Source organism: Zea mays, chromosome 2 (genome assembly GCF_902167145.1).
Source record: "Zea mays cultivar B73 chromosome 2, Zm-B73-REFERENCE-NAM-5.0, whole genome shotgun sequence".
Lineage (NCBI taxonomy): Eukaryota > Viridiplantae > Streptophyta > Magnoliopsida > Poales > Poaceae > Zea > Zea mays.
Window position 1 is genome coordinate 43,489,673 of NC_050097.1, and position 144,179 is coordinate 43,633,851.

A 144,179-nucleotide genomic window follows, 5' to 3' on the forward strand; every position below is an offset into this window, starting at 1 on the left:
CCTTGATCACATGAAAGGTATGCCTGGAATCCTTACCTGGAGGATCCTGGGAATGTCCCTGGAAAGGACCTCCAAGGTCGACCGAAGCGACCCCACCGTTGCCTCGGCACACTCACGAAGCTCGTCCCAAGCCTGCTCCTCTCGCTCATCATCAAGAACAAAGAGGGGTTTCGAGGCACCACGGGTCCAGAACCGGAGCCTCTCCCCACGCTGTTCATTGGGACCTCGCCGCGCGAGGATGAGGTCGTCGCTCCCTAGGACGGGCCGCGGTTCTGCGCCCCCTCCTCCAAGGCGTTGGCACCCCCTACGGTCGGCGCATCAAGTACCTCCTCGACTAAGGGGGCAGGCCTCCGATCACCGGCCTCAAGTAGCAGCGCCTCAGCCATCTCAGCATCGACGGCGATGGATGGCCCCTCGGGCAGAACAACAACAGCCTCGGCCAAGGCTGGTGCCGGCGTCGGCAACACGTCAGGTGGTGTGAAGGCCGCGGCCGTGCCAGTAGTCTCCCCCGGCACGACGGCCGCCTCAGCAGAGGGGTCAGCCTGAGGAGCCCGCCCCACGGCAACTCACGCCGCTTGAGCCCCCCGCTTTGGGGCATCTTGTGAGGAGTTCAGCCGGTCAGCGAGGCCCGGTGCGGCACTGGCTGCAGAAGTCGACGCCGTCTTGAGGACCTTCCGGGGAGCCAGATCGGTCGAGTCGTGCCTCCGTTTGCTGGGAGGAAAAGGAAAGGCAGGGTCAGGACATACGAAGAAGGAACCGGGACAGAGGTATCCTCAGATACTCACCCACTCCGGGCCACGACCAATCATGCCTGCGGGGAGGCCCCTCGAGCCTCGGTCCCCGCGGGCACCACCAAGGTTTGCCCCGCTGCCGGCTTCGGCACCATCCCTGCCTCGGGCGCCCGGGGTGCCGAAGGGATGGTCCGCCCAGGCGCAGACACAGCGACCTGAGGATCAGCCTCCTGTGCTGCCGGCACGGGCAACAGCTCTTCAGGGACAGGCAGGTCAGCCTGACTCCCCGGGGTCACCTCAACCACCTCGGCCAAGGGGTCAAGTACCCCATCGGCCTGCCCCTGTTCTTCAGACCGGGACCCTGATGCCCTGGCCCTGGATACTAACGGCGCCAGCCCACTCGGAGGCTGGCTCGACGACCCCGGGCCCAGCCGCAGATCTGGGCTGAGGCCGAGGCGGGCCGCCATGTCGTCGTCCTCATCGTCATCATCGTCGTCGTCGTCGTCAGGCGTCTCCGGTGACGGCTCCCTCGGGATCCCGTCCCTCTCCTGCTTCCGACGACGCCTCTCCAAGGCGTCCCGAGCCCGCATCCGCTCGCGGGCCCGAGACTTTTTTACGTCCTTCTTCTCCTTCTTCTCTGCAGCAACCCTCCGCGTGGTTCGGTCCACCGCGTCCTCCAGGACTGGTGGCAGAAAAGGTTTGTGAAACCCCAACTCCTGGAGACGGACGGAAATCTCGGCTGTGAGAACCAAGGGCAATCTGACACAAGAAGGAAGAAGGAGCAGACACTCACCAGGGATATGCACCCGCACTCGGGACGCATCGAGGGCTGGGTAAGAGCACCGGCGTCCAGCTTTCCTACCGTGCCGGCTACTCGCCTGTGGAGGTCATCGACGGGGAAGGGAACCGAGGACATCTGCGAACCCTCCAAGCCGACCCCCGGCATCATCTCCGAAAGCAGCAGTCGCCGCTCCGTCAAGGGGAGCACCCTCCGGCGATGGATGGCGGCGACCACCCCCGCGGCGGTAAGCCCTCCGTCTCGCAACTCCTGCAAGGCCTCCAGAAGAGGCTGGAGATTCTTCTGTCTGTCGTGCAGGGCCCCATAGCGCCAGTTGCTGCCGGCGGCGATCACCACTCGTTGAGAAAACGATGGGAGCCTCCCATCATCGTTCCGAAGGTAAAACCACCGGCGCTGCCACCCCTTGTTCGAAGACACAAGGATGCCGGGGATGTACTGTTGCGCACGCGCCTGCCTCAACTAGAGGATGCAGCCGCCGGCCCGCACCGCCATGGGAACTCTCCTTTTCCCCGTCGTCAAGGCAAAAGGCTCCGCAGAGAAGAGATGGGTCCACAGATCCTAGTGGGGGTCAATCCCCAAAAACCCTTCGCAAACCGCCGCAAAGATGGCTGCTTGCGCGATGGAGTTGGGGCTGAGATTGTGCAACTCCACCCCGTAGAAATGCAGAATCGCCCGCATGAAACGACTTGCTGGCACCCCGAACCCCCGCTCGTGGAAAGAGACGAAACTCAGCACATACCCCAGCGGCGGGGACGGGGCGGCTCTGCTCAGGGGAGCAATCCACTCCGGTTGCGGGTCACCGGAGAGGGGACGAAGCAAGCCATCGGCAACAAGGGCCTCCAGATCGTCCGCCGTGATGGTGGAGAAAGGCCACGGGTCGCGCGGCGGAACGATGGTTACCCGATCGGCCATCACCAAGCGAAGGAGGTGGCGGCAGAGCGGACAAGGTGCGCGGTTTTCTTTCTCTGGCTATTCCCTCAGGTTGCGGAAACCTAAGCAGGAGGCGAGCAGCAGAGTAAAAAACCACCACCGGTCCCTCTTCCGAATATATAAAGGCCCGGGCAAGACCCGTTCAACACTCCGCCCGAACCCACCGCGAAATCCAAAACTCGAAGGCGAAACGACCATTCCTCGAATGGCTCGCACAACGGCTGCCCCGCGAAACACTCGTCCAGTCGCATTAACTCTGCGGCAGGGCAGGCGACACCTTTGGCAGGCGAAGCAGGCGACGCTTCACCTCCTCCATGATGACCGCGTCAAAAAAAGGTATGCCACGTCGTTCAATTTCATATCCCTTTTTCTCTTCCCCTTTCTCTCTCTTGCTACAGGGACTGGGAAAGGGGATACTCCGAAAGGGATCCTTCCCCGCGAAGGAAGCGGGCCCCAAGCCCCCCTACTGATCAGAGGTTCGAAGGCTGGCCCCTCGGAAGGGTTCGACAGCCGCCTCAGAGCACTCGGGCTCCGCGCCCACTACTGGTCAGAGGTTCGAAGGCTGGCCCCTCGGAAGGGTTCGACAGTCGCCTCAGGCCACTCGGGCTCTGCGCCCACTACTGATCAGGGGTTCGTAGGCTGGCCCCCGAAGGGTTCGACAGCCGCCTCAGAGCACGCAGAGCGAGGGATGACTCTGGGTACGTCCGATACATGGTCGAGGCTCGGGCTACGCTCCTGAGGTACCCTAGGACATTTCCGAGACCAGCAGGAGCGATTATGTAACGAAATCCCATCAGAGGGAGGCATCAAGCCCTCGGACCCTATCAAACGGGACCGGGTCCGGCAAATCACCTGCAGGTACTTTTGGAGCGCGCCTCTGGGCCACTAGCCGACCCTTATCGAACGGGGCACGGGCGTCCACTCGGATCACCCGTTAGCAACTCACTGGAGACACCATGTTCGGTGCCCTCCGAGGGCAGCATGGCGCTTTCCCCCCTCCTCCTTGCGAAAAGGCGACGAAGGGGCGTATGAAAAAAGCCGAGTCAATCCTTCACCGTCCTCTCGCTCTGTGTGGAGGCTCGGGGGCTGCTCCCGCAAACCCGGCTCCAGCCAAACCGTTGACAACGTCAACATACCAGCCCGAGAACTCGGAACCTGACTATGCACCTGGGCAACGACTAGTTCGCATGAGGGAACCACCAGACCGGCCGAAGCATCACGAAACGCGCTAAGACCTCGGAGGAGTCAAACCACTCCCCCGAGGCCTCGGGGGCTACACCCGGCGGGTGCGCTCGCGCGCACCCACCGGAACGAAATGCAACCGAGAGAGGCCGGTCCGCTTGCAAAAAAGTGCGACAAAAGCCTCCAAGCGAGTACCAACACTCCCTTCGAGGCTCGCGGGCTACTATCGGGGACCATAATTAGGGGTACCCCCAAGACTCCTAATCTCAGCTGGTAACCCCCATCAGCACAAAGCTGCAAAGGCCTGATGGGCGCAATTCAGGTCAAGGCTCCGTCCACTCAAGGGACACGATCTCGCCTCGCCCGAGCCTAGCCTCGGGCAAAGATAGTAGACCCAGGCAGATTCACGCCTCGCCCGAAGGCCTCCTCAAGCAACGGGCGCACCTCCGACTCGCCCGAGGCCCAGCTCGGGAAGGCTTCGCGGAGAAGCAACCTTGGCCAAGATCGCCTCGCCAGCCGACCGAATCGCAGGAGCATTCAATGCAAGGATCGCCTGACACCTTATCCTGATGGACGCTCCTCAGTCGGCAGGGCCGAAGTGACCGCAGTCACTTCGCCGCTCCACTGGCTGACCTGACAGGAAAACAGTGCCGCCTGCGCTGCTCCGACTGTTGTGCCACCCGTCAGGGTGAGGCTGACAGCCGCCAAGTCCGGCCTCAGGCGCCATAGGAAACTCCGCCTCGCCTGACCCCAGGGCTCGGACTCAACCTCGACCTCGGACGATGGTCTCTGCCTTGCCCGACCCCAGGGCTCGGACTCAACCTCGACCTCGGACGACGGACTCCGCCTCGCCCGACCCCAGGGCTCGGACTCAGCCTCGACCTCGGAGGAATCACCGCCTCGCCCGACCTTGGGCTCGGACCGACCACACCATAGGGGGGGCATCATTACCCTACCCCTAGCTAGCTCAGGCTACGGGGAACAAGACTAGCATCCCATCTGGCTCGTCCCGATAAAACAAGTAATGATGGCACCCCGCGTGCTCCATGACGACGGCGGTTCTCAGCCCCTTACGGAAGCAAGGAGACGTCAGCAAGGATCCGACAGCCCTGACAGTTGTGCTTCCACAGGGCTCAAGCGCTCCTCCGACGGCCACGACATCACATGAACAGGGCGCCAAAACCTCTCTGACAGCCACGTCGGCCTGTACATAGGACTCTGGCTCCCCTCTGCTAGACACGTTAGCACATTGCTACACCCCCCCCATTGTACACCTGGACCCTCTCCTTACATCTATAAAAGGAAGGTCCAGGGCCCTCGTACGAGAGGGTGGCCGTGCGGGAGAACGGGCCGACGCACAAGGCTCTCGCTCTCTCTCTCTCCCTCGCGAATGCTTGTAACCCCCTACTGCAAGCGCATCCGCCCTGGGCGCAGGACAACACAAGGCCGCGGTTCCCCTTACTGTTTTCCCCCTTGTGTTCCGTCTCGCGCCGACCCATCTGGGTTAGGACACGCAACGACAATTTACTCGTCGATCCAGGGACCCCCCGGGGTCGAAACGCCGACAAGTGATAAAAAATTCAGAATATTTCGAGCTCGTTTGCTGGTACTCCTTTGGAAACGCTCCTTTGATTTCTACTAGTGCTGAAAAATCTGCGCTATTTATAGAACTGCCATTCTGCTAGTTTGTTACTTTTATCTTGTTGTGCTTCGATAGGACACGTCTTAGCTAGCAATTGTGACTTGTGCTTTGGACACTTATTGAACTTCGCTAATCTGCACTCGATTTTTTCTAATCCTTGATATTAATTTTTGGCCTCCCAAGCTCCACATACTTTCTTCTGATCAATACAGTTGTGACCTTGCAATCATGGTGTCACTACCTTTTGGTAAGTATCACGAACCAGCCTCCGATTGTACCATCCTTTGCTTGTATTTCGTCAGACACTTGTAAGAGTTTGGTAAGATACATTAGAGTGTGTTCCTATGTTCCACCTGAGAGGAGCGTGTAGTGAGATTATTAGGGATAACCATCATCGTTTGTTTCCTGTTTTTGTGTTTCGATGGCAGGCGACGACGAGGAAGCAAGGATCCCTACAGACTTCAATGAATGTGTTAGCCGCCAAGATCTTGAGGCAAACAACAAGCTCCTGAAGGAGCAAATGGAGGAGACGGTCCACAAGTCAGTGCATGATGCCTTCATTGACATGAACCTTGGCAAGACTTACGAGAGGTTGGATCGACGATTGTCCCAGATTGTCGACAGACTTGATGTGTTGGAGACACAACAACAAGCACCGCCGCCACCACCACCTCCTCGTCCATGTCTTCCCGATGATGCTATGTTTGATGAAGAAGGTAATTATGATGAAGCGGCCACCAGAGATTTGTGCCTATGTCGCCTTCTTCATCAAAACACAGAAGGTATGCCACACCAACACCGCCAGCAAGGTAATAACAATCGTGCTCCTGACGACCCTTATGCTAAGATTAAATTTTCTATACCATCTTTTTCGGGTCATTATGATGCTGAGGGATATCTTGATTGGGAGATGATGATAGAACAGAAATCTGCTGCCCACCTTGTACCTGAACAACATCAAGTTAGACAAGCCACTAGTGAATTTAAAGATTTTGCTATTGTTTGGTGGACTGGTCTAGTTGGGGATGGTAGAGCACCTACAACTTGGGAAGACCTTAAGGTAGCTATGCACGATAGATTTGTTCCCCCATCTTATCATAGAGAATTACGTAAGAAATTGATGTGTTTAGAGCAAGGGGATAAATCTGTTCAAGATTATTATGCTGAGCTTCAGAAGGGATTGCAGCGTTGTGGGATAGTAGAGGGACATGAGGACGCTCTTTGCCGTTTTTATTCAGGTTTGCGGCGTGACATTCAGGACATTGTGGATTACAAAGATTTTAACATTGTCAACAAGTTGTTCCAGTTTGCTATGCTTGCAGAGAAAGAATTGCAGGGACGCCAACATCGACCTAGGACTACTTTTGGCGCCTCCTCTACATCACGGACGAACACACCTGCCTCGAGTCATACACCTTCGACCACTACAGCGCCCACGCGACCTCCTTCGACACCTTCTGCACATGTTGGTAAACTTCCTTTGCAGGTACCCACCAAGAAACAGAATTCACCAGCACCTGTAGCACCTTCCAGTGGTCATTCTTCGGGTATTGTTTGCCACCGTTGTCATGGGATTGGTCATGTGAAGAAGGATTGCCCGAGTCAGCGAACATACATTGCTACGGATGATGGCTACATTAGTGCTTCCGACGGTGAGGATAACGATGATGACTCCAGTGATGTTGCTACTAATGATGATGCTATGCTTGGTGCTGATGCTACGGTGAACCTTCGAAGCATCATGGTGCAGCGTGTTCTTAGTGCTCATCTTGAATCATCAGAGAAGCAGCAACACCATAATTTGTTCTAGACTTTCTTCGCCATCGAGAATCGGCGTGCACGTGTTATTATTGATGGTGGAAGCTGCAATAATTTGGTGAGTTCAGATTTGGTCAAGAAGCTTGGCTTGACCACACGTCCACGGTCACATCCATACCACATTCAGTGGATCAATGATTCAGGCAAGGTTAAGGTAACACACATGGTACGAGTGCATTTCTCCATTGGTATGTATTCTGATTATGCGGATTGCGATGTAGTACCTATGGAAGCTTGTTCTCTTTTGTTGGGTAGACCTTGGGAATATGATACTGATGCACGTCACCATGGTAGGAGTAATACATACACTTTTAGGCATAAAGATAAAAACATTACTTTGCTACCTTTGACTCTTGCTGAAATTGTACAAGCTGATAAAGATAGAGCTGCAAATACCCATAAAGAACCAACTAATGAGACAGAAATTCAACAACAAATTAAATTGAAAGCTCCTGTCATGCTTGCTACTAAATCTGATCTTCTTGAAACTCATGCTACTGATGCTTGTTGCTATGCCTTGGTTTGCAAAGATGCTTTCTTTGCTATTGATGATATTGCTAGCACTTTGCCTGCATCTGTGACTAACCTTTTGCAGCAGTTCCGAGATGTTTTTCCCTCTGAGTTACCTCCAGGACTTCCTCCCATTCGTGGGATTGAGCACCAGATTGATTTGATTCCTGGAGCGAGCTTGCCCAACCGTGCTGCATATCGAGCAAATCCTGAGGAGACTAAGGAGATTCAGTGCCAAGTCCAAAACCTTTTGGACCGCGGGTATGTACATAAGATCCTTAGTCCTTGTTTTGTTCCTGTCATTTTGGTTCCAAAGAAAGATGGTAGTTGGCGCCTGTGTGTAGATTGTAGAGGCATTAACAACATTACTATCCGGTACCGTCATCCTATTCCTCGATTAGATGATATGTTTGATGAGTTAAGTGGTTCTAAAATATTTTCTAAGATTGATTTGCACAGTGGATACCACCAAATTAGAATGAAATTAGGCGATGAATGGAAAACTGCTTTTAAAACTAAGTTCAACTTGTATGAGTGGTTAGTGATGCCATTTGGATTAACTAATGCCCCTAGTACTTTTATGCGTTTGATGAACGAGGTTTTGTGCCCATTTATTGGAAATTTTGTGGTGGTTTATTTTGATGATATCTTGATCTACAACACTTGTTTATCTGAACATCTTGACCATCTACGTGCTGTTTTTGATGCTTTGCGCGCCGCACGCTTATTTGCTAACCTTGACAAATGCACCTTTTGCACCGAACGCGTATCGTTTCTTGGCTATGTTGTCACTACACAGGGTATTGAGGTTGATGAGGCCAAGGTGCATGCTATTCAGAGTTGGCCAATGCCATCGACGGTGACACAAGTACAGAGTTTTCTTGGACTTGCAGGATTTTATAGTCGTTTCGTGAAGGATTTCAGCACCATCGCTGCCCCATTACATGAGTTGACCAAGAAGGGTGTTTCATTTAATTGGGGGCAGTCACAAGAGGATTCTTTTGCTCTTTTAAAAGAGAAGCTTACTCACACGCCACTACTCCAACTTCCTGACTTTGGTAAGACTTTTGAACTCGAATGTGATGCAAGTGGAGTTGGCATTGGTGCTGTTTTGATGCAAGAAGGTAAACCCGTTGCATATTTTAGTGAAAAATTGAATGGTCCTATTCTTAATTATTCTACTTATGATAAAAGAATTATATGCTCTCATACGATCTTTGCAAACATGGAAACATTATTTGTGGTCTAAGGAATTTGTTATTCATTCTGATCATGAGTCACTTAAGCATCTTCGTAGTCAAACAAATCTGAACCGTAGACATGCTAAGTGGGTAGAATTTCTTGAAACTTTTCCTTACATCATTAAATATAAAAAGGGGAATGATAATGTGATTGTCGATGCTTTGTCTAGACGCTATGCTATGTTGTCTCAACTTGATTGTCGTATTTTTGGACTTGAAACAATTAAGAGACAATATGCTTTTGATGATGATTTTAAAGAGGTTGCATTAAATTGTAAAGAGGGCCATACATGGAATAAATTTGTGCTAAATGATGGATACTTGTTTAGAGCTAACCGCCTATGCATTCTAGTTGGTTCGGTTCGTCTTTTGTTGTTGCAGGAAGCGCATGGTGGTGGTTTGATGGGTCACTTCGGTGCCAAGAAGACGGAGGTTGTGCTGTCCACACACTTCTTTTGGCCTCGAATGCGGCGTGATGTTGAGCGCTTTGTAGCAAGATGCACGACGTGTCAAAAAGCTAAGTCCCGATTGAACCCACATGGTTTATATATGCCTCTTCCTATTCCTTCAGTTCCGTGGGTGGATATTTCTATGGATTTTGTTTTGGGATTGCCTAGGACGAAGAGGGGGAGCGATAGTGTTTTTGTTGTCGTTGATCGTTTTTTCTAAGATGGCACATTTTATACCTTGTCACAAAACGGATGATGCCATTCATATTGCTAACCTCTTTTTCAAAGAGATTGTTCGTTTGCATGGTATGCCTACTACTATTGTTTCAGATCGTGATGTAAAATTCTTGAGTCATTTTTGGCGTACTCTATGGAACAAATTGGGAACAAAATTGTTGTTTTCTACTACTTGTCATCCCCAAACTGATGGACAAACAGAAGTTGTGAATAGAACATTTTCTGCAATGCTGCGAGCAATATTGAAGAAAAACTTGAAAATGTGGGAAGAGAGTTTGTTGCATGTGGAGTTTGCATATAATCGGGCGGAACACTCCACCACCAAGGTAAGTCCTTTTCAGATAGTGTATGGTTTTAACCCTCATGCTCCTATTGATCTTTTGCCTCTACCTACTACCGAGCAAGTACATAGTGATGCTAAGGAGCGTGCTGACTTTATTTTGAAACTTCATGCTTCAACTAAAGCAAACATTGAAAAGATGACTGAAAAATATAGAATTGCTGGTAGTCAAGGTAGAAAACAAGTTAAGCTTGAAGTGGGTGATTTAGTGTGGTTGCACTTGAGAAAAGATAGATTTCCAGAGTTAAGAAAGTCTAAATTGATGCCACATGTTGCTGGTCCATATAAGATTTTGGAGAAAATAAATGATAATGCATATAAACTTGAGTTGCCTCCCGAGTTCCGGGTTAGTCCTACATTTAACATTGCAGATTTGAAACCGTATTTGGGGGAAGAAGATGAGCTTGAGTCGTTCAAGAGGGGGAGGATGATGAGGACATCACTTCTATACATACAATGAATGGACCGATAACACGATCACGTGCACGACAGCTAATTCTCCAGGTACGTTTTTCCCTAGTCAATTGTGTTTCAGAGCTTACGCTTGGGGCCATGGATGTTTTGATGATTAGGAACCTTGATGAGGACCAGCAAGGACTTGGGAAAGGCCTAGGTGTTGAGGAGGAGGAGCAAGGGCGCCCACAACAGGAAGGAGATCAAGTCCGACTCGGCTACGACTCCATCTCGGGTTCTAGGACCAGTCTGCACTAAAATGGATGCCCAAGATGCATCCGGACTTCGATTGCGACGGACTTGATATGGTTGGAAAGATAAGGAGATTATCTAACCAACCCAACTGGTTTCACCCTAAAATTCGTCTGGAGTCAATGGGAATCGTCGAAACAAGTCAGCGTTCAGATTCTGTTTTGGTGCTGCGACACCGTCTGTTGGGCCGTTGGGCCGTGTATCGCGTCGGAGCCCATTAGGGGCGAGTCCAGGGGTCACGCACGCCCTAATACTCTATTTATTCAGCAGCAGCCGCCACATTAGGGTTGGGTTTTGCTTAAGTTTAGATCTGTTGAGAATAGTCGCCGTAGATCGGTTTGTGAGACCCCAACTTGTGAGCTTATTCATTCATCCGCAATATTCTAGATTGTGTTCTTTCTTATTCTTGCTTGTGTCTTCGATTCGCAGGCAAGGATTAGCCTTCGTGGCGAGGTCAATCGCGCAGTGCATGATTGATAACCAGAGGAGGAGTGGTGTTGCGATTACGGGGTTCTAGTCGTGTTGATTGGAAGTCGGATCGTTTGTGTGACATCTCCACCAAATCGATAGTTATCTTCACTTGACGGAAGATCGGGCACCCTCGTTCCTATCAAAACGGGAGAGAAAGGAAAGTGAGAGAAGATAAGGTGAAACGAGAGAGAGGAAAGTGAGAGAAGATAAAGTTGATTCGCGGATTAAGATAAAAAAATATAACTTCCTAGAGTAAAGTCGTAGGATGTTACGTAACTTCGTAGAGGTTGTACATGTACTCTAGGAAGTTAATTAACTTTCTAGAGCAGGCCGTAGGAAGTTAGCTTTTTGTTTGACTGGTCAAAAGCTGAAAGCTCACTTCCTAGAGGAGGCCGTAGGACGTTAGCATGGGCAGCTAACTTTTTAGAGGCGGCCGTAGGAAGTTAGTGGCTCGTTTGACCGCACCCGCGGATCAGCAACTGAAAGCTAACTTCCTAGAGGAGGCCGTAGGAAGTTAGCTGCCCATGCTAACTTCCTAGAGTCGGCCGTAGGAAGTTAGTGGCTCGCCTGACCGCACACACGGGTCAGCATGTGAAATACCGTAGGAAGTTATGTTTATTTACTAGAGCTACCAGTTGCCTCTCGGAAGTTATTTATTTCCTACAGTTTGTTATAAAAGCTGTAGGAAGTTAAAAACCGTAGGAAGTGTATGTTTTTGGTGTAGTGGGAGAATCTAATGGTATACATTTGATATCGTAAATGTTATTACTTCATTGTATAAATTTTGTCAAACATGAAAAAACTTTGACCCTCAAGAATCTTGGAATGACTTATATTTTGGGACGGAGGGAGTATTTTTTATAGACTATTCATCTCCTTTAGCCATCTAACTCTTTCAGTGCCTGTTGGGGACTTGTTCTCAAATGCTATGAATTAAGAACAAGGCAACACAAAAAATATTAAACGTCAAAACCCTTCGTCCTTCGAAGCATTATTTCCCTTGAGGATATAATGATTTTCGGACGAAGGTTATGAAGGACATACCTTCATAAACACAACACAACATATAATAATGAAGAAGAAGACATATGAAATGTAAAGGATAACCTAAACAATTATATATTATTATTAACTTATTTCTATATTGTTACTATGGAAAAATAGAAATAATATCAAATTACAAATGTACCTTCGGCTTAAAAGAAGGTAATAGTACAAGCGTGACGCAAAAGCAAATGCCAAGTCAGCGTGAACAGTACGGGAGCACTGTTCACCTATTTATAGGCACGGGACATAGCTCATATAAAATTACATCCATGCCCTTTACATTTGGTAGTAATTCTATAGTAATTCACCGAGGTCTGAATAGCCTTTTCATCTTTAAGTCGGTTTCCTTTTCTGCTATCACGCCGAAGCTTTCCTGCTCACAGCTTCGGCGCTGTGTCGACCTTCGTATTCTTTGGGCTTCTCCTACTGTGGTACCGATTCGAGTCCGAAGATACCTGTTCATACATTATACTCCAGAAACATCATTAAATCATGTTTTTGAGGACCTTCGGAAGCCGAAGGTCCCCAACAGTAGCCCCTCGCAATATCAATTTGTTAGAATAATAAATTTAGATTGCGACATGGACGAAGGCCTTAAGCTGAAGGTCCGAAAAAACACCTTTCCTTTGCTAGAATAGCAACATTCACTGACAAGCGGGGTTTTCCAATTTTCAATGCACTGGGCGTATAAATAAGAGCATACCACGAGCTCACTTGGTACGCTTTCTTGCCATCTGCCCTTGCTTACTCAATTTTCAGCTCTTGCGCACCAACACTTGCTTGGCTTTTTAAGTTTTTAAGCTTCGGCTTTGAAAACAGTTTTTTAGCATTTTCGAAGATGTCTGAAGGTAAAAAGGCTACTGTCGAGATGAAGCTGAGTCTCTCTGAAGAGAAAAACCTGGGGTTTCTTGTAGCAATGTCGAAGACCAATACAGAAAAGATCACCAAAGAGATTTTAGAAGGTTTATCTGAAGATACTGATGATAGCGACAGTTATGATGTGGATAGTGGTGGTGAAGACTCCGAAGATCGCCCTTGGCGACCAAGCCATGCGGTTTTCGGCAAATCAAGTATCAAAGAAAATCATCTTGTCAACATGAGAGGAAGATATTTCCGGGACTTATCCATTGTGAGGGCCGATGAAGGAGAGAAGACTTGTCCGTCCCCTGAGGAAAATGAAGTCGTAGTGTTCCGAAGCTTCTTGAAAGCTGGATTACGATTTCCCCTGAGCAGCTTTTTCGTAGAGGTGATGAAAATATTTGAAGTCTATCTTCACCAACTTACCCCCGAAGCAATCATAAAGATGAATATCTTCGTGTGGGCCGTGAGAAGTCAAGGTCTGGAACCTGATGCGAAAAGTTTCTGCAACATACACGAATTGTTATACGAGACAAAACCCTGGGGTAAGGAACAGTATCACAATAATTTCTGCTGCTACAGTTTCATCTCTCGGTCCGGGTCAAGCTGTCCCGTGCCAACCTTTCGGAAGAGATGGCCCGGCGATTGGATGACAGAATGGTTTTATGTGAAGAATGACCTTAAAATACGAGAAGATATTAAAGGTATAATTATGTGCCCTATTTGGCAAAGCTTCGGCCTACGGAGGCCGAAGGTTGAAATGAATGAAGCTGCCGAAGAATGCCAGAGAGCCTTCGGAGTTATTTGCTCTTTTATTGGAACGAGGGATTTGGTCCAAGAGCATATTGCCTTCAGAGTATGGCCGCTCGCGGAAAAATGGGAAATGCCGCAAGAGACCATAAAGGAGGCCGGCGAAGGTGGACTTATCAGACTGAAATATACTTTCAAGTTCGGAGATAAATTCGTTGAACCAGATGATGACTGGCTAAAGAGCATTGAAAATGTAAGTGATGAACTACTTGGGGTTTATTCAAAGGCCGAAGATACTGCATTGTCGGCAGCCTTCGGAGGCCGGAAAAAGAAAAGACTCAACCGGGTATTTGATGCAATCGGGTTCGTCTACCCTGACTATCGTTATCTCATTCGAGGGCAGAAAAGAAAAGGCACAACTTCTGCGAAAGAAGAAGCTGCAGCTGCTCCTTGTGAGCCAGCACCGAAAAGAAAAAGGATAAAGGTCCTCACACATCGGCCACGCTATATTGAACCAGCCTCGGTGCCTGAGTTCACCGGAGAGACCTCTTCGGCCACCGAGGCTAAAGAGCCAACCTTGCTGCCAGAAGTCGTAGAACTGGCCGAAGCGCCAACAACAACAGAATTGGAGGAACCAAAGATTTTATTACCAGAGACCAAAGAGATGGTCGAAGCGCCATCGACAGAAAAGATGGAAGAAACAAAAGGATCAACTGAGGGATCAAAAATATCAGAAATTTTAAGTCCTTCAGTAGAAATTGAAGTAGCAAGAATTAAAAAGGGCCCAGCGGTGACTCCGAAAAGAAAAAGAATGGTCAATGTGCTAGATGTTCTGGAGACAATTAAGTCCTCAAGCACAACTCTGAAGAAGACTGTTGAAACTTCCGAAGCGAAAACTGAAATTTTTGATACTAAGGCTCCAAAGCAACAAACTGAGACTGAAGCTGGGCCCTCAGAACCCACGAAGGTAAAATCCTTGGAAACCGAGGAAGAAAAAATGACGAAGCCGATTCTTGTTGAAGAAATCAGTGCTGTTGCCCCCGAAGCATCCCCCAAAGTCCTTGATTATATTGTTCGACATGCTTCGGGGAAAAAATTATCAGAAAAAGAAAAGCAAGGCCCAGTTATACGCCCAAAAACTGAAATATCCAAAGGGGGCGTTAATATTCAACGGCAGCGGAGAAGAAGACTTCTTGTATTGTCTCCCTGACAGCAAGGAGATTTCTGTCTGTCGGGAGATGAGCAAGAGCTTTGGATTCCTAACACTAGAAGACGGGCTCTCGGTACTGTCGAAAAACGAACTGGCCGACAGCCTGGCGTACAATAGCTTAAAGGTGCAAAAAATGAGATCTTTGTATTTTTTTCTTGAGACCAAAATTTTTCGTTTGCTTAAATTTATTGACGCACACACATTTTTCGTTGCAGGGCCTTATACTTAGCAATGCTCTCAGGGCCCAAAAAGATGCCGAAGATGAAGGGTGTGTGATGGCCTTGAGCAACCTTCGTTCCGAAGTAATTGAATTAAGGAACGAAGGTCTCGAAAAAGATAAAATATTACATTCATTGATAAGTAGAATAAAAGAAGACGAAGCTACTTTTAAAAGTCAAGCTGAGGCTCAGAAGCGTGAAATTGAAGATCTTCGAAAACAACTAGCCAGAGTTAAAGAGGAACGCATACTTGAAGAAACGAAGCGAGAACTTAGCGACCAATGGGCAAATCATTTAGAAAGGACTGTTGAAGAGCTTCGTTCGTCCAAGAAAAGATGCTATGACAAATCTATGGAGTGTGTTAAGAAAATGAAAGCTAGCTTCGCCAGCGTTGGCGCATTTTCGAGTGAAGAAAACTTTACAAGAGGCAACCCCGAAGGTCCCATCGAATGGATTAATCACGAAGCTGAGGCCTTTGAGGAAATTTTAAATAGCCGCGGAGACATATGCGCTTTTTCGGGTGCCAGGGGGATTGCCACCATTTTGGAGAGAAAGGGCTGTGAACATATAAAGATTTTAGCACAGTCCGAAGGTATTTTGCCCTTCGAAGATGCAAAAGATCCTTCAGCCGAAGCTAGCATGGTTGGTGGAAAATTTTTCACCGATATCTGGGACAATGGTGGCCGAGAAATGGCCCGAGAAATTATCCAGAAAAGCGAAAAAGGCATCCATGACGCTAGAAAAGTAGCAGAGGCTGTTGAGAAAACCACAGAGCCCGAAGGGCAAATAGGTATTAACTAATGGTTTTTATTGTGTTATAATTTTTTATTTTAAACTTCGTTCGCAATTTGTAATAGCAATGTAGCCGTATCCTGTCCTCCCTCAGATCCTACTAAAGCGTCTCCAGGCCCTCAGCCGAAAGATGACGATGAAATTAAAAAGATGGCTGAAGCTATCATGGATCAAGTTGTCAATCAACTCCTGAACGAAGCTGCGGAAGTAGTACTTAGGGAAGACTAGGTGCCATTGTAAAAACATCTGAAATGTAATATATGTAATATCTTGTAACCCTGAATGTAATATACTTGTTTTTATGGTTCAATTCTTTACGATGCATGAAATTTACATACATACCGTTTTTGAGTCTTTGACGAAAAAACACCTTCCCTTCTTTTCATGCTTCGTGAAGAAGAATTTTTCATTTATCACTATATCCATAGTGTTCTGATGAAGAATATCCAAACTTCGTGAAAACATTTTCCGAAGCTACACTCCGAAGATCAATATTGTATCTCCTTGTGACTTAGCATGATTTTCCTTTTTTCAAAGCATTCTTCCGAAAATCAATATTGTGTCCCCTTCTTGTATATGCAGCATGATGTATGATGCTTATGCTATGCGAAATGATATGATGATGTTATGCTATGTAAAATGGTATTTATTCCGAAGATACACGCACATCCCTGCAATAAAACACATAATCTTTTTACATCAGCGTTGACTTTTCGCTGTAAGCCTCCCTTAGGAGCTTCTTCGCCTTTTACTTTCGGCGGTATTCGCGTTGACTTTTCGCGCTTCGCCTTTTACTTAGGCGGTATCAGCGTTTATTTTTCGCTGTAAGCTCTGCATTCCCTTTGGAACGACTTTTGAGCAGAAAACTTACGCTGCGCTCCCTTTGGAACGACTTTTTGTAACTTCAGCAAACTTACTCTGCGTTCCTTGGAACGACTTTTTGTTGCTTCGAAGAATTCATGTCGTGCCTTTTAAAATAAACTCTTTATAATTCGAAGGTCCTTCTTGCTATCACAAATCTTTAAGCTTCAACAACTTAAGCCTGTAGAGGAGATATATTTTTCTTGTGGCAGACAACGAAATCAGTACGTGAGATTTAAAAAAAAAGTGTCCTTTATTACACAGAAAATAAAACTGAATTGAAAAGACTACTATCAAGGTAGGATATTTGTCAATAAATGTGCTTCGACTCTGGCACAGTGCTATTGACTGTGCGAGCTTCGGACTGTTCTCTGAAGTCCCTTTGATGTTGAGCATATTGGCCCCCTTCTGGCTGCTGGCCTTGTTGCAGCGGTGGTGGAGGCGGAGGCTGTTGCCAGGAAGCTTGAGGTTGACTTGCCGAAGCTACAGAAACTACAGGGTGGTTGCCTACATATTCTGGGATATAAGGTGAATGATACGAAGCAGTGTGCATGATCTGCTTCGGCTGACCCTGTTGTGCTGCAGCTTCGGCTATCTCCTTTTGCTTCTGGATGGTAACATGGCACATCCTGGTGGTATGGCCCTTGTTTTCACCACAGAACAAGCAAAATGTTCTCCTTGGTTGATCTCCAAATCTTCCACCGAAGCCCCTGGCGCCTCTGCCTCTTGGAGCTGGCGGCCGGAAGGAGCTTTGTTGTTGCCCCGAAGCCTGTGAAGAGCCTTGTGGCCTTTGCTGCTGACTCCCCTTATCATCATTTTGAGTAGAGTTATGAATTGACCTGACGTGCCTCGGATAAAATCTTCCTCCGAAGCCCCTGGTCATTTCGGAAAACCTGAAAGCCTCCTCCCTTCTTTGACAAAAATCATTGTCGGCACGAATATACTCGTCCATCTTCTGGAGCAACTTCTCCAAAGTTTGAGGAGGCTTCCTAGCAAAGTACTGAGCTGAAGGTCCTGGCCGGAGTCCCTTGATCATGGCCTCAATGACAATTTCGTTGGGCACTGTTGGTGCCTGTGCCCTCAAACGCAAGAACCTCCGGACATACGCCTGAAGGTATTCTTCGTGGTCCTGGGTGCACTGGAATAGAGCTTGAGCAGTGACCGGCTTCGTCTGAAACCCTTGGAAGCTGGTTAACAACATGTCCTTCAGCTTTTGCCATGAAGTGATCGTTCCTGGTCGAAGGGAGGAATACCAGGTTTGAGCAACACTCCTGACAGCCATAACAAAAGATTTTGCCATGACTGCAGTATTGCCACCATATGAAGATACTGTTGCCTCGTAGCTCATCAAAAACTGCTTCGGGTCTGAATGGCCGTCGAATATGGGAAGCTGGGGTGGCTTGTAGGACGGAGGCCAAGGTGTAGCCTGTAGCTCAGCGGACAGAGGAGAAGCATCATCAAAAGCAAAATTTCCATGGTGGAAATTCTCATACCAGTCATCTTCGTTGAAGAAATCCTCCTGATGAAGATCTTTGTGCTGAGGCCTTCGGTTCTGCTCATCCTGAGTAAGATGGCGAACTTCTTCAGAGGCTTCGTCTATCTGCCTTTGCAGTTCAGCTAGCCTGGCCATCTTTTCCTTCTTCCTCTGCACCTGTTGATGAAGCATCTCTATTTCTCTGATTTCTTGGTCTAGCTCATCCTCTTGCGGTGTCGGGCTGATAGCCTTCCTCTTCTGGCTTCGGGCCTCCCGAAGGGAGAGAGTCTCCTGATTGGGGTCCAGCGGTTGCAGAGCTGCAGCCCCAGTTGCTGAAGCTTTCTTCGGCGCCATAGCGAAGGTTTGTGAGTGGAAGTGAGTTTACCGGAGGTGGGCGCCAATGTTGGGGACTTGTTCTCAAATGCTATGAATTAAGAACAAGGCAACACAAAAAATATTAAACGTCAAAACCCTTCGTCCTTCGAAGCATTATTTCCCTTGAGGATATAATGATTTTCGGACGAAGGTTATGAAGGACATACCTTCATAAACACAATACAACATATAATAATGAAGAAGAAGAAGACATATGAAATGTAAAGGATAACGTAAACAATTATATATTATTATTAACTTATTTCTATATTGTTACTATGGAAAAATAGAAATAATATCAAATTAATTACAAATGTACCTTCGGCTTAAAAGAAGGTAATAGTACAAGCGTGACGCAAAAGCAAATGCCAAGTCAGCGTGAACATTATGGGAGCACTGTTCACCTATTTATAGGCACGGGACATAGCTCATATAAAATTACATCCATGCCCTTTACATTTGGTAGTAATTCTATAGTAATCCACCGAGGTCTGAATAGCCTTTTCATCTTTAAGTCGGTTTCCTTTTCTGCTATCACGCCGAAGCTTTCCTGCTCACAGCTTCGGCGCTGTGTCGACCTTCGTATTCTTTGGGCTTCTCCTACTGTGGTACCGATTCGAGTCCAAAGATACCTGTTCATACATTATACTCCAGAAACATCATTAAATCATGTTTTTGAGGACCTTCGGAAGCCGAAGGTCCCCAACAGTGCCCCTCCATGACTGTGGCTTCTATCAGCGGCGTGCCCTTCCACGACTCCTCTCCGCGACCATGACTCCCCTCTATGGCGCGCTCCTCCATGTTTGCGATTCACATAGCATCATGCTCCTTGATGGTCACGACTTCCTTAGTGGCTGTGAGATTTTCCCGGTGACGCCCCTCCCCTCAACGAATGCGACTGTGACTCTCCCAACGACCACAACCACGACCACCCCTCTTAATTTCTAGTGCTTCAGATGTGAGAGTCAATGGCAAACATGTTTTAGATATCATTGTCCACTTAAATGAGATTTAGGGTTCTATTTGAGAACCATTGCTGAAGTTTACCGTATAAAACAAGATCCTCAAGAGTTAGGAATCCGTCAAATTGAAAGTAGAAGTGTTTGGAAGCTATTGTTGTAATTGCTTTAAACAGAGTGCTTGGCTTTGAGTTGTGCTAAACCCAAATTTTTTAATTGTTTTAGTTGATGTCGCAAGGCAGCCATACACTATATTATAGATAGAGATAATAATTGAGGCTATTGTTGTAATTGCTCTAACCGAAGTGTATGGCTTTGAGTTGTGTCAAAATTATTATTCGCTGCAGTTACGGCTGATGTTTCTACAATAACTAGTAAGGTGCCCATGCTAATGATACGATAAATCTAAAAAACATTGAAGTGAATACATATTAAGAACTATGATAAAAATGATAAGGATAACAGGAGGGCACAAAAAGTCGTGAGTCGTGCCAGCGTATTTCCACTTGTGCCACTAATATTATTGTTAGCTAAAGTAACAATAGAATAACCATTTTTGTTCAGTTAAGGTCCTTTAGATTATCACATGTAACTTTACATGAATTATACCTTTTCTGTCATAGTAGCAGCATTACACATGTGATCTTGTCTCATAGCTGATAGAATAGCTATATATGCCAATAGTCGGGTAAACAAAAAAAAGCAAAAATTTGACAGAATATTGCCCGTTGTTTAGTCTTCATCTCAGTAATTAGTTTTATAATTAGACTATATTTAATACATGTAGTCGACATTCAAATGTTTGATGTGATACATACCAAATTGTAGTCATGAAACCAAGCACCTAGGGATGGCAATCAGGCGGGCAGTACACAGATATATAGTTCGCGAATCCATATCCGCGAGACAAACTCAATCCATACCCGTACCCATAAACGTTCGTGGGTATGGATCTGTATCCATACCCGTACCCGTCGGGTATCCGATATCCAATGGATATCTGTTACCTGCCCGCCCACTATAATTTTAGCATTAAACACCAAACAACAATTTTATTACATTTCAAGATAATTATCATTCCAATAGCATTAAATGATAATTTCAGCACCAAACAACATGTTATGGATAAAGATTGAAAAATAAGAATTTATGATAATATATAAATCCGGATGGCCCACATGTTAGATATCCATTGGGTAACGGGTATGGATACTGGATATCCATACCCGCGAAAAAATATCCGCGGATACCTTATTATATTCATAACCGTACCCACGGATATCAAATTCCACCATACCCATATCCAATAGATAATTATCCGCGGTTATTTACCTATACCCGTATCCATTGCCATCCCTACAAGCACCCTAGTCGAACCAATCGAACCCGCACCAGCTCCACCCACATTACACACCATACGCAGCAATAGGGTTGTAATCGAATCAAATACGGACGTATATTTCTCGTACCATTTTTGTTTCATTTTTACTCTTTAGATTCGGATCAGATACAAATATTATTAAGTTGTGTCGAATAAGATTTGAATGAATATTGACGCCTTGAATATCTGAATTTGATTATATGGATACAAATATAAATCAATTACTAAATAACAGTACTAGGATATAAATAGGATCTTAGCCCTTTTAGATGGATCAAATTTAAATATGTATAGATAATATCTGTATCATTTATATTTCTATGTAGCATGACAACATGTCAATAAAAAAGTAAAATAAGAGAATTGATTAGAATTTTAAAACATAAAGAAATCAAAGAAAAAAACCACAGAACAATAAAGGAAAGAAATAGAAAATAAAGAAAAAACATATATAGTTGACGTCGTCTACATGATTGAAGGGCGGAGAAGAAAGAAAGTAAAGAAATAAAGGAAACAAGAAAAGAAAGGAAAGATGGAAAATATTGGAAATAAAGAGAAAATAAATAAAGAAACTATCATGTCTATGCAGTGCTTGTGGGGTGGGAGGGTGGGATAAGTGATGATCCGAAGAATATCATGCATTGAATGTAAGTGAGTAAGAAAACAAATAAGTTTAGGTATGATCTTGTCCGTTTATTTTTAATGTGTTGGTTTTATGGGTGTATTTGTTGGTGTGGCTCTAGATTTATTTGAAGTGATGAATTATATAGTGGTATAGATATAGACTATGTGAGATAGAGTTGCTATAGTTGTTGCAAAAAGAAGCACTTCCAAACAGCTTCTTAATAGTTCCGATTAATGTTGTATGACAGTCATGACAGTCGTGCAAATATATATATATATATATATATATATATATATATATATATATATACTTAAAGCACCAGTTTCAACGGTCGTTCTGCGTCATCTTTTTACAAATAACCTATCACAACTATTTCAAATTAATCTGTTGCACGCCTGTAGATGGCCAAACGCTCGCGAGCCACAACTCTAGCCCAGGCACGTCATGCCGGTCTGCTGACTGTGCCGGGCCAGCCTGTTAGCCCGTCGGCCCATTTGATTAAATCAGTATAAAATGTTAAAAACGATGCAGAAGGTGGGGCTCGAACCCATGCTCAGATGGAAGAAGGGCGAGAGACACTGGGTGAAGCTCCAGTAGGACATCACGCTCAGATATTTTTAATATTGAATATAAATTGTATATATGTATATACGTTTTTTGTAAAATAAAAAATATAATCGTTGATAGTCGCCTAGAGGGGGGGTGAATAGGGCAAAACTGAAATTTACAAGTATAAACACAACTACAAGCCGGGTTAGCGTTAGAAATATAAACGAGTCCGCGAGAGAGGGTGAAAAACAAATCTCAAGCAAATGAAGAGTGTGACACGCGGATTTGTTTTACCGAGGTTCGGTTCTCGCAAACCTACTCCCCGTTGAGGCCACAAAGGCCGGGTCTCTTTCAACCCTTCCCTCTCTCAAACGATCCCTCGGACCGAGTGAGCTTCTCTTCTCAAATCACTTGGGAATCAAACTCTCCGCAAGGACCACCACACAATTGGTGTCTCTTGCCTCAATTACAAGTGAGTGTTTGATCACAAGAAAGAATGCGAAAGAAAGAAGCGATCCAAGCACAAGAGCTCAAATGAACACTACAAATCACTCTCTCTAGTCACTAAGGCTTTGTGTGGAGTTTGGAGAGGATTTGATCTCTTTTGGTGTGCTTTGCAATGAATGCTAGCTCTTGTATAGTGGTTGGAAGCTGGAAAACTTGGATGCCATGAATGGTGGGGTGGTTGGGGTATTTATAGCCCCAACCACCAAACATGACCGTTGGTGGAGGCTATCTGTCGTATGGTGCACCGGACAGTCCGGTGCACACCGGACATGTCCGGTGCGCCAGCCACGTCACCAATGCCGTTGGATTCTGACCGTTGGAGTTCTGACTTCTGGGCCCGCCTGGATGTCCGGTGGCGCACCGGACATGCACTGTAGATTGTCCGGTGCGCCAGCATGGGCGTGCCTGACCTCTGCGCGCGCAGCGCGCGCATTAAATGCTCTGCAGGTAGCCGTTGGCACGAAGTAGCCGTTGCTCCGGGGTTGCACCGGACAGTCCGGTGTACACCGGACATGTCCGGTGAATTATAGCGGAGCAGCCGCTGCGTTTTCCCGAAGCTGGCGAGTTCCTGAGGCCGCTCTTCCTTGGAGCACCGGACACTGTCCGGTGTACACCGGACAGTCCGGTGAATTATAGCGAAGTGCCTCTGGAAATTCCCGAAGGTGGCGAGTTCGAGTTGGAGTCCTCTGGTGCACCGGACACTGTCCGGTGGTGCACCGGACACTGTCCGGTGTGCACCGGACAGTCCGGTGCCCCAGACCAGAGGTGCCTTCGGTTGTCCCTTTGCTCCTTTGTTGAATCCAATATTTGATCTTTCTATTAGCTAAGTGTGAACCTTTTACACCTGTAAAACTTATACACTAGAGCAAACTAGTTAGTCCAATTATTTGTGTTGGACAATTCAACCACCAAAATTATTTAGGAACTAGGTGTAAGCCTAATTCCCTTTCAATCTCCCCCTTTTTGGTGATTGATGCCAACACAAAACAAAACAAATATAGAAGTGCATAATTGAACTAGTTTGCATAATGTAAGTGCAAATGTTGCTTGAAATTGAGCCAATATTAATACTTACAAGATATGCATGGATCGTTTCTTTATTTTTAACATTTTGGACCACGCTTGCACCACATGTTTTGTTTTTGCAAACTCTTTTGTAAATCCTTTTCAAAGTTCTTTTGCAAATAGTCAAAGGTAAATGAATAAGATTTTGCAAAGCATTTTCAAGATTTGAAATTTTCTCCCCTTGTTTCAAATGTTTTTCCTTTGACTAAACAAAACTCCCCCTAAATGAGATCCTCCTCTTAGTGTTCAAGAGAGTTTTGATATATCATTTTTGAAATACTACTTTCTCCCCTTTTTGAACACAATAGGATACCAATTGAAAATACTCTTTGAAGTACTAAGTTTTTTTTTGAAATTGGTGGTGGTGCGGTCCTTTTGCTTTGGGCTCATACTCTCTCCCCCTTTGGCATGAATCGCCAAAAACGGAATCATTAGAGCCCTTGAAGTACTTTCTTCCCCTTTGGTCATAAATAAATGAGTTAAGATTATACCAAAGACGAAGTCCTTTTGCTTTCTCCCCTAAAGATGGAGAGTGGCATGGAGCGACGGCGAAGGATGAGTTATGGAGTGGAAGCCTTTGTCTTCGCCGAAGACTACAATTTCCTTTCAATACACCTATGACTTGGTTTGAAGTAGACTTGAAAAATACATTAGTCATAGTATATGAAAGAGACATGATCAAAGGTATACAAATGAGCTATGTGAGCAAGTTAGCAAAAGAAATTGCGCGAATCAAGAATATTGAGCTCATGCCTAAGTTTGTTAAAAGTTTGTTCATCAAGAGGCTTGGTAAAGATATCGGCTAATTGATCTTTAGTATTAATGTAAGAAATCTCGATATCTCCCTTTTGTTGGTGATCCCTCAAAAAGTGATACCGAATGGCTATGTGTTTAGTGCGGCTATGTTCGACGGGATTATCCGCCATCTTGATTGCACTCTCATTATCACATAGCAAAGGGACTTTGGTTAATTTGTAACCGTAGTCCCGCAGGGTTTGGCTCATCCAAAGCAATTGCGCGCAACAATGGCCTGCGGCAATGTACTCGGCTTCGGCGGTGGAAAGAGCGACCGAATTTTGCTTCTTTGAAGCCCAAGACACCAAGGATCTTCCCAAGAACTGGCAAGTCCCCGATGTGCTCTTCCTATTGATTTTACACCCCGCCCAATCGGCATCCGAATATCCAATCAAATCAAATGTGGATCCCCTAGGATACCAAAGCCCAAACTTAGGAGTATAAGCCAAATATCTCAAGATTCGTTTTACGGCCGTAAGGTGAGCTTCCTTAGGGTCGGCTTGGAATCTTGCACACATGCATACGGAAAGCATAATATCCGGTCGAGATGCACATAAATAGAGTAAAGAACCTATCATCGACCGGTATACCTTTTGATCCACAGACTTACCTCCCGTGTCGAGGTCGAGATGCCCATTAGTTCCCATGGGTGTCTTGATGGGCTTGGCATCCTTCATCCCAAACTTGTTTAGAATGTCTTGAGTATACTTTGTTTGGCTAATGAAGGTGCCTTCTTGGAGTTGCTTCACTTGAAATCCCAAGAAGTACTTCAACTCCCCCATCATAGACATCTCGAACTTTTGTGTCATGATCCTACTAAACTCTTCACATGTAGACTCGTTAGTAGACCCAAATATGATATCATCAACATAAATTTGGCATACAAACAAGTCTTTTTCAATAGTTTTAGTGAATAGAGTAGGATCGGCCTTTCCGACTTTGAATTCATTAGTGATGAGAAAATCCCTAAGGCATTCATACCATGCTCTTGGGGCTTGCTTGAGCCCATAAAGCGCCTTAGAGAGTTTGTAGACATGGTTAGGGTACTCACTATCTTCAAAGCCGGGAGGTTGCTCAACATAGACCTCTTCCTTGATTGGTCCATTGAGGAAGGCACTCTTCACATCCATTTGATAAAGCTTGAAGCCATGGTAAGTAGCATAGGCCAATAATATGCGAATTGACTCAAGCCTAGCTACGGGTGCATAGGTTTCACCGAAATCCAAACCTTCGACTTGGGAGTATCCTTTGGCCACAAGTCGAGCTTTGTTCCTTGTCACCACACCATGCTCATCTTGCTTGTTGCGGAAGACCCATTTGGTTCCTACAACATTTTGATTAGGACGTGGAACTAAATGCCATACCTCATTCCTAGTGAAGTTGTTGAGCTCCTCTTGCATCGCCACCACCCAATCCGAATCTTGGAGTGCTTCCTCTACCCTGTGTGGCTCAATAGAGGAAACAAAAGAGTAATGCTCACAAAAATGTGCAACACGAGATCTAGTAGTTACCCCCTTTTGAATGTCGCCGAGGATGGTGTCGACGGGGTGATCTCGTTGGATTGCTTGGTGGACTCTTGGGTGTGGCGGCCTTTGCTCTTCATCCTCCTTGTCTTGATCATTTGCATCTCCCCCTTGATCATTGCCGTCATCTTGAGATGGCTCATTTGATTGATCTTCTTCTTCATCAACTTGAGCCTCATCCTCATTTTGAGTTGGTGGAGATGCTTGCGTGGAGGAGGATGGTTGATCTTGTGTATTAGGAAGCTCTTTGGATTCCTTAGGACACACATCCCCAACGGACATGTTCCTTAGTGCGATGCATGGAGCCTCTTCAATACCTATCTCATCAAGATCAACTTGCTCTACTTGAGAGCCGTTAGTCTCATCAAACACAACATCACAAGAGACTTCAACTTGTCCAGAGGACTTGTTAAAGACTCTATATGCCCTTGTGTTTGAATCATATCCTAGTAAAAAGCCTTCTACAGTCTTAGGAGCAAATTTAGATTTTCTACCTCTTTTAACAAGAATAAAGCATTTGCTACCAAAGACTCTAAAATATGAAATATTGGGCTTTTTACCGGTTAGGAGTTCATATGATGTCTTCTTGAGGATTCGGTGAAGATATAACCGGTTGATGGCGTAGCAAGCGGTGTTGACCGCCTCGGCCCAAAACCGATCCGAAGTCTTGTACTCATCAAGCATGGTTCTTGCCATGTCCAATAGAGTTCTATTCTTCCTCTCCACTACACCATTTTGTTGTGGCGTGTAGGGAGAAGAGAACTCATGCTTGATGCCCTCCTCCTCAAGAAAGCCTTCAATTTGAGAGTTCTTGAACTCCGTCCCGTTGTCGCTTCTTATTTTCTTGATCCTTAAGGCGAACTCATTTTGAGCCCGTCTCAAGAATCCTTTTAAGGTTTCTTGGGTTTGAGATTTTTCCTGCAAAAAGAACACCCAAGTGAAGCGAGAATAATCATCCACTATTACAAGACAATACTTACTCCCGCCGATGCTTATGTAAGCAATCGGGCCGAATAGATCCATGTGGAGTAGCTCCAGTGACCTGTCGGTCGTCATAATGTTCTTGTGTGGATGATGGGCACCAACTTGCTTTCCTGTCTGACATGCGCTACAAATCCTGTCTTTCTCAAAATGAACATTTGTTAGTCCTAAAATGTGTTCTCCCTTTAGAAGTTTATGAAGATTCTTCATCCCAACATAGGCTAGTCGGCGGTGCCAGAGCCAACCCATGTTAGTCTTAGCAATTAAGCATGTGTCGGGTTCAGCTCTATCAAAATCTACTAAGTATAGCTGACCCTCTAACACACCCTTAAATGCTATTGAATCATCACTTCTTCTAAAGACAGTGACACCTACATCAGTAAAGAGACAGTTGTAGCCCATTTTGCATAATTGAGATACAGAAAGCAAATTGTAATCTAATGAATCTACAAGAAAAACATTGGAAATGGAATGGTCAGGGGATATAGCAATTTTACCCAATCCTTTGACCAAACCTTGGTTTCCATCCCCGAATGTGATCGCTCGTTGGGGATCTTGATTTTTCTCGTAGGAGGAGAACATCCTTTTCTCCCCTGTCATATGGTTTGTGCACCCGCTGTCGAGTATCCAACTTGAGCCCCCGGATGCATAAACCTACAAAACAAGTTTAGTTCTTGACTTTAGGTACCCAAACGGTTTTGGGTCCTTTGGCATTAGAAACAAGAACTTTGGGTACCCAAACACAAGTCTTGGAACCCTTGTGTTTGCCCCCAACAAACTTGACAACTACCTTGCCGGATTTGTTAGTAAGCACATAAGATGCATCAAAAGTTTTAAATGAAATGCTATGATCATTTGATGCAATAGGAGTTTTCTTTTTAGGCAACTTGGCACGGGTTGGTTGCCTAGAGCTAGATGTCTCACCCTTATACATAAAGGCATGGTTAGGGCCAGAGTGAGACTTCCTAGAATGAATTTTCTTAATTTTGCTCTCGGGATAGCCGGCAGGGTACAAAATGTAACCCTCGTTATCCTGAGGCATGGGAGCTTTGCCCTTAACAAAGTTAGACAAGTTTTTAGGAGGGGCATCAAGTTTGACATTGTCTCTCCTTTGGAAGCCAATGCCATCCTTGATGCCAGGGCGTCTCCCATTATAGAGCATACTTCTAGCAAATTTAAACTTTTCATTCTCTAAGTTATGCTCGGCAATTTTAGCATCTAATAACGCTATATGATCATTTTGTTGTTTAATTAAAGCCATGTGATCATGAATAGCATTGATATCAACATCTCTACATCTAGTACAAATAGATACATGCTCAACAATAGATGTAGAGGGTTTGCAAGATTTTAATTCTACCACCTTAGCATGTAACATATCATTCTTAGTTCTAAGGTCGGAAATAGTAGTATTGCAAACATCAGAATCTCTAGCCTTAGCAATTAATTTTTCATTTTCATTCTTAAGGCTAACAAGAGATAAGTTCAATTCTTCAATCTTAGCAAGTAAATCATCATTATCATTTCTAAGATTGAGAATTGAAACATTACAAGCAATAGAATCAACCTTAGCTAATAAATTAGAATTCTCATTTTTAAGGTTGTCTATAGTCTCATGGCAAGTGCTTAGCTTACTAGACAATTTTTTACATTTTTCTACTTCTAGAGCATAAGCATTTTTAATCTTAACATGCTTCTTATTTTCTTTAATAAGGAAGTCCTCTCGAGAATCCAAAAGGTCATCCTTTTCATGAATAGCACTAATCAGTTCATTTAATTTTTCTTTTTGTTCCATGTTAAGGTTGGCAAAAAGGGTACGCAAATTATCTTCCTTATCACTAGCATTACCATCACTAGAGGATTCATATCTAGTGGAGGATTTAGATTTAACCTTCTTTTTGCCGTCCCTTGCCATGAGGCACTTGTGGCCGACGTTTGGGAAGAGAAGTCCTTTGGTGACAACGATGTTGGTGGCGTCCTCGTCGTCGGAGAAGTCGCTAGAGCTTTCGTCGGAGTCCCACTCTCGACAAACATGGGCATCGCCGCCCTTCTTCTTGTAGTACCTCTTCTTCTCCTTTCTTCTCCCCTTCTTGTCGTCGCCCCTGTCACTATCACTTGATAATGGACATTTAGCTATAAAGTGACCGGGCTTACCACACTTGTAGCAAACCTTCTTGGAGCGGGACTTGTAGTCTTTCCCCCTCCTTTGCTTGAGGATTTGGCAGAAGCTCTTGATGACGAGCGTCATTTCCTCATTGTCGAGCTTGGAGGCGTCGATTGGTTGTCTACTTGATGTAGACTCCTCCTTCTTTTCCTCCGTCGCCTTGAATGCGACGGGTTGAGCTTCGGATGTGGAGGGATCATCAAGCTCGTTGATCTTCCTCGAGCCTTCGATCATGCACTCAAAACTTACAAAATTCCCGATTACTTCCTCGGGGGTCATTAGTGTATATCTTGGGTTGCCACAGATTAATTGAACTTGAGTAGGGTTAAGGAAAATAAGAGATCTTAGAATAACCTTAACCACCTCGTGGTCATCCCACTTTTTGCTCCCGAGGTTGCGCACTTGATTCACCAAGGTCTTGAGCCGGTTGTACATGTTTTGTGGCTCCTCCCCTTTGCGAAGCCGGAACCGACCGAGCTCCCCCTCGATCGTCTCCCGCTTGGTGATCTTTGTGAGCTCATCTCCTTCGTGTGCGGTTTTGAGCACATCCCAAACCTCTTTGGCGCTCTTCAACCCTTGCACTTTGTTATACTCTTCTCTACTTAGAGAGGCGAGGAGTATTGTTGTTGCTTGAGAGTTGAAGTGCTCGATTTGGGCCACCTCATCCTCATCATAGTCTTCATCCCCTATAGATGGTACCTGTGCTCCAAACTCAACAACATTCCATATACTTTTGTGGAGTGAGGTTAGATGATATTTCATTAAATCACTCCACCTAGCATAATCTTCGCCATCAAAGGTTGGCGGTTTGCCTAATGGAACGGAAAGTAATGGAGTATGTTTAGATGTACGAGGATAGTGTAAGGGGATCTTACTAAACTTCTTGCGCTCTTGGCACTTAGAAGTTACGGATGGCGCATCAGAGTCGGAGGTCGAAGTTGATGAAGTGTCGGTCTCGTAGTAGACCACCTTCCTCATCCTCTTGTGCTTGTCGCCTTTCCGATGCGACTTGTTAGAAGAAGATTTCTCCTTCTTCTCTTTGTGGTGTGAGGAAGAAGATCTTTTCTCCTTCCGTTTGGAGGAGTCCTTCTTCTTCTCCTTCCTCTTGGTGCGGGACTCTTCCGATGAAGTGCTCCCTTGGCTCGTAGTGGGCTTGTCGCCGGTCTCCATCTCCCTCTTGGCGTGATCTCCCGACATCTCTTCGAGCGGTTAGGCTCTAATGAAGCACCGAGCTCTGATACCAATTGATAGTCGCCTAGAGGGGGGGTGAATAGGGCGAAACTGAAATTTACAAGTATAAACACAACTACAAGCCGAGTTAGCGTTAGAAATAGAAACGAGTCCGCGAGAGAGGGTGAAAAACAAATCTCAAGCAAATGAAGAGTGTGACACGCGGATTTGTTTTACCGAGGTTTGGTTCTCGCAAACCTACTCCCCGTTGAGGAGGCCACAAAGGCCGGGTCTCTTTCAACCCTTCACTCTCTCAAACGATCCCTCGGACCCAGTGAGCTTCTCTTCTCAAATCACTTGGGAATCAAACTTCCCGCAAGGACCACCACACAATTGGTGTCTCTTGCCTCAATTACAAGTGAGTGTTTGATCACAAGAAAGAATGCGAAAGAAAGAAGCGATCCAAGCACAAGAGCTCAAATGAACACTGCAAATCACTCTCTCTAGTCACTAAGGCTTTGTGTGGAGTTTGGAGAGGATTTGATCTCTTTTGGTGTGCTTTGCAATGAATGCTAGCTCTTTGTATAGTGGTTGGAAGCTGGAAAACTTGGATGCCATGAATGGTGGGGTGGTTGGGGTATTTATAGCCCCAACCACCAAACATGACCGTTGGTGGAGGCTGTCTGTCGTATGGTGCACCGGACAGTCCGGTGCACACCGGGTATGTCCGGTGCGCCAGCCACGTCACCAATGCCGTTGGATTCTGACCGTTGGAGTTCTGACTTCTGGGCCCGCCTGGATGTCCGGTGGCGCACCGGACATGCACTGTAGATTGTCCGGTGCGCCAGCATGGGCGTGCCTGACCTCTACGCGCGCAGCGCGCGCATTAAATGCTCTACAGGTAGCCGTTGGCACGAAGTAGCCGTTGCTCCGGGGTTGCACCGGACAGTCCGGTGTACACCGGACATGTCCGGTGAATTATAGCGGAGCAGCCGCTGCGTTTTCCCGAAGCTGGCGAGTTCCTGAGGCCGCTCTTCCTTGGAGCACCGGACACTGTCCGGTGTACACCGGACAGTCCGGTGAATTATAGCGAAGTGCCTCTAGAAATTCCCGAAGGTGGCGAGTTCGAGTTGGAGTCCTCTGGTGCACCGGACACTGTCCGGTGTGCACCGGACAGTCCGGTGCCCCAGACCAGAGGTGCCTTCGGTTGTCCCTTTGCTCCTTTGTTGAATCCAATATTTGATCTTTCTATTGGCTAAGTGTGAACCTTTTACACCTGTAAAACTTATACACTAGAGCAAACTAGTTAGTCCAATTATTTATGTTGGACAATTCAACCACCAAAATTATTTAGGAACTAGGTGTAAGCCTAATTCCCTTTCAATCGTGTCGGGCCGGGCCAGCACTACGGGCCGAGGCTACAGCCCAAACATGACACGACGTTCTTGGCTCTTGCAAGCATTAGGTCGTTTCTGAGACCACATTGACGTAATAGACTCCATGGTGTTTGAGGTTACTGAATTGGATGGAGCAACAATGATTTGTCACACTAACAGTAAAAATGAAAGGTTATTTGTTGGTTTTAAACGTTAGTAATTACTACGAAGTAGCATAATTTATATGGAACACATCCAGTTTTTATTGATGTCTGACTTGAGCAATCACTCCATATTTTGATCTATCTTTTTTATAAGTTTGAGTTCATGTGACTTATTTTAGAAATTTGAGCTCACAAACTTTCTTTTATTTGGTCTCTGTATGGTGGAATTATGTCATTTTATAATCTCTATTCGTTCAGTCAGTCGTTGTGAACTCACTTCTAATCGCTCACTTCATTGGCCATGTTGTACCAAGACATATTGCACGGAGTAAACAATAACATCAGTTAGCCAAATCAAAAAAATATTATATGAAGAGCGGGGACAATCAATAAAAAATCTTAAATTTTTTTGGTGGATAGTTTACATGGGTATTGTTGTAAGCCGTCGTAAAGCACTGGCAACCGACTATTTTTAGATATATAGCCCTGTTTGTTTCAGTTTTTTACAGCTTCTGGTCACCAAAAGTTGCCAATAACTGCCAAACACTCAATTTTTTAGCCAACTTCTATAAAAATCAATTTGTTAAAAAACCATTCAAAATCAATATAAACATATAATTTGTCGAGCCATTGTAATAGTAGGAATCCATCACTTTCTAGATTCTGAAACCTATGGATACCTTTATCGTCCTCCGCACGTAATCCCAACGATAGTCAGATTATCTCCACAGCCAGATTCTCCCTACAACCAGATTCTCAGAAAAGCCGGTAAAAAAAAACTAAACTAAATAGGCGCATAGGAAATACTTGATAGCTAAGGTTCTAATTAATATGTTAGCTAGTAGTTTTAACAACTTCGTTAGCTGATTATCATATTCTCTCAAGCTAACATTCTAATAATAGCTCAGTTGAAAATCTTTACGAGCCCGGCAAATCATATCATAGCTGAGTAGAACACCACGTACTTCCTCCACTACCGTCGCGAATTGCGATCCAATTAACAACAAATCACTTCATCTCCCATCCGACGGTATCAGTTTCACCAGTTCACCACTGACCCCAGTACAGGCAAGTGGTCAAGTGGACAAGAGAGCAGGCCGCACAGTCGCGCACGCCGGCTCACATGCTCGGTTCCGGCGACACCCCGCAAAAGGCAGCCATGCCGCTTCGCCTCGGCTGTCCGCCTGCCCCCGATCGGCGGAGGCGAAGGTACACCTGTCGGGGTGCGCGCAGCACAGCGGCAGCGCCCCCTTTGGAAATAGCGCCGGGGCGACGTGGCCGGGCTGCGCACCGCTCCTCCGCACCATTTTTTACTCCTCTTCTTCTCCCCCAAGGCCCCAACCATCCCACTCTCTCTATACAACAGCCACCCCCGCGCCCTTCCGCCCTTGTCGAGTCCAAATCCAGGTTATAGATCCTCTCGCGCCGCCGCTCGCAGCCGCTCGCCGCCCGGTACATCTCCCCCGCGCCTCTCCCTGCTCCTGGATTTCACCGATCTGGCATGCTTTACTGTCCCGTCATACGGTGGCAGCGGGAGCCGCCCCCTTCCTGCCTCCACAGCTCATGCCATGCATGGCCGATCCATTCCCTCAGATCGGGATTGCCGCATACATGCCGTTGCTTCCCCGTTAGCTTCTCCCTTGTTACACCCCCTCGCTTCGTTCTGCGTAGTTTCGGGGTTTGACACCGCTTGTCTATCCCGTTCCTATAGCTTTTAGGGTTTCGAGCTCAAACTCCGCGCCGGCGTCTCAGGTGAGACATCTGTTTTGATCTTCTAATTTGCCTGCTATCATTCACCGTTAAGTGTTTGGTAGTATCGAGTAAGCTGTGGTCGTGTACAGTTGTGCCTAGGTTTTTGTCACCCGTGTTTGAAGTTAATCCAGTTGTCTCACAGCATAAAATTACGAGGCTATTGCTTTATCCTGTCATGTGTGGATCTTAGGTTGGAGGCTCGAAGTGAGCTTCAATAAGATCTATTTGTTGTTTTGTTAGTTTTCAGGAGTTATTGCCGGTCAGTGTGCGTGAACATTGAACGTTTTGGGCTGCGATCTGATGTTAGGAGCTTGAGGTGTTATTTTGTTCTTGCATTGATTGTGGATCTTTTCAAAACCAACATGGTAGATGATCTCTCTGTGTTTAATTTATGTAAATGCATTGTCTTTACGGTTTGCTTTCCTTTTGCAAGTGGTGGGTTATGTAACTTTGTAAGGCGACCAATTCTAAGGGTGAGGGCCTTGATAGTTGGTTTGGGTTACACCGGGCCTCAGTGTGGATAGTACTTGTACAAACAACGATGCGACATGGTGTTTGTTGCTATATGCCACTAAAATTCAATTATCCCTTCTCTCCACAGCAATGTGTCAGTATGCAAATATGTTCTGTATTTGTTTATGTGCGCATCTTGCATTTTACCTGTTTTTACAACAATCTGAACGGTCTGTGGTGGTACATGCCGCTGAAATTTAACGGTTCCATCTCTATGCGGTGCATGCATGATTCAACACCGAATAAGTGCTATTGAAAGCTATACCTTACTGGACGGGTTACTCAGTGTCAATCAGAATATTGAGATGTCCTCATTGCCCCATAATTGAAAAAGATCAGATCCAATGCTAGAGGCTCCCACATGAGTTGGAGGTATAGGGAAGGGACAAACTTATTTACTCGGTAAACTCATTTACTGCTCCGATGTTGCCCACTTGTTCTTATACCACATTTCTAAATTGCACGGGTGGGCTACCAATTCATATTTTGATGGATGACTACTGAGATGCCCGTGCATCGCTACAGTTCTATATATCATATGAGTAGACTTTGTTTTAATAAAACATAAAAATATGTGTTCTGTTGGTTAGGTGGTTCTAAATGTGGACTTGTGGAGCCAACAACAAGGTTCGAACCCCAATTTTACCTTATTTTTGCATAAAGAGAGAAGGGGAGACAACTGTAGAATCGTAGAACCATGGGAACTGGTGCTTTATATTTTGATGGATGAAGTGTTTCATATGTTGTCGTAAGTGGAACTGTTTTTTGGCTATTGAAGGCTCAAGTAAATATTGTCATATTACTTCATCCGTTCCAAATTGTAAGTCGTTCTTGCTTTTGTAGATACATAGCTTTTACTATGTATCTAGAAAAGCCATAACAACTTACAATTTGGAGTGGAGGGAGTATATAAAAATTGATCGTATTTGTTCTACAAAAGAACTTAGTCCTTTCTTTGCCATCTACTAACACATGTCACTAAAAATAGTAGGCAGTACACCAGTAGCAGAGAGAGTTATATCTTATCACACATTTCATTTTGTAATTGGCAATGATGCCACGTAAAAACACCAAATTTCGACCCACCCACCCATCCAATGTAAAGGTCTGTTTCTGCAGTGAGTTTGGACTAACCTGAATTGCTGATGACCACCTGTGCACAGCTGGATCCTTTTTCCTTTTTAGGTAAAGATCTGCCTACGCTGTCAGTTTGGCCTTCCCTGGATTGCCGATGGCACTCAGCAAACAGCTGGATCCTCTTTTCTGATGGCCATCAACAAAGATCTGGATCCTTTTTTCTCCCTTCCTTGCAGTAGATATAAATTGATCCTTACGTAACATTCCTGTGATGTAGTGATAAATGACATGACCAAGTATATGTCATGACCTGTCAGAGCCCAAGGGGGGCTGTGGCCAGGACCTGTCAGGGCCCAAAAGGGCTACGGCAAGACGCAACAAGGAGCACAGGTCAAAGGATAAGAAGATCAGTTGAGACTATATAGGAGATTAGTTGAGATTATCTAGGAAGGTTATCAGTTAGTAGTTTGTTGAGAGTTTTAAGGAGATAAGGATCTCTAGCTAGATAGGGGCGGCCGACCGGTCTACTTATGTAATCAATGGATGAGAAATAAAGTAGGCAAGAATTAGAAGGGAGAAACCCTCCTCTTGCTCGGTCGTGGGTAGAGGCCCCCGGCCGGCGTTCCTGCCCGTTGACCCCCCTCTTCAATCCCCTTTCATTGGCGGGTACTGTTTACCGCGTCGCCTCCACCAGCAGCTCCAATCCCTCACCGATCTAGCAACTATAACATCTGGTATCGGCTAGCTTAGGTTTCGATTTGATCCTATGGCTTCTGCTACCAATTTCATGGTGTCGTCCTGGCAACCGACGTCCCCATCTCCATGGGTTGCGCTGCATGCCACCTTCGTCACGTCGTCCTGGCAACCGACGTCCCCATCTCTATGGGTTGCGCCGCATGCCACCTTCGTCACGCCGTCCTGGCAACCGACGTTCCCATCTCCATGGGTTGCATCGCATGCCACCTTCGTCACGTCATCCTGGCAATCGACGTCACCATCTCCATGGACAACACCGCCTTCCAATTTTGTCATCACATCCTGGACGCTGGCGTGCCCATCTCCAGGGGCAGCGCCAAATATCGTCACATCATCTTCGTTGACAGCGTCTTCGTCCCCATGGGCGTCGGGGCTGCCATGGCTCAACAATCACCAGCTCCATCAATGGGGGACTTGTGGGCCAACATAAGGGCTGATCTCGCAAAGATGCAATCCTCGCTCAGATGGTTGAGCAGGGGCTGCTGCAAATCAAGGCAACAATGCAACATGAGTAGCAGATGGTGTTGTCCACACGGCTCTAGACGTCGGCGGCTGTGGGCCTATAGGTTGTTGCTTGTGGTTTCCTTGCATGACGGAGAGTGCGGGAGATGCTGGCAGATGCTCGAGGCAGCCTTGGTGACAGTTGACCTCGGCACACGAGGGCGCGACCTCACCCTGTCGGACGACCATCAGTAGTGACGATGGGCCACTATCTCCAAGTGCGAGCATGGTGCTTGTCCCGCGGACGACAAGCTGATGAACTTCAACTCTACGGCAACGGCGGTAGGGAAGGTGCTCCCCTCATCATTGGCAATTGCACTGCTTAGCGCCACCACATTCCGCTACCGGTCGCCACGAGGGCACTTCTGCTGATCATTGTTGTGACCTACTCTAGATGGCCATCCATGTGCTCCCCTTTCGTCCAGATGGCGTCCATGAGATCCAGGTGGCTGCACACGTGCAAGTCCAATGCACGGAGGGTGTCCGCCTTATCTTATGGGGTCAAACAAAATTCAAATTTGAAAAAAATAAGCTGAGATGTAAAAGGCTTGTCTTCTAGGTGTTTGGTTTTAGGTCAAGTAGAGTCGGTCTTTGGGCACTCCTCATGCTAAAGCTCGAGGACGAGCTGTTTGTCCAGGAGGGGTGTAGTGTTAGGACCTGTCAGGGCCCAAGGGGGGCTGTGGCCAGGACCTGTCAGGGCCCAAAAGAGCTACGACAAGAAGCAGCAGCAAGGAGCGCATGTCGAAGGATAAGAAGATTAGTTGAGAGTATCTAGGAGATTAGTTGAGATTATCTAGTAAGGTTATCAGTTAGTAGTTTGTTGAGAGTTTTAAGGAGATAAGGATCTCTAGCTAGAAAGGGGCGGCCAGCCGGCCTATTTATGTAATCAATGGATGAGAAATAAAGTAGACAAGAATTAGAAGGGAGAAACCCTCCTCTTGCTCGCCGTGGGCAGAGGCCCCCGGCTGGCGTTCCTGCCCGTCGATCCCCCTCTCCAATCCCCTGTATGCATCTACATTGTTCATTGGCAGGTACTGTTCACCACGTCGCCTCCACCCGCAGCTACAATCCCTCACCGATCTAGCAACTATAACAGTATACATAACATTAATTTTTTGTAATGTTATGTCTATAAAGTTCTCCCATACCTGGTATGTTGTAGTCATGATAGGGCTTTGTTTGTGCCGTGTTAACATTCGTGGTGGCTCTGAATCATGATTGTTCATTGTATCTTTGAGGCATAGCTGAGTTAGCTTCCAAATTGCACTTAGTGGGTTTCTGAATAAAAAAACTCGACTCGTTGGGAGTAAGATTGCTCCCGTGGTATTATATTAAGAAGACCTTCTCAAGCAGGTCGAGAAAACCCCTAAACCCATGTCTCACCTATACACAGTGGCACTGTAGCCCATATGAGAACGATCGCAGCCGGGACCAGGCCTTAGACCTGTGCTTTGGTGTGGGACAACCGAGAGGATTTTTTAACCCCAGCCTGAACTTCACTCCCACGGGGAGTCGAACTTAGGACCTGAGGAGTAGTGCTACTTAGGCCAGCTAACCAACTTAGCTAGATGTCCTTTTGCTAGTGGGTTTCCGAATAACCGTGAAATACTCTTACTGTCATAGAAGTTCTATGAATTCAGTTCTAAACAAAGGACCCTTGACGTTTCTTTCTATTATACTTGGTCTGTAGTTAGTTTTTTTATTTAATGGAATTGAGAGTTTATGTTGACTTTGATGGGTTATATGTTTTCTGTTGTTTGTACAATGCACATCAGTTCACTTGTTTTAGTTGCTGTTAATTAACACCAGAGTACTTCTGAAACCTAGCAATATTCTAGGACTAAGTTCCTCTGTAATTAGGGACTACTGTCTTATCATGTTCAGTTTCAGGTTTCTGCAGCACCGTGGAATGCAACTAGTTTGTATTGCTTGTATGGTCTCGTAAATAACTGGTTTATATAAAAAAGTTTTGGTTGAATAGCAACTTTTAGAAAACCTAAATAGATGAAGGGAAAACGACACTAATTTTAGTGCAAATTCTATGTGTGCTAAGTAAAAGATTGATATCTCGTACTTTTAACTGCTCTGTTGGGTCATATTGCAATTTATTGCTGCTAATGGTACTAGGAGCTAATGCTATTAAATGGTCGGTTGGAATCCTTTAATTTGACGTTTTTGCCTCCCCTTTTCTGACAGTTGCTGCAAGTGGCGGCAGCAAGCTAGAGGCAGCAACTGCATACCTTGCAAGAAAAAATCGTAAGTTACTTGATTGCTGTTCCTACCTGAAATGTCTTCTGTTGTTTCGTATATGTATATGAATCGCTTTAGTCTTTACAAGTCCATCTTAGCTGAACTCAGGGTACCATGTTTTTCTCAAAGACCTCTGTTTACACATTTTTTGATCTGTACATGATTTGTGGATGTGCACTGAATCCATGATATAGTAAAATAACTGAAGTCCCAAGTGTCTATTTAAGCCATTGATTTCTCTTTGTTGAGAGCTGACTTTTCTACATTCATGAATGCTATAATCATGTGGATTCAGTAGACAACGAGTTACTTGATTAGGATCCACTTGATTGTGATTGAGCTGTCTAGTTTATAGATGGTTGGGCAGGATATGGAGTTCTTTTTATTGACCAGTGACAGCACATGCTTCCTCCAATTCATTTCTCTCTCCAGTGTGGTGTTTTGGACCAAGGTTGCAAAAGGTGCCTAGAGCCTAGTTGAGCTTAGGTATTTCCAAGGCGTTCTCTAGGTGGTGGCTAATACATGCATATATACTTAAAAGAATGAAAAAAAGGAGATCAGAGTGGTCAATATCGGGGAGAAAGAGAAGGCCCATTTAACGTCACAAGTCTCCTAGCGTAACAGCTTATCCTCTCCCCTCCCAAACTCCTTTGTTGATGCTTGTCACTCGCCCACGCCCTTGACATCGCCTGCTTCCCCACCGGCCATTGCCGAGAAGGCCCATTTAACGTCACAAGTCTCCTAGCATAACATCTTATCCTCTCCCCTCCCAAACTTCTTTGTTGATGCTTGTCACTCGCCCATGCCCTTGACATCGCCTGCTTCCCCACCGTCCATTGCCGCCCCCATCGATGTTACCTCCTCCCCCACTGCCACATGACGTCTGTGCCGCCCCCATGCGTCCTTGCCTGGGCAGATGTGCCTGCCGCCAACGCCTAGTGCAGCCTCTTCTCCCACTGGCCACCGCCGCTGCACGTTAGCATCCCTGCCTTGGCAGATCTGGCCACCTTTCACCGGCAACAGTTGGGCGCTGCGTAGGTACCCACCTACCCCCTAGGCGAGGTGGTATGCCTCACCCAGCACATAAGTGCACTTAGGCAAGCGCAGAATAGCGCCCTTTCGGACCTGTTTTGGTCATTGACATGGTCTTATGAACACTACTCTACCATGATTCCTTGAATGTGCGCCTTAATATATTTTAAATGCAATACAATTTTAGCAGAAAACTACGTACTGAGACGAATCTATACATATCATTTGCATGTCCAATACAAACATTATAGTCAAAGTTTTCGCCTGCGTGTTTGAGAGGTATTGCTTCATGCCTTCATGTCCAGGATAAAAATAGTTTGCTCCATACTCGTCTAATTATTGAATTCCAGTGTTTTCAAGATCATAGGTTTAGCTTTCCAAGCTGTAGCAGTATACCAAATATTTCTTGGCTTCCTGTATAATCTTAAGCTAGTGGAATTGTGTTCTCATATGGCAATTCGTTGTTTCTTTTTTATTTTCTCTGCATTTTGCTAAACTGTTATTATACTTCCATAAATGACGAAATGATTAGTGAACGACTATATGTTTATCTAGAATCCCTTTTATGGCACTTCTTTGTTCTGGAATAAATGCGTAGATAAAAATGGGAAAAGATATCTGCTCTTCTGCCATACGTAACTTTCAAGACAAGCAGAAGTTCAATTTTCCAGATACACACTTTATAGAATTTTTTCAATAAGTTCACTTGGAAATTTGTACATGTTACATACCATTTTGGTCAAACAAACTTGCATAACGTGTAAAAAACAAACCATTTGCTGGATTATTCAATATAACACAAGTTATTTGAGATAGATTTGCACTACCATTGCCACTGTCTCTGGCATGCATACTTTATTTGTCTTGCTATGTTTTTAGGCCTGTTACAACCAATCATTTTAGGCTGCTTTGAGTTGCAGACTACAAGGACAATGAGAACAAAGGCAATGTCCTGCATGTCTTCATTGATTTAATTGCAACCTGCAAGTTTTTAAATAATCTTAAATGAAATGCCACTAAAGAACTAAGAACAGAGTCAATAGGTCCTATGCAGAAAAGGCAGGGTTACCCTAATTTAGGAGCCACAGGTTGCTCAACACCATTTTCTTGCAGTGGAATATTAAGCTCAAGATGGATAGGAACGTTGGCACCCTCTGCAACTACAAAGTTGTACGGAGTTGTTGAATCTCGGTTGACTTCACCTTCTGCTTCTTTCTCATAGAGCTGGGCATAGAAACAAATCATAGTCAACCATGTGATAGGGCTTATATCCTGAAAAATTGTATTTCTTTATAAAAAAACCTTCTTATATAATTCAGCATTTTCTTGACGAATTAGGTTGACCTTTCTGTGTAATCCCATGTTGTCTTGTTGGATGAGACTTCCCTACAAATGAGCCAGTACAGAATGAGCTTGCTGAAGTCCACTCAAAGACGTCATATTTCATAGAAATAGTGGAATGTTCCAGAACCTTTCGATTCAGTTCGTGAATTTCGTCAACCAAGAGTTGGTCCTGAAATTGATAACCATGATCCTCAGTTTTACTTTTGGACAAAGAAATCTTGTGAAGGGTAAAAAATGGTTAGCATGGTTACCTTTTTTGTCCGGATGCAACAAATGCTCATCTCTAGCTGATTTTCTAGATTTTGAAGTCCCTTGACACCTAGTCCAGAAAGATCTTGTCCCATCAACTGCCTACAGCCAGTCAAACAATCTCACTTAGTTTTTACAATTCGAGTTTGACTGTATTTTAATGTAATAGGGTCTTGTTGCTTGATCATATCGTGTTCCTTTTTAAGGATTCGGCTTCTGGCTATGTATGCGTTAGGGCACCTGGAGTGGTAAAGGCTCCCAATGGCCGTAAAGTGAGCTCAGTGAGGCCTGTGTCAGATGAGGTTATTATCTGTTATGTTTGAGGCCAAGAGCTAACCCACATGGAAATATAAAAGTCACAGGCAACCTCTTCCTCTCTGCTGCTTTGTCTTCCTCGTCGCCAAGTGTCCTGCTCACAGCGCCACCTCCTTCCTCCATGCAAGGTCCTCGCCGCTAGCTGCAGTCTGTAGGAGGCCCTAGAGGCCCTTTCCACTCCCTGCAGCGTGAGGCAGCTGCCTCCTCTCCTGTGGGAGGCCACAGTTGCCATTGTCTGCCACACACCTGTGGAAGAGGAGTTTCTTGCCTTCGCTTGTGTTTTTTTTAATTTGCTGAGGCCAGGTATTAAGCTAATGGTCTGGTTCTAAGTTTTTTGGGTTAAATACCGCTTTATGACCTTATCGGCTTTAAGGTCTTAGGACACCTTCATTTCCTACACTGCAGATGCCTTTAGTACTGTTACTTGGAATAGAGTGATTACAAATCAGAGCGCTCAAAAACTAGTAGGCAAAAAATTAAATACATTTAAATATGATGGTGTGTATCTGCTGCTTTGGGTTAATCATACAAAATTACAATAATGTTGTGTATCTGCTTCTTTGGACGTTAATAATAATGCATAAGATAACTAAATGTACAGTTTTCTATTGATAAATGGTTTGGCACATGAAGTTCACAAGCCTTTGCATCCTTTTACATTTCTCTTGCTTATGAAAACTGATGTCTGCATAAACCATGTATTATCCTATGGCATCATTACCACGTCCCTAAACTAGGTTCTGTTCTTATGCATTTTGTATGCTAAAATTATTCTCACATATTGCTATACTAATTCATACACTATGCACAAGTTCGATGTTGGAGGTGTTCTAGTTACCTCGTGGTCCTTACTCCTTAAGGTTGATCCAGCAGCGCAGATTTGTTGTTGTTTTAAACCACTTTATATATTTTTCTTTAAAAAGCAGAATGGATTTTCTTGTTTAAAAAATCCCTTGTGTTTCTGTACTCAGACGTTTTGTATTTGTGCTCATGCTGACAATTCTTTTATTGATCTTCCTTACATTTGGCAATTTTCTGAATGATGCATCTGTAAAACTTGCAGGGTTTTGTTGACGTACCGATGATTTTCTTGCAAGTTGTGCAGTTGTTGTCTCAAGCTTGCTGCCTCCCTTTGCCAGAACTATTGAATGTGAAAGCACAGTTAAGTAATGCCACGCCCAGAGAATCCAAAAGGTTGCTGATATAAAAAGTTGCTAATAAGTGGTGGAACTTTTAGCGGAGTAAATTGTATGCCTTTATGAAATAACTGAAGTAGATATGTTGGCATGCTATTGTTTGAATCAAGAAATGATATTATATACTCCCTCCGTCCCAAAATATTAGTCGTTTTAGCCCTTGAAATTATGTCTATATTTAAATGAATGACAATGAATCTATATATAATATAAAACACATACATTAAGTATTGTATGAATCTAGTAAAATGCTAAAACGACTAATATTTTGGGACGGAGGGAGTACAAAATAACAAGACGAGAAATGACTGTATGAACTCAATTAAGGCAAATACAAAACCTCTTCATCTTGTGTTGATATTTTATTTCAGACACATACTTAAATTAAGAAACAATTTTATCTAATGATATGAAGCTGGACGTGTATTGGCATGCTTTGATTATGTAATTTATTGCTGTTATCTACACTTCTCACATACAAGTGCTGACATCTCAATGGAGCTAAATAATCCCAGAGCATGTGAAATCCTAATGACGCATGCGTCTTGAGGGACGAAACAGGACAAGTCAGAGATTGGTGATGAACTTGCTGGAACAAGCTTATGCATGAAACTGCTGATGGTTTTAACCTTTTTAGGATTTAGCTAAAGGCTATAATAATCTTCAAAGGTTCAATATAAATTCTTGGACTATAGACTGAAGTATGGCTGCTGATCTTCCAAGATCTCTCCAGTTCAGAGGATGGGATTATGGGAGCTTAGACCAGGTACTGTGTTTCCTGCTGACCACTGTGTCTTTTCGTATCTCCTATCACTTTTGTCTCAGGATGTTTGTATTTCAGGGTTGAAATTAGCCTGAGGTTTTGGCTTCCTCCAGTAAAAAAAAAATTGCTTGGAGGGCCACTTTTGGCATATGAACCATCTGTGTTTTGTGCTTAATGTTCAGAGTACTAGTTTGTATTAATTGCACATTTGCAGCCACTTTTTTTGAAACCGTAAATCCTACCATACATTGTTTTCTATTTTGCAAATGAAATTTGACTGTATTAAGGTGTATGCTGACTTTGCTAATGGGATAGTTTATATAAAAACTTGACCATTTGGATCTTTAAAGAGGAAATAACCCACACAAACTAATTTAGTCCTGCATATTTGTTTGGTATTTTATCTTCTCTATAAATAACTTATGTCAGGATGACTTCGATGTAGACCAGTTGTCTGCGTCCTGCGGGCAGCACTAACCTTTGTTTTCCGATAATCTTCAGAGCTGTCTAAGCAATTCCAGAGTACAGAAGGGTATACTCTGATCCTAGAAAAGATGGCATATTCTATCGGACCAGAGTCACCAGACCTTGGATGAAAGGGCTTCAGTTTAAGTCCTACAAGAGATGGTACGATGTAGGCAGGAAAAAAATGGCATTCCTACCCTATCTTGGTTCTAAGCTGTAAACCTTGGCCTAATTTGGTTAAATCTGTCTGAGCCTTTGTAGAACGATGGCAACCACCAAAAGTCCAACTACGTAGAACGATGGCAACCACCAAAAATTGCCCATTGTTCATCCGACGGGCAATTTGCCGTTTCTTCTCATGGTGAGACATGGGATGCTGCAACATGACCCGAAAAACTGGATTTCAATTCAAGTGAACAGTTTCTCCATTTGTACGGTATTCCATTGCAATTTCTGCCTATGATGGTGCGCGGATACCTGGGCTAAGCCATGTGGAGACACAGACACCATATATGAAGTTGGTCTTTTTGCTGCCAACCAATCATGAACACCAAATTCAGAGTTAGGAATGAACTATAACTATTCATAGTCTTGTTATTACCTTAAGCTCTTGATTTTGCAACGAACCTGTTGATGCGCAGTTGATCTAACACATGAGATGTGGTTTAATAGACAATACAAGTGTATTCTAGTTGTCTTTTTCATAGTGGGTCAGTGAAAAAAAGTGTTTTGAACCATTGTTCCTTGACCCATATGTTCGACGCACACAATTTGCCAAGAACTATCTGCACATATGGTTTTGTATCGGTTGCAAGGGCTGATGTTGTACTAGTAAATGCTTTCTCCGTTCAAAGTTATTTTAACTATCTCAAAACATATTAAGTTGAACTAAAATTATAGAGAATTATAAAGACTATAACATTTAACAATAAAATATAATTAATAAAAACTAATGATATTTATTTGATATTATAATTATCGTTATTCTATAATATATATTTAATTAAGTTTCAGATGTTTTGACTTTTTTTAAATGATTTAAGATAGAGAAGTTGGGATGAATAGAAATAATTTGGGATATATTACTTATAATTTGAGACGGAGGATTTGCAAAGCAGGAAGATAATAGAGCGAGTACTTCATTTTAGTGACAATATTTATTTGATATTATAATTATCGTTATTCTATTATATATATTTAATTAAGTTTGAGATGTTTTGACTTTTTTAAATGATTTAAGATAGAGAAGTTGGGATGAATAGAAATAATTTGGGATATATTACTTATAATTTGAGACGGAGGATTTGTAAAGCAGGAAGATAATAGAGCGAGTACTTCATTTTAGTGCCAATATTTATTTGATATTATAATTATCGTTATTCTATAATATATATTTAATTAAGTTTCAGATGTTTTGACTTTTTTTAAATGATTTAAGATAGAGAAGTTGGGATGAATAGAAATAATTTGGGATATATTACTTATAATTTGAGACGGAGGATTTGCAAAGCAGGAAGATAATAGAGCGAGTACTTCATTTTAGTGCCAATATTCTCAAGCAACCGATGTTTACAAGGAACGTAGGGCTACTCATTCTCATATTTAATCATTTTCATATTCAAACTCTACCATACAAACATTGTAGTCTACCATGTAAAATAATGTTTTGGTGTGTATATTTAAACTTTATCATATGAACAACTTAGTTTACCGTGTAAAACAATATTTTGGATGATAAAAATAGTGTTTTAGATGATTATAGAGTGTATCGCTGAAAACGCACGTGTGGGCTGACTCTTGCATATGTCTGTGTCACATCAGCGTACATGAGTCCAGATATGTTTGGATTGTCGAGACCAAGAGGATGAGTCCAGATTTGTTTGGATTGTCGAGACCAAAAGGATCTAAAGAAGGCTGTTTGGTTATGAGACTATTTAATACTCGTAATTGATGTTCAAACATCTAATCTAAAACGTGAAACAGACTAAATTTTAGTCAGAAAAATCGAACGCCTCCAAACTAATGATTTACGATTTTAAGAATCAAAACGACATAATTGAGAATATATTTAAAAGCCATTGGTTGACCTTGGTTAAAAATACTTATAAATTTGAAAACTCTTAATACTGTATTCCAAATGAATTGACTAATACAATGACATGCACAAAATATGAGTAAAGTAAAATGAGTATTTTTTTTACTAGAGGGAGGATAGGTGAGAAGACATAATTTGTTTTGTACAACTGCATATATATACATGCTTGAGATTAATGTCCATTCAAAGGTTAGTTTAATGATGACCCAACTTTTTAGGTGGAGCACAACAATTTTGGTAGCATAACATAGTTAACATGCATTATGCACAAAACCTATATGGTTGGACATAGCTACAATTAGTGTTGTATATGTGAAAAGCTTGTTTAGATTTTAGCAATTAAGTGACAATATTTGTGAACTAATATATTTTGTGAGATGAAATGTGATAATTGGTCCACAAAAGTAGAACATAAGGCCATGATGATGAAGATTGCGATGATCGTGATTGTGCAAAAGATCGAGAAGTGAAAAGATAAAGACGAAGGATGACACATAAAGCAAAGGTATAATGATAAGGATTTGTCTTTCATCGTCCGTGTGGTGATCAGTGGAGAGGAAAAACTAGATTGATAGGAAACATAGTCATGCTATAAAGAGAGTGAAATTTGGTTGCTAATGTGATTGTCTAGTGCTAAAGTATTGGTCATCCCGTGAAAGATCTATTGGAGTTAGCCAATTTAAAAGGTTCGAGAAGAAAACTTGATGGAGGATTTTTACCCACACTGGAGTCTCTGATGATAATTGGAGTTGGGTCTTCGAATCCTAGAGCGCTGAATCGGCTCGACCCAATCATCCATCGAAATCCTCCGGTAACCACCAATGATCAGGTCATCGGAGGTTAGAGCATTGACCTAACATAGTTGAAAACAATGGCATAGACCCTAACTTCTAGTGCCACTAGAGAGCAGACATTGAAGCTTAGACTTTGATAGTTAGCAAAGTTTAGAAAGCATGTGGGAATTTCAAAAAGGCCACTATCAAAGTTGTTTGTTGATCCCACCGAATTGCTACATCGAAGGAAGAGACGATGTTTGTGTGTGAGGGTGGGGTGGCAGTGTATTCACTAGAACTATCTGGTGAGCACCGAATAGCAAGCACCAAAGGTTCGAGCATACAATGTGTAGTTCTAACATAGTGCCATCAACCATTGAAGAAGTTGTGGTGGTGGACTCTAGTGACCTACTAGATTCTCCTATAACACCAAAAAAGTTGCCCCAAGCTTCCAATGACTAGTGTCATGAGAGGGCCTATGAAGTGTGTGGCCAAGAAAATTAGAACTCTTCAACTTGTTGACACACACAAGAGTTCAAGAAACACCTTCACTCACATTTGTTTGCTAGTGATTACATCCTTAGTGAGGTCAGAGTGATCTAGTGCATTTTCTTTGAGAGATAGCATACAATAGCACTAGAAAATCATATTTGTTGTGAGTTTTTATGTTACTCTTGGTGGTTGTTGCCACCTATATAGCTTGTACTAGATATTTCTGTAGAAGAAATCACAATTTGAAATTGTGAGGTGATCCACAATTGATTGTGAGGAGCAACCACTGGAAACCACAATATGGATTTCAAAAACTACATTTGCTCATGATTTTAGGCATCACTCTTGCCCTCTATGGACAGTACAAGGAAAAGAAGAAAGTGCACATTGTTTTGCACAATCAATGGACTTCAACCGATTATTCAGTTGGATAAGAAGAAGGCAACCAACAGGATGGGCAACTGAAAATGGATAATGCCCCGACAGGCTCGACACTCATGCTTTCAGGTAAGCGTGGAGTTCATCCCACTATACTAAGTTCGCGAGCCATGTCCAATTAGATGATAAATCTTCGTTTTTACATAGTTTCTTTCGAAACAGCCTACATTCACACTCTTCCTTTTAGGAAAAAATAAACATGTGAAGAAAGCCCGTTAACCCACTCTTCCTTCACACAACCTAAAGAGGCAACAACCTCCCTTCTTTCTGCACAAGAAATGCAGCTACCAATGCTGCAATGTATTAGAAAGCCAATTCATACATATCCCTTATTTTTTATTCAGCTCTATCGTCTCTAGCTTCATCTACTCTTGTGGAGGGCTTTTATTGAGATCACAATCTCTCGCCGGCTCCGGCTCCTCATTCTGGTTCAACGCGAGGTTTGCCAAAACGTCTAGAGGAAAGTGTTTTTAGGGTAACCTTGTCGATTCCTTCGCGGGCCAGAAATTTGGCAACGACCCACCTTTCTTGAGGGTCATTAACGAACTTGAAAACGTCTTTTATTTTTCTGTCCATTTGCAGCTGGCTATGTACTTAAGGGCCAAATTTTGGACATCATAGTTTCATAGCCTATCTAGCCAAGAGCAGGAGTCGGGTTTACCAACCACTCTAGTAGAATTGAGGCTTGTATACCCATCTTGTGATTGAGTTAACTCAAGATTAAGCACTCATGTCGAAGCCAACCTTGTGAGGTAGTTGAGCTTGATAGAGGAGCGATGATCCTTAGGCTCGCCTCAATATGGATGTAGGTGACCGATAAGTTACCAGACCACATAGATATATCTTATGTCTTCCTGTTGTTGTATTCGTTTTATCACTCTCTGTGCTTTACTTTGTGTTGTTCAATTCATATAGTGATATTAGGACTTGTCATCCTAGAAGCAAACCTAGCTAGTTTATCATTTCTAGTTACATACTTAGCTTACATTCTTGATCACTAGAATTGTGTAGCTTGTCATTACCCTAGGCTTGCAAGTCATAACTTGGTGTAGTGCTTATTAGGCATCCTTTGTGTCTAACAAGTTTTCCTAGTGTTTGTGGTTGCTAGAATTTTGAATTAGGCTATTTACCTCGCCTCAGGCCATCCAAAGATCCATACAAGTGGTATTAGAGCCAAATCTCTAATCAAATTAAGATTTAAGAAATATTTTGATTAAAAATGCTTAGTAATATTCTTGGCAAGTCCTCATTCTTCAAGAGCACAAATTATTATTATTATTATTATTATTGTTATTGTTATTATTATTATTATTATTATTAGAAGAGAAGAATGTGTGCTAGTTTGAAAGGCTATGTGAAGGAATATTTAGGGAGTTGTTGAAAAGGAGCTAGTACTACTTGATAGGAAGAATCCAATCCCAAGATAAGTTGAAAAATCTAGAACTTAATGATCAAGATCTAAATGTTCGATATGAATTCTTAATCTCATGGTATTCGAGTGTATGAAAGACTTGGAAATGTCACACAAGGCGTGGAAGACTTGGGAAAGCATATGAGGAAACCTTAACGATAAAGGATGGCAAGCTATATATCTTCAAGGACAAATATGAAAAATTCAATATGCAAGGGGGGAGAGTGTGTCTTAGATATCTTCTAGAGGCTAAATGCCATTATGAATGAATTGAGGGCCTAGGACACAAGGTCGACGATTAAGACTTCTCCCACTATTTCTTGAGGTGTGTTCCCAAGAAATTCAAGATCATTATCATTGTGATCTTGAGAGGAGGATTGGAGCTTCTCACTCCTACACAAGTATTGGTAGAGATCATTACTCATGACACTTTTCATCATGAAAAATAGAGTTATGAGCAAGAGAAGGACAAGAAGAGCATAACATTCAAGGTAAGATCTCCAATAACAATAAGAAGATTTAGGATGATGGTGATGATAAGGATGAGATGAAGTGATGATTAAGAGGAGATGGCCTTCTTTATGTGTTGTTTTGGCAAAATACACAAAGGAGAGAGAGGCTTTGGTAGAATAAAAGGCCAATCATCATCATGGAGATCAAAGGAAGATCAAATATGTTATGATTTGGGGGGGGCTAGCCACATTGTAGCTGAATGCCCCAAAAGAAGAAGGACAAGTATTCTAAGAAGGGAAACGATAAAAAAGATGATGACAAAAAGGATGTATTCTTCAATAAGAAGGGATACTCATATTTTCTGAGTTAGATTTCAATGCCTCAACATCAAGGGCAGATGATGATGAAGGTCATCCAAGTCTCTTATCAAGAACACCATCAATATTGATCCAACACTGTTAGACTAATTGGCATGCCTCATGTCCAAGGGCCCTAAGGTAAAATATGATGAAAGTGATGATATCTATAGTGATATTGGAGTTTATAAAGAATATTCTTATGACAACCTTGTTGAAGTTCTATAAGAGTCTCAATACTTTATGAGCTAGGAGATAGAAAATAGGAACTGAAAAGGAGATCCCGAGCCTCTAGACAAACCCTTTGAGAAGCTAGACCAATCATGAGGATCTTTTAGAAACTCATGGTAGGCTTAAGGAAGCTTAAAACTCTATCTTTGAGCATAATGTTGAGTTCCATCCAAAAGTTGGTATGAGTGTTACATGTGTTTTACTTGAAAAATCCAACATGTACCCCTATTGTGACTAACCCCTTTTGTAGCACAAGCAAGACTTCTATCTAGGGTAATGAAATTTACATGTGATTCGTTTCTCACTATGAAGAACAACACACTCAAGAACGAGGTGGATGAGCTCACACATGCACTAAGAAAGTGCTATGTGGGTGAGGCAAGGTTGCACCAATGCTTGGTAGCCTAAGGTTCTCCTTGAACAAGGAAGGCCTAGGCTATGTTATAGAAAAGGAAAAAGTTTTTGCTCCTCACAAACAAACATTTGTGAAGAAAATGACAATTATTTTTACAACGAACAAGTAATTACAAAGCCAAAGGGAGGCATTGGACATTGGATAATGGTTGCACTCAACACATAATCAGAGATTGTTAAATTCTCTTATAACTCAAATGCAAGTGAAGGTTATGACAACATTGCACTACACAACAATTGCTAGGGTAAATTTGTTGGTTTAGGCAATATTGCAATACCAAATGATCTCTCAATATCTAATGTGCTATTAATGGAGAGTCTCAACTTCATTTTGCTATTTGTGGCACATTTGTGATTTGGAGTTCAAATATGTATTACTAACTGAAGATGCTAAGATCAAAGGAATGGATTGTAGTAATATCATAGGATTTAGGCATGTGAATCGATATCGAGTTGAATTTTGGTGCTAGTGAGGCAAGGTTATCAACATGATTGTTCACCAAGTAATCAATGGAATGGTTATGACATAGAAGACTTCCATATGCAAGGATGACGCAATTGGTTATATTAATCAAGCATGATTTAGTCAATGGTTTGAAGAGTGTGACATTTGAGGAGGGCTGGTTGTGTAGCTCTTATCAAGAGAGAAAACAAATTGGAAACACTCACCCTAGAAAGATCATGATGCAACTTCAAAGCTATTTGAGTTGTTTCATATGGATTTATTTGGTCCAACCATATATGTTACTATTATTGGCAACAAGTATGGGTTGGTGATCATTGATGACCTCTCAATATTCACTTGTGTATTCTTTATTAGTGACAACAGTAAGGTTTTAACAAATTCAAATAATTTTGTTAAGAGAGTAGAGAAAAAATTTTAAGCTTAATTTTAAGAAACTGATAAGTGACAATGGAAGTGAGTTCCAAAATGCTAGATTTTTTATGACCTATGTAATGATCATGGCATCAAGCATGAGTTCTCGGCAGTATACACCTCAATAGACAACAAGGCTAGTGCTCTATGAGTCCAACTTTGTCAGACTGAGAACTAGATCCCCTTTCCCTATATTATTGCCTAATGTTCATTGAGATGCAAAAATGAAGCTCCTACAAATCCCCTTTCTCTAAAGTTTTTCCTCAATCCCACAAAATATCCCTCTCTCCCTCAAATAAAGGGAATCTAGTAGCACTTTTTCTCAATCACCTTTTCTATCTTCTCCTTCATTGGCACATGGGCTCCATGTTACATTGTACCAAGCATGACCACCATGTTGCTCCCCACTGCACTAAGCTTGATGCCAGTGAGGTCTACATCGATGCGATTTGCATGCAAACCATCACAACCTTGCATGGTACATGCCACCATTGCCAAGTGTTGAGCAGGTTGCCACCTTGATGCTCCGTGTGTTGCTCCTATATACCTCACCAACCACCATGCATTGCTCCTTAGAATCATGCCAACCACCGTTCGACAGAACAATCGCCCATTACACCATGCAATCGACATAGAGACACTCCCATATCACACTTTGTGGGAAATTTTAAAGGGAAACGACCTTAACCATTTTCTATATTTGATTTTGGTGCTTGACGACCATCACAAATCTTATGGACTAACTAGTTTGCCTAGTTGATTAATTCTCAGGTGCATAAGTCCATCTCTTTCAATTCTAAGTCGATTGTCCGGAATACCGTAGATTATTCCGGACATGAGAAGCTTTTTGAAGAATTCACCTATGCGTGGACCGTTCGTGCCCTTCCGGCGGACCGTCCGCGACAACAAGGTGTGCCTCGGATAGGAACTATGCAAAACTCGCATTTACACTACGGACTGTCTGAAGGAGAAGAGAGCACCGCCCGGGACTAAGCTTGGACCGTTCAGCATCAGGCACGGACTGTCCTCCCATTGAAAACCAAAGAAACCCGAAGGTGACAGGTTCGGTAAAATTCATTTTTAGCGTCCTCGCGGACCGTCCAGGGTATACGGTTGGACCGCCCATGACTTCTTTATCTGACATCTGACGACACATTTAATGCACTTATAGCCGTTATCGCTAAACGTTGCGATTTCAGTCATTGATGTGCACGGCCGGACCGTCTGGACCAGGAGCGTGGACCGTCCGGGGTTGGCAGAAAGTGGGCAATGGCTAGGAAGTGGTTGGTGGTTATAAATACAACCCAACCACCTCCATTCACAAGATCCAAGCATTTCATTCATCTTCATTCAATACAAGAGCAAGCACTTCATCCCAAGACGCATTCAAAGCTCCCAAGCTCATCCAAGTGTCATACTTGTGACTAGTGATCATTAGTGATTAGTGCCTTGGAAAGTCTAGAGAGAGTGTAATCTTTTGATTTTCTTGTTGCTCTTGTTGCTTGGCTTTCTTAATAGTGCTTTCTTCATCTCCTTATAAATTATCAAGTAACTTGTAAAGCTAGCAAGAGACACCTAACTATGTAGTGATTCGTGCGAGGTCTAAGTGACCCTCGAGATTAAGAAGAAGCACTCAACCGGTGTAAGTGACCATTTGCGAGAGGGAAAGGGTTGAAAGAGACCCGACCTACGTGGCCTCCTCAACTGGGAGTATGTTCTTTGGAACCGAACCTCGGGAAACAAATCAATGTGTTCATTTGTGTTGATCTTTATCTTACGATTTGTTTCTTCCTCTCCGATTTCATTATTACTCATTTTTAATCCTAACCTCGGGTGAAGTTTATGTTCAAAGTTTATATTTTTTAGGTTTCGCCTATTCACCCCCCTCTAGGAGACTTTCAAAAGTTGTCACTTGGCCATGCCTCTCCTCTAAATGTCCCATACATCGTTTGTCTAGACCACCCACAACCTCATTATCCATCTACGTTGGAGTCGGGAAGCCGTTGTCGCTCAAGATAAAATACAAAGAGTAAAGGGAGAGAGATTTTCTAACACTAACATGTGGAACTCATAAATAAAGGGGATTAGGTTTTTCTCAATCTGATGGAGCACATACCCTATCCTCCCCAATTCATTTTTCTCAATCGCCTTTTCGGGGAAATGATCCCCGGTCCCTAGGACCCACCGGTCAGTGAGCGCGCTAAGGAAAGAGCCCCTGTGGTCGAACCTTGTGGCACCGAGCCCAAGGCTGGGCGTGACGGAGCCTGGCAAAGGGAGACGGGTGTGTCGGAAGGGAACCACTCGAGTGGATCCCGCGCCCGGACCCAAATTGACCCGCCATAAATGACTGGCCACATTAACCATGCCTAACATCAAGCCACAACGTGGGCACCGGTCCGCTTCCCACTCATGACCTACGGACCCTCTGCCTGCATAGCACTCATGACCCACGAGCCCCCAGATTGCGGTGCATTAATGGCCCACGCGCCACTCGGTTTGCGGCGCACTCATGGCCTTTCGGACTAGGCCTGAGTGCGCAGACCTCCCGTAGGGCGCTACATGATAGGTCGTGCTAAGCCCTTGGCTACTGAAGCTAGGGGCCAGCGTAGCCAGAATGATGGCGCATGGGACCATCACCGCCCCCATGTTATCCACCACGATAAATACACGACAGCCAGGGAGCCCCAGGCCCCACGAGTACACATGGACTCACCCAGGGTAAAATGTTGGTTTTACCCCTGCCTTACGACTCCTTCCTAGAGAAGCCACTGTTGGTCGACCCCTCTCCTAGCCTATAAAAGGGACAGGGTCGCCTCAGGGTAGGGAACGGAAAAAGACAGATCAAGATTGACCGATTGAGGAACAGAAGGATGGACTGAGGGACGACTGGATGCCTTCAGACAGAGATGAGACCACAAGGACGAACACGAGGAGGAGCGCCGACGAGGACTAGGAGGATGGAGCCCCGCCAAGCCAATACTTAACTAGGACTCCACCTCTCAGCTTCTGAGCTCCACTTTCACCCCGATAAGAGATATGGGAGCCTCTCCTCCCTCTCTCGGCTATTTGTAACCCCTACTACGAGTTTGATCATCAATGGTGCCGATAGTGCAAGCCACCGATGACTGGATGTAGGGACGTTCTGCCCAAACAAGTATAAATCTTGCGCCCTTCACGCACACCCTTCAGAGCACAGAACGCGCACAATAAATTTACTTGTCGGAGCGAGGTACGAAACACCGACACCCCTATACTCCATTTTAAGAAAAAAGGGGAAGATGATCTAATGAAGTTCCTCTCAGTGATTCATTTTTGGTTGAGGCAATCAACATGACTTATCATGCATAAAATAGTTGGGCACGACCATGATTTTCGAGCACTTCTCATCGTCAAAACAACACAATTGTTATTTCATCGGTTTGGATCCTAGCTTAATTCCATTAAGGAATGCTCGATGACTTCCCTCGGGATGCACATCTCGTCTGAGAGTTTCCATGCAAATATGTTTATTCCGCGTGGAGGAAGTCGACAACCGAGCTTATTTAGGGGCAGAAAGGCACTAATGTGCATCCCCTTGCCGCTAGAGTCACTAGGGTCTAGGGATACTTCCTTTTGTGTCCTTAATGTGTTGTGATGGACCCTTCTGTGAAGTTGCATCATTCTACTTCACACTCATAGGCGTGTTGAATGGTCGTCCCTATGGTGATGGTCCCTGCTGGGCTCGACATCATGAGCTTGAGGTATATGTAGTTGGGCATGACCATGATTTTCGTGTAACACGACCTTCCCAATATGGCGTGGTAGGACCCACATAATCCTACTAATTCAAATGTGAGGGTTTCCATCCTAAAATCGAATGGGGTGCCAAAGGTGATGAGCATGTCGATCTGCCCCAAAGGCGTGGCCTTGTAGTGGCATGATGCCATAGAAAGGAACTCCAGATGGCTGAAGATGATCACTGTTGACGCACATGGCTTCGAGGGTAGAAGAGTATAGAATGTTGATCTCGCTGCCTCCAACCATTAGTACCTTCGTGAGTCGCACCATGCCAATGATGGGATCAATGATAATGGGTATTGTCTAGGCCGTGGGATGTGCTCGGGGTGGTCAGAATGAACGAATATGATGGGGTGGTCGGACCAGTCGAGAAAATATGGGGTGGCCAGACGCACTTGGAACACCTCCCGGCGCTCGATCTTGCGTTGTCTTTTGGTCGCGTAGTAGTTGGGCCCACCGAAGATCATGAGGCATCCCATTTCATCAGAAAATAGGGTCTTTCCTTTCCCCGATGCATCCATCGAATGCTTAGGACGTTTCCCGGATGGTTCTCTCTAGCTCAATTTTTTTGAGGAGCCCACAGTCCTTGTATGCATGTTTAACAGGGTAGCGGTGGTTTGGGCAAGGCGCCTCGAGCATCTTCTCGAAGCGACCGTTAGCTTTTTCAACGGGGGCCTTCTTGCCTTTATCATCAGTGGCAACGACCATCATGCGCTATGCCGCCATTTGTTCTTATTTTATTTTTGTCAAGATAGTCAGTGGTATCCTCATGGGCATCCTTGTCGCGTTTTGCTTTCCTTTGAGGCGATCGAAGACCTCCCAACCGCGTCTTCCCTAGACATGTGGTTGGTCGCAATGTCGAGAAGCTCCTTCGTAGTGCGGGGGATTTTGCGCCCTAGTTTGTGCACTAGGGTCTCGCTAGTGGTCCGAGAGACAAAAGAGCTGATGACGTCCACATCGGCGAGGTTAGAGAGTTCATTGCATTGCCATGAGAAAACTTCGGATGTAATCTTGGAGAGTCTCCCTTGACTTCTATCAGCAATTTACGAGGTCCCAAGGGTTCCCGGGGTGTATGTACGTGCTCTAGAAATCTCCAACAAAAATGTTGACAAGGTCGGCCTAGCTCTGGATGTAGCTGGGCCTCATGTCTTCTAGCCAGGCTCGAGCTGAGTCGACCAGGTATAAGGGGAGGTTATGGATGATAAATTAGTCATGATCTGGTCCCCTAGGCACCCTAGCCTAGCACGCTAGCGGTAGTGTTCGAGCCATAGGTTGGGGTTTGATTTCCCTAAGTACTTGATGACATTCGTAGGTGCGCGGTATTGCTGGGGGACCGATGCCTGGAGGATATGGTGGTCGAAGGTGTGGGTGCTTGGAGGCGATGGGCTTGGGCTTCAGTCTTTATTTGGATCGTATTGCTCCTAGCATCGATTATACCCATGGCCTTCGATGGGATGCTCGTGCTCCTACCCACAACGCCAGGTGTCTAGGATATCTCGTGCATCCCGGATTGACCCAAGATATCGTCGAGCGGGAGCCAACTAATGTTCGTAAGATAGTTTTAAGTTGTTGAACTAGATAAGTGTTCTCTCTTAGTCATGCTGTGGATGCACGCTGGCTGGCTTTAGCTTGCCAAGACATGGAGCTTTCGCCCTGTTGTTGAGCAACAAGGATGAGAAGGCCTCATATTTTGCATTGGGTCTTGCGTTCATCCAGTGTTTTGGGTTTTGGAAGTTTGTCAAGGAATGATGTCGCGACTGTGATGTTCTGACTATCCAGCCCCTTAGGGGCATCGACCACCTCAGGTCCAGCTTTGACGGTCTTGCGGCTGTTTTTCATGTGTTTGACTGAGGCGCGGTAGGGTTGATGCTGCCGCAAGTACCGACAATTATATCGTAGTTTCTTTTGGGTCATCTATACTTGCAGTGTGGGCCTCGAGGGCACTCGTCATGAGGCATTCCTGCATGGGGTTGTAGCTTGCCCCCACTTGATGTGGTGCCGAAGCTAGAGTCAGAGTCTGACAGGAGGATATCATAAACCGACTCCCTTGCGCAATCAGCCACCCATACAAACTCAGCATCTCCTAGGGTGGACCCTCGACCATGGACCACAGTCCGCAGGCACATCGATTATCTCCTCGACGTCACGAGTGTCGGGTAGGGACGATATAGTGGTGCCTATGCTCAAAGCACCTAGGGGTCCGACCCCCTTTTACGAAGTGGACCACGGATCGTAGCCTTAACTCCCTAGGGACTAAGGGGAGAGGCAGGCCATGTCCTAGGACGCGGTTTAGTGGGGTCCAAGTCGGAGATCCGTGAGCACCTCGATAACTGCACCAAGCTCATTCGCCTAACCCATGCAATGTCGCTGCTAGCCATCCGATACCTAATGAGAGGATGACAAAAACGCGCAAGGCCCCTACCTAGCGTGCCAATTGTCGGTCTTTCGAACAAGCGTTGAGGAGTAAATTTATGTATACGTGTTTTAGGATATGTTGAACAAGTTTTGCAGCGAAGATGCAAGGAAAATTAGAACACTAGTGATAACAAATGTACACCTATACTTGGATGAAAGTAGAAAGCTAATGAGCAAAAGCTCTATAGCTCAATGATTGGTAGTTTTGCTAAACTTGATGGGAACATATCGAATGCAAACCACGTTTTGGTGCAAACTCCGTGCAAACCTACTAAAAAAGTTTCAAAAAATTCTGAAAAAACATGAATGTACATCTCAGCTTACCTCAACTATATACAAAATTTCATGGTCAAATTCATCTTACTCTAGCAGTTACAAAAAAGACAAAATTTCTGACAAACAGTAATATTTCAAATGCACCAAAATTTGTCTTTTTTGTAACTGCTAGAGTAAGATAAATTTTACCATGAAATTTTGTATATAGATAATTTAAGCTGAGATGTACATTAATGTTTTTTCCAGAATTTTTTGAAACTTTTTTAGTAGGTTTGCATGGGGTTTGCACCAAAACGTGGTTTGCATTCAATATGTTCCCATACTTGATAGCATGAAAACTAGATACTCCCTCCATCCCATAAAATAATGCATATATTTTAGCAAAGTCTTTAGAGCGAAACTTTGACAATTAATTTCTTTTAAAATATGACATCAACAAATACAAATTGAGCTTCATATTAAAGTATTTTTGAATACAAATTCAAGTATATAACATGTATACAATAAAAATATATGTTTTTTTTTCTGAATTGTTGGACAAAGTTTTAAAATGTTGACTTTACTAATACATGCATGCCTTACTTTATGGGATGGATGGAGTAATATGTTTAGTATGTGTATGTGTGCAAGATCCCAACCATCACCCTAAGAGTGTCATTGTATTATGGTAAAATAATGAGATACTTGAAGTTCATCCATAACATTAAACTATGGTATCCCAAAGGTGCACAATTTGAGTTGATTGGTTAATCATACTTGAGCTATGCCAGTTACTTGAAAACTAGATAAAAAGTTGGGGCATGTAAAAAGTTAGTAGGGGTACTGAAAGGGAAATGTGCCCTTGGGCCATTTCTATATTGTTTTGGTGATTACATGCACAACACATTATGTTTAGACTAACATGATGTTGAGCAAAGTTATATAAAGCAAATTGAACTCGAAAGAGGACTTAGTGTAAATCTATATGGATCAAGTAAAAAGGTAAGCTCTAGACACTTAGTCAATTGTTTTGTGTATTAATTATATTTGTCTAAGTGTCAGGGACTTTATGAAGTCAAGTCCAAAAGGAGCAAAATAAAACAAACAAAGAAAAATAAAAAGGTTGCTGGACTGAAGGCACCGGACAATCCAGTGACCCTCACCAGACAGTCTGATGCATGGTCCGTCGTACTGCTCGCTCTTGGGAATTTTAGCCAGGACCGTCCGGGCAGAGCATCGGATAGTCCGGTGTGCCAGCAGCCAACGGCCAGTGGCCACGTCGGCCCCGAACCAACGATCATGTGGGACATCGGACGGTCCGGTGCCCCCAGAAGCAGAAAGTAGCCCATTAGGGGATTCTGTGCCCATGCACTGTTCACTGTCCGGTGTGCACCGGACTATTCGGTGCACCCGCGGACAGAAGGCAACCAGGGCCTTTCAAATGGAGCTCCAACGGCTTCTAGGTCCCTTGGGGCTATAAAAGGGACCTCTAGGCGTATGGAGCTCCACACCAAGCACCCATTGAACATTCTACAATGCCGAGACTTCGCAAGCACACAATTGTTTCATTGTGATAGAGATTTGAGCACTCTTTGAGTTGTGTTGTTTCGTGTGCTCTTTTCTTGACTTGTGTGCGTGTTTTTGCTGTAACTCTAGTTCTTCTGTGTGTTTCTACCCCCTTACTCTTGTGTCCATTTGAGATCATTTGTGTAAGGCGTGAGAAACTCCAAATTGTGGAGATTCCTCACAACGGAATATTGTTGAGATAAAGAGAACTGTGATATTCAAGTTGATCTTTGGATCACTTGAAAGGGGTTGACTGCAACCCTCATCCATTGGGTCACCACAACGTGGAGTAGGTAAGTATTCTATTTGACCGAATCACAGGATAAAAATCATCGTGTCACTTGTCTTTATCTTACTGCAATTTTCTCTCTATTCACTTCACTTACATAATTACTCTTAGTTTAATACTCACTTAGTGAAGAGAAATTAAGTGAAGAAGTTTACTCCTCTCATACTCCTCATTCGAACTTGGCTCTTGCTTTCACTAATTCAATAGTAGTCCAAGTTCGTTTTGTTGAGCTATTTTTATAGGATCACCTATTAACCCCCCCTTTAGGTGCTCTCAGGTACTAGTATCATAGTCATAAAAAAAGCAAAACTCCATAGTGCTCCATCACCGAAGCAGAATACATATGAACATGTAGCTATTGTGCTCAATTGCTACGTGTAAAGGCAACCATGATGGATTTTTTGTTTGAATTGAGGAAGCACCTCTCCTATATGACATGGGGAACATCATGATGATTGTAAGCAACCTAGTCCAACACTGAAGAACCAAGCACATTGATACAAGCGTAACATCAATATTGAAAGTATTGGCACCAATGAGTAGTGAGACGACATCTTCTGATGTATTCTCTATGTCCTAATGTATAGGTTTGGAACCTAGGTTGCAAACCTCATTTGCGATAGAGATATCAACACTTAGTCAAAACCTTTGTTGCATGTATGAACAATCAGTTATCTACATAGGTTTTGATTAAGAGAAAAATAGAGGTCATAGTTTAAAGAGAAATTAGATTTCCTAATTCACCCTCTCTTACGCATCAACGTTCCCTACTCTAGTGTTTGCCATTGATAGTCGTCCGAAGATCCATATAATATGCTACAGAATCTCTTAATTTAGCTTGAATCTAGCATGCCCATCAACCTCACAACACTAGGCACACTTGATCCAAACCAACCGATATGTTTAGGCCACCGTATGGGAAGACCTGAAGCATCCACAATTTTGCTCTAGAACCACATACATAATATTTTTAAATCAATCACATAGATAGGCACTTTGAATAGAGAGTTTACATCAAGGTTAAACGAAAGAGTATAGAATACATCAGAAGAATAAAATAATATACTTGTTGAAGCAATTAAGTTCTTACATCAAGATCACGTAGTGGCCAGGTACAAAAATACATAAGCATCTCTATAACTAATTCATAATTTATAGGACTTGAATGGCTAATAAGTGCACATTTGTGTCTAGTCTACATACAGAAAAGGAACACCAGCCCACCATTGTGCTCATCAATAATTCCCGAGTGACACATAGGTTAGCCAAAGGAGTGGTTAAGTCTAAACACTAAGGATGACATTTGGATTATGTAGTTTCACTTGACAACTTTAGAGTGTGCTATACTTGATGGGTTTTCTAGTCGATAGTATTAGAGCTATGCTACAAGCCTACAAATGAACTCAAGCTTTCTCATTCTTAATTAACAACAATACAACTTACTTGGTGGCTCGAGGAATCTACTTGGTTGTACTCGGGCATGTCATATGCGGGCTTAGACTTACTCAATTTTCAATTGTATACATTGGAGTTCTCTAAAGGATCTTATCATCTCAGTTGTTTGCACACAATGCAATTTACTGATTATACATGTTTATCAGACATCTATATCTATACTATACTTAAAGCACCAGTTTTAACGGTCGTCCCGCGTCATCTTTTTACAAATAACCTCTCACAGCTATTTCAAATTAATCTGTTGCACGCCTATAGATGGCCAAACGGTGGCCCGGCATGGGCCAGACGCCAGCGGGCCATAACTCTGGCCCAGGCATGTCATGCCGGCCTGCTGACTGTGTCAGGCCAGCCCGTTAGACCGTCGGCCCATTTGATTAAATCGACGTAAAATATTAAAAAAATAGTGCAGAAGGTGGGGTTTGAACCCATGCCCTAATGGAAGAAGGGCGGAAGACACTGAGTGAAGCTGTCTAACCAGTAGAACATCATGCTCAAATATTTTAATATTAAATATAAATTGTATATATGTATATAATTTTTTTGTAAAATTAAAAAATATAACTGTGTTGGGTCAGGACAGCACTATAGGTCGAGGCTACATACCAAGCACGACACGACGTTCTTGGCTCTTGCAAGCATTATGTCGTTTCGGAGACCACATTGACGCAATGGACTCCATAGTGTTTGAGGTTGATGAATTGGATGGAGCAACAATGATTGTCACACTAACAGTAAAATGAAAGGTTATTTGTTGGTTTTAAACGTTAGTAATTGCTACGAAGTAGCATAATTTATATGCAGCATATCCAGTTTTTATTGATGCCTGACTTTAGCAATCACTCCATATTTTGATCTATTTTTTTATAGGTTTGACTTCATGTGACTTATTTTAGAAAATTGAGCTAACAAACTTTTTCTTATTTGGTCTCTATATGGTGAAATTATGTCATTTTATAATATATGTTCGTTCAGTCAGTCGTTGTTAACTCTAATCTAATCGCTCACTTTATTGGTCGTGTTGTACCAAGACATATTGCATGGAGTAAACAATAACAACAGTTAGCCAAATCAAAAAATATTATACAGAGAGCGGAGACAATTAATAAAAAATCTTGAATTTTTTTGATAGATAGTTTACGTGGGTATTATTGTAAGTCGTCGCTATGCACGGGCAACCGACTAGTGATACATAATATATAAGCTACAACTTTTAATTCTAGGTTTTCTTATTCTGGGTAAGGCACTAGGGTCGATATTATCTTAGTTGACCTATTCGTTTCCTTAGCGCTGAGTAGGACAGGGTGGAGTTTGACTAGGTTCTAAGTTCTATGGGTTAAGACTTTTCTTCACTCGCCGATATATATGTTCAAAGGCCTTACACTACATTTATCAAGTCCCCCTAACTAGATTTTACTGTGGAATACTTAAAATATTGGGTAACTTATTAGTTTGACTATATTCCAGTGGTTTCTATTGGGATCTATTTATACAATGCATACTTAGGTCTCCTAGATTGAACTCATGACAATTTGGATTAGGAATGGGGACATGAGTGTTGTGGTTGGCTATATTATTGCCTTTGACTATGATAGTCTAGGTCACTATGCCAATGAAGAATCATCCGTTCATTGGTAAGATTGTTTGGCATTCTAGTCGGTGAAATGCAAGATTCATATCAAGACTTAAAAGAAAAGTTGGCAAGGATGGAGAGGACTTATAATTTTTAATTCAACTTGGTTAACTAGATTTTAGAGTATAATACTTAGTGAATTGCTTACCTTAAGGGTTCAACTACCTCATGTTGGTCAGACAAGATGTATATGATTAAAAACTGATGGCAGTCTAGTTAGGGTGATCAGTATGACTCATATAGTAGGTTGCTCGATACTTCAGTTGACAAGCAGAGAGGATAACACCTATTCTTCAATGTTTAATCTCGTTAAGAGGACAAAAGCTTATAATATCTATTTATAAGGCATGGTAGTCGACAAGGCTGGTTGCAATGTACTTGATCTTTCAGTGGTTGCAGTAGTTCTCTAGTGAACGTGCAAGCACATTAGTTCCACTAAGGATTCTTGGTGAAGCTAGATCTAAGGTGTCCGAAAAACGGGCAGGGTATGAATAGGGTTGGTAGCATATGTACACAACAAAATGACACATAAGCATAAGTTGCTTACCTATGTCTTGGTTATGGTGAAGCTAAATAGTAACTCCAAGATCCGATAGTCCTAGAATGGATCCTTCAACTTGTGTAGCTTGCGGTCATGTACTATTATAGAGAGAATGACCCTAAGACTCTAACAAAGGTCACAACCACCACCAAGATTATGCAAGTTTAAGCGACCAAGGATTATGATGGAACAAGCAAGATTGTAAAGGGAAAAGCATAGGACGACGGAGCTATACTAGATGGACTCAAGCACTAACACTAATGGTGGCCAACCATTCAAGGGTCCACTAGGGAAGGTCTTCACTCATGGAAAATTCTAATGTGGTTTGGTTGGTTGTGAAACACAATGCTAGGTGAAACAATGGCTATGAGGGCTTGAACTACGATAGAGAAATTGGCATGCGTTCTCTCTATGAATGATAGCAAGAAGAATGGAGGAAGAAGACAAGTTCTAGGAGGAAATAATGGTGTGGTACAATTACATAACTAAAGCAGTGGGGTGTCATACACGACGACAACACATGATATGAAGCATTTCCTTGTGCACATGGGCACAACATGGCAAAGAGGAAGGATATGTGACAACATGTGGCACTAAAGTTCCGAGTATGTCGAGCATCTAGTTGGGTGAACAACTAACCTAGTTAAATGACCAAATGATTGAATCATTTTTATTATGGTTCCAGACTTCACAACTTCTCTATTCTTCTCATGATCAAGAATAAAATTTTATCGATATGTCTAAACGAAAGTTTTAAATTTGAACAACTCCAACTAAATTAAGTTGGGATACCTTTGTATGCCATTTGTACCTAAAGCTCTATAAATCTTGGTTCAACTTCTTACTAAGTTTCCACATGGAATCAAAATGTGTTTGCTCATATATTTATGCATTTATATCTCCTGTCACAAAATTAGAGTTCCATACAATCTGAGTATACCACTCATATAGACTTTGGGATCACTTGGATTACCAACGAGATCTATGTCAAACTAAAGCTAGAGTTTAGTGCTACAACTTTTATCTTTGAACTTTGGTAAGCGTTTAATTGAAATAAGCGGTTACTTGCCCTTAAAATGACATATTAATAACCATTCATGTTAGATATTTTTGCACTAACCTTATGTTGTTAGAGAATATGATATACTAGCTTCTTAGTGAGGTTAACTGAAGGGTCTTTTAAGTCTGTTGGTGAAACAATATGCATTTGATGTGTGCAACTTGTTTTGGAGCTTGTTCTTAATCATTTTTAAAATTTACTAGACTAGATATAGTGGGGATTAAAATGCATGAACATTCTCACTCATGCATGGTGATTGATGTTGTTCATGAAACACATACACTTAACATCGAGGTTGATATATTATACTAGCATACAACACGTGCTAACGCTATGATTCCGGGGAGAGGAGGGAAGGGTTCGACGGTGGCGGCGGCACGAGTGAAGGGGGGTGGCAGGGACGATGGGGAGGGACGAAGGATAGGGGACGATCTAAATAATATTGTTCATTGGATTTAAGTAAGGAAGAGAGGGTACATCGATCTGAACTGTTGGTTTTGATTGTCTATTAAGTCTGGGTGTAATTTGTTTGGTGGATTTAGTGGAGGTTATGCATGCGGGGGTGATTTGGTTGGGTAGGTTTTGCAAAGTTTAAACGGGTGGGTTATATAGTGGTATAGATATCCGACTTGTGCCAAAATTTTATTTAAATGATTTGCAGTATATTAGTTATGATTTATCACTCTCTTTATTATCATCTTTATTTGCTAAATTGTTAATAGAAAATTCTAATTCTAAGGAACATAAGAAAAATCAAGAACATAGCGTTACTGCAAAACAACATGATGGAATTGATCAATATTTAGCTAAATTTTGTTGCTATCACTTTTAATGGCGTACCTTAAGCTCTGTGTTGGGGTCTGCTACATGCTCCTCCTCCTTTGCTCGACCATATCGATCAATCACTGACTTTATGCTGCACAAAGACATGCTATTAATTATGCCAGACTCGTTTTTTGTGTAGAGTAAAAAAAACTCTAAAAAATGTATGAGTTATACCGCTCGCACACACGTACATAGTACATGCGTGAGCTATATCCACATTTTCGATATCTAACATATTAAGTGGAAGACCATGTGATGAATACACAAAAGTATGTTATACTTATTCATCTAGAAAAGTATGTAATCCTTAGGTCTTGTTCGTTTGTACCGGATTGGTGGGTCGGAACGATTCCTAACCGGATTGCTTCTCTAATTTATATAAATTTTGATTAGCTGGAACGATTTCGGATGCAATCCGACAGAAACGAACAAAGCCTTAAATTTTCATAGCTTTAGATCTCCCTAGTCCCTAGAGATACATGAATATAACCCCACTCCTTACCTTATTCCTCACTCTCACTCTAATGCTACCAAACCTCGATATAGTTCATTCATACCACTATAATTGCTCACATGTAGCCAACTCCTCCAATGCTTCTGGGTACGATGGTATAATGCCCCCTTTTCTCTATCCTATCGATCAAGTTAGTACAAAGAAGCTCTATAGTGACGGTTGTAAACCTATTTTCATTGATGTTTCTTAGAACCGTCGGTGCTATGGGTCAGTAAACATCATTATTTTTACAGGCGGTTAACTAAGGACCGCCAGTGAAAATCGATTTCCAATGGCGGTTGAGTTAAGAAAACCGTCAGTGAAAATCGATTTCCACTAGCGGTCGATATAATAAATCCGCTAGTAAAAATTATTTTCAGAAACATTAAATGGACTTTAAAAACAGCAAAAAATATAGAATACTTCATCCTCATGCATACACTCCACTACTACTCTACCTATGGTATAATTTATGCCTAGTTTGTAGTTATTTCTGCACATATTACAACCATTTGAGTGTAAATTGTTTGTTTGAGACCTTAAACGATTTCAAATAAAAAGGTTGTCAACTACAAAGTTGAATAACTTTTGAAGTTCTACAACTTTCATTTAGACACTTTTTTCATCTGAGGTAGTTTGCAAAATTTGAATTTTAAATTTGACATACTTAAATTCAATTTTTGAGAACCGAAATGAGTTCAAATAAAAAAGTTGTCAACTACAAAGTTTGATAACTTTTAGAGATCTACAATTTTTATTTTGTTAGTTTTGTCATACGAGGTCGTTTGAAAAACTCAAAAAATTAAGGATAGAAATGATTTCTAGTGGCGATTCCTTAAGAAAACCGCCACTAGAAATCGATTTCTACAAGCGGTTTTCTTAAGGAACCACCTGCAGAAATACGATTTCAAGTAACGGTTTTTTTAAGGAACCGCCACTAAAAATAACACAGGCGGTTGATAACTGAATCCGTCTGTAAAAATATATCGTCCCGCAGTCTTTGAGCTTTTTTCTACTAGTGACATCATCTGTCCTTCTATCTCCTATGCATTTTTGTGCGTCTAACTTTTAGTAGCTAGTAGATCTACTGCCCTTAGCCACTAACTATGGATCTGAATACATGACCTAAGTCACTAATTGATCTCCTTGCCCTTTTTATCTCTCATCGACAATCACCACAACTATAGATATCATCCCTAACCTAAGGCTAGGGTTCAAGCAAATTACAACCTTAATAATGTACACCACCTCCATCGGATAGAGTGATGTCCATAGTAGAACACTAGTGGGTTTCAAAAGAACACCCAAAGGTGTGTAATTTAGAATTTTTTAGTACAAAAATATTTGGTGTGTATAGTAGCTAGGGGTGGTGATATATCATGATCCAAATGTTTATTCACAAAATGTTAGAGCCCTAAATAAAAACTTAGTTTAAAAATAAATAGAAATAAGGTCCGATCCTAACCCAATTCAATTCTTAAATCTTATAGTGTAAAATTTAGAACACATTGTCAGCCCTAACAGTAGCTAGGACTAGGTAAATATAGGCCAGTGTCTAAGTACTGTCAAACTCTGGCCATGGATTAGCTAGCGGCTGCTGCTTAATTAGACACATATGTGATAACTTGGGGGAAATCTATTGGATCCAATCCAAGAGATTCAACTTAGGTATGCACCAAGGTTTTCTAGAAAGAACAGTAACGAAACCTCACGAGCAAAAAGCACTCACATCTCCGGAGGGATCGAATATGAAGCATGCATGGAGACATGGAGTCAATTCTAACCTTGTGCTGGCGTATTCATAGAGACGACCGGTGCTGGAGAAGATGACCAACCCGACCTCTGCGTCGCAGAGGATGGCGAGCTCCCTTGCCTTCTTGAAGATCCCGTTCCGCCGCTTGGAGAACGTCACCTGCCGGCTCGTGGAGTTGTCGATCCGGCGGATCACTATCTTGCCACGCCCCATCGTTAAGCTGCGTCCGGTCTCACACGCACACACGGCGCAAGCAGACTTCACGGATAGTAACCGAGAAGGAAAGAGGGAGATGGGAACTCCGGCCAGCAGGAGCCCGGCCTGGAAGGAGAAGGGTTACGAATTATTGGAGGCGAGAGAAGAGGACGACGGGATAAGAGAGGAGTCTCTTGCTGGTGGCTTTGCAAGTCGGCATTCGTTTAGCTGCTTTCCTTTCCTTTATTTAGCAAGGAAATCACGGAGACAGATTTGCCTCCCCATTGGGCTAGGATCGCCAGATGGGCTAATTTATTCGAAATGCTAAACTAATGGTGGTAACCAAGCTAAGAGGGTTTGGTAGGTTCTGGAAACAATGAGAGGTTGCCTGAAATTGGATGCACGCACAAGGCACAAAAGGTTATATATTAAAGCAACGCGCTTTGCCAAATGCGCCATATCTTATGCTGTGCCTAAACGTCACCACGAAATCTTAGGTAGTGTTTGGTTACTAGGGACTAATTTTTAGTCCCTTTATTTTATTCCACTTTAGTCTATAAATTGTAAAATATGGAAACTATAACTCTATTTTACTTTCCATATTTAACAATTTAGTGACTAAAGTGGAATAAATTGGAGAAACTAAAAATTAGTCTCTAAAACCAAACACCCCCTTACACGTCTTAAGTTTACGGCCTCCTCAAACCTTTTTCTGAAGCTGAATTATTGGAGCATCTCTAATGGTTTCAATAAAAAAAACACTGAGTAAATTAAAGAGTTTTCAGTGTTAAAAAAATAGATCAGTTTTTTTTGGGATCGCTACTACTGTTTCAAAATTTGGCATATAAAGAAGACATATTGCATATGTAATCTCATATATACTATTTCAGTACAACCACGCTTTTATATTTTCTTTTCTATTGTATATATTTGCATTGAAAACCCTGTCCTAAGAGCATCTCTCAAGAGTTTCTAAAATTTACGTATACGTACTTCCAATCTTGATTTTTTTTTGGGAAGCTTGAAATAAAATCACCCTCCAACAATTCCTTTATATCAACTCTCATCCTTTTCGCACTTAGAAAAATTGACCCAATAGTGCAGAAATATACACACGTATATCAATCAGACAATCTAGAAGTAGAACCGTAGAAGGCTGTACGGAAGACTAAAGAGTAAGGATAGAGAAAAGTTTGAAGAACTAGCATTGCAAATAAGTACTCCTCCATTTTTTAATTTAACGTTTTGTAGTTTATATCTACATTACTTCTTAACGTCAAATATAAAAGAACGGAGGTAGTAATACAATAAGAGATAAGCTATTCAACTGTAATAGCTACCATATATATAAGTAACCGACATCTCGAATCTCTAGCATGTGATTGACTAAATATACACTTCTACTTAATCACCAGCGCTGCTGACTGTGCATAGTGTTTATTTATATTAGAGAGATCTGAAACCAAAGCTGTTGCTTGATGAAGTTGACGCTTACTGATGAATCGATCGATACCGATGGCTACAGAGCCCACGCAGGTATCACCGCAACCGTCTCAAAAGTGGCGCAGAGCACACGCAGAGGTCTAGTACACAGTACGTGCCATCATCATCTCGGGCTTCTCGGTCACATGGCCGTGCAGCACCTCCCAGGTCCCAGGTATAGGAAATCGTGTAGTAGTGGACCCGGACTGGCAGCCGCAGCACCGGTGGTATCAGCACCTGATTGGCCAATCGGTTCAAAAAAACACACTGTACTGGAGTATGTTAATTCAGCACGTACGCCACCTTTAAACCAGCAGCTAGCCGGAAGACAGTTTCTCGCAAAGCAGCCTATACGAAAACCTAGTCTGGCTCGAGGCTCGAACTGCCATGTTTAGTAGCGCATCAAAATAAAACGGCCGCCGTACGGATCCTTGATGTGCTTAGGCCCTGTTCGTTTGTATCGGATTGCACCCGGAATCGTTCCGCCTAAACAAAGTTTATATAAATTAGTGAAGTAATCCGGTTAGGAATCGTTCCGCCCCATCAATCCGACAGAAACGAACAAGGCCTTAGGCGACCAGCTAGTCTCGTCGTGTTTAAGAGTTTCGTACTCTCGTTCATAGTGCCATGAGATGCTCTGCAGATGAGTCACTGATGTATGGGCCTGATCTGGATTTGGATCCACATGTTGGAGATGGAAAGTAAATTGGTTTCTGTATATAGTGCCATAACAGTAGAAGTGATGAAAATCAAGAAAAGTATAAAAGAGATTTGTTTCATCCTAGGAAAACTTCGTAATTATCATTGGTACATTGAAGTAAACTATACTGTTTTTGTAGACACATCTTTTTATGCCTGTGCTTAGTTAGATAGTGTTGCAAGTGGCAAACATTATTGACATCACACAATTTATCACACGCATCTATCCGTAAGAAGCAAATGGCTAGCTATAAATTAGTGAAAATGAAGCTTCGAATTAAGCTAGAGAGATTATTTCATGTCCTAGCTCCAAGACTACCACGTCTTAGAAATAGTAGGCACATGAAACATCCCACTTATAGGGGGTGATTGGTTTCTAGGGACTAATTTTTAGTCCTTCCATTTTAGTCTCTAAATTACTAAATACAGAAACTAAAATATATAGTTTTAGTTTCCATATTTGATAATTTATATATACTAAAATGAAATAAAATGAGGGACTAAAATTTAGTCCCTAGAAGCTAAATACCTTCTTAGTATGGCCTTAGAGCTATCATATGCTAAATAATGGGAGACGAGGGAACATTCTATAAAATCTTCCTTTTCTCGAGACTAAAAGGGGGAAAAGATCTTCCTCTTATTGCAAGGCTAATAAAAGTAGAAATCCAGTTGTCCATAAATGCAAAATCCATAGAGAAAGTAATCGACAACTCGAATCTCCAACATGTGGTTTATTCAATTCATACTTATTTATGTTATCTTCCTTATCGCACCCAGTAGAAGGCACATGACAACAATTATAATTTGAAAGACTTCCCTTCAACAACAACTTGTTGGTCATGAGTGGTTGAGTGGTGGTTCAAAGTCCGAGCTTATCTCCACCTATAAAACTCACACTATGTGTCTCTATTTGATTGATAGGGTTACTTTAAATATATCGGAGATCAAACGATAACTAAATGCTTATAGTATTAACCATGCCATGATGACTTATTTAAGTTGTGAATATGTTCTGCTTGCTTGTGCCTTTCTCTCAAGAACCAAGAGCGCCACAAAGGAAAATGGAATTCAAACATAGGAAAACAAAAGGTATGGTATTCATAGTTGTGCTTTGTAACTAGAGCCTAATAACTATATCAATTGATGGCTTATGTTGAACAAGATCTTGCTTTTGCCCTATGGTAGGTGGAGAATGAGTGACACATGGTATCCATGAGACTTTACTGTGCTCAAAAGCTAATGACTCCTTGAAAAGCCATTTCGTGCTTGGATGACCACGCTACCATGTGTACCAATTATCACATTGGGAAGTCTGCATCATAAGCATGTCCATCAATGTTTCACATTATGATATCTTTAGACCATTGTGCAAAATGTTACTGATTTCTAGTGTTTAGGTTCAAGAGTTGTTTAGTTGATGCTACCACATTGATCCTATGTGCTATTATCAGAATATGGTCATCAACATCTTCCTATGTGTGGATGCAATTCCTAAACCAGCCAAACCTTGTCTCTATCTACTTCATCATCAGATTTGGTTAGTATCGGTGGTCCAACTAAAATAACCCATAGGCACTATAATCACTCTATTTAACTATTGAGCTAGCTACACACAATTAGGTGCATACTTCATTCTACATCTGACTACAAAAAAGGTTAATTTCCAAATAAATGCATATGATTAGGTAATAAAAGAAGCGTACTAGGTCTATTATGCTACATAGCCAATGATATCAAGACAACAAATAGAAACATCGTTTTCTAGCACAGTAGATCCCATATTTGCATCAGATGCTCTTGATTAGCCAAGTGGATCTAGAAAACATCGAGAGACATAAGAGTGTCATTTAATTGATGCTTGCCTCGTAAGCGGTCCCATATTTGCATTGGATGTTGTTGATTAGCCAAGTGGTCCTAGAACTCATCGGGAGACATCAAAGTGATCATTTAATTGATGCTTGCCTCGTAAGCAATCACTACTATAGAAAATAATGCTATCTAGGACATAATATATGTTATACCTTTATTGTAGATAATTTCATTGTAAAGATAGTCAATATGGTTTTGATAAAACTATATGTAATTTAGAAATAACAATACATGGTACATCTACCTGTCACAAATTGATTTTGTATGTGAATGGACTAGGCCACATAAAAGATCCAAACATCCATAGTGTACCCAACCAATTCAAAGGATACATATCATCCACTTTCTCACGTAAACTCCATCATTCTTCTAAATCCATCGCATCCTCTTCATCACAAAACAAAAAAAGTAGGCCTAGATATCAAAACCCCACTATTGGTTGGTCACTTGCCCCAAATATTATCACACACAATCCACTGACACCATGCCCTAGAGTTTGTCTTTGATGAGTACATGGGCTGATGAGCACATTGCCCACTGGTTTCATCATGGATGGTAAAACTGGCCCCCCTCCCTTGAGCATGGATGGACCAAGCCAACTGGTCCCTCATCTACTTGATGTACAAGGCATAGATCAACACATGTGTAAGCTAATGAGTTAGACCTTGTTGTTACCAAATAGGAAACATATTGGTAAACTGATCATGATATGATATGGTGTTCCTATAACCCTAATGCACATACTCTTAATCAATGTGGTTGTGAAGAAGTGTGATGCTTTGTGTTAAATGTGTGTAATTCTGGGATTAACGTTTCTCTCATTTTATTGTGATTATATTGTTGCTGAAATTGTCGTTGTTTTTTGCATTTTTTCAATTTTTTTCTCTGAGATTGTCAGAGACCGCCGAATATAATCATGGCATATTTTCGGCGGCGGCATTTTGCCGCCGGAAATAAGAATATATTTTCGGCGGCTGGCTTGTTGGCCGCCGAAAATAATGGCTATTTTTCGGCAGATAGAGATCACAAAAAATAGACCTAAAGCCGTCGAAAATGACTCTACCTGCTGTAGTAAAAAGAAAGAAGTAGACTGCTTGGCCTACAACTCCTCTCCAAATCTCATATCCCTTGAACGTTCAAATTTTGATGTATTGTTCTGTGCATAGATATATGACGGCGTTGACTTTTTTAAAAAAACTTTGCCTATAATGAGTGAAATCATTGTTAAATTTAGTCAGTATGGATATGTCTTCTTTGACTATTTGTTGTCGTGAGATTTGATTCATCTTTTTCAGAACCGCACAAAATTATTAACTCAAACGATATAATCCCATAGCGATCAGATTTCTCTGGTACACCATCCATCCTAAATTAGTATTAGTTTTAGCTATTGACTTTTTATGTCTATATTCAAATGGATGGTGATGAATCACTACCGGAATCGAGCGTTTTGACGAGTGTCCGCCTGAAAAACACTCGTCAAAGTGTTTGACGAGTGTGACACTCGGCAAAGAGAGCTCGACGAACAGTACATCGACAACGACTTATTTGCCGAGTACTTTAATTGTTGTATAAATGTACAAATATATTATAAAACACATACATTAATTGTTATATGGATGTATTAAAAGCCTAAAACGAATTTTAATTTTGGGAGGGAAGAAGTATAAAGTACTACAGTATTTTGTTTGCTGCCAAAGGCACCATGGGTGCATGTCCATTTTTCTCTGGTGGAGTCGTCCGTGCATGCATGCATGTGAGCACCCACGCGACGATGCCGCGGCGCCGTCTTCCGAGCCAGGCAGGCAGGTAGTACTTTATTAATAGGAGCCCTTGACCACTCTCTCTCGGTCATCAGACGGGCCAATACGGCAAGATGACGAGGTTGCGATCGTTCAGGAACATTTCCATATGCGGTAGATCCGTCCGGCCTGCTGCTTTTTCCAGGTTCAAGGAGATCGAGTTGCACGTTACTTTGCGAGGAACTGTCCGGTCCGCGCGCGGGTCGTTAAAGGTGGCGTACGTACTTAATTAACAAACGTCTTTCGAATCGGTTGGCCAATCAGGCGATGATAACAGTGCTTAACGACAGAGCAAGTACAGCCTCCAGAATAGAATATGTCCACTGCACTCTTTTCCTACCTGGGACACTGTCTGTGATTGTGATGATAGGCCGGCGTGCGTCGGTGCGTGCCTGCACCGCGCCACTTTTGAGATGGCGCGCGAGGGAGTCCGTCCGAGCACATGTTGTTCATGTAACCACTATGTCTTGCATAAAGCTCGTCCCGCAGCGCCAGAGCATGATGCATGCGCGCGTCGTGCATGCGTCCACTGCAGCAAGTCAGGCGCTGGATATGCAGAGAACCAATCACACGGATATTGTTTTCATTCGTGAATTGTGGACGATGGACGCCGCTACTGGTTTAAACTTTGCACAAATGTACCTAACTAAATCACTCCTACATCCATAACCTCCACTTATCCACCGAAACAAATTGAACACGGACTTAGCACGTCATCAAAATCAACGGTTCGTATCGCTGGATAACTTCCTCCCATTTACTCAAATCCAATAGACAATATTATTTGAATCGTCTCTTATCCCGCCTCTCCCTCACCCACGCCCCCCCCCCCTCTCTCCCCTTGACTCACGCCACCAACTAACCTCTCCTCCCACGCCGCCGACAACTCATCCCCTCACTACCAGGGATCATAGCGTTAACATGGGCTATACACTAATATATAATAATCACAAATAAATCTATGTGTATATAAATAACAAATACAAATATACATTTGATTGTACTTAAAAGAATGATGTCTCGTTGACCGCGACTGGACGCAACACGGCGCGGGTGAGACGGAACATGGAGATGGAGCACCCAAGCTGTTTTATGTAACTCTGATTCAATCGATAATAAGGCTTAAGAGGAGACCCCTACATAAAGTGATACACAGACACTGCACTCATCTTCAACCTCGGGAAACCACTTGTAACCTGAGAAGATATTGAACAATTCCACAACTAGAGACCACGGGACGTAGGTATTACGCTTACGAGCGGCCCAAACCTACATAATTTCCTGTGTTCCCGACGTGCACCGCACGTACCATCGAGCCACGATTGACGTTGTTGTCCTCCCAAAAATGCTACGTGGTACTCCCCATAACGTGTTGTCTGTACTTGAGCAACAATCGCTATAAAATTAGAGTAATCACGTATGTTCATCCAGCGTGATGACTCAATATGTGGAATCAATTAAAGAACAGGTTAATAAGTGCATACTAAATAAGCCTTCGGTTGGATTATACATTATCTAAACAAGTTTTAGCTAACATTCGGTTGGATTATACAACTAGTTTAACACAGCGGAAAATCTGCATATGGTGATGGCCCGTTGGCCATGGTAGAAACAATTGTTAAATAGCAGTATTTCGAACTCTTGTCACCGTAGGATCCGTGGCGCAATGGTAGCGCGTCTGACTCCAGATCAGAAGGTTGCGTGTTCGATTCACGTCGGGTTCAATACCCCGGTCTAACTCGGATACCTTTTTTTTTTTCCTCCGCTATCCCTCCAGTGTTTGGGCCGCACCCGCGCGAACCTCCTGGGCCCAGATCCCCGTAAATTCACGTGTACATGTGCACTTGTTAATATGTGATTGATATGATTTTACCATTGTTGCCATAACCTCATGACTAATTTCTCGCATAAGATGAGAATCTGCAAGCTTCTCGTGAGAGAACAAGAGCTCATCATATTCTTTTTGCAATACACCATTTCTGCTAGTGAGCCTTTCCACTTTATCCTGGAGCACATAATTCTTATACTTTTAATCAAGCAACACATGATAGAGTTAATACTATGAGTTTGCTCAAGTTTTCATACCTTCTAACCAAAGTAGCATGAGTACTTAAACTTATCATGCTTTTGGTCAACTTCTCCAAGCATTTAATCCTTTTGATTAGAAATTCTCTTGCTTGTGAAGATATTATTCTTGCCCTTCGATTTTCTCAATGAACTTGAGTACAGTCAACTTATCTTTTTTGCTTAGATGTGTAAAGTATTGATTAAACTCATCATCATCATCACCACTCTTGTTGTGGAAAAAGCTATGTTGATTTTTGTTACCGAATCAGACAGCTGGTTTTTCGTCTGCTGTTAGAAAACAAAAAAATTGACTTGTAACCATACCGAAATGGATTTTATTTGTGTTTCTTGATTTTCCCAACAAAAAACCGACTGATACACGTAATAACTAAGATAAATCACAAGATCATTTCCATGTAAAAAAACCATACGTGAGAACAGATTCGACTGATCTACATTATGTACCATAACTTCAAAATTAACAACAGAGAGGGCATGTAAGGAAACCAATTAACCAACAAAACACAAGCTTGCAAGGTTGAAGAAAGAACAGGGTGGGGAGGAACTCATGTCGAGAGGCTCCCGCCACCCTGCTGCCAGAGGTTGATGATATCGGTGGCCTGGTTGAGAAGGATGATCATCTGCTTCTGTGAGATCCACTCTTTCTCTTCCAACTTCGCTCTAAGCTCCTCCCACGCGTCTTTTCGCGGCCAAAAGTAGTATGGGCTTAACGGGATGCTTCCATAGCCAGGAACCAATTGGTCGAGAGCTATGCCGATGTTCTTCTCCATCCAGATGAACTTGAGCACCAGCATCGGGTCCTGCCTCTCAGGTACCACCACCTTATTCTGCAATACAAGATTCCGGTAATCTCAGTTTTCATTCTGATGATGAAAAAAAATATCTCCATCCTAGTAAAGCTTAAGTGTGCGGTTTTATTGTTTTAACACAGCTCACATCACAAAAATAAGCAGGAAAAATCAAATGTTAAAGCTAGCGTTTCCTCTTTTTTTTTTTTTTTTTTTGCTTTGTGATGGTGCTACAATTGGTCTTTCAGCACCAAAACCCACTTCTTAGTATTCTTTCTAAAGACCAATTTTGATAAAATCGTAGACTCATTTTAGTTCAATATTAACAACTAAGTTTCGACAATGAAAACAAAAAACAATTATTATATACCATTCAGGAACCGATTTACAGGCACTCTCATTACATTCACATACACAACATCTGAGCGCATCAGAATATATATAGCTCCTTTCCAACAGCTATATGGCACAACAGCAAGGTCAGGTAAAGGCTATTTTTCAACATGTATAAATCATTGCCAGTGGAAGCTCGAGGCTTAGCAAGAACAGGCCCGAAAGGCACCCAGCTAACCTGAATTGTCCCTTCTATTAGTTGTGACCAACAAATTCATGGTAAACATAAGCTAGCCAAAGGCAATTGGTGTCACACTGAATGTTGACCCAATTAATCAATTCTAGAGCAAAAATTGATGAATCAGGGCCCGATTCATTAGGATTGAGTTCTACTGAGCATATGGTGTACTTAGAGAGACCAGGGTGGCAAGGAAACATGATCATTTTAAATTTTAACAGCATAATTTCCAGTTGTACAGACATCGGCTGAGCCGGTTAAGTTGCTCGAATCCTATGGGTTCGAAAGTCCATTACCTCCGCCTCCTCCTAGTCGACCGCATCCACACCTGCACCTAGTTGTACCTCTTCTTCCTCTGCAGCGGCGGCAGCGGCAGCGGCGACGACGCTGCGGACAGAGCGAAGTGGCAGCCTCCTGCTCTTGAAACTGACGATGCGAGAGCAGGGCGAGGACGAGGTGGCGGCCAGAGAGGTGGAAGGCCTGGGCGGGGAGACGCGGGCGCGCGGCGACAGGGACGGCGTGCTCGTGGGGTGGACGGCCATTGGGAGCATGGTGTCGAGCCAACGTTCTTCCTCCGCGGATAAGAGGAACAACAAACTTGTGCCGGGAATCCTTGCCCTTTTCATCTTCCCGACTGAGCTGGGAAGAAACCGAGTGGGCTGGATAATATTTGGACCAGGCCTCTCATAGTGTCATGGGCTTGGCCTGTTTGAAGAGGAGGCGCAACATGTTGCAACAGCAACAGCTCCCATCGACGGCGCAAGTACTCTTATGCACTGTTTGCAGATACAAAGACCAATATACAGTGCGTAGTACGTACACTATCAGTAGTATAATGCCACGATATACAACCCTGAACAGTTGGATTCTAAGGTGCTGTTTGGTTTGTGTTTTTTAACATGATCTGATTGCAGCAGTATCTGATTATGTTACCTCGTGTTCGTTCAACAACGGCCCGTAATGAACAGCGGTGGTATCTTATACGAGCTGTGGAATGCAGATCCCCTTGCTCTCTCCCTCCTCTCCTGCGACTTGCGACTCCTTTCTTGTGAGACTATGACTGATTGTTGTCGTGTGTTGTTTTTCCATTTCATGTATGTGTTACATGTGGTACTGCCTAAACAGCATAAAGGGAATGAAAAACATTATCAAGTATATCCAAACAATTAGCGCTTTTCATTCCCATGGTAACAGATATCAGTGTATTTATTTACATTAACATTACCATTACAAGCGCTCAACTAAACGGCACCTAAGTTAATTATATGGGATCAGACGAGGAACGTAAAAAAAAAGATTTTTTTCCCATTTCGATTAGCTCCACCTCACTGCTGCAGTATACTACTGATGAAAATGGTTATCGAATTACATACAGAGCGAAGACGAGACGCTCTGATCACTGTTCTTCAGTCTACAAGAAGCTTTGGCAACTGATGAACGAGTAGTAGACTCTAAATTCGGTACAACCATTTTCTTCCTCGCATGTTTAATCAGGGTGCTGTCAGATTTAACACGAGAACGCGATTTAACCATCAACATTAGTAGTTCGATCTTATTGTTCCGAAATAGCTAGCTATTTACTGTGTCATTTGAACGGCCACATGCCGGCGGACATGCATGTGTCCAGGGCTCACGAGTCAGCAGAACTCCATCGCCGGAGAGTACGCCTCGGGCGCGGGCACAGGCACAGCGACTGACGTCGAGAACGAGGCCGACGACGAGTACGCCTCGGGCGCGGGCATCGCGATGACCGACGTCTGCTGCAGCGACGTCGATGACGAGTACGCCTCGACCGTGGGCATCGCCACCGGTGTCTGCAGCGGCGCCGATGACGGGTACGCTACGAGCGCGGGCATAGCCACCGACGTGTGCAGCGACGCCGAGGACGGGTACGCTGGCTCGGGAGCGGGCACTGCCACGGATGTCGTCGGCAACGACGACGAGTTCACCAGGTTCATTATGCTGTCCCAGTAGCTCTTCTCCTCCTCCGTCTCGTGCAGGCCGGCGTCCGCCTCGTCGTCCCTCGTCGTCGTCGCCGGCGCCGGCCTCAGATCATGCTGGCTCAAGGAGCCGTCGAGAAGCAGGCCCGTGAACCCCGCCGCGGCGAAGCCTGCGTCGGCGACATCGACGACGTGATCGCCCCACTGCTGCTGCTCGTGCTCCTTGCACGCCTCCTCGTACGCCTGCATGGGCTGCATGGCGGCGCGCGCGGCCGCGGCCGCCGCCGCCGCGGCGCCGTGCGCCTCCTGCAGGACCGAGGCGAGCGCGGCGCTCTCGGAGAAGCTCAACGTGGACGTGGGCGAGTCGAGCCGGTGCGCGGCGGCGGCGGGCATCTGCGGCGGCGCCGAGGCGGAGGCCGCGAGCGCGCGCAGCCTGGCCTCGCGCGCCAGGCGCGCCTCGGCCTCGAGCCTGGCGCTCTCCCACTGCGCCGTGTGGCTGAGGTGCGCCGCGGCCTTGGCGTGCTGCGCGCCCGCGGCGCCTCCCCCGCCGCCCGTCCCCAGCGCGTCGGAGCGCGGCTTGTGCGTGACCGGGTCGATGCCCATCTTGGCCAGCCGCTTCTTGAGGTGCGTGTTCCAGTAGTTCTTGATCTCGTTGTCGGTGCGTTTCGGGAGGTGCGTCGCGATCGCCGACCACCTGCATGCATTGCACGCACGGCGGACGCGCGCCATGAGCCCATGAGGGGAAAACAATTATCAGCGATCGCGTTGACAAATCTACAACGGCAGCAGCGTAAAAAAAAACACCGCGGGCGCGGGCGCGGGCGTGGGCGTGCGAGAGCTAGTATACGAGTGCTCAAGTGGTGCAGACACGATGCAGAAGTGACAGAGCGAGTATATGAGTCAAAACGGCAAGAGAGCAGGTGGCTACAGTGGACCAAAGGCCCACAGCGACGGGGGCCGGGCTCCTCATTGAATGGCAGGCTTGAATGCCGAATCATTCGTGGGAAAAAAAGAAGGGGAAATTCGGGGAAGAGCCTCCCGTGGCCCAGCTCTCTCACGCTTTTTCCCGAGATGATGCCTACTATGCATTGAGGGATCAATTCACACAAGCTCAGCTCAGCAGTAGTAGGTGTTGGGCAGGCAATGCAGTATACTACTCCACACTACTCTGCTAAGGTTCAAATTTTCCAGTTACTAGTAAACGCTAGTCGCCAAAATGTATCGTTGGTTTGGTTCATGTAAACCCGCTGCGAGAAACATGCGTACTACACGGTGAATAGAGCGCACTCCGAGAAAAATGCTTGGAAATGTTCCCCATCTCGTGGTGTTCCTGGCCTAGGTACCCGTCCATCATAAATGTGCAAGACAAGGGTGCGGGACGGATGCTAGGTGAGGTGAGTTCTTGACCTGCCGGCCGGGCAGCGCCGCTCGAGCTACTACTACCAGTCAAAATTCGTGCGACGACGATCAACTGAATTCCGGGGTGCAGGGTACGTAGTGGGCGGTGCTATGACAGTACTCCATGCATCCATCAAGGCATCATCAAGGAATGATCGGTTCGAGCGCTCACCTGTTGCCGAGCAGAGCGTGGAGCTGGATGATGGTCTGCTCCTCCTGCAGGCTGAACTTGCCCCGCTTGATGTCCGGCCGGAGGTAGTTCGTCCACCGGAGGCGGCAGCTCTTGCCGCACCGCTGCAGCCCTGCCACACCACACGGCCATATCCGCATGCATGTCAAGGAGGAGCCAGCGCAAACCAAACAGCGTAGCCGAATGCTGCTGGACTTTGATTGTTACTAACTAGTAACTACACTAGCTCGCTATAGCAAGCTCACCGGCTTTGGCGGGCAGCGAGCGCCAGCAGCCGTGGCCGTGCTGCTCAATGTAGGCGAGCAGCTTCTGGTCCTCCTCCGGCGTCCACGGGCCCTTCTTGAGCCCCTCCTTGTCGCAGCACGGCGATCGCCCCATCGCCCGCACTGAGCCTGCGCAGCGCAGCAACACACACACACACAACCACCCTCGCCTGCCTCACAGCAATTCAGCCTCGCTCTTTCTCTTACTACCCCAGGGTGGGGGGGAGGATCAGGGCAATTGACTGCTCGGGATCCTCCTTTCCTTCTGGTTCTCTGGCAGCAGGGCGGGGGGGCACTGTGAGAGTGACTACGAGCGCAGGCAGCAATTGCCAGCACTGAGCAGGGGGGAGTTGCCAAAGCGAGCGAAAGCGACGCACTGATCACTGGTGCGTTGTGGTGCGCCGAGGTCGGTGTGAGGCATAAATAAATAGAGTAGAGGAAAGGAAGGAAAGGGCCGGCCGGGGGGGCGTGGCGATGGCGTTTGCCTGTATTGGCCACGATATCTTCTTCGGGCGCCGCGATCCCGGCTCGGACAGGGGCCCGGGCTGGCAGAGGGGCGGGGCGGGGCGCGCGAGGGCAGCGCGGGGATTTCGCACCGCGCGCTCTAAACTCTCACGTCTCACACGGGCCACGGCCACACCCCCGGTGCGGAAGCGTCGCTGCCAATCGCGATCCACCCGATCAGAGGGCGAGCATTTAACACTCGGCTGGGGCCTCTGATGGTCCAGATTCCCGGGCTGTCTTCTCTGCCTTGCCTTGCACACCGCGGTGTGGCGTATCGTGTTCCCCGCCCCCGGTCCCGCGCGCCCACCGCCGACCTGGCACGACGCCGCGGCCCTACCCGGCCACAAGCAAGCGCTGCCGCGTCGCTCCTCGGCAGTGGGAATCTCGCACGGCTCGCTCCGCTGTATCAGATGATGATGACGATGCTACAAACTCGATTCCAGCCTATGGCATGGCATGGCAGCAGGACGCCAAAACTGTATGACCCATCGCCACACGCATCGCACAGTGCGTCTCATCAAAGCGCGCCCACGTAGTACGGGGGTGTTCCATTCTTTTTTGCTTCTGCTGTGCATGGCTTCTGGACTTCTGGTTGCGGAGTAGAGATGTCAATGGGGAATTCCCCACCGGGTTATAGCATCCCATACCCATCCCCATCATGTTTGATCCATCCTCATACCCATCCCCATACCCATCATGGGTACAAAACTTATCCCATACCCATCCTCATTCGGGTTTCGGGTCCCCAATGGGTCCCCATCCCCAATTAAGGGATAACTAGGTACTAACATGTAGCACAAACAATCTAGAGTTTAGACATCACTACATCGACAAGCACTCATCCATGAACCATGATTCATTCATCCATCCATCAGAAAAGACATAAGTACTTCGGGACCGATAGAAGAAATAGAGTTTTCTCACCTTCCTTGGTCACCATCTGAGTTCGTTGGCGCCCGAGAATTCATGGTCGTCACCGTTGTCTGGGCAGGGCATAGCATATGGCTGGTTATTTTAGGGTTTTGTTTTTTACTAGTTTGCTAGTTGCCTTGTTGGGCCAGGACCTGGGGCCTGATGCGTTGTCGTGTTGCGCTTGGTGGCCAGCTCGGCCTCAACTCATTCATACAAACACGACAGGTGTACACGTAGGAAATACCCATGGGTAATCGGGTTCGGATTATTGCTTACCAAACTCATACCCGTTTACCCAATGGGTGGAGATTTTGTCCCATATCCATACCCATGGGTACAATTTTCGTCTCATACCCGTACCCTAATAGGGGAATTCCCCACGGTTTGGCGGGTATCGGGTCCCCATTGACATCTCTATTGCGGAGACGACGACGCTCGTCGTCGGTTCATCCGGCGCGGGGGCGCCACCGCGCCACGTCCGGGGATTCGTACGTACGCCTTGGGCCTGGGTACGGCGGGGTGCGAGACCGCCGGTGGCGGCACGGCACGCCGCTGCCCCCGCAGCGATCGATCTCTCGCTCGCTCGCTCGCAATGATTTCGTTTCGCCCCGTAGTAGGAGCCACAGGGACTGGGGCTGCGCCCGCGCGCGACGCGTTCCTCTTCTCCGTCGCACCAACCCTGCAAGGAATTAAGGCAGCGTCGCGTGCCGCGGGACGCTGCATTGCTCGGCCGACCGGCGCTGGTCCTGCTCTGCCAGCTTCTATCCATTCCATCGTCGAGATGCATGCAAGGGGGCAAGGTCCGGCGTGGCTCTGGACTGGACGGGCGTGGAAAGCCTTGCCAGTTGCGGCCCCCCGTCCGTTTCCATTGGACGACGGGGGTAATGACTTGATTGCGATCCCGGCCGCGGCGTGTTTAGGGAAACCCTTTTGTTTTACTCATTGATTTCGGTGCCGAGAGAACGCTCCGAGGTGCCGCCGTCGGTTTTCGAGCTCTTCCCATGATCTTCTCGCGGTGTCGGCTCCTGGTTTGCATTGCATGCCGATCGGTGCAGTGCTGCAGCACCTGCCGTTTCCCAGAGAGCGAGCGAGCGTCTTGGCTGTGTCCTGCCTGCGTGGCGGATTTTATCGCATTCGCTTGCGTTGCGTGCCCTGGTCAAAACGACACTGCTTCAAATTGAATTTGCTCCGTCGAGCCCATGCTAGTACGTACTGGCGTGTCCCGAGTAAATGCTCTGTGCCAGTCTGTTGCTCTCTCTCTCTCTCTCTCTCTCTCTCTCTCTGCTTGCAGGTTTACTCTTTCCAGTAAACTGTGTCCACGAGGAAATTTGTCGGTGCTAACCTCGTCCCCTGTCCTTTTTGCCATCCATCCATCCATGATTAATTACGCGGTTACTACGGTGTACGTCGCCATCAAGCTGGCGAGACGAATTATCGTAAGCCTGATTCATTCACCACAGGCCTGGTGGTGAGACGAATTAGGACGCTGTGACGAAGGGAGAGAGAGAGAGAGAGAGGGCCGACTGATGCTGTCTGTACCGGCACTGAACTGAACACCCTGTAAAATTCCGCCAACCTGCAATCGCGAGGCCGGGCGCGCCCGGTCTGGTCTGGACTGGACCTGGACCCTGGTGTGGCGGTACGCCGGGTGGCTTTTGCCATTTACTCCGCTGTTTCCCATGGCCACGGCGAGGACCACCGCTTGCAGCGGGGGACGGAATCATTCACCGGGGCATGTGCGCCTTCTCCAGGAATTTACGACGACCGCCTCGCCTCGCCTCAATCTCACTCTCACCCTCTGTAAGCAAACCTGTAATTTCCGTACGGAGCCGCCAGCTCTCTGCGCGTGACCAGTGCAACTGGCGTATCGGAGCCAGCAAGCAGCTCGGCACCTCTCTGCCTGCCGGCATAGCGCCCCCACGCCAGCCACGTACGTTATCCTCGATGGCCTGCACGCAAGACGGCAGGGGAGTCACATCACGGCGTAGGCTCGTGTTGCGACGCTTCAGGAGTCAACATCCTGGCGATCGCGCGCCGCGCCACTCCGGAGTCCGGACTCCGGACACGCAAGAAGGCAACACATGTGCATGTTGCTAGAGATAGAGCTAGACGGCCGTCCTGGGCGGCCGTCGTAGATGTCCTATTTTGACGGCCGACGTGTGTACGTATGACGTGCATCCGGCCGCGGCAGCGGATCATCCACCGGCGCGGCGATTTGGCTGGCGAGTAGCGCCGCCGGCCGGCGCTTGATTAGGGCGTGGGTGCAGCAGATGCGGTGCGCGAGGATATATATATAATCGTCGCCTGCTGAAGTAGATCGGTGCCATCAGTACTCTGCGACGGGAAAGGGGAACCCGATGCGTCCCCATCGCCCGGCGTCGCCGTCGCCTCGCACCGTTTCGGCAAAAAAACCGACGTGGGGTTCCTGAATTGCTCTGTCCTAGGAACTGAAAGCGATGCGTATGAGCGTGCAAATGGCCACGGCATTTAATCAGAGAAGACGCGCCTCCTAATCTAAATACGTGCTACCTAGACTAGACATCACCTTTCTTTCATTTCTTGCTGCGCCATTCGGCTCATTCAAAGAGAAAAATGACAACAACATCAAAAAAAAGATAGATATAGAGAAAAGAATGGCAAAGGGTCCTACCCGCGCGTTCAACTGACAAAAGGAATCAGGGCGTGCAGCAGCACGTCTTCCCCCCCCCCCCCCCCCCCCCCCCCCCCCCCGGCTGCAAAAAGGAAGAATCGGGATGGACGTGACTGTTACCGCTTCTGTAGTACTACTAGTAGTAAATACGTAGAAAATTACTGCTCCAGCGGGGAGGTCTCTCCACCGATGCAGTACGTACTAGTGGTAGTGGATGGATGTGGGACTTGAGTCTGTCTGGCCGAACAGCGAGCGCGAGCGCTCCTGCGCAGTGGCAGTACCAAAGGTGAAGTGAGTTAATTCAACTGTTGATACACTGACACAGTCAACGTGGCTAGCTCGCTGGACCAGCGGCTTCACATCGCAAGAGGAATCTCGCGCGTGTTTGTAGCGCTTCACTCTAATTTGGGAGCCACAAGACGAGACATCTAGAATCTATTTCTGATTTGGAATAGAATAAAAAGGAAAATTCTAACCCTTCAAATTACCTTCGGTTTTTTAACTCTCAAATTAGCCCTCAAGGTCTTGACTCTTGAGTCTTGAGCCACGCGGACTGGTACCGCGGTACACTCTGCTGCCTTGTTGAGCATAAGATTTCCGGGGTTTTTTTTTTGAGAGAGAGGATGATATTGGACTTCGTAGTTGTAGTGGTATGATTCAATGGGATGTATAGTACAGTGGTACGTGTACGTGCATGCTGTATAACACATGCAGCGACCGAAGAGCAGCAGCTAGCTGAATGCGTGTTCCTCATCTTTGACGGTTATTGGTCCTGTCCAACCTTTTTAGGGTCCTCTTCTTTGGATTCCTGGTCTTCGGCAAATCGGCAGCAATGAACAGTAGCCCTGAGCAGACCCAAAAAGAAAAAAAAGAAATACTTCACTATCCAAATTTACTTTGAAGTAAAAAAAAGCACAAGTATTGATACATATTTTGATAGAAGCGTAGCATGCATAGTGTATATGCTGCCTGTAGACGACATCACATCTACGCCCTTTTTCAATGGCTGTTTTAGTAGCTACTACTTGGCCGATTACGTACATAGTAGTATTGATTGGACGATCCAACGTGTCTTGAGATCTACAATTGTTAATTGAATGCTCTAGCTAATTGAGCAATGTAGGTGACATTGTATTCTGCATTAACCTGAGCCAACCACTGCGATCAACCTAAACAGACGATATCGAGGTAAGTGGACGGCAACAGCACAAGTATTTGCCGAGTATTGAACCACGACGACCACAGACCAGATACCACGGGCATTTTTTTACTCAGATGAGCTGGGAGCGTGACAGGTGTTTAGCAGCTGCCTAGGCGGCTAGGCCAATACACAGGCGCCTGATCGTCCCGGTCGGAGGTCGTTTTAGTACGAGTGTATGGCAAAGGCGTACGTGTACGACCTCGAGATGCTTCCGGCCGGCCGGTCAGTCAGTGTATGAAGCGACCGGGGGTGACTGGTCTGGTCTTCCAGCTTAATGGCTGGGTTAAATGTAGTATATGTATATTGCCGTACTCGGCTACTCGCCGGGATGTTTCGGGCGTACGCGTACGTTCGGTCAACCACTGCTAGTTTCTCGTTCAAGAAAACCTTCAAGTACGAGGCTGTATGAGCATTATGCACAGCGGCAGGGTGGCAGCTAGCAGCGCGTACTACGTACACGCTCGCGCGCGTGCGTGATGGAATATCACCGTACCTCTTATGAGACTGATCATTCACTAATCTGTTCACTCTTCGAACATGACCAATCATATATGTTGAACAGATATGTACAAGTAGAACAGCAGCACTACACTGTAGGTGTACTCGTATGGGGGCGTATGGCCAAACGTATTGTCCACGTACTGGTTCTCTCTGCTTTTTTTTTTGTTTTCCCCTTCTTTAACTCTGTAGTCATGGTCACCGCGCGACCGTGCGATCGAGCGAGGCTGCTCACCGCGCCCGGATTCGCCGGGTGTCCGGACCGGCGAATCACGCTACAGTACGTACGCTTGTTGCACACCGCCGGAACCGGAACGGGACGGCGCAGCGCACCCGACGGCGGTCTCCCTCCCGCGCGCGCACTGGCGCTGGGTCGCGTCTCGGCTCTCCGCCGTCGGACAGCGTCACGTGCCGGTGCATTACTGCGACGGGAGGGTGACCAATAATCAATCGTTTTCCGCGCGTCGATCGGCCGGACGGACGGCTTCTCGACCGGTCTTCATTTCGTGTCGTCCTGATGCTGAACTCGTAACCGACGAGTATAACCGCGGGCGGCCGTGCGCCAGCGCTGCCAGCGGCGCATAGGATTCTTCCTTCCTGCGTCCACCATCCGCGAGACCACGACCAGCGGTGCAAGTGCAACGGTTTGACATCGCATCGTGTCCGGTCCGGTGTATATGCACGGCCCGCCGGGGCACTGTCCAGTCGTCCAGTGTCAATACGTGTTTTTTTTTTGTTTCTTGCTGTATCGTATGCGGCTGGGTGTCCTGGCCGGGCGTACATGGTCAAAGCAGCATCAGAGATCTGGTGTCCACCAGCAATATACCCCCGGCAGGCAGGGGACTGGGCAGGTAAATGTATGGATAGGACTGGTCGACTGGACTCTGGAGTAGTGCGGCCAGTTCCGTTCCGTCGTGTGCACTGCACTGCACTGCATACGGATTGACCGACCTGGGGGCGGAAATGCATTTGGATTCCATTTCGAGGCGGAAGTCTCGCTTCAGTTATTACACGGCGTGATTCCATTACCTAAACAAGTTTTAGCTAATAATAACATTCGGTTGGATTATACAACTAGTTTAATACAGCGGAAAATATGCATATGGTGACATCCCGTTTGCCTATGGACGAAAGAATTGCTGATAAATACACAAATGCCGAACTCTTGTCACCGTAGGATCCGTGGCGCAATGGTAGCGCGTCTGACTCCAGATCAGAAGGTTGCGTGTTCGATTCACGTCGGGTTCAATACCCCTCCAACTCGGATACCTTTTTTGATTTTTTTTCCTCCGCTATCCCTCCAGGCTCCAGTGTTGGGCCGCACCTGCGCGAACCTCCTGGGCACACTCGTATGGCCCAACAAGCACTGACACATGCACATTTATATGGGTATGGTCCTATGGGCCAGCTGGCCAGCCAGTTCAGCTTCTGCTCCTTGCCTCCTTGGTCCTTGCTCAGTTCGGCGTCGCCGGCTCGCTTCAGCTTGTGGCTGCTGCCTGCTGCTCCAATAGGGGGTCGGATACCTTTTTTGATTTTTTTCCTCCGCTATCCCTCCAGGCTCCAGTGTTGGGCCGCACCTGCGCGAACCTCCTGGGCACACTCGTATGGCCCAACAAGCACTAACACATGCACATTTATATGGGTATGGTCCTATGGGCCAGCTGGCCAGCCAGTTCAGCTTCTGCTCCTCGCCTCCTTGGTCCTTGCTCAGTTCGGCGTCGCCGGCTCGCTTCAGCTTGTGGCTGCTGCCTGCTGCTCCAATAGGGGGTCGGCGATCAGCCGTCATCAGTCGGTGCTCCGTTGATCGTTATCCCTGCGTCCAGTCCAGATTCGAGTCCACTTTGCCAGCCGCTATCAGCCTGTCAGAGAAGAACTATAATTATTTTATCGTACAAATGAAATCAAATTTGAAGTTGCAAATAATAACTAAAAAATCAAGTTATTATATTTTTAAAAAAAATTAACAACCTAGAATTGGGAACCGTTGGAGATTAAGGTTGATTTTGTTCCCAATATGTATTTATCAACTTGCAAAACCTAAGTTTAGAGAGTCTCTTTTTAGAGAACTAGTGTAGATGCTCTTAGACATGCCTTTAGTTTGTAGCCGTAGTTGTGGCAAAATTTTCTTCTGCTGCGTAAGACTTACTCGACAATGACTTGTAAAAATGTGACAAAATTCCCTTACGTCCAGTTTGGATCATTGAAATTGAATTCCATTTTAATAATAATAATTTAGGCATATATCAATTAAGCTAATTCGGTTTTATGCAAAATAAATTTGTATACTATTATTAGCAAGATGTCGGAGATATTTATGTGCTATATTTTTTTATTATATAGTAGTGAGACGAAGAGTGTCATGTAAGTTACATAATAGAAACAAATTCTACTAATGCATTAAATCATTTCTCATCCTCTACCCATGAATTTGAGATATGTTTATATCTGATCTTTTAAAAGTATTGGAATATCAAATTCAAACTAAAGAAATTACTTTATTTAGTGAATTTTAATTCTTCTAAAATGGAGGGATCCAAACATACCGTTAGGTATGCTAAGATGTGACTAAAATTTTGAAAGACTAACTTTAGACAAACGTGGCAGAAAATTTGTAGCAATTTTTTTTACACCTCAACCGAACAGGATTGAAATCTCCGAACATCTAAACATGAACTTTTCAGGGCCAAAATAAAAAATAAAATCAGTTGGTGTGTGACTTGGTTAGGACTGGGCATTCGTCTATTAGGGTAATTCGGTTCGGTCTATTCGGGTTCTGAAAAATGAGAACCGGAATTTCCAAAAAATATTTTAGGAACCGAACCCGAATAGACTCATAATTTCGGTTCGATCTATTCGGTCCACCGAATAGACCCGAATTGTAGAGAGACTAGTATATTTTGTTAAAATATATACAATGAATAATTAATTGAAAGTACTATTATTACAACAAGTGACTATAAAAATTAGCATACAAAGATATATATATATATATTATCTTTAAGATGATATCATTATTTCTAGCTAATAAGTTTATAAATCATATAATAATACCATCGTATATTAAGAGTTTTATTTTAATATTTCGGATTATTCGGTCTATTCGGGTTCGATTCGGATTCGGTTTTGGGTTTTAAAATGCCCACCCCTAGACTTGGTGCTATCTAACCGGGCCGGGAGAGATTCTCGGGCTCATGTAGTACTACATATAAAAACGACGAGTTTCCAGAAACAGAAGACCACCACCAGCGCAGCCAATCAACAGCTACGCAGTTCTGGCATCGACGCACAGTAGCAATCTAACGTGCACGCCGCGGAGATGCGAACGTTTCATGGCCTCATGGGTGAAAACAACGTGGCGTTCGGCACGCGTACGTATCTGCTCCTTTGTCACATGCATGTGCCTGCCTAGCCTAGCTAGAGAGCCTAGCTCGGAGAAATGCGCGAGCCCCGTCCCGTGCACGGTTTACAAAACCGTTTAGCCTTAAAAAACCGCTACCCGCCGGTAACGGTTTACCGTCGGTAAACCGGTGAAAACCGGTAAAAACCGACCGGTATGACCAATTCAAATCAATTTGAATTTGAACCGGTTTACCGGCGGAAAGCCGGTGAAAAACCGGCGAAAAACCGCTCTAAACCGTCGGTTAATCGCGAAACAAACTGGTTTTTGTTGTTTTTTACAGAAAATGAATTTTTTTTGAAAAGAATTATTTGTAGTTTGCTCAATTCACATTGCAAAGTAAATATTAATTGATTCACACGACATGTGTTCACCAAAATAACATACGACATACATATGCAACCACAAACTCCAATTCTGATGCAACAAACAACCAGCGAACTCCGCAACAATCAAATACAAGTTCTTTTACAACTCTCCAATGAGGCAACGACACATACGTTGAATTATTTCACAATAATCACATGTTCAGCTCGAGTCATAGTGATAGTACTTAGGCATGTTGGAAGTATCGTGATATTGTTCCAATCTGTCATAGTGATAGTGATAGATCTATACAAAATATATGAGATACATTATCGAGAAAACAAGAGCGACAAATAAATACTTATCCACAAAGCAAAAAAACATATCGGTATGTGTGTGTGGTGTTTGTGTATTGCATGTGCACCTCACCAAGTGTTGAACTTTTCTCCTAGTCAGCAAATCTTAGGAACCCATACAAAAGAACTAGAGCTAAGGGTTCTAGATTGAGTCTTGTTCAGACGGATACTTATTAGAAGAACTGAAGCTACTTGATCCACGGAATCCATCTTGGACAGGAAATGAAACTGAATTTGACCATTAAATGCCTAAACTTGACTTGAGCTACGAGTTTCATCTTCATATATAGCATATAACATCTTCACATATAGCATATAACATTAAACAATATTAATATAGCTAAATTGACCACTAAATACTCAATTGTGGCATTAAATCCGGTTTCCCGGCAAAAATTAGCGGTTTACCGGTCTAAAATAACGGTTCACCGGTCCAAAAAACGGTTTACCATCGGTTTCGGTTTTTATGATTTTTTTTCAAATTTTTTGAATTTGGAACGAATTTGAAAAAAATACCGGTGGTTAACCGAAACCGCACCCCGGCGGTTTCGGTAAACCGACCGGTAAACCGCCGGTTTTTACCGGTTTTGTAAACCTTGGTCCCGTGACAGGCGCATGGATGCCGACTCGTTTTCCCATGCGTGAGCGATCCGTGGATCGATCGCTACGTGTCAGGTTGCTGGCGTCTATTGCTGACGACGCCTGATCCACCCGTGCCGACACGGCCTTGCCTCTGTGTATGTGAGTGTGTATCGGCCCGTGCGAAAAGCGGGTAGTGGCAAGCTCGTGTGCATGGCAAATTGGCAATACGTGCAAGTGATGATGGCCAGAAAGAAGCTTACAAAATGCTGAGGCCGGGTGCGGAATATTCTTGTCGATCGTGTCAGGGCGATGGCATCAGCGCGGGCAGTTGGTAAGTTTGTTCTCACTCTACTACGCATGGGAGTCGGCCAGATCTGGCAAACAAACGCCACCACTCGAGGTTTGTTCCTGCTGTTCTTTTGTTCTCCGTGGGGTTCCATCACACGTCAGGATCGGCAAGCGGGCGGCCATTTAGTATTTTTTATATGTAATTAGATTTGTAACTAAATTATAACTAAGGCAGTGGCGGATCTAGAATTTTATCGAAGGGTATGCCGTTCAAATTTTATATACATATCTTGAAAATTTTATTTTATAACTATATAATAATTATAGAATTTGCATCGTGATTCATTATTGATGCACTAAGTAATGCAATAAGACCTAAATTCAAGGATTAAGTTAAATCATCCATTAAATACAACATAAATGGTTTAAAATTCATATTGATAGTTCAAATACAACCATAAAGAAGTATTAGAGATTTACACATTATTTGTTGACTGCCTTCCAAAGGAACATAAATGTTTTAGATCTCATGAGTGTCACGTGGATATCACGAGTGTTTATGTCCAGTGACGATGTCAACATGTATTGATAACACAACAAGCTCGTCGTGGCCACGCCAACTTGGGAGGGGCAGGCCGGGCAAGCAGCAGACCGCAGGCAGCAGGTCAAACACAGGCTCAACGGCATAGCAGACGCCCGCATCCATACCATAGGGGACGAGGGAGAACATCCGCTCACATGGTATGCCGTGGCATATACGACATACCATGTAGCTCCGTCACTGAACTAACGGCTAAGGCGACCCTATTCGTGAAAATTTCAGGGACAAGGTGAACCCTGACCCATCTACAAAGAACATTCACATGTGGGATATTCTCGCTCTTGGTGATCTGCCTATCAAACACCACTGATCATGGAGCCATCCCATCCATCCCAGACCGTCCTTGCATCCAAACGCTACATATGTCGCTCCATATGGCGTTAGCATGTACTAGCATGCTACTTACTAAAATCTTTTGGTGTCATTTTGATACCATCCTAAAACCACCACAAGCTTGCACATAACGAAGCTAAATGTTTGCTCCATCGTGGCTCGTGGGCACCGACGAGAATGCAAGTATGTCGCGCTTCGAATCTGAAAGGGAAATAGGGTCAAACCTTTTCTAAATGATTTTGGTGGTTGAATTGCCCAACACAAATTATTGGACTAACTAGTTTGCTCTAGAATATACGTTCCACAGGTGCCAGAGGTTCACAACAAACCAATACAAAGTTAAAAGAAAGGGTTCAAATGAAAGGAGCAAAGAAAACCGAAGGTTGCCCTGGTCTGGCGCACCGAACTATCCGGTGTGCCACCGGACAGTGTCCGGTGCACCAGGGAGATCCACTCCGAACTGCTCAGCTTCGGGAATTTGGGGAGTCACTCCGCTATAATTCACTGAACTGTCCGGTGCACCACCGGACTGTACGATGTGCCATGCGGAGCAACGGCTAACAGCGCCAATGGTCTTCTGCAAAAGTGAATAGTGCATGAACAGTGCGCGGACAGCGCGCGCAGAGTCAGAGCAGACGCCAGAAGGCGCACCAGACAGTGAACAGTGACTGTCCAGTGGCCTCACTTGTCAGAGCTCCAACGGTCGAACCCTAATGGTTGGGTGATGTGGCTAGCGCACCGGACTGTCCAGTGCGCCCGTCGACAGACAGCCTCCCCAACGACCACTTTGGTGGTTGGAGCTATAAATACCCCCCAACCACCACACTTCAAGGCATCCAAGTTTTCAGCCAACACATTTAATACAAGAGCTAGTGCATTCAATACAAGACACAAATAGATTGAATCAAAATCTCTCCAAGTCCCAATTCCACTCAAAGCAATTAGTGACTAGAAGAGAGAGTTTTGCCGTGTTCTTTTGAGCTCTTGCGCTTGGATCACTTTTCTTCTTCCCATTTCTTGTTCCCAAGTTCTTTGTAAACAAAACAAGAGACACCAATTGTGTGGTGGTCCTTGTGGGGACTAAGTGTCCCAATTGATTGAGGAGAAAAGCTCACTCGGTCTAAGTGACCGTTTGAGAGAGGGAAAGGGTTGAAAGAGACCCGGTCTTTGTGACCACCTCAACGGGGAGTAGGTTTGCAAGAACCGAACCTCGGTAAAACAAATCATCGTGTCATCCGCCTTATTTGCTTGTGATTGGTTTTTCGCGCTCTCTTTCGGACTCGATTATATTTCTAACGCTAACCCCGGCTTGTAGTTGTGCTTAAACTTTATAAATTTCAGATTTGCCTATCACCCCCCCTCTAGGCGACTTCCAATTGGTATCAAAGGCCGGTACTTCATTAAAGCCTAACCACTCGAAGTGATGTCGGGAACTCACGCCAAGAAGGAGATGGTGACCGGCGAGAAGCCCGCCACAAGCCACAGGAAAACTCCATCGGGGGAGTCCGGCAACAAGAAGGAGGAATCACCTCCCCGCGTCAAGTCGCACCGGAGTGGCGACAAGAAGAAGAAAATGAAGAAAGTGGTCTACTACGAGACCGATTCTTCATCGCCTTCCACCTCCGGCTCCGACACGCCGTCCATCACTTCTAAGCGTCAAGAGCGCAAGAAGTTTAGTAAGATCCCCTTACGCTACCCTCGCATTTCTAAACATACTCCATTACTTTCTGTCCCATTATGCAAACCACCGGTTTTTACGGTTAAGATTATTATATGTGGAGTGATAAAATGAGGCACCATCTAACCTCACTCCACACTAGCATTTGGGATGTTGTTGAGTTTGGAGCACAGGTACCATCCGTAGGGGATGAAGGATATGATTCAAACGAAGTTGCCCAAATCCGGCACTTCAACTCCCAAGCCACTACTATACTCCTCGCCTCTCTAAGTTGAGAGGAGTATAATAAGGTGCAAGGGTTGAAGAGTGCCAAAGAGATTTGGGACGTGCTCAAGACCGCGCACGAAGGAGATGAGGTGACCAAGATCACCAAGCGGGAAACGATCGAGGGGGAGCTCGGTCGGTTCATGCTCAACCAAGGGGAGGAGCCACAAGCCATGTACAACCGGCTCAAGACCTTGGTGAACCAAGTGCGCAACCTCGGGAGCACCAAATGGGATGACCATGAAATGGTCAAGGTTATTCTAAGATCACTCGTTTTTCTTAACCCTACACAAGTTCAATTAATTCGTGGTGATCCTAGATATAAGCTAATGTCTCCCGAGGAAGTGATAGGAAAATTTGTGAGCTTTGTGTTGATGATCAAAGGCTCCAAACAAATCATTGAGCGAGGTGCCACCTCCACACCTGAGGTGCAACCCGTCACATTCAAAGCGACGGAAGAGAAGAAAGAAGAGTCTACATCGAGTAGGCTTCCCATCGACGCCTCCAAGCTCGACAACGAGGAGATGACGCTCATCATCAAGAGCTTCCGCCAAATCCTCAAGCAAAGAAGGGGGAAAGATTACAAGCCTCGCTCCAAGAAAGTTTGCTACAAATGTGGTAAGCCCGGTCATTTTATTGCTAAGTGTCCATTGTCTAGTGATAGTGACAGGGGCGACGACAAGAAGGGAAAGAGGAAGGAAAAGAAGAGATATTACAAGAAGAAGGGCGGCACGTATGTCGGGAATGAGACTCTGATGAGAGCTCCACCGACTCCTCCTCCGACGAGGACGCCGCCAACATCGTCGTCAACAAGGGTCTCCACTTCCCCAACGTCGGCCACAAGTGCCTCATGGCAAAAGACGACAAAAAGAAGGTAAAATCTAGAGCCTCCACTAAATATGCAACATCTAGTGATGAGGAGAACTCTAGTGATGATGAGGATAATTTACTTGCCCTTTTGCCAACCTAAACATGCAACAAAAGGAAAAACTAAATAAATTGATAGGTGCTATTAATGAGAAGGATGAACTCTTGGATAGCCAAGAGGACTTCCTTATTAAAGAAACAAGAAGCATGTTAAGGTCAAAAATGCTTATGCTCAGGAAGTAGAAAAATGTGAAAAATTAACTAGTGAGCTAAGCACTTGCCATGACACTATTTCCAACCTTAGATTTGAGAATGCTAGTTTACTTGCTAAGATTGACAAATTAAATGAATCAATTTCTAGCCTTAAAACTGAGAATGATAAGTTAAATGCTAAGGCTAAAAATTTAAATGTTTGCAATGATATTGTTTCCAATCTTAGAAATGAAAATGTCATGTTACATGCTAAGATTGATGAGTTAAATATTTGCAAACCCTCTACTTCTACCATTGAGCCTGTGACTATATGTAGAGACATTAATGTTGATGCTATTCATGATCACCTAGCTTTAATTAAACAACAAAATGATCACATAGCTCAACTTAGTGCTAAAATTAATGAGCATGACTTAGAAAATGAAAATTTTAAATTTGCTAGAAGCATGCTCTATAGTGGGAGACGCACATGCAATAAGGATGGCATTGGCTTCTGTCGGTACCCTGAATCAGGGGTACCCTCTACTACGGTATAAAGACGCTGTACACGTACGACGTCTCCTGGCCGCACGAAGAACGGCGCCCGACCCCACCGCATGGGCAGGTCTAGGAGCACCGCGCGGCAAAGGAAGATGATGCACCCAGGATGCATCATTGGGTCCTATCGGCGTTTCGACCCCGGGGGGTCCCTGGACCGACGAGTAAATTGTCGCTGGGTGTCCCAGCCCAGATGGGTCGGCGCGAGACGGGACACAAAGGGGGGAGAACAGTAAGGGGAAACCGCAGCCTTCGTGTTGTCCTGCGCCCAGGGCGGATGGATGCACTTGCAGTAGGGGGTTACAAGCGTTCGCGTGGGAGAGAGAGAGAGAGCGAGAGCCTTATGCGCCGGCCCGTTCTCCCGCGCGGCCAACCTTTTTTGTATGAGAGCCCTGGACCTTCCTTTTATAGGCGTAAGGAGAGGGTCCAGGTGCACAATGGGGGGGGTATAGCAGTGTGCTAACGTGTCTAGCGGAGAGGAGCTAGAGCCCTAAGTACATGCTGTCGTGGCAGTCGGAGAGGTTTTGGCACCCTGTTCATGTGATGTCGTGGCCGTCGGAGGAGCGTTTGGGCCCTGTGGAAGGACAGCTGTCGGGGCTGTCGAGTCCTTGCTGACGTCTCCTTGCTTTCGTAGGGGGCTGAGAGCCGCCGTCGTCATGGAGCACGCGGGGCGCCATCATTATTTGTTTACCGGGGCGAGCCAGATGGGACGCCGGTCTTGTTCCCCGTAGCCTGAGCTAGCTAGGGGTAGGGTAATGATGCCCCCCCTGTGACGTGGTCGGTCCGAGCCCTAGGTCGGGCGAGACGAAGGCTCCTCCGAGGTCGAGGTCGAGTCCGTCTTCCGAGGTCGAGGCTGAGTCCGAGCCCTGGGTCAGGCGAGGCGGATTCCGTCTTCCGAGGTCGAGGTTGAGTCTGAGCCCTGGGTCGGGCGAGGCGGAGACCGTCTTCCGAGGCTGAGGCTGTGTCCGAGCCCTAGGGTCGGGTGAGGCGGAGTCCGCCTTCCGAGGTCGAGGTTGAGTCCGAGCCCTGGGTCGGGCGAGGCGGAGACCGTCTTCCGAGGCCGAGGCTGTGTCCGAGCCCTGGGGCCGGGCGAGGCGGAGTCCGTCTTCTGAGGTCGAGGTTGAGTCCGAGCCCTAGGGTCGGGCGAAGCGGAGTCCATCGTCCAGCGTCGAGGTTGAGCCCGAGCCCTGGGGTTGGGCGAGGTGGAGCTTCCTATGGCGCCCGAGGCTGTACTTAGCTGCTGTCAGCCTCACTCTGTCGAGTGGCACAACAGTCGGAGCGACGCAAGCGACGCTGTTTTCTTGTCAGGTCGGTCAGTGGAGCGACGAAGTGGCTGCGGTCACTTCGGCTATGTCGACTGAAGAGCGCGCGTCAGGATAAGGTGTCAGGCGATCCTTGCATTAAATGCTCCTGCGATATGGTCGGTTGGTGTGGCGATTTGGCCAAGGTTGCTTCTCCATGAAGCCTACCCGAGCTGTGCCTCGAGCGAATCGATGGTCCGTCCGTTGCTTGAGGGGACCCTCGGGCGAGGCGTGAATCTTCCGGGGTCGGCTGTCTTTGCCCGAGGTCGGGCTCGGGCGAGGCGGGATCGTGTCCCTTGAGCAGAGCCTTGGCCTGAATCGTGCCCATCAGGCCTTCGCAGCTTTGTGCTGATGGGGTTTACCAGCTGAGATTAGGAGTCTTGGGGGTACCCCTAATTATGGTCCCCGACAGTAGCCCCCAAGCCTCAAAGGGAATGTTGGCACTCGCTTGGAGGCTTTTGTCGCACTTTTTTGCAAGGAGACCGGCCTTTCTCGGTTGCATTTCGTTCCGGTGGGTGCGCGCGAGCGCACCCGCCGGGTGTAGCCCCCGAGGCCTCGGAGGAGTGTTTTGACTCCTTCGAGGTCTTAGTGCCGTTCGTGATGGCTCGGCCGGCTTGGTTGTTCCCTCATGCGAACTGGTCGTTGCCCGGGTGCTTAGTCAGGTCCCAAGTTCTCGGGCTGGTATGTTGACGCTGTCAACGGTTTGGCCGGAGCCGGGTTTGTGAGAGTAGCCCTCGAGCCTCCGCACAGGGCGAGAGGACGGTCAAGGACAAACTCGGCTTTTTTCATACGCCCCTGCGTCGCCTTTCCGCAAGGAGGAGGGGGAAAGCGCCATGTTGCCCTCGGAGGGTGCCGAACATGGTGTCTCCAGTGAGTTGCTAGCGGGTGATCCGAGTGGACGCCCGTGCCCCATTCGTTAGGGGTCGGCTAGTGGCCCGAAGGCGCGCTCCAAAAGTACCTGCCGGTGATTCGCCGGACCCGGTCCCCTTTTGACGGGGTCCGAGGGCTCGATGCCTCCCTCTGGTGGGATTCCGTTACAAAATCGTTCCCGTCGGTCTCAGAAATGTCCTAGGGTACCTCGGGAGCGTAGCCCGAGCCTTGGTTATGTATCGAACGTACCCAGGGTCATACCTCGCTCTACGTGCTCTGAGGCGGCTGTCGAACCCTTCGGGGGCCAGCCTATGAACCCCTGATGAGTAGTGGGCGCGGAGCCCGAGTGGCCTAAGGCGGCCGTTGAACCCTTCCGAGGGGCCAGCCTTCGAACCTCTGACCAGTAGTGGGCGCGGAGCCCGAGTGCTCTGAGGCGGCTGTTGAACCCTTCCGAGGGGCCAGCCTTCGAACCTCTGATCAGTAGGGGGCTCGGGGCCCGCTTCCTTCGCGGAGAAGGATCCCTTTCGAAGTATCCCCTTTCCCGGTCCCTGTAGCAAGAGAGAGAAAGAGGAAGTGGAAAAGGATATGAAATCGAATGACGTGGCACACCTTTTTTGACGCGGTCATCATGGCGGAGGTGAAGCGTCGCCTGCTTTGCCTGCCAAAGGTGTCGCCTGTCCTGCCGCAGAGTTAATGCGACGGGACGAGTGGTTCACGGGGCAGCCGTTGTGCGTGCGCGAGCCGTTCGAGGAACGGAACACGGGCGCGTTGTCTTCACGCCGTGGGAGAGGGTTCTCTCGTTGTCCCAGGAGGGGGCGTGAGCTTGCTGACGACTTGACTGCTGCTTCCGCCCACCTGCCACCGCCATTACTGCCGGCCCATTTCTGTCCGTATCGACCGTCGCGCCTTCTCCCGCGGCTGACTGACCCATGGGCCATGACCGATGTGCTCAGTTGGCACTGTCGGGTCATGCGCAGGGTCGCCTCGAGTCGCGGCACCGGTTTCGCAGTCGAGGAGGCGCGGTACTGGCGCGAGTGGCGGTGCAGTTTCTCGCATGTAGTAACCGGCGCACCGGTTACATGACGTGTGGGCCTGGGCCTCCATGCTGGACGTGTCAAAGTCGAAAGGGTGCGCCCCCTTGGTGCGGTTGCATGCCGCCTGCATGGCGGTCCGCCCTTTCACCCGCTGGTCCGGGCGATAGTGGAGGAATGCTTGTAACCGCTGGGCTGTTGTGCGCTCCACGCACGGCGGTTTGGCTTCTTCTGTCCTGGGCCATCTTGCATGACGCGTGGGACCCAACCCCCGTGTCGTAGGGGCAGGACCTTGGAGCGTGTTGGAGAAGACTCAGTCCGCGACGGCTGAGGACGCAAGTGGGGAGAGTCGCCTTTAAAAGGAGGGCGACTCCCTTGGATGGCAACCATGTCTTCGCACTCCCTTCATGCATCGCGTCCTTCCACCTCCCGAGCCCCCGAATGGGGAGCACTCGCGTCGCTTTGTCTTGTTGTCGTTGGAGGAAAGCAACTTTGCGGAAGTTGGTACCTTTCGGCCATCGCTCGACTTCAAGGATTTCAATCAGGCAGCCCGGCTGCATCCCCTCACCGATGGTCACCCAAGACGGTGACCACCAGTTCGATGGTGGGGAGAAGCAAGCCGGGCTGCGGCCTCTGCCCCGCCCTCAGCTTCAAGGATCTTCATCATCCTTGCTGGGGAGGAGGGCGAGGCGAGCCGGAGCTCTACCTTCCGCATGGGTCGGCGGACCACCTCTTCTTCCAGCTTCTGGGGGTGGAAACCATCCTCCAGCTCTGTGGAGGAGGCGCCCCCTAGCCATGCCGGGGAAGGCGAACTATTGCTGCCCAGCTAGGATGCAACATTCCGTCCTCTGTCCTCGCTTTCGTGGTGAGGACGGGAGTGAGGACCTGCCGGTGCGCTTTGGGGCGGCCGGCGCTCGCTGGTGCGGTGTTGGTGGACAGGTGGACGCCGCCGTCGGTGCTGAGGTGGTGGCAGCTGGAGAGGTAGGCTTTTTCGCCGACGAGACTGTCAGCGCCACCCGCGGACCGACCTCCGGCTCTTTGTCTTTAATATCTGGTTCGTGTCCCTTGAGTGGGGACGCAAACGAGAGCCTTCCGGTGGCTGCGGCCATCCTGGGACCATGGCTGCTACTTTGGAGGTCGCTAGCGAGTCGCCCGGAGTCTATCGTCCCGCAGGCTCTCCGATGTGGAGGTTGTTCATACCCGCGGGGGTGGAACCGGAGTTCCGTTTGTAATGGCACCTTGAGTGCCGATGTCTTGTTCATTGCGGCTGTCGGGGCCTGAACATCTAGGTATTTTTGGGTGTAATACCGTGTTTTTTCCTCATTTTCGAGCACTGGAACTCGCCTGTCGGCTAGCCGAACCGCTTAACCAAATGTGAGTTGCTCTGTGCGGAAGGTGACTGAAAGGGAATTAGGCTTATACCTAGTTCCTAAATAATTTTGGTGGTTGAATTGCCCAACACAAATAATTGGACTAACTAGTTTGCCCAAAGTGTATAGTTTATACAGGTGTAAAAAGTTCACCCTCAGCCAATAAAAGACCAAGTTTTGGATTCAACAAAGGAGCAAAAAGGCAACCGAAGGCACCTCTGGTCTGGCGCACCGGACTGTCCGGTGTGCCACCGGACAGTATCCGGTGCACCACCGGACAGTGTCCGGTGCACCACCGGACATGTCCGGTGCACCAGAGGACTCCAACTCGAACTCGCCATCTTCGGGAATTTCCAGAGGCACTCGCGCTATAATTCACCGGACTGTCCGGTGTACACCGGACAGTGTCCGGTGCTCCAAGGAAGGTCGGCCTCAGGAACTCGCCAGCTTCGGGAAACTCCAACGGCTAGTCCGCTATAATTCACCGGACATGTCCGGTGTGCACCGGACTGTCCGGTGCAACTCCGGAGCAACGGCTATTCGGCGCCAACGGCTACCTGCGATGCATTTATTGCGCGCGCAGCGCGCGCAGAAGTCAGAGTCGCCCATACTGGCGCACCGGACAAGGAACAGTGCATGTCCGGTGTGCACCGGACATCCAGGCGGGCCCACAAGTCAGAAGCTCCAACGGTCAGAATCCAACGGCAGTGATGACGTGGCGGGGGCACCGGACATGTCCGGTGTGCACCGGACTGTCCGGTGCGCCATCGAACAGACAGCCTCCCAATGACCACTTTTGGTGGTTGGGGCTATAAATACCCCAACCACCCCACCATTCATGGCATCCAAGTTTTCCACTTCTCAACTACTACAATAGCTCTAGCATTCAATTCTTGACACACCAAAGAGATCAAATCCTCTCCAAATTCCACACAACGCCATAGTGACTAGAGAGAGTGATTTGCTTGTGTTCTTTTGAGCTCTTGCGCTTGGATTGCTTTCTTCTCTCTTGATTCTTTCATTGCGATCAACTCACTTGTAATTGAGGCAAGAGACACCAAACTTGTGGTGGTCCTTGTGGGAACTTTGTGTTCCAAGAGATTGAGAAGAGAAAGCTCACTCGATCCGTCGATCGTTTGAGAGAGGGAAGGGTTGAAAGAGACCCGGCCTTTGTGGCCTCCTCAACGGGGAGTAGGTTTGCAAGAACCGAACCTCGGTAAAACAAATCCGCGTGTCACACTCTTCATTTGCTTGCGATTTGTTTTCCACCCTCTCTCGCGGACTCGTTTCTTTATTACTAACGCTAACCCGGCTTGTAGTTGTGTTTATATTTGTAAATTTCAGTTTTGCCCTATTCACCCCCCCTCTAGGCGACTATCAATTGGTATCAGAGCCCGGTACTTCATTAGAGCCTAACCGCTCGAAGTGATGTCGGGAGATCACGCCAAGAAGGAGATGGAGACCGGCGAAAAGCCCACTACAAGCCACGGGAGCACTTCATCGGAAGAGTCCCGCACCAAGAGGAGGGAGAAGAAGAAGAACTCCTCCAACAAAGGGAAGGAGAAGAAATCTTCTTCTCACCACAAAGAGAAGAAGGAAAAATCTTCTTCCCACAAGCCGCATCGGAGTGGGGACAAGCAAAAGAGGATGAGGAAAGTGGTCTACTACGAGACCGACACTTCATCAACATCGACCTCCGGCTCCGATGCGCCCTCCGTAACTTCTAAATGCCAAGAGCGTAAGAAGTTTAGTAAGATCCCCCTACACTATCCTCGCATTTCTAAACATGCACCTTTACTTTCCGTCCCATTAGGCAAACCACCAACGTTTGATGGTGAAGATTATGCTAGGTGGAGTGATTTAATGCGATTTCATCTAACCTCACTCCACAAAAGTATATGGGATGTTGTTGAGTTTGGTGCACAGGTACCATCCGTAGGGGATAAAGACTATGATGAGGATGAGGTGGCCCAAATCGAGCACTTCAACTCTCAAGCAACAACGATACTCCTCGCCTCTTTAAGTAGAGAGGAGTATAACAAAGTTCAAGGGTTGAAGAGTGCCAAGGAAGTTTGGGATGTGCTCAAAACCGCGCACGAGGGAGATGAGCTCACAAAGATCACCAAGCGGGAAACGATCGAGGGGGAGCTCGGTCGGTTCCGGCTTCGCAAAGGGGAAGAGCCACAACACATGTACAACCGGCTCAAGACCTTGGTGAACCAAGTGCGCAACCTCGGGAGCAAGAAGTGGGACGACCACGAAGTGGTTAAGGTTATTCTAAGATCTCTCATTTTCCTTAACCCCACTCAAGTTCAATTAATTCGTGGTAATCCTAGATATACTAAAATGACCCCCGAGGAAGTTATCGGGAATTTTGTAAGTTTTGAGTGCATGATCGAAGGCTCGAGGAAGATCAACGAGCTTGATGATCCCTCCACATCCGAGGCTCAACCCGTCGCATTCAAGGCGACGGAGGAAAAGAAGGAGGAGTCTACACCAAGTCGACAACCAATAGACGCCTCCAAGCTCGACAATGAGGAAATGGCGCTCGTCATCAAGAGCTTCCGCCAAATCCTCAAGCAAAGGAGAGGGAAAGACTACAAGTCCCGCTCCAAGAAGGTTTGCTACAAGTGTGGTAAGCCCGGTCACTTTATAGCTAAATGTCCATTATCAAGTGATAGTGACAGGGGCGACGACAAGAAGGGGAGAAGGAAGGAAAAGGAGAGGTACTACAAAAGGAAGGGCGGCGATGCCCATGTCTGTCGGGAGTGGGACTCCGACGAAAGCTCAAGCGACTCCTCCGACGACGAGGACGCCGCCAACATCGCCGTCACCAAGGGACTCCTCTTCCCCAACGTCGGCCACAAGTGCCTCATGGCAAAGGACGGCAAAAAGAAGGTTAAATCTAAATCCTCCACTAAATATGAATCCTCTAGTGATGATAATGCTAGTGATGAGGAAGATAATTTACGTACTCTTTTTGCCAACCTCAACATGCAACAAAAAGAAAAACTTAATGAATTGATTAGTGCCATCCATGAAAAGGATGATCTCTTGGACACCCAAGAGGACTTCCTTATTAAAGAAAATAAAAAGCATGTTAAGGTTAAAAATGCTTATGCTCTAGAAATTGAGAAAAGTCAAAAACTATCTAGTGAGCTAAGCACTTGCCATGAGATGATTGACAACCTTAGACATGAAAATGCTAGTTTAAATGCTAAGGTTGATTCACATGTTTGTAATGTTTCGATTTCCAATCCTAGAGATAATAATGATGATTTGCTTGCTAGGATTGAAAAATTAAACATTTCTCTTGCTAGCCTTAAAATAGAAAATGAGAAATTGCTTGCTAAGGCTAAAGATCTTGATGTTTGCAATGCTACTATTTCCGACCTTAGGAGTAAAAATGAAATATTGCATGCTAAGGTTGTAGAATTAAATTCTTGCAAACCCTCTACATCTATTGTTGAGCATGTATCTATTTGTACTAGATGTAGAGATGTTAACATTGATGCTATTCATGATCACATGGCTTTAATTAAACAACAAAATGATCATATAGCAAAACTAGATGCTAAAATTGCCGAGCATAACTTAGAAAATGAAAAATTTAAATTTGCTAGAAGTATGCTCTATAGTGGGAGACGCCCTGGCATCAAGGATGGCATTGGCTTCCAAAGGGGAGACAATGTCAAACTTAATGCCCCTCCTAAAAGATTGTCGAATTTTGTAAAGGGCAAGGCTCCCATGCCTCAGGATAACGAGGGTTACATTTTATACCCTGCCGGTTATCCCGAGAGCAAAATTAGGAGAATTCATTCTAGGAAGTCTCACTCTGGGCCTAACCATGCTTTTATGTATAAGGGTGAGACATCTAGCTCTAGGCAACCAACCCGTGCTAAGTTGCCTAGAAAGAAAACTCCTAGTGCATCAAATGATCATTGCATTTCATTTAAAACTTTTGATGCATCTTATGTTTTGACTAACAAATCCGGCAAGGTAGTTGCCAAGTTTGTTGGGGGCAAACACAAGGGCTCTAAGACTTGTGTTTGGGTACCCAAAGTTCTTGTTTCTAATGCCAAAGGACCCAAAACCGTTTGGGTACCTAAAGTCAAGAACTAAACTTGTTTTGTAGGTTTATGCATCCGGGGGCTCAAGTTGGATCATCGACAGCGGGTGCACAAACCACATGACAGGGGAAAAGAAAATGTTCTCCTCCTATGAGAAAAACCAAGATCCCCAACGAGCGATCACATTCGGGGATGGAAATCAAGGTTTGGTCAAAGGTTTGGGTAAAATTGCTATTTCACCTGACCATTCCATTTCAAATGTTTTTCTTGTTGGTTCATTAGACTACAATTTGCTTTCCGTATCTCAATTATGTCAAATGGGCTACAACTGTCTATTCACTGATGTAGGTGTCACTGTCTTTAGAAGAAGTGATGATTCAATAGCATTTAAGGGAGTGTTAGAGGGTCAGCTATACTTGGTAGATTTTGCTAGAACTGAACTCAACACTTGCTTAATTGCTAAGACTAACATGGGTTGGCTCTGGCACCGCCGACTAGCTCATGTTGGGATGAAGAATCTTCATAAGCTTCTAAAGGGAGAGCACATTTTAGGACTAACCAATGTTCATTTTGAGAAAGACAGGGTTTGTAGCGCATGTCAAGCAGGAAAGCAAGTTGGTGCTCATCATCCACACAAGAACATCATGACGACCGACAGGCCGCTTGAGCTACTCCACATGGATCTATTCGGCCCGATTGCTTACATAAGCATCGGCGGGAGTAAGTATTGTCTTGTAATAGTGGATGATTATTCTCGCTTCACTTGGGTATTCTTTTTACAGGAAAAATCTCAAACCCAAGAGACCTTAAAGGGATTCTTGAGACAGGCTCAAAATGAGTTCAGCTTAAGGATCAAGAAAATTAGAAGCGACAACGGGACGGAGTTCAAGAATTCTCAAATTGAAGGCTTCCTTGAGGAGGAGGGCATCAAGCATGAGTTCTCTTCTCCCTACACCCCACAACAAAATGGTGTAGTGGAGAGAAAGAATCGAACTCTATTGGACATGGCAAGGACCATGCTTGATGAGTACAAGACTTCGGATCGGTTTTGGGCCGAGGCGGTCAACACCGCTTGCTACGCCATCAACCGGTTATATCTTCACCGAATCCTCAAGAAGACATCGTATGAACTCCTAACCGGTAAAAGCCCAATATTTCATATTTTAGAGTCTTTGGTAGCAAATGCTTTATTCTTGTTAAAAGAGGTAGAAAATCAAAATTTGCTCCTAAAACTGTAGAAGGCTTTTTACTAGGATATGATTCAAACACAAGGGCATATAGAGTCTTTAACAAGTCCACTGGACAAGTTGAAGTTTCTTGTGACGTTGTGTTTGATGAGACTAACGGCTCTCAAGTAGAGCAAGTTGATCTTGATGAGATAGGTATTGAAGAGGCTCCGTTCATCGCGCTAAGGAACATGTCCATTGGGGATGTGTGTCCTAAGGAATCCAAAGAGCCTCGAAAAGCACAAGATCAACCATCCTCCTCCACGCAAGCATCTCCACCAACTCAAAAAGAGGAAGAGGCTCAAGTTGATGAAGAAGAAGATCAATCAAATGAGCCACCTCAAGATGACGACATAGATCAAGGGGGAGATGCAAATGATCAAGACAAGGATGATGAAGAGCAACGACCGCCACACCCAAGAGTCCACCAAGCAATTCAACGAGATCACCCCGTCGACACCATCCTCGGCGACATTCATAAGGGGGTAACAACTAGATCTCGTGTTGCACATTTTTGTGAACATTACTCGTTTGTTTCCTCTATTGAGCCACACAGGGTAGAGGAAGCACTACAAGATTCGGATTGGGTGGTGGCGATGCAAGAGGAGCTCAACAACTTCACTAGAAATGAGGTATGGCATTTAGTTCCACGTCCTAATCAAAATGTTGTAGGAACCAAATGAGTCTTCCGCAACAAGCAAGATGAGCATGGTGTGGTGACAAGGAACAAAGCTCGACTTGTGGCCAAGGGATACTCTCAAGTCGAAGGTTTGGATTTCGGTGAAACCTATGCACCCGTAGCTAGGCTTGAGTCAATTCGTATATTATTAGCCTATGCTACTTACCATGGCTTTAAGCTTTATCAAATGGACGTGAAAAGTGCCTTCCTCAATGGACCAATCAAGGAAGAGGTCTACGTTGAGCAACCTCCCGGCTTTGAAGATAGTGAGTATCCTAATCATGTCTATAAGCTCTCTAAGGCGCTTTATGGGCTCAAGCAAGCCCCAAGAGCATGGTATGAATGCCTTAGAGATTTCCTTATTGCAAATGGATTCAAAGTCGGAAAGGCCGATCCTACACTCTTTACTAAAACTCTTGAAAATGACTTGTTTGTATGCCAAATTTATGTTGATGATATTATATTTGGGTCTACTAACGAGTCTACATGTGAAGAGTTTAGTAGGATCATGACACAAAAGTTCGAGATGTCTATGATGGGGGAGTTGAAATATTTTCTAGGATTTCAAGTGAAGCAACTCCAAGAAGGCACCTTCCTAAGCCAAACAAAGTACACTCAAGATATTTTAAGCAAGTTTGGAATGAAGGATGCCAAGCCCATCAAAACACCCATGGGAACCAATGGGCATCTCGACCTCGACACGGGAGGTAAGTCCGTGGATCAAAAGGTATACCGGTCGATGATAGGTTCGTTACTCTATTTATGTGCATCTCGACCAGACATTATGCTTTCTGTTTGCATGTGTGCAAGATTCCAATCCGACCCTAAGGAATCCCACCTTACGGCCGTAAAACGAATCTTGAGATATTTGGCTTATACTCCTAAGTTTGGGCTTTGGTACCCTCGGGGATCCACTTTTGATTTGATTGGTTATTCGGATGCCGATTGGGCGGGGTGCAAAATCAATAGGAAGAGCACATCGGGGACTTGCCAGTTCTTGGGAAGATCCTTGGTGTCTTGGGCTTCAAAGAAGCAAAATTCGGTTGCTCTTTCCACCGCCGAAGCCGAGTACATTGCCGCAGGCCATTGTTGCGCGCAATTACTTTGGATGAGGCAAACCCTGCGGGACTACGGTTACAAATTAACCAAAGTCCCTTTGCTATGTGATAATGAGAGTGCAATCAAAATGGCCGACAATCCCGTCGAGCATAGCCGCACTAAGCACATAGCCATCCGGTATCATTTTCTTAGGGATCACCAACAAAAGGGAGATATCGAGATTTCATACATTAATACTAAAGATCAATTAGCCGATATCTTTACCAAGCCTCTTGATGAACAATCTTTTACCAAACTTAGGCATGAGCTCAATATTCTTGATTCACGCAATTTCTTTTGCTAGATTGCACACATAGCTCTTTTATATACCTTTGATCATGTCTCTTTTATGTGCTATGACTAATGTGTTTTCAAGTCTATTTCAAACCAAGTCATAGGTATCTTGAAAGTGAATTGGAGTCTTCGGCGAAGACAAAGGCTTCCACTACGTAACTCATACTTCGCCGTCACTCCAAGCAACTCTCCATTCTTGGGGGAGAAAAGCATGAGCATCAAAGAAAAAGTCTTTGTCTTTGGGGAAGAAAGTAAGAGCCCAAGGCAAAAGGACCGGACTTCGTCTTTGGTATAATCTTAACTCATTTATTCATGACCAAAGGGGAAGATAGCATTTCGAGGGCTCTAATGATTCCGTTTTTGGCGATTCATGCGAAAGGGGGAGAGAGTAAGAGCCCAAAGCAAAAGGACCGCACCACCACCAATTTCAAAAACTTCGTGTTTTCAAAGAATTTTATCAATTGGTATCCTATTGTGTTCTAAAGGGGGAGAAAGTAATATTTCAAAATGGTATATCAAAACCCTCTTGAACACTAAGAGGAGGATCTCATTTAGGGGGAGTTTTGTTTAGTCAAAGGAAAAGCATTTGAAACAAGGAGAGAAAATTTCAAATCTTGAAAATGCTTCGCAAAAATCTTATTCATTTACCTTTGACTATTTGCAAAAGAACTTTGAAAAGGATTTACAAAAGAGTTTGCAAAAACAAAACATGTGGTGCAAGCGTGGTCCAAAATATAAGAAACAATCCATGCATATCTTGTAAGTAGTTATATTGGCTCAATTCCAAGCAACCTTTACACTTACATTATGCAAACAAAGTTCTATTATGCACTTCTATATTTGCTTTGGTTTGTGTTGGCATCAATCACCAAAAAGGGGGAGATTGAAAGGGAATTAGGCTTACACCTAGTTCCTAAATAATTTTGGTGGTTGAATTGCCCAACACAAATAATTGGACTAACTAGTTTGCCCAAAGTGTATAGTTTATACAGGTGTAAAAGGTTCACCCTCAGCCAATAAAAGACCAAGTTTTGGATTCAACAAAGGAGCAAAAAGGCAACCGAAGGCACCTCTGGTCTGGCGCACCGGACTGTCCGGTGCACCACCGGACATGTCCGGTGCACCAGAGGACTCCAACTCGAACTCGCCACCTTCGGGAATTTCCAGAGGCACTCGTGCTATAATTCACCGGACTGTCCGGTGTACACCGGACAGTGTCCGGTGCTCCAAGGAAGGTCGGCCTCAGGAACTCGCCAGCTTCGGGAAACTCCAACGGCTAGTCCGCTATAATTCACCGGACATGTCCGGTGTGCACCGGACTGTCCGGTGCAACTCCGGAGCAACGACTATTCGGCGCCAACGGCTACCTGTGATGCATTTATTGCGCGCGCAGCACGCGCAGAAGTCAGAGTCGCCCATACTGGCGCACCGGACAAGGAACAGTGCATGTCCGGTGTGCACCGGACATCCAGGCGGGCCCACAAGTCAGAAGCTCCAACGGTCAGAATCCAACGGCAGTGATGACGTGGCGGGGGCACCGGACATGTCCGGTGTGCACCGGACTGTCCGGTGCGCCATCGAACAGACAGCCTCCCAACGGCCACTTTTGGTGGTTGGGGCTATAAATACCCCAACCACCCCACCATTCATGGCATCCAAGTTTTCCACTTCTCAACTACTACAAGAGCTCTAGCATTCAATTCTTGACACACCAAAGAGATCAAATCCTCTCCAAATTCCACACAACGCCATAGTGACCAGAGAGAGTGATTTGCTTGTGTTCTTTTGAGCTCTTGCGCTTGGATTGCTTTCTTCTCTCTTGATTCTTTCATTGCGATCAACTCACTTGTAATTGAGGCAAGAGACACCAAACTTGTGGTGGTCCTTGTGGGAACTTTGTGTTCCAAGAGATTGAGAAGAGAAAGCTCACTCGATCCGTGGATCGTTTGAGAGAGGGAAGGGTTGAAAGAGACCCGGCCTTTGTGGCCTCCTCAACGGGGAGTAGGTTTGCAAGAACCGAACCTCGGTAAAACAAATCCGCGTGTCACACTCTTCATTTGCTTGCGATTTGTTTTCCACCCTCTCTCGCGGACTCGTTTCTTTATTACTAACGCTAACCCGACTTGTAGTTGTGTTTATATTTGTAAATTTCAGTTTCGCCCTATTCACCCCCCCTCTAGGCGACTATCAGTGACGAGTGAGGTATCCGTATCCCGGAGGCGTAGGAATCCCTCGGCTCGGTCGGCCTTGCCGCCCGAGGCCTCACTTGCTTAGTCAAAGAAAACCCTCGGCCGCTCTGCGATAAGCCGGAGCCGGAGGCAGCGGTGTCAGCATGGACAAGGCAGAGTTGGCTCGAAAAGAAGACTTCGTCGGCCGGAGCCTGGCCGGGCCGTCCACTGGCGGGACCGGCACCGGAGTCGGGTTGCCGAGACCATGAGCCGGGCTGGTGTCCTCGGGGGACAGCTGGCTGAGGCTTTGGGGCGGCCGGCCGAGCCGTCTGCTCGGGCCGGGTTCCTGGAAGAGACCCTGGCGGCGATGGCCCGGGCATGGTGCTGACGTCGTCCTTCGGAGCGGAGATCCTTCGCCCGTGTTGCCGTCCGAGGCTCGGTCGGACTTCACCGAAGGTGGAGTTGACACCGAGGGTGCTGCTGCTCCCCTTCCATCGACGTCTGAGCTTGCAGGATCGGTTCGCCTGTAGTATGCATATGTTTTTTGCGGCCGCCGAGGCCCAAACATACTGTCGTCGCGTTGTAAAGCTGCATTTATTTTCCTCTTGTTTCGAGTATCAGGGCTTGCTCGTCGGTAGCAGAATCGTTTATCCGAGCTAGAGTTACTTCTCACGGAAGGTGATGAGTGAGGTATCCGTATCCCGGAGGCGTAGGAATCCCTCGGCTCGGTCGGCCTTGCCACTTACGTGTACTCTTGCTCGTCCATGGGATTCTATTATCGACGTAGTCGAGAAAACCCGAAAAACCGTTTCGGCAGAAAGTCTTTTGAGCGTTAAGGCTTGTTCGGTCAGCAGGATCGCTCATCCGAACGCGAGTTACTTCTCGCAGAAGGCGATGAGTGAGGTATCCGTATCCCAGAGGCATAGGATTCCCTCGGCTCGGTCGGCCTTGCCTGCTTATGTGTACTCCGTTGTTTTCATGATCCCACTACCAAAGTAGTCGAAAAGCACGAACCGGCAGAAAGACTTTTTCCGAGGAAAATTTTGACGCGGAGGGGGTTCCCCCCTTCTAGCCCCCGAGGGAGGGTCGGGCTTTGCCGAGGCAAGGCTGACCCTTCCTTGATGGTTAGACTTCATATGTAAATGAGGTATATGAACGACTTGAAAACATCTTAAGGGTAGAAGCGACGTAGCTGTCGGATGTTCCAAGCGTTGTTGTAGACCTCACCTTGACTGTTGGCCAGCTTGTACGTCCCGGGCTTCAAAACCTTAGCGATGACGAACGACCCTTCCCAGGGAGACGTGAGCTTGTGGCACCCTCGGGCGTCTTGTTGCAGCCGAAGCACCAAGTCGCCCACCTGGAGGTCTCGGGACCGAACCCCTCGGGCATGGTAGCGTCGCAGGGACTGCTGATACCGCGCCGAGTGTAGTAAGGCCATGTCCCGAGCCTCTTCCAGCTGGTCCAGTGAGTCTTCTCGGTTGGTTCTATTGCTTTGGTCGTCGTACGCCCTCGTCCTCGGGGAACCGTATTCTAAGTCTGTGGGCAAGATGGCCTCGGCCCCATAGACTAGAAAGAACAGTGTGAAGCCCGTGGCTCGACTTGGCGTTGTCCTCAGACTCCAGACCACCAAGGGGAGTTCCTTCATCCATCGCTTTCCGAACTTGTTGAGGTCGTTGTAGATCCGTGGCTTGAGTCCTTGCAGAATCATGCCGTTAGCACGCTCTACTTGCCCATTCGTCATGGGGTGAGCCACGGTGGCCCAATCCACCCGGATGTGGCGATCCTCGCAGAAGTCCAGGAACTTTCTGCCGGTGAACTGGGTGCCGTTGTCAGTGATGATGGAGTTCGGGACCCCAAAGCGATGGATGATGTTGGTGAAGAACGCCACCGCCTGTTCGGACCTGATGCTGTTTAGGGGTCGGACCTCGATCCACTTGGAGAATTTGTCGATGGCGACCAACAGGTGCGTGTAGCCCCCGGGTGCCTTCTGCAAGGGACCGACGAGGTCCAGACCCCACACAGCAAACGACCAGGTGACGAGTATTGTTTGCAGATCCTGAGCGGGTAGGTGCGTCTGCCTCGCGTAGAATTGACACCCTTGGCAGGTGCGGACAATTCTAGTGGCGTCGACCACCACGGTCGGCCAGTAGAAACCTTGTCGGAAAGCGTTTCCAACAAGGGCTCGAGGCGCTGCGTGATGACCGCAAGCCCCCGAGTGTATTTCTTGTAAGAGCTCCTGGCCTTCGGCGATGGATATGCATCGCTGGAGGATGCCGGAGGGGCTGCGGTGGTAGAGCTCCTTCCCGTCACCCAGCAAGACGAATGACTTGGCGCGCCGCGCCAGTCGCCGAGCTTCGGCTCTGTCGAGGGGTAGCTCTCCCCGGTGGAGATATTGCAGGTACGGGGTCTGCCAGTTTCGATTAGGCGTGACCCCATTCCGCTCTTCCTCGATGCGCAAAGCCTCACCCTCGGTAGTCGAGGGTGCCTCAGGCGGGGCCGAGGGTGCCTCGGGCCAGGCCGAGGCCTTCTCGGGCTCGGGCGTGTCGTTTGTCTTGACTGAGGATTGATGTAGGTCCCGGGAGAAGACGTTCGGGGGAACCGTTGTTCGTGCCGAAGCTATCTTCGCCAGCTCGTCTGTAGTCTCGTTGTACCGCCGGGTGACATGGTTGACCTCGAGCCCGTAGAACTTATCTTCCAGGCGCCGAACCTCGTCGCAGTAGGCTTCCATCTTCGGGTCGCGGCAGTGGGAGTTCTTCATGACTTGGTCGATGACAAGCTGCGAGTCACCGCGAGCGTCGAGGCGTCGGACCCCTAGCTCGATGGCGATGCGCAACCCGTTGACCAGAGCCTCGTACTCAGCCACGTTGTTGGACGTCGGGAAATGGAGGCGCAGCACGTAGCGGAGGTGCTTCCCGAGGGGCGAGATGAAGAGCAGGCCCATGCCTGCCCCTGTTTTCATCAGCGACCCATCGAAAAACATGGTCCAGAGTTCCGGTTGGATCGGAGCTTGAAAGCTCTCTTCTAGGTTTTGGTGGTTTGGATGACAACCCAATTAAAGGACTAACAAGTGTGCTAAGTGTTGAACAGGTGCTTAATGCAAAGCTAACAGGGTTCAACACAAGTGAACAAGTGTGATGGTCCAAAGACTGGATTATCTATAGATAATGGACATCACAAGTAAGATGGACATTGCTTAAGTGAGACTCGGTGTGCGTAACTCAGAGACAATCGATCAAGCCAAGGATGGAGGCAAGAAGAGGTTCGAGGTACCGAGTGCACGGGAGAAGGTCAAGGAGACCAGGAACCCAAAGTCAGGGGTGAAGAAGAAGACTTGCAAAGTCAAGGTTGATCGAGTTAAGAAGAGTTATGGTGCATCAAGGATCACTACATAAGGACATGACTTACAACCAATGATGTAACATCTACAATTATGTGGTGTAAGTCATAAGGCTCAAGATCAAGCTCGACAAGTGAACGGGGGTTGGGGCTCAGATATGTCAATCTAGATCAAGTCAAGTTGACTTGATGGTTTAGAGTCCAACATCAACCTCAAACAAGCCAAATTGGGTAAAACGATGAAAAAGGTTAAGTATGTAAGGTTTGAGTGTTCAACCATTTTGCATACACCTCTTACTAGAAGTTTGGTGCTTTGGTTTGCTCTCTAACTCTTTCTGTAGAGAAAGTACCATTCTGAGCTCTGCTGGAGGAGAAACAGAAAAGCTAGGAGAAGAACAAGAAAGATGTAAGTTTCTAGGACTAAATCAATTGGATTATACTCTAAATGTGTTTGTTTAAGTCTCAGGAAAATCCTCCCAAAAGTTGAAGTCAAACGGAGAAAGAACGGAGGAAAAAGCACTTAGTGTGCTGTTGGCTGGTGCACAGGACAGTGAATAGTAGCTGTCCGATGCACAGGATAGTGAATAGTAACTCTGTCCGGTGCACAGGACAGTGAATAGTAACCTGTCCGGTGCACCAACGGCTAGCTGTTCCAGAGAAGGAAACTGCCAATCAGATCTGTTACTGTTCACTGTCCGGTGCGCCACCGGACAGTCCGGTGCACCCGCAACCAGGGAAGGCTAGGAGCTTCCAAATGAAGCTCCAACGGCTCCTAGGCCCTTTGGGGCTATAAAAGGGACCCCTAGGCGCCTCAAACAAGAACACAGGTGCAGCCAACAATTGTATACATCACTCGGATCGATTGTCTCTCTCCCTCTTGTGTAAATCTCTCTAGTTTGTGTGAAGGCAAAGTTATAAGCCTTTAGAGAGTGGAGAGGTGCTGCAGAGAGCTAGAGCAAAGTCTTGAGCGCATTGTTACTCCGCCGGAGTGCTGTCAAGAAGATTGTAAGCAGCCGCGGCTTTGTTGTAACCCAACTCAACATAGTGAAAGGCTCTATCTGTCATACTGACAGATCTGAGCAAACGGAGGAAGGAGTTGAAATAGACTCCAAGCCCAGGTGTGGCTAACTCCAACGAGGACTAGGCAAGCATTTCAGGCTTGGCCGAACCTCAGGATAAATTCCTGCGTCTGTGTGCTTCACTCTGTATTGTGTGCTGACTCTCTGTCCTACTCACTTTTTATATCTACACTTCAACACTTATCTGTGGTACAAGTTATATTTGAAGTGCAGGGCATTTTGAGACAGGATCTTCTATTCCGCTGCAACCTACTCGAAGGATCTTTCATTCCACTGCGATCTGGTCTTTGAGTAGAGTAAGAACTAAAGTTTTAAAGTGATAATTTTTTATTCGCCTATTCACCCCCCTCTAGGCGACATCCAAATCCTGTTCCCGGGCAAAGGCAACTTTCAGAGCTGCCGGAAGCTGGGTGTCGACCCATTCAGCCACAAAGTCCGCCAAGACTTGGGACTTGATGGCCTTCCGAGGGGCGAACAAGATTGTCTCGCCCATGATTTCCACTGCCCACTTTGCAATCCTACCCGAGGCCTCTCGGCACTGGATGATCCCTCCTAGGGGGAAGGATGACACCACAGTCACCGGGTGAGACTCGAAGTAGTGTCGCAACTTCCGCCGCGTCAGAATCACTGCGTACAACAGCTTCTGAATTTGTGGGTAGCGGATCTTGGTCTCGGACAGTACCTCACTGATGAAGTAGACCGGCCTCTGGACGGGCAATGCATGCCCTTCTTCTCGTCTTTCGACCATGATCGCAGCGCTGACCACCTGAGTGGTAGCGGCGACGTAGATCAAGAGGGCTTCTCCGGCAGCGGGAGGCACCAGGATGGGTGCGTTCGTAAGGAACACCTTCAGGTTCCCGAGGGCTTCCTCGGCCTCGGGGGTCCAAGTGAAGCACTCGGTCTTTCTTAAGAGGCGGTATAGAGGTAGGCCTCTTTTGCCGAGGCACGAGATGAAGCGGCTCAGAGCCGCAAGGCATCCCATGACCCTCTGCACGCCTTTCAAGTCCTTGATGGGCCCCATGTTGGTGATGGCCGCGATTTTCTCCAGGTTGGCCTCGATGCCCCGCTCGGAGACGATGAACCCCAAGAGCATGCCTCGAGGGACTCCGAAGACACACTTCTCGGGATTGAGTTTTACGCCTTTCGCCTTGAGACACCGGAATGTCGTTTCAAGGTCGGAGAGGGGGTCGGAGGCTTTCCTCGTCTTGACTACAATGTCATCGATGTAAGCCTCGACCGTTCGACCAATGTGCTCTCCGAACACGTGGTTCATGCACCTTTGGTATGTCACACCCGCATTCCTCAAACCAAATGGCATAGTAACGTAGCAGTACACGCCAAAAGGTGTGATGAAAGAAGTCGCGAGCTGGTCAGACTCTTTCATCCTGATTTGGTGATACCCTGAGTAGGCGTCGAGGAATGACAGGTTTTCGCACCCAGCAGTGGAATCCACGATTTGATCGATGCGAGGCAGAGGGTAGGGAACCTTCGGACATGCTTTGTTTAGACCAGTGTAGTCTACACACATCCGCCATTTCCCTCCTTTCTTTCTCACAAGCACAGGGTTGGCAAGCCATTCAGGATGGAATACCTCTTTGATGAACCCTGCAACCATCAGTTTGTGGATCTCCTCGCCTATGGCTCTGCGCTTTTCTTCGTCAAATCGGCGCAGAGGCTGCTTCATGGGTCGGGATCCAGCTCGGATATCTAGCGAGTGCTCGGCGACATCCCTCGGTATGCCAGGCATGTCCGAGGGACTCCACGCGAAAACTTCGGCGTTCGCGTGGAGAAAGTCGACGAGCACTGCTTCCTATTTGGGGTCGAGCTCGGAGCCGATCCGGATCTGCTTGGAGGCGTCGTTGCTGGGGTCGAGAGGGACGGATTTGACCGTCTCAGCTGGCTCGAAGTTGCCGGCGTGGCGCTTCGCATCTGGCGCCTCCTTGGAGAGGCTCTCCAGGTTGGCGATGAGGGCCTTGGATTCGGCGAGGGCCTCGGCGTACTCCACGCACTCCACGTCGCATTCGTACGCGTGTCGGTACGTGGGGCCGACGGTGATGCTCCGTTGGGGCCCGACATTTTGAGCTTGAGGTAGGTGTAGTTGGGGACGACCATGAACTTGGCGTAGCATGGCCTCCCCAGTACTGCGTGATAGGTTCCTCGGAACCCGGCCACCTCGAACGTGAGGGTTTCCCTTCGGAAGTTGGAGGGAGTCCCGAAGCAGACGGGCAGATCGAGTTGTCCGAGGGGTTGGACGCGTTTCCCGGGGATGATCCCGTGAAAAGGCGCCGCGCCTGTCCGGATCGAGGACAGATCGATCTGCAGGAGCCCGAGGGTCTCGGCGTAGATGATGTTGAGGCTGCTGCCTCCATCCATGAGGACCTTGGTGAGCCTGACGTTGCCGATGACGGGGTCGACAACGAGCGGATATTTCCCCGGGCTCGGCACGCGGTCGGGGTGGTCACCCTGGTCGAAGGTGATGGGCTTGTTGGACCAGTCTAGGTAGACTGGCGCTGCCACCTTTACCGAGCAGACCTCCCGACGCTCTTGCTTGCGGTGCCGAGCCGAGGCGTTCGCCACTTGTCCACCGTAGATCATGAAGCAGTCATGGACCTCGGGGAACTCCTCTGCCTTGTGATCCTCCTTCTTATCGTTGTTGTGGGCCCTGCCACCTTCCGCCGGTGGCCCGGCCTTGTGAAAGTGGCGCCGAAGCATGACGCACTCCTCAAGGGTGTGCTTGACGGGCCCCTGATGATAGGGGCACGGCTCCTTGAGCATCTTATCGAAGAGATTGGCACCTCCAGGAGGTTTCCGAGGGTTCTTGTACTCAGCGGCGGCGACAAGGTCCGCGTCGGTGGCGTCGCGTTTCGCTTGCGACTTCTTCTTGTTCTTCTTCTTGGTGCCACGCTGGGCGGACCCCTCGGGGACGTCTTCCGGCTGGCGGCCCTGGGGCTACTTGTCCTTTCGGAAGATGGCCTCAACCGCCTCCTGGTCAGAGGTGAACTTGGTGGCGATGTCCATCAGCTCGCTCGCCCTGGTGGGGGTCTTGCGACCCAGCTTGCTCACCAAGTCGCGGCAGGTGGTGCCGGCAAGGAACGCGCCGATGACGTCCGAGTCAGTGACATTGGGCAGCTCGGTGCGCTGCTTCGAGAATCGCCGGATGTAGTCCCGGAGAGACTCTCCCGGCTGCTGGCGGCAGCTTCGGAGATCCCAGGAGTTCCTAGGGCGCACGTATGTGCCCTGGAAGTTGCCGGTGAAGGCTTGGACCAGGTCGTCCTAGTTGGAGATCTGCCCCGGAGGCAGATGCTCTAGCCAGGCTCGAGCGATGTCGGAGAGGAACAGGGGGAGGTTGCGGATGATGAGGTTGTCATCGTCCGTTCCACCCAGCTGGCAGGCCAGTCGGTAGTCCGCGAGCCACAGTTCCGGCCTCGTCTCCCCCGAGTACTTTGTGATGGTAGTCGGGGTTCGGAACCGGGTCGGGAACGGCGCCCGTCGTATGGCCCGGCTAAAAGCCTGCGGACTGGGTGGTTCGGGCGAAGGGCTCCAATCCTCCCCGCTGTCGTAGCGTCCCCCACGCCTGGGGTGGTAGCCTCGGCACACCCTCTCGTCGAGGTGGGCTCGACGGTTGCGGTGGTGGTGCTCGTTGCCGAGGCGACCCGGGGCCGCAGGCGCCGTGTTGCGCGTGCGCCCGGTGTGGACCGAGGCTTCCCGCACGAATCGGGAAGTCGCGGCGCGATGCTCCGAGGGGTACCCCTGCCTTCGGGTGGCAGAGCTTTCGGCCCGTCGGACCGCGGCATCCTCCAGGAGATTCTTGAGCTCTCCGTGGATACGCCGCCCTTCGGTGGTCGATGGTTCCGGCATCGCGCGGAGTAGTATTGCTGCTGCAGCCAGGTTCTGGCCGACCCCACTGGAAGCCGGTGGCGGCCTTGCCCTGACGTCGTCGTCAACGCGGTGCTGGATGCCCTAGGGTAGATGACTCGCTTCTCCGGCCGGAGCTTGGTCTGCCTATTCCTGCCCGATGTTCCCCCGGAACTGCTCAAGTGTTCCTGCTCCCTCGTCGAGCCTGGCCTGCATCTCGCGGATTTGCTCGAGCTGTGCGTCCTGACCCCCCGCAGGGACTGGGACCACAGCTAGCTCCCAAAGGATGTCAACGCGAGGCGCAGGCCTAGGGGGATCGCCGCTCTCCGGCATACCAAGATGGTTGCCTTCGCCGGGACCCCCTAGATCGACGTGGAAACATTCACGACTTGGGCCGCAGTCCTCGTCGCCGAAGCTGCGGCTACCATCGGAACAATCGGAGAGGCAGTAGTCGCATGCGGTCATGAAGTCCCGCATGGCACTGGGGTTACCGAGCCCGGAGAAATCCCAACAAAAGTCAGGCTCGTCATCTTCCTCGGAACCCAAGGGTCCGTAGGTCGAGACGGCCGTCAGTCTATCCCAGGGTGACCGCATATGGTACCCCGGAGGGTTGGTACATGCCTCTATGAAAGCTTCCACGAAGCGAGGTCGCTTGTTGGGTCGAAGCTGAATCCAAAAGGCACGAGATGGGAATCGGTCGGTACCTCTTGGTCGACGGGCGGTGACGAAGTCGCGTCAGGGGCGGACTGCACCGTTGTCTTAGGTACGAGGGCGACGCCCAGCTGAAAGTTCCCTATGCCCGGGAACAGGATCTGGATGTCGCCTAGAGGGGGGGGGGGTGAATAGGCGAATAATAATTAATCACTTTATAACTGGAAATTCTTACTCTACTCGAAGACTGGATCGCAGTGGAATGAAAGACCCTTCGAGTAGGTTGCAACAGAATTGAAGTTCCTGTCTTAAAATACCCTGCACTTCAAAGACAGCTTATACCACATATAAATATTGAAGTGCAAGTATAAACAACAAATAAGACAGAGAAACAGCACACAACACAGAGCAGAGCACACAGACACAGGGATTTATCCCGAGGTTCGGCCAAGCCTGAAATGCTTGCCTAGTCCTCGTTGGAGTTAGCCACACCTGGGCTTGGAGTCTATTTCAACTCCTTCCTCCGTTTGCTCAGATCTGTCAGTATGACAGATAGAGCCTTCCACTATGTTGAGTTGGGTTACAACAAAGCCGCGTCTGCTTACAATCTTCTTGACAGCACTCCGGCAGAGTAACAATGCGCTCAAGACTTTGCTCTAGCTCTTTGCAGCACCTCTCCACTCTCTAAAGGCTTATAACTTTGCCTTCACACAAACTAGAGAGATTTACACAAGAGGGAGAGAGAGAATCGATCCGAGTGATGTATACAATTGTTGGCTGCACTTGTGTTCTTGTTTGAGGCGCCTAGGGGTCCCTTTTATAGCCCCAAATGGCCTAGGAGCCGTTGGAGCTTCATTTGGAAGCTCCCAGCCTTCCCTGGTTGCGGGTGCACCGGACTGTCCGGTGGCGCACCGGACAGTGAACAGTAACAGATCTGATTGGCAGTTTCCTTCTCTGAAACAGCTAGCCGTTGGTGCACCGGACAGGTTACTATTCACTGTCCTGTGCACCGGACAGGTCACTATTCACTGTCCTGTGCACCGGACACTGCGACTATTCACTGTCCTGTGCACCGGACGCTGCGGCTATTCACTGTCCTGTGCACCGGTCACAGTTACTATTCACTGTCCTGTGCACCGGACACAGTTACTATTCACTGTCCTGTGCACCGGACAGAATTACTATTCACTGTCCTGTGCACCGGACAACTACTATTCACTGTCCTGTGCACCAGCCAACAGCACACTAAGTGCTTTTTCCTCCGTTCTTTCTCCGTTTGACTTCAACTTTTGGGAGGATTTTCCTGAGACTTAAACAAACACATTTAGAGTATAATCCAATTGATTTAGTCCTAGAAACTTACATCTTTCTTGTTCTTCTCCTAGCTTTTCTGTTTCTCCTCCAGCAGAGCTCAGAATGGTACTTTCTCTACAGAAAGAGTTAGAGAGCAAACCAAAGCACCAAACTTGTAGTAAGAGGTGTATGCAAAATGGTTGAACACTCAAACCTTACATACTTAACCTTTTTCATCATTTTACCCAATTTGGCTTGTTTGAGGTCGATGTTGGACTCTAAACCATCAAGTCAACTTGACTTGATCTAGATTGACATATCTGAGCCCCAACCCCCGTTCACTTCTCGAGCTTGATCTTGAGCCTTATGTAGTGATCCTTGATGCACCATAAGTCTTCTTAACTCGATCAACCTTGACTTTGCAAGTCTTCTTCTTCACCCCTGGCTTTGGGTTCCTGGTCTCCTTGACCTTCTCCCGTGCACTCGATACCTCGAAGCTCTTCTTGCCTCCATCCTTGGCTTGATCGGTTGTCTCTGAGTTACGCACACCAAGTCTCACTTAAGCAATGTCCTTCTTACTTGTGATGTCCATTATCTATAGATAATCCAGTCTTTGGACCATCACACTTGTTCACTTGTGTTGAACCCTGTTAGCTTTGCATTAAGCACCTGTTCAACACTTAGCACACTTGTTAGTCCTTTAATTGGGTTGTCATCCAAACCACCAAAACCCACAAGAGAGCTTTCAATCTCCCCCTTTTTGGTGATTGATGGCAACATAATTAAAGCTTACACAACAATAAGATTTAAAGCACAAATTTTGAATTCTAAGTTTATAGAATGCTCCCCCTAAATATGTGCTTACATTAAAATCTTAACTTTGGCCTTAAATGCCAAAATGCACATACTTAGGCTAATTCGAAGCATTGCTACACCTTAGCACCTGTGGGATGCATTGTGTGAAGAATCAAACCGTGATGCATATAACACACAAATGCACAGAATCAGAGTTAAACACCAATTAAATAAATATACCATAGGAATATCAACCTACCACCATTCACCATTAAGATACCGATTTAAAGCGTCAGAACCACATGAATATCTATCACAGGATAAACACAGTAGATACCAATTGATTCATATCAATGGAAGCACTAATTTTGCATTATCACCATATAATACAACAAGAAGCATATGATAAGTATTATCAACAAACTAACACATTTTTATCACCATATAATACAACAAGAAGCATATGATAAGTATTATCAACAAACTAACACATTTTTCTTTAAGTTCAAAGGAACTCAAGGAAACCCCTTTGAGTCCTTTAGCACACAAAAAAATTAATCTTCACCCTTAAGATAAGCTTTCCTCTCAGGTCGAGGTAAGCTTTAATGCACAAATTCTTTAGCACACAAAAAAATTAATCTTCACCCTTAAGATAAGCTTTCCTCTCAGGTCGAGGTAAGCTTTAATGCACAAATTCTCCCCCTTTGACATCAAACACCAAAACCATATTCAAGCAAGAACATAGGATGATGTCAAGGGACAGCAGGGTATTAAGCAGGGAAAATGCAACACTCTAACATTACTCCCCCTTACACATTAAACATATGCAACACAAGCATTGGAGAAAAATTAAGGTACAAATACGCAAAAAGGTCAATACCTCCTTTTGTACCTTTACCATGTTATGGTGTACTTTCCATCTAAGTAGGCGGAGTTCCTTTTGTCATCAATTCAAGATTTCCATCTTGAAAGTTTTATCTCTAGGGAGCTCCTTTACACTTATGTCTGATCCTTTATCCTGACCTTTTCTTGTTGCTAAGATACAAAACTTAGAACAAGTTATAGTATTGTGGCACAAGATGAAGCTTCTATTCTAGTGATTACCAAAAGATACCAATTGAAGCACACTACCAAGGCTACCAATTGAAAAATCATCACTGTCATAGCTCCATGATATTTAAAGATAAGCATCTAGGATCACCAACTATTATAGAGCACGAGCAACCTTTAAATACGTAATTACTCACAACTTTAGATACCAATTACTCGACTTGTGGAGGTACCCAAGTCCTGATCGCTCCATTTCTTGCTCATCTTCCCTTTTCCACCTTGAGACTATATAGGATCACTCAAAAAACAGTTAGTCTCAAAAGACACAAGTTATGTGTGCTCCCCCTAAAGTTGTGCATCAAGTATTTGAATGACTTGCACCTTGCACATTCTAGCATCCTCAGAAGTAAAGGGGAAACATACCTTGGTCTAGGCATAATATATCAATTACATCACAAAAAGATACCAATTGAATAGATGAGATAATACAACTTATGACTAGTGGAAACAATGCATGCCTCATGATATATAACATTTAAAAACACCAAGGCACGCTTCACACATGATGATCATTGCAACACATATACCAATTGAAAAACGACAAGATCATACATATAAAGCACAATGTCTAAGCACACCATGATTAAGAAGTATTTTCTTAGGTACACCAAAGGAAACAACATTTTAAAGCATAAAGCACCTAAGCCAAGATACTACCAATTGAAAGGCAAGAACATAGCTATGATCACAATCAACGGAACTTCAAGATATTCAATGAAATTGCATAGTTCCATTCTCCATACCTTTGCCTTTTACCTGAATGCCATGAGATTCATTCTTTTAGGTAGTGTGTAGTGAGAGCACCTGTTGTCACCAATTTAGGGCTCCTTTTGCTCATGCGCCTCATAGCTCGAGAGGGTGCATTAGAGTCACAACATGGATTTCTTGTTTTCGTATACACAGAGTACCAAGACAAAGTAATCATGTGAACATGGACTAAACAAAACTATCATGCTTGCACATAGGTTAATCATTAAAAAAACACATAGCATGACTTACAAAAAGATACATGTTTATCCACATACACTAAGAGAGTTAGTCATGGTGGATATATCAAATGAAAAGCTACCCATTGAATGATTCAAGAGATATTCCCTATAAAGCACACAGTTACGATTAAGCAAGCATGATTATGATCTTGAAAATCATGGATCATTAATTGAAAGATATTCAACACAAGCAATCTCAAAAGCATAACTACTCCAAGGATAGGTATAGCACGACAATCCAACTTAAAAGCAATGCTGATTAGAAATAATGCACTTAAGATACACGGGTACCGTCCTTTGGAGAGCAAGTTGCAGATTCTCATCAAAGTCCTTCGCTTGATTCACCAATAATGATCAAGGACATCTACAACTTATTTAACTCGAGATGAACATGGGATTAGTATTGCACAATAATTCAACCTTGGGTCAATAAATAGACATTAAAATTGATAGCTTAAGCATAGAGTTTGAATTAACCATCTTAAGCTCTCCCAGGGTCTCCAGTCCATCTCGAGGCACCTGCATGGTCTAGTTGGCACGGTTTGGTACCCATCTCGAGATGGGTCCATAACGTTCATCTAAAAGGGCCTTTGGTACCCAAATAGCAGTTGTGCTAGTTCTAGGTGATCTCATTACTGATCTAGCACAAGTGTATGATTTGGGTCTCCTAAGCGAATAAGATTGAGATAAATTTACTTGTTTAGGAACCTTACCCTTCTTACATACCTTAGGTAGATGACCATGCTCACCACACATGTAGCAGAAGCGTCGCTCAACCTGACTTGACACTTGTTGTTTGTCTTTTTGCTTAGTGAGGGTCATCTTGGAGGGTGCACGTCTTTGATTCTTCATGAGCGGACATGAAGTGATCATATGGTCCTTATCGTTGCATCCAAAGCATCTCCTCATTCCTTCATCCTTGTCTTTGTGTGGACAAGACGCAATGAAGTGACCTAATTCCTTGCACTTGAAGCACCTCCTTTTTCCTCTTCCCTTTTTGCTCTTGGATGACATAGAGAGATGATCAGTGCAAACAACATGACTAATTGAATTTTTACCTTTTTCCTTGTTCATGTTGATTTCTTCATTTATTGCTTTAGGAACATCCTTCTTATGGAGTTTAACACTTGCTGCGGTTTCTCCCGTCTCAAGCTTCTTCACCACGCGTCCATGGATATCTTGAGGAGGTTGAGCAATGCGTCTTCTCCTTAGTTGCTTTGCTTTCTTGTTCCTTTCTTTTGATCCTGCAGCTTGATGCTCATTCAAAAATTTGCTTTCTTTTGAGCAACAGGGGTTAGCACATGGTGATATATTATCTAAATGTGCACATGTGCAAGAATGAGGTTCACATGAATTTAAGTTTGAAATTACAACTTCATGAGCAACATTAAGCATGATATGGTCATCAACTAATTCATTATGAGAATAAGATAGCATATCATATTTTTCACTTAGAGCAAGTTTTTCTAAATTTATCATTTCTACTTGACTCTTAAGCATAGAATTCTCAGTTTTAAGTTGAGCAACATCAGATAATACATCATGATTATTTCTTTGCTCAAATAAAATAGATTCATACCGTTGGACCAAATTATCATGAGAGCACTTTAGCTCCTCATGTTCTTTGGTCATCTTCTCCAGGCTGTCGTTGGTTTTGATGAGAGTCTCCTCTAGCCTGAGAAGCGTCTCGCCTTGTTCCTTGTTCCTACTCAACAACTTAACTAAGAGCACTTTGTCTTCTTTGTTGAGATTGGTGTAGAACCGGCGAATCTCCTCTTCTTCCACATCACCGGTCTCATTTTCCCTGTCATTATTATTAGTGGAAGCAATACAGGAAAATGTACCTTGTGGTGATGAAGACTCATCCTCGCTATCATCCTCATATTCCTCCTCATCATCGCTTTCGTCTCCACTATCATTGTTAGCAATAAGACATTTATAACTAGTGGAAGACAAACCTGTCGGTGAGGTGGATTCATCGTTTGGTTGCCATCGTTTTTCCTCTCCCTTTGAAAGGTTAGTACCACAAGCAACATAGGGAGTAGAAGTAGTACAATTGGACTCAGAATATTTTATTTTAATTCTAGTCCATAGATCATGAGCATCAACAAATAAATCACTATCACTACTCATGATGGCAAAATAAGCACCTCTAGAAAGAGAGTCAACTAAGATGTTGCAAGCATGGTGATTAAGAGATAGACATCTTAGTTCAGTATTAGAAGGGTTTTTACTAATATTAGAGGGAAAAATACTTCTACTAAAGATCTGTCTCAAATCAGGATCAATATGCATGAAAGCATTATAAATAGAGACAGACCAAGATTTATAATTAGAACCATCGCCTAAAAGAAGTTCTAGAGTTACCTCTTGTGACGACATCGTTATCTCCGGACGGCTAAGCCCACACTGGAGAGGCCTACCTCTGATACCAATTGAAAGTTCCCTATGCCCGGGAACAGGATCTGGATGTCGCCTAGAGGGGGGGTGAATAGGCGAATAATAATTAATCACTTTATAACTGGAAATTCTTACTCTACTCGAAGACTGGATCGCAGTGGAATGAAAGACCCTTCGAGTAGGTTGCAACAGAATTGAAGTTCCTGTCTTAAAATACCCTGCACTTCAGAGACAGCTTATACCACATATAAATATTGAAGTGCAAGTATAAACAACAAATAAGACAGAGAAACAGCACACAGCACAGAGCAGAGCACACAGACACAGGGATTTATCCCGAGGTTCGGCCAAGCCTGAAATGCTTGCCTAGTCCTCGTTGGAGTTAGCCACACCTGGGCTTGGAGTCTATTTCAACTCCTTCCTCCGTTTGCTCAGATCTGTCAGTATGACAGATAGAGCCTTCCACTATGTTGAGTTGGGTTACAACAAAGCCGCGTCTGCTTACAATCTTCTTGACAGCACTCCGGCAGAGTAACAATGCGCTCAAGACTTTGCTCTAGCTCTTTGCAGCACCTCTCCACTCTCTAAAGGCTTATAACTTTGCCTTCACACAAACTAGAGAGATTTACACAAGAGGGAGAGAGAGAATCGATCCGAGTGATGTATACAATTGTTGGCTGCACTTGTGTTCTTGTTTGAGGCGCCTAGGGGTCCCTTTTATAGCCCCAAATGGCCTAGGAGCCGTTGGAGCTTCATTTGGAAGCTCCCAGCCTTCCCTGGTTGCGGGTGCACCGGACTGTCCGGTGGCGCACCGGACAGTGAACAGTAACAGATCTGATTGGCAGTTTCCTTCTCTGAAACAGCTAGCCGTTGGTGCACCGGACAGGTTACTATTCACTGTCCTGTGCACCGGACAGGTCACTATTCACTGTCCTGTGCACCGGACACTGCGACTATTCACTGTCCTGTGCACCGGACGCTGCGGCTATTCACTGTCCTGTGCACCGGACACAGTTACTATTCACTGTCCTGTGCACCGGACACAGTTACTATTCACTGTCCTGTGCACCGGACAGAGTTACTATTCACTGTCCTGTGCACCGGACAGCTACTATTCACTGTCCTGTGCACCAGCCAACAGCACACTAAGTGCTTTTTCCTCCGTTCTTTCTCCGTTTGACTTCAACTTTTGGGAGGATTTTCCTGAGACTTAAACAAACACATTTAGAGTATAATCCAATTGATTTAGTCCTAGAAACTTACATCTTTCTTGTTCTTCTCCTAGCTTTTCTGTTTCTCCTCCAGCAGAGCTCAGAATGGTACTTTCTCTACAGAAAGAGTTAGAGAGCAAACCAAAGCACCAAACTTGTAGTAAGAGGTGTATGCAAAATGGTTGAACACTCAAACCTTACATACTTAACCTTTTTCATCATTTTACCCAATTTGGCTTGTTTGAGGTCGATGTTGGACTCTAAACCATCAAGTCAACTTGACTTGATCTAGATTGACATATCTGAGCCCCAACCCCCGTTCACTTCTCGAGCTTGATCTTGAGCCTTATGTAGTGATCCTTGATGCACCATAAGTCTTCTTAACTCGATCAACCTTGACTTTGCAAGTCTTCTTCTTCACCCCTGGCTTTGGGTTCCTGGTCTCCTTGACCTTCTCCCGTGCACTCGATACCTCGAAGCTCTTCTTGCCTCCATCCTTGGCTTGATCGGTTGTCTCTGAGTTACGCACACCAAGTCTCACTTAAGCAATGTCCTTCTTACTTGTGATGTCCATTATCTATAGATAATCCAGTCTTTGGACCATCACACTTGTTCACTTGTGTTGAACCCTGTTAGCTTTGCATTAAGCACCTGTTCAACACTTAGCACACTTGTTAGTCCTTTAATTGGGTTGTCATCCAAACCACCAAAACCCACAAGAGAGCTTTCACCAGCAAGTCCTTCACGAGCGTGCTGGCGTCGTTCGTCTGCTTGGGGTTGGCGTGTTGGCAGGAAACGGCGCTCGTCTTCGTCTCAGACGCAAGGTCGAAGCCCGACGTGTCCCCCGCTGGGGCGCAGGCGTCGTCGACTTGCTCGACAGCCGACGAGGTGGCGCCTCCTGCTTGGCCATGGTTGCCCCGCCTCCTCCTCCGTCGGTGGGGGAGGTGACGGGACAAACCCGGATGTTGTTCCTCCGCCATGTGGGGAAGACATCGTTGACTCCGCCGCCGGCGGGCGGGCTGATGGCCGCCATTGTCGTTGTCACGCGGCGGAGGAAGGAGTATCATGTCGTAGCTGCCGTTGAGGGACATGAACTCAAAACTCCCGAAACGGAGCATCGTCCCGGGTTGGAAAGGTTGCTGGAGACTACCCATCTAGAGCTTGACGGGAAGCTGTTCGTCAACACGCAGCAGTCCCCTACCTAGCGCGCCAACTGTCGGCGTTTCGACCCCGGGGGTCCCTAGACCGATGAGTAAATTGTCGCTGCGTGTCCCAGCCCAGATGGGTCGACGCGAGACGGGACACAAAGGGGGAGAACAGTAAGGGGAAACCGCGGCCTTCGTGTTGTCCTGCGCCCAGGGCGGATGGATGCGCTTGCAGTAGGGGGTTACAAGCGTTCGCGTGGGAGAGACAGAGAGCGAGAGCCTTATGCGCCGGCCCGTTCTCCCGCGTGGCCAACCTTTTTCGTACGAGAGCCCCGGACCTTCCTTTTATAGGCGTAAGGAGAGGGTCCAGGTGTACAATGGGGGGTGTAGCAGTGTGCTAACGTGTCTAGCGGAGAGGAGCTAGAGCCCTAAGTACATGCCGTCGTGGCAGTCAGAGAGGTTTTGGCACCCTGTTCATGTGATGTCGTGGCCGTCGGAGGAGCGTTTGGGCCCTGTGGAAGGACAGCTGTCGGGGCTGTCGAGTCCTTGCTGACGTCTCCTTGCTTCCGTAAGGGGCTGAGAGCCACCGTCGTCATGGAGCACGCGGGGCGCCATCATTATTTGTTTACTGGGGCGAGCCAGATGGAACGCCGGTCTTGTTCCCCGTAGCCTGAGCTAGCTAGGGGTAGGGTAATGATGGCCCCCCCTGTGACGTGGTCGGTCCGAGCCCTAGGTCGGGCGAGGCGGAGGCTCCTCTGAGGTCGAGGTCGAGTCCGTCTTCCGAGGTCGAGGCTGAGTCCGAGCCCTGGGGTCGGGTGAGGCGGAGCTTCCTATGGCGCCCGAGGCTGGACTTAGCTGTTGTCAGCCTCACTCTGTCGAGTGGCACAGCAGTCGGAGCGACGCAGGCGGCGCTATTTTCTTGTCAGGTCGGTCAGTGGAGCGGCAAAGTGACTGCGGTCACTTCGGCTCTGTCGACTGAAGAGCGCGCGTCAGGATAAGGTGTCAGGCGATCCTTGCATTAAATGCTCCTGCGATATGGTCGGTTGGTGTGGCGATTTGGCCAAGGTTGCTTCTCCGTGAAGCCTACCCGAGCTGTGCCTCGGGCGAATCGACGGTGCGTCCGTTGCTTGAGGGGACCCTCGGGCGAGGCGTGAATCTTCCGGGGTCGGCTGTCTTTGCCCGAGGTCGGGCTCAGGCGAGGCGGGATCGTGTCCCTTGAGCGAAGCCTTGGCCTGAATTGTGCCCATCAGGCCTTCGCAGCTTTGTGCTGATGGGGTTTACCAGCTGAGATTAGGAGTCTTGGGGGTCCCTCTAATTATGGTCCCCGACAGGTCCGGACCTCCACGGATGAAGACCAGACCCCTGTACGCACAACCTGGACCCACTATTACGATCCGGAACTCCCAAGAAGGCATGTCGGGTCCCTCAGATGGGCCCTAGGTCTTTCTGAGTGAGGTCCGGACCACAGCAAGGACCCGGGGCAGAGGGAACCCGGGAATAAGTAAGGGTCCGGTGCTGGCACGTGTCCAGGCCTTACCCTGCGTGCTCACGCTACCCGCGAAGGTGGAAGCTGCTGCCACGTGGCTGGTGGCCCGTGACATAAGCCAACGGGCGGAGCCTGACGTAAGGCCTGTAAATCTAAGAGGTCTCTGCATTTATTGCGGAGAGGACACGCCGACTGCCACCATGCTGACAGACAATGTGCCCTCTTGGCATTTAATGCGACCAGTCCTCTCCGCTGGCAGACGGCGTCAGGGTCATTCTGCAGATGGCACGCCTATCCAGTCTGTTGTCAAACAGTGCGCCCGTGCCAAGCACGCACTGTGCTCACCATTCCTTCTACAAGAAGCTTCCCCTGTACGCTGAGGATACGCAGATCTCGAATGACAGGGCGCGAGAAGATTGCACCAGTGGCGAATATCTGTAGCTCCAAGTGCTATATCCGTTATGTCCTTGGGCCCATATGTCGAGGCTCAGTACCATTGTGCATGCCCCCTTCAACTATAAAAGGGGAGGCATGCAACGTTATGACGGACTTAGACCCAAGTGATTCTAGACAACTCAAGCTCTCAAGCAATACATCACACAGTGGAGTAGGTTATTACGCTCCGGCGGCCCAAACCACTCTAAATCCTTATGTGTTCTTGTGTTCTTCCCATTTCCAACTAACAAGCAAAACGCTTAGACCCCTCATCATCTTAGGATTTAGGGCGGGTGCACTCCGCCACCCGGCCGGAGATTTCCTCTCCGACATTTGGCGCGCCAGGTAGGGGCCTAGGCTTTAGGTTTTTGCTTGTTTCCTCGATCAGCATGATGGTGCGGATCGTTGAGCACCGCGCCGAGACTTTGATGGATTTCGAGGTGGAGGAGGAAGCTGCTTCTTCCACACCACTGGTACCCAACCACCCTGTGCCGGGCACTGCTACTGTGCACGCCGCACTGCAGCATATGGCTGCACAAGCATCCCAGACTCTGTCGAGGGCGACTCCGGGAGCATTGTCAGCAGACAGGGAGTTGCTGCGACACCCCAAGCTCCACAGCCTCACCAGGGGCTATGAAGCAATGGCGGGACGACGTCGACCGACTGCTCGGCATAGCACACTCTACCTCGACCAGGTCGAGGCCACGGTCATCCCGGCGCCAACATGAGGCGTCGGCATCTGTGCGCTCACCCTCAGTGAGGGGCGCACAAACCAACGACCTTCGAGCAGAAATCGACCGCAGGCGTGCGAGAGAGGACGGCAGGGTCTCTTTGGAGAGGGCGCGCGAGCGTCGCCAAAACATCGAGGGCCGCAACCTCGATCAAGACTTCGCCGCAGCGACACCGCAGACACCAATGGGCACTCGGTCCCCAACAGGTGTCCCCTTGGCCGGCGTGGGCTACACCGCTCTCGCGGATCATCTTCGCGCGACCTCATGGCCACCCAAGTTCCGGCCACACCTGCCGGAAAAGTACGACAGAACGTCAAATCCGTCGGAGTTCCTGCAGGTGTATGTCACCGCTATCACAGCGGCCTTCGCCTGTGCTTACCAGCAGCACGGTGTGGAGGCCCACCTCCATGCGGTGAGGCAGGAGCCCGAGGAGACCCTCCGGACGTTCATCTCCCGCTTCACCAAAGTGCGAAGTACTATACCTCGCATTTCCGATGCTTCCATCATCACGGCCTTCCGTCAGGGAGTACGTGATGAGAAAATGTTGGAGAAGTTGGCCACGCATGACGTGGAGACTGTCCCCACACTCTTCGCTCTGGCCAACAAATGCACTAGAGCCACCGAGGGCCGCGCATGGCACTCGGCCCCACAAACCGGGGCTACCCAGTCGGGTGGCTCGGGTGCCGTCCCCCGGGACGGTAAGAATAAAAAGAAGAAGGACCGCGACTACCAGAAGTCGCGGTCCCCGCTCTGGTCGTTGCAGCCGTGACCAGGGGCCGGGACGAACGCAATAAGCGCCCACGACCCTAGAAGGGTAGCAGCGACCCATGCCATGTGCACCCCAACGGTCGCCACAGCGCCGCTGAGTGTCGCGAGATCATTGATCTCGCAAAACGTGTCAGCGAACGGCGCGAGCAGTCCTCCAAGGACGGCTCCCCACCTCGTCGCCAACCTGGCAAAGAAAAGGTCGACGACGGTGAGGTGGCCGCAGCTGAACAGGACCTCGGGTATCAGTTACCCGAGGGGGACCTGAAGGATGTCGTCGCCGGAGGCTCCTACTCCGGTGGGGACAACTAGGCGGACCCCCAGAGGGACCCCGTGCTCCCCGGTTTACGGGGCCGAAGCCTGCCTCCCCCCGGAAACCCTTCTGGACTCCCTGCGGGCCCAGACTTCCGACAGGTTCATGCAGAAACGGCCACATTCGAAGACGAGGGCTCCCTCGTCGAATGCAGATGGGAACCTAAGTTCGGGACCTAGTCCTACGGCAAGTACCAAACCAAGAAGGGCTCCGCAACTCTCCCCCAGCTGGGAAGGACTCTTCAAGGTAACGGGAATACGCCGACTCGAGGGTAACCATCTGGCTATGACTGAAGGAGTGCCTCCCTCTGGTGCTGGAGCATCTCTGTAAGTTCTATCCATAGGAGCAAATCTGAGGGGTCGAATTTGTTTTCCTTCTGTTACTAGGTAACGCACACGTGTACGCCAACCCGGTGAGGTCCGTCCCCATAAACCCGGCCTGTTGGTCTGCACCCTTGCATGATGAGTTATAAAGAAAAGCTACTCCCTCAGTTGTGCCCCTGTGATAGTTCCATCTTGCTGCTCCATGGTCTTACCTTGCAGTTTTTCAGATAATGCCTTTTGTCTAACCCACCCGCACGGTTCCCATATGTCCTAACATAACGACATCCGAATTGAGCAGCCAGGCTTGCAGTTTAGGGCCTCCTTTACAAAAGTTGGGAGGTACGACAACCTGGGAGCCGGCTCTAGAGAACGGGACCCTGTTCCATGGGGTGGCCCGGAGCCTATGTGGCCGCTTAGCCTGGTTCCGTACCCGAAAGACTGGACACTCCACCACCCCGTGACGGGTACCTAGTATTTGGAGCTATAAGTCCTGTGGGTCCGACAACCTCGGGACCGGAACTAGAGAATGGACATTTGTCTCTTGGGGTGGTCCGGAGCCCGTGTAGCCGCTCAGCCTAGTCCCGTACCGTGGGCCTACACGCTCCACCACTCTGCGACAAATGTCCTAGTACCTAGAGCTGCGACCCAAGGGGGCCCGGACACGCAACTTGGCCACCCGGACTGAAACCTGCGAGTTTCGAGCATGTAGCAAAGGATGGCTAATATCAGACAGGGGACCCTATGGGTGTGCTACTAACGCTCCCCGGCTAAAGCTGTGTACAGATCCAGATCCTCGCGAGGCTGCCTCCTGAGAGTTGTTGACAACCGTTTCAGATGTGCTGGTATACAACCTCGACACATCAAGTCTGCATCCCAGGCAGGGGGCCAGGTACCAGGGAGGAATCAACAACATAACATTACGCACAACAAGAACAGGCGGTACACAGATAAGTGCTAATACTGCTAGATAAATAGTACTCAAAAGTACCTTACAAAAAGCAAAAGTATTACATCCGCTTTCAAGCGGAGCCCCAGCTCCATCTCTACTCTACAGGTATGAACTACCTCCACACCAGTAGGCCGCATGGTAGCTAGCTCCGAGCGGCTCGCCGGTGGAGGCGACCACATCAGCACCGACGACAGCGGCCACCTTTGCACCAACGACTCGCCAGCAGTGGCGACCACCTCAGCACATGCGCCATTGCGAAGAGGTCCTCGCCCCCGTCTTCCTACGGGGGACGACAATGAGGCCATTAAAGCCAAAGAGTGGGAGGCTCGGCAGCAGGTGGCGCCGGTGGTCTCACCAGCGGAGGCAACCACCTCTGAAGTGGGTAGCCACACTAGCGGCGGCGACCACGTCGGCGCTGACGACGGCAACCACCTCTACACCGGTGGCTTACCGGCAACGGCGGCCGCCTCAGCGCACGCGAAGAGGTCCTCGCTCCCATCCTCCCACGGGAGTGAGGACAAGACCATCCAAGAACGCGGCCGCCACCCCCATGGCGTACGACGTCTTGTACAACCCCCAGGGCGATGTCGAAGCAATGCGGCCGGCGGCGCGGGAGACACCGTGGATGTGGTGGACCTACGCACAATGCGACCGTCGCCCGTGCGGTGGACGGACAGTCGCGCCCCGACCAAGCGGCAGGAGGCAGCGCCAAAGCCATCTAGGCCAAGGAGCTAGACACGCGGCAGCTGACGATGCCTGCAGCCGGCCGGCCCCACGTAGCCGAAGTTTGCCTCCTCCGCAAGGCTGGTGAACGCCCCTCTCCCCCGAATGCTGAAGGAAGAAGCGGGTCGCCAGCCCATGCGGATGGCTTGACCCCAACTCGGCTCGCCTTCCGCCCCAGCGAGGATGATGAACATCCTTGAAGCTGAGGGCGGGAGGGAGGCCGCAGCCCGACTCGCTTCTCTCCACCACAAGGCTGGTGGTCATCCTTCTAGATGACCACTAGCGGGAGGTTGCAGCCGGGCTGCATGATGAAAATCCTTGAAGCCGAGCGATGGCAGAAGAGCGCCAACCTCCACGAGGTCGTGCTCCTCCAGCAGCAGCAAAAAGAAGACAAGATCGACAGCACCACTGCGCAAAAAACGAAGAGCGCAAGCTCTCCGGCGGTGAAACCGCCGGAGGGGGTGGCCTTGACGCAGATTCTTCCAGTGAACACCGGTGCGCCCCATCCAGAGGCCCGAAAGGCGGAAAGGTGCAAGAGGAGCGAGGCATGGCTACTGCCTGGGGGATGGACCCCTTTTTAAAGGCGGATTTCCCCACTCACGCCCCGAAGCGTCACGGGCAAAGTCTCCTCCGATGCGCACCGGGGTTCCCACCCTGTGACACGGGGGCTAGGCCCCACATGTCATACAGGCTGACCCGAAGCGCGAAGAAGAAAACCGCCATGCAAGGAGCATGCAACCGCCCCGCGGTTATGTGCCCCTTCATTTTCGCCGCAACCAGCGGTCACGAAGACGAACCGCCGCATGAGGAGCGTACAACTGCCCCGCGGTCATACGCCCCTTCATCTTCGCCGAAACCAGCGGTCAAGAAGGAGAACCGCCACGCAGGAAGCGTACAACCGCCCCGTGGTTGTGTGCCCCCTCAGCTTCGCTGCAACCGGCGGTTCAACGTGGGGCCCAGGCCCACATGTCATGCAACCGGCGCGCCGGTTACTGGGTGCGGCAAATCGCACTGTCGCTCGCGCCAATGCCACATCTCCTCGGGGCCATGCACCCCGCGCATGGCCCATCAGTGACATTAAGTACGAAGGTCACGGGCCAGTCAACCGTGGAAACAGGTGTGGCAGTCAGCGTGACCATAGGCGAGCCAACAGTAATTGCGTCAACAGGCACGCAGGAGCAGCAGGCCAATCGCCAATTAGACTCTGGCCCCACCTGCAGGCTCGCATCCTCCCCTGAGGCGGGCCCGGGGGCCACTATCGGTACCCTGAATCAGGGGTACCCTCTACTATGGTATAAAGACGCTATACACATACGACGTCTCCTGGCCGCATGAAGAACGGCGCCCGACCCCACCGCATGGGCAGGTCTAGGAGCACCGCGCGGCAAAGGAAGATGATGCACCCCAGGATGCATCATTGGGTTCGGACCTCCACGGATGAATACCGGACCCCTGTACGCACAACCCGGACCCACTATTACGATCCGGAACTCCCAAGAAGGCATGCCGGGTCCCTCGGATGGGCCCTAGGTCTTTCTGAGTGAGGTCTGGACCACAGCAAGGACCCGGGGCAGGGGGAACCCGGGAATAAGTAAGGGTCCAGTGATGGCACATTTCCAGGGCTTACCCTGCGTGCTCGCGCTACCCACAAAGGTGGAAGCCCGCTGCTGCCACGTGGCTGGTGGCTCGTGACATAAGCCAACGGGCGGAGCCTGACATAAGGCCTCTAAAGCCAAGAGGTCTCTGCATTTATTGCAGAGAGGACGCGCCGCCTGCCACCATGCTAACAGACGATGTGCCCTCTCGGCATTTAATGCGACCAGTCCTCTCCGCTGGTAGACGGCGTCAGGGTCATCCTGCAGATGGCACGCCTGTCCAGTCTGTTGTCAAACAGTGCGGTCGTGCCAAGTAGCGCACTGTGCTCACCATCCCTTATACAAGAAGCTTTCCCTTCACGCCGAGGATACGCAGATCTCGGATGTCAGGGCGCGAGAAGATTGCACCAGTGGCGAATATCTGTTGCTCCAAGAGCTATATCCGTTATGTCCCTGGGCCCATATGTCGGGGCTCAGTACCATTGTGCATGCCCCCTTCAACTATAAAAGGGGAGGCATGCGACGTTACGGCGGACTTAGACCCAAGTGATTCTAGACAACTCAAGCTCTCAAGCAATACATCACACAATGGAGTAGGGTATTACGCTCCGGCGGCCCGAACCACTCTAAATCCTTGTGTGCTCTTGTGTTCTTCCCATTTTCCAACTAACAAGCAAAACGCTTAGGATTTAGGGCGGGTGCACTCCGCCACCCGGCCGGAGATTTCCTCTCCGATAGCTTCCAACAGGGAGACAATGTCAAGCTTAATGTCCCTAAGAAATTATCTAACTTTGTTAAGGGCAAAGCTCCCATGGTTCAGGATAACGAGGGTTACATTTTATATCCTGCTGGTTATCCCGAACACAAAATTAGGAGAATTCATTCTAGGAAGTCTCACTCTGACTCCCATCATGCTTTTATGTATAAGAGTGAGGCATCTAGTTCTAGGCAATCCACTCATGTTAAATTGCCTAAAAACAAATCTCCTATTGCATCAAATGATCATAACATTTCATTTAAGACTTTTGATGCTTCATATGTTTTAACTAACAAATCTGGCAAAGTAGTTGCCAAATATGTTGGGGGCAAACACAAGGGTTCAAAGACTTGTGTTTGGGTACCCAAGGTGCTTGTTTCTAATGTCAATGGACCCAAGACCATTTGGGTACCTAAGAACAAAGCCTAAACTTGTTTTGTAGGTTTATTCATCTAGGGGCTCAAGCTGGATCATTGATAGCGGGTGCACAAACCACATGACAGGGGAGGAAAGGATGTTCTCCTCCTATGAGAAAAACCATGATCCCCAAAGAGCTATCACATTCGGGGATGGAAATGAAGGTTTGGTCAAAGGACTTGGTCAAATTGCTATATCTCCTGACCACTCTATTTCCAATGTTTTTCTTGTAGATTCTTTAGATTACAACTTGCTTTCAGTTTCTCAATTATGCAAAATGGACTACAATTGTCTTTTTACGGATATAGGTGTTACTGTCTTTAGAAGAAGTGATGATTCAATAGCATTTAAGGGAGTACTCGAGGGTCAGCTATACTTAGTTGATTTTAATAGAGCTAAACTCGATACTTGTTTAATTGCTAAGACTAGTATGGGTTGGCTCTCGCACCGCCGACTAGCCCACGTTGGGATGAAGAATCTTCATAAGCTTCTAAAGGGAGAACACATTTTGGGACTAACAAATGTTCATTTTGAGAAAGACAGGGTTTGTAGTGCATGTCAAGCAGGGAAGCAAGTTGGTGTTCATCATCCACACAAGAACATCATAATGACCGACAGGCCGCTTGAGCTACTCCTCTATTCAGCCCGATCGCTTACATAAGCATCGACAAGAGTAAGTATTGTCTTGTTATTGTGGATGACTATTCTCGCTTCACTTGGGTGTTCTTTTTGCAGGAAAAATCACAAACCCAAGAGACATTGAAGGGATTCCTGAGACGGGCTCAAAATGAGTTCGAATTGAGAATCAAAAAGATTAGAAGCGACAATGGGACGGAGTTCAAGAACTCTCAAATTGAAGGCTTTCTTGAGGACGAGGGCATCAAGCATGAGTTCTCTTCTCCCTACACACCACAACAAAATGGTGTAGTGGAGAGGAAGAACAGAACTCTACTTGACATGGCGAGGACCATGCTTGATGAGTACAAGACTTCGGATTGGTTTTGGGCGAAAGCAATCAACACCGCTTGCTATGCCATCAACCGTCTCTACCTTCACCGAATCCTCAAGAAGACATCATATGAACTCCTAACCGGTAAAAAGCCCAATGTTTCATATTTTAGAGTCTTTGGTAGCAAATGTTTTATTCTTGTTAAAAGAGGTAGAAAATCTAAATTTGCTACTAAGGCTGTAGAAGGCTTTTTACTTGGTTATGACTCAAACACAAGGGCATATAGAGTCTTTAACAAGTCCACTGGACTAGTTGAAGTTTCTTGTGACATTGTGTTTGATGAGACTAACGGCTCTCAAGTAGAGCAAGTTGATCTTGATGAGCTAGATGATGAAGAGGCCTCGTGCATCGCTCTAAGGAACATGTCCATTGGGGACGTGTGCCCTAAAGAATCCGAGGAGCCTCCACATGCACAAGATCAACCTTCATCTTCCATGCAAGCATCTCCACCAACCCAAGATGAGGATCAAGCTCAAGATGATGAAAATGAAGATCAAGAGGAGCCACCTCAAGAGGAGGACAATGATCAAGGGGGAGATGCCAATGATCAAGACAAGGAAGATGATGAGGGTCCAAGACCGTCACACCCAAGAGTCCACCAAGCAATACAACAAGATCACCCCGTGAACACCATACTCGGCGATATTCATAACGGGGTAACCACTCGATCTCGTGTTGCTCATTTTTGTGAACATTACTCCTTTGTGTCTTCTATTGAGCCATACAGGGTGGAAGACGCATTAAGGGATTCAGATTGGGTGTTGGCAATGCAAGTGGAACTCAACAACTTCACGAGGAATGAGGTATGGCATTTAGTTCCACGTCCTAACCAAAATGTTGTAGGAACCAAGTGGGTCTTCCGCAACAAGAAAGATGAGCATGGTGTGGTGACAAGGAACAAAGCCCGACTTGTGGCCAAGGGTTATTCACAAGTCGAAGGTTTGGATTTCGGTGAAACATATGCAACCATAGCTAGGCTTGAGTCAATTCGTATATTACTTGCCTATGCTACTTACCATGGCTTCAAGCTTTATTAAATGGACGTGAAGAGTGCCTTCCTCAATGGACCAATCAAGGAGGAGGTCTATGTTGAGCAACCTTCCGGCTTTGAAGATAGTGAGTACCCTAACCATGTGTATAAACTCTCTAAGGCGCTTTATGGGCTCAAGCAAGCCCCAAGAGCATGGTATGAATGCCTAAGAGATTTTCTTATCACTAATGGCTTCAAAGTCGGAAAAGCCGATCCTACTCTCTTTACTAAAACTATTGCAAATGATTTGTTTGTATGCCAAATTTATGTTGATGATATCATATTTGGGTCTACTAACAAATCTACTTGTGAAGAGTTTAGTAGGATAATGGTACAAAAATTCGAGATGTCTATGATGGGGGAGTTGAAGTACTTTCTAGGATTTCAAGTCAAGCAACTTCAAGAGGACACCTTCATCAGCCAAACGAAGTACATTCAAGACATACTCACCAAGTTTGGAATGAAGGATGCCAAGCCCATCAAGACACCCATGGGAACCAATGGGCATCTCAACCTCGACACGGGAGGTAAATCCGTAGATCAAAAGGTATATCGGTCGATGATATGATCTCTACTCTATTTATGTGCATCTCGACCGGACATTATGCTTTCCGTATGTATATGTACAAGATTTCAAGCCGATGCAAAGGAAGTTCACCTTAGGGCCGTAAAAAATCTTGAGATATTTAGTTCATACACATAAGTTTGGTCTTTGGTACCCCAAGGGATCCACATTTGATTTGATAGGATATTCAAATGCTGATTGGGCAGGGTGTAAAATAGATAGAAAGAGCACCTCGGGGACATATCAGTTCTTGGGAAGATCCCTGGTGTCTTGGGCTTCAAAGAAACAAAATTCTGTAGCTCTTTCTACCGTCGAAGCTAAGTACATTGTCGCAGGCCATTGTTGCGCGCAATTGCTTTGGATGAGGCAAACCCTTAGAGACTATGGCTACAAGTTAATTAAAGTCCTTCTCCTATGTGATAATGAGAGTGCAATCCACATGGCGAATAATCCCGTTGAGCACAGCCGCACTAAGCACATAGCCATTCGGTATCACTTTTTGAGGGATCACCAACAAAGGGGGGATATCGAGATTGCTTATGTTAGCACCAAAGAACAATTAGCCGATATCAATTAGAAGAAAGCAATCCATGCATATCTTATGAAAGTTTAAATTAGTTTAATTCCAAGCAACCTTTGCACTTACCTTATGCAAACTAGTTCAATTATGCACTTATATATTTGCTTTGGTTTGTGTTGGCATCAATCACCAAAAAGGGGGAGATTGAAAGGGAAATAGGGTCAAACCTTTTCCTAAATGATTTTGGTGGTTGAATTGCCCAACACAAATTATTGGACTAATTAGTTTGCTCTAGAATATATGTTCCACAGGTGCCAGAGGTTCACAACAAACCAATACAAAGTTAAAAGAAAGGGTTCAAATGAAAGGAGCAAAGAAAACCAAAGGCTGTCCTGGTCTAGCGCACCGAACTGTCCGGTGTGCCACCGGACAGTGTTCGGTGCACCAGGGAGATCCACTCTAAACTGCTCAGCTTCGGGAATTTGGGGAGCCACTCCGATATAATTCACCGGACTGTCTGGTGTGCCATGCGGAGCAACGGCTAACAGCGCCAACGGTCTTCTGCAAAAGTGAACAGTGCGTGAATAGTGCGCGGACAGCGCACGCAGAGTCAGAGCAGGCACCAGAAGGTGCACCGGACAGTGAACAGTGACTGTCCGGTGCACCACCGGAATGTCCAGTGGCCCCACTTGTCAGAGCTCCAACGGTCAAACCCTAACGGTTGGGTGACGTGGCTGGCGCACCGGACTGTCCGGTGCGCCCGTCGACAGAAAGCCTCCCCAACGGCCACTTTGGTGGTTGGGGCTATAAATACCCCCAACCACCACACTTCAAGGCATCCAAGTTTTCAGCCAACACATTCAATACAAGAGCTAGTGCATTCAATACAAGACACAAATAGATTGAATCAAAATCTCTCTAAGTCCCAATTCCACTCAAAGCAATTAGTGACTAGAAGAGAGAGTTTTGCCGTGTTCTTTTGAGCTCTTGCGCTTGGATCGCTTTTCTTCTTCCCATTTCTTGTTCACAAGTTCTTTGTAATCAAAGCAAAAGACACCAATTGTGTGGTGGTCCTTGTGGGGACTAAGTGTCCCAATTGATTGAGGAGAAAAGCTCACTCGGTCTAAGTGACCGTTTAAGAGAGGGAAAGGGTTGAAAGAGACCCAGTCTTTGTGAACACCTCAACGGGGAGTAGGTTTGCAAGAACCGAACCTCGGTAAAACAAATCACCGTGCCATCCACCTTATTTGCTTGTGATTTGTTTTTCACGCTCTCTTTCGGACTCGATTATATTTCTAACGCTAACCCCGGCTTGTAGTTGTGCTTAAACTTTATAAATTTCAGATTTGCCTATTCACCCCCCTCTAGGCGACTTTTAGAATCTGACTTTTAGATGCATGTAACAAGCTCAGGTGTGGCTTTTAACTACATGTCTTGCTTGAATGACATCAAGTGGAATTCGAGCTTTTGCCCAGGTTACTGTGTTTAAGAAGGAAGTCTCAAGCTTTTTCTGCCAAAAAATAAGAAGCAAAATCTAAAAATGTTCAGGTAGAACTTTCTCAAGCCTGTTTGGATGGTTCCACCTATGCACCACAAGATTATGGAGTACTTGTGTTTGCATATCATGGAGACATACATAGAAAACAACATATTTTGTTAAGATCCAATACAACACAAAAACGTGTTCCAACTCCATGGTATTGAGCCTGTATGTTGAGTTTTAGTATTGAGATTCCTCTAGACAAGCATATGTCACCGACTATTGAAAGGGAATTAGGCTTACACCTTTTTCCTAATTGATTTTGGTGGTTGAATTGCCCAACACAAGTAATTGGACTAACTAGTTTGCTCTAGTCTATAAGCTCTACAGGTGCCAAGGGTTCACAATAAGCCAATAAAAAGACCAAGAAAGGGTTCAAACAAAGAGAGCAAAAGACAACCCAAAGGCACCCTGGTCTGGTGCACCAGACTGTCCAGTGTGCCACCGGACAGTGTCCGGTGCACCAGGGCACTCGAAGCTGAACTCGCTACCTTTAGGAAAATCAGAGGGCGCTCCGCTATAATTCACCGGACTGTCCGGTGTGCCAGCGGAGCAACGGCTACTTCGCGCGCAACGGTCGTCTGCAACTGCATTCAATGCGCTACAGTGCGTGCTAGAGTCAGAGCACGCGTAGTTGGCGCACCGGACAGCCTAGAGGCCCCACAAGTCAGAGCTCCAACGGTCGAACCCCAACGGCTGGCTGACGTGGCTGGTGCATCGGACAGTGTCCGGTGGCGCACCGGAATGTCCGGTGCGCCATGCGACAGCAGTCTTCCAATGGCCATTTTTGGTGGTTGGGGCTATAAATACTCCACCCACTCCACATTCAATGGGATCCAAGTTTCTACACTTCTACACCTTACAAGAGCTATAGCATTCAATACAAGACACACCAAAGAGATCAAATCCTCTCCCAACTCCACACAAAGCTTTAGTGATTAGAGAGAGAGATTTGTTGTGTTCATTTGAGCTCTTGCGCTTGGATTGCTTCTTTTCTTTCTCATTCTTTTGTGATCAAACTCAATTGTAACCAAGGCAAGAGACACCAATCGTGTGGTGGTCCTTGCGGGGACTTTGTGTCCCGTTTGATTGAGAAGAGAAGCTCACTCGGTCTAGGTGACCGTTTGAGAGAGGGAAAGGGTTGAAAGAGACCCGGTCTTTGCGACCACCTCAACAGGGAGTAGGTTTGCAAGAACCGAACCTCGGTAAAACAAATCATCGTGTCTCGATCTTTATTTGCTCACGATTTGTTTTGCACCCTCTCCCTCGGACTCGTTTATATTTCTAACGCTAACCCGGCTTGTAGTTGTGCTTAAGTTTATAAATTTCAGATTCGCCCTATTCACCCCCCTCTAGGCGACTTTCAATTGGTATCGGAGCCGATGCTTCATTAGAGCCTGACCGCTTGAAGTGATGTCAGGAGATCACACCAAGAAGGAGATGGTGACCGGCGAGAAGCCCGCTACAAGCCACGGGAAAGCTCCATCGGGAGAGTCCCGCAACAAGGGGAAGGAAAAGAAATCCCCTTCACTCAAGTCGTGTCGGACTGGTGACAAGAAGAAGATGAGGAAGGTGGTCTACTACGAGACTGACTCCTCGTCGCCATCCACCTCCGGCTCCGACACGCCGTCCGTAACTTCTAAGTGCCATGAGCACAAGAAGTTTAGTAAGATCCCCCTACGCTATCCTCGCATTTCTAAGCGTACTCCATTACTTTCCGTCCCATTAGGCAAACCACCTATGTTTGATGGTGAAGATTATAATATGTGGAGTGATAAAATGAGGCATCATCTAACCTCACTCCACACTAGCATTTGGGATGTTGTTGAGATTTGTACAGGTACCATCACCAGGGGATGAAGACTATGATTCGGACGAGGTCGCCCAAATCCGGCACTTCAACTCTCAAGCCACCACTATACTCCTCGCGTCTCTATGTCGAGAGGAGTATAACAAGGTGCAAGGATTGAAAAGTCCAAAGAGATTTGGGATGTACTCAAGACCGCGCACGAAGGAGATGAGGTGACCAAAATCACCAAGCGGGAGACGATCGAGGGGGAGCTCGGTCGCTTCCGGCTTCGCCAAGGGGAGGAGCCACAAGACATGTACAACCGCTTGAAGACCTTGGTGAACCAAGTGCGCAACCTCGGGAGCACAAAATGGGATGACCATGAGATGGTCAAGGTTATTCTAAGATCCCTCGTCTTTCTTAATCCTACGCAAGTTCAATTAATTCGAGGTAATCCTAGATATACACTAATGTCTCCCAAGGAAGTGATAGGTAATTTTGTGAGCTTTGAGTTGATGATCAAAGGCTCAAAGAAAATTATCGAGCTAGATGGCCCCTCCACGTCCGAAGCACAACCGGTCGCATTCAAGGCGACAGAGGAGAAAAAGGAGGAGTCTACATCAAGTAGACAACCCATCGACGCCTCTAAGCTTGACAACGAGGAGATGGCACTCATCATCAAGAGTTTCCGCCAAATCCTCAAGCAAAGGAGGGGGAAGGATTACAAGCCCCGCTCCAAGAAAGTGTGCTACAAATGTGGTAAGCCCAGTCATTTCATTGCTAAATGTCTGTTATCTAGTGATAGTGACAGGGGCGACGACAAGAAGGGAAAGAGGAGAGAAAAGAAGAGGTACCACAAAAAGAGGGGTGGCGATGCCCATGTGTGCCTCGAGTGGGACTCCGAGGAGAGCTCCTCTAACTCCTCCTCCGACGAGGACGCCGCCAACATCGCCGTCACCAAGGGCCTCCTCTTCCCAAACGTCAGCCACAAGTGCCTCATGGCAAAGGACGGCAAAAGGAAGAAGGTAAAATCAAAATCCTCCACTAAATATAAAACCTCTAGTGATGAGGAAAA

The 144,179-nt window shown here is 46.6% G+C and overlaps 3 protein-coding genes, 1 long non-coding RNA gene and 2 other non-coding genes across 9 annotated transcripts; 3 read left to right on the top strand and 3 right to left on the bottom strand.

Moving 5' to 3' along the window:
* Positions 1-32,962: 32,962 nt before the first annotated feature.
* On the top strand, positions 32,963-44,918 carry LOC109943991 (uncharacterized). 2 transcript variants are annotated; one of them, XR_002267146.3, is made up of 5 exons: positions 32,963-33,651; positions 38,695-38,754; positions 42,752-43,650; positions 44,149-44,274; positions 44,374-44,918. It is a non-coding gene; the product is annotated as an uncharacterized lncRNA (long non-coding RNA). The 2 variants fall into 2 exon arrangements; XR_002267147.3 differs by lacking the exon at positions 38,695-38,754.
* LOC103646360 (MADS-box transcription factor 27) lies at positions 40,437-68,204 on the bottom strand. 2 transcript variants are annotated; one of them, XM_008671095.4, is made up of 8 exons: positions 67,746-68,204; positions 65,484-65,559; positions 42,768-42,829; positions 41,376-41,475; positions 41,252-41,293; positions 41,083-41,166; positions 40,850-41,004; positions 40,437-40,761 (listed from the first exon to the last, which is right to left on the bottom strand). In XM_008671095.4, the coding sequence occupies exons 1-8, from the start codon at positions 67,925-67,927 to the stop codon at positions 40,743-40,745; spliced, it is 720 nt and encodes a 239-aa protein (XP_008669317.1). In that variant the 5' UTR covers positions 67,928-68,204; the 3' UTR covers positions 40,437-40,742. The 2 variants fall into 2 exon arrangements, with proteins under 2 accessions (XP_008669317.1, XP_008669318.1); XM_008671096.4 differs by having other exon boundaries at positions 41,125-41,166; positions 67,746-68,201.
* A 7,209-nt stretch (positions 68,205-75,413) lies between these two features.
* On the top strand, positions 75,414-75,485 carry TRNAW-CCA (transfer RNA tryptophan (anticodon CCA)). Its single transcript has one exon. It is a non-coding gene; the product is annotated as a tRNA-Trp (tRNA).
* Positions 75,486-76,140: 655 nt separating this feature from the next.
* LOC100282135 (plastid-specific 30S ribosomal protein 3) lies at positions 76,141-77,837 on the bottom strand. Of its 2 annotated transcripts, none has more exons than NR_178001.1 (2): positions 77,505-77,837; positions 76,141-76,676 (listed from the first exon to the last, which is right to left on the bottom strand). NR_178001.1 is itself a non-coding variant. In NM_001412037.1 (2 exons), exons 1-2 carry the CDS (start codon positions 77,832-77,834, stop codon positions 76,395-76,397), a joined length of 564 nt encoding a protein of 187 aa, NP_001398966.1. In that variant the 5' UTR covers positions 77,835-77,837; the 3' UTR covers positions 76,141-76,394. The 2 variants fall into 2 exon arrangements, 1 of the variants encoding a protein (NP_001398966.1); NM_001412037.1 differs by having other exon boundaries at positions 77,553-77,837.
* A 656-nt stretch (positions 77,838-78,493) lies between these two features.
* Positions 78,494-81,416, bottom strand: LOC103646361 (P-type R2R3 Myb protein). The gene is made up of 3 exons (XM_023301609.1): positions 80,982-81,416; positions 80,719-80,848; positions 78,494-79,842 (listed from the first exon to the last, which is right to left on the bottom strand). The coding sequence occupies exons 1-3, from the start codon at positions 81,112-81,114 to the stop codon at positions 78,846-78,848; spliced, it is 1,260 nt and encodes a 419-aa protein (XP_023157377.1). The 5' UTR covers positions 81,115-81,416; the 3' UTR covers positions 78,494-78,845.
* A 6,524-nt stretch (positions 81,417-87,940) lies between these two features.
* On the top strand, positions 87,941-88,012 carry TRNAW-CCA (transfer RNA tryptophan (anticodon CCA)). Its single transcript has one exon. It is a non-coding gene; the product is annotated as a tRNA-Trp (tRNA).
* The last annotated feature ends 56,167 nt before the right edge of the window (positions 88,013-144,179 follow it).

What these genes read in the sequence shown, in the direction of transcription:
- LOC103646360 (XM_008671095.4), bottom strand. Translation starts at nt 67,927, where the DNA reads ATGGGGCGTGGCAAGATAGTGATCCGCCGGATCGACAACTCCACGAGC. An exon ending in TATGAATACGCCAGCACAAG is followed by an intron (nt 65,560 to 67,745) that starts GTTAGAATTGAC and finishes GTCTTTGTGCAG; the next exon opens with CATAAAGTCAGTGATTGATC. An exon ending in ACCCCAACACAGAGCTTAAG is followed by an intron (nt 42,830 to 65,483) that starts GTACGCCATTAA and finishes CACATTCAATAG; the next exon opens with TTCTGGCAAAGGGAGGCAGC.
- LOC100282135 (NM_001412037.1), bottom strand. Translation starts at nt 77,834, where the DNA reads ATGAAAAGGGCAAGGATTCCCGGCACAAGTTTGTTGTTCCTCTTATCC. An exon ending in CCGCTGCAGAGGAAGAAGAG is followed by an intron (nt 76,677 to 77,552) that starts GTACAACTAGGT and finishes CTTGTATTGCAG; the next exon opens with AATAAGGTGGTGGTACCTGA.
- LOC103646361 (XM_023301609.1), bottom strand. Translation starts at nt 81,114, where the DNA reads ATGGGGCGATCGCCGTGCTGCGACAAGGAGGGGCTCAAGAAGGGCCCG. An exon ending in CTCGCTGCCCGCCAAAGCCG is followed by an intron (nt 80,849 to 80,981) that starts GTGAGCTTGCTA and finishes GTGGTGTGGCAG; the next exon opens with GGCTGCAGCGGTGCGGCAAG. An exon ending in CACGCTCTGCTCGGCAACAG is followed by an intron (nt 79,843 to 80,718) that starts GTGAGCGCTCGA and finishes CAATGCATGCAG; the next exon opens with GTGGTCGGCGATCGCGACGC.